Below are 133942 nucleotides of genomic sequence, written 5' to 3'. Positions count from 1 at the left end.
AAAAACACTTTTGTGGCCAGGCACGCTAACTCAGGATTGTAATCCCAGCATTCAAGAAGCGGAAGGATGCGATTTGAAGAAAACTTGGATGGACCTATTTAATGGCAACAGACCAGCTAGACCCAGTCGTAAAAAGTCACTTTCTCGGGGTTGGGGATTTGGCTCAGCGGAAGAGCGCTTGCCTAGCAACCGCAAGGCCCTGGGTTCGGTCCCCAGCTCCGAAAAAGAGGAAAAAAAAAAAAAAAAAAAGGTCACTTTCTCCGTGTTAATTGTAAGGGGGTGGGGGAGGGGGTGGGGGAGGAGCTTCATTGTTGTGTGGAAGAGAATTTAAAAGAAAGAGGAAGTTTTTCACCAGTTAGTGATGGTGCATACATTTAATTCCAATATTCAGGAGGCAGAAACAGGTGGATCTCTGAGTAGAGGACAGCCTGGTTTACGGAATGAGTCCCAGGACAGTCAGGGCTACATGGAGAAACCCTGCCTCAAACCAGAGGAAAGAAGGAAGGAAGGAAGGAAGGAAGGAAGGAAGGAAGGAAGGAAGGAAGGAAGAAAGAAAGAAAGAAAGAAAAGTAAAGAAGTGAATTTGGGGTAACTTAATCCTCCCAGGTGTCTGGCTGTACATTAGCGAGACTTTTATATCAGTAGCTTATCCAAGATAGAATGACTGTTACCAAGAAAACTGACAAATGGGCTGGAGGAAAAAATGCTCAGGGCAGCCAAAGCTGCACAGAGAAACTCTGGGTTTTGATTCTTGGGTTTTTTTTTGGGGGGGGGGTTGTTTGTTTGTTTGTTTTTCTTTGTTTCTTATTAAAAAAAAAAAAAAACCCGAGTGTTGTAGTGAAAAAGAGAATGCTCATAGTGATTAGGTTGGGAGAGAACTTTGCCTTTAAAAAATATCAGTATAGAGGTTTTTTATTTTTTGTTTTGTTTGTTTTAATTTTTTGTTTCTGGTTTTTGAGACAACGAGATTAAGATCCACCTGCTTCAGCCTCCTGAGTTCTGGGATTAAAGGCATGTGCCATGGTGTGTGTGTGTGTGTGTGTGTGTGTGTGTGTTATTATGAGGAACTGAAGAGATATAGCTCAGCAGTTGAGAGCACTTTTTTTTTTTTTAAGATTTTATTTATTTCATGTATGTGCATACACTGTCACTGTCTTCAGACACATCAGAAAGGGACATCGGATCCCATTACAGATGGTTGTGAGTCACCATGTGGTTGCTGGGATTTGAACTCAGGACCTCTAGAGGAGCAGGCAGTGCTCTTAACCGCTGAGCCATCTCTCCAGCCCGAGTGCACTTTTGACACCAATTCCAGAACCCGCATGGATTGGCTCACATCTGCCTTTAACTCCTTTTCAGAGGATCTGGCACACTCTTCTGACCTCTAAGGAACCCTACATATGGGGCTTGGGGATTTAGCTCAGTGGTAGAGCGCTTGCCTAGCAGGCACAAGGCCCTGGGTTCGGTCTCCAGCTCTGAAAAAAAGGGAAAAAAAAAAAAAAAAAAGGAACCCTACATACATATGCATATACAGACATGCACATAAATATTTTAGTTAGATCACTCCTGAGACACCCGTGCATCCATGTTCTTTTGTGGTAGCACTAGTCACAAAACTTAAGTTTGGACTTAACCTAATGTCCATCAACAGATGAGGGGCTAAAGGAAATGGAGTTTTATTCAGTCAAAAAAAATGAAATCCTCTCATTTGCAGGAAGATGAATATTGTGTTTTGTAAAAGACAGATTCAAATATATATTTTTTCCCATGGGATGAGTCTAGATTTAAATATAAATAGAGCATGACTGTAAAACTTTGGTGTAAAAGAAAGGAGAGGAGGAGGAGGAAAAGGGGACTCAGGGGATGTAGAGAAAATGACTGTGAACAAAGTATTCAGTATTCTTGTGTGATAATGTCTTGGTAAAACCCATCTGTTTCTTTTTCTTTTCTTTTTTTTTTTTTTTTTTTTTTTTTTTTCTGGAGCTGGGGACCGAACCTAGGGCCTTGCGCTTGCTAGGCAAGCGCTCTACCACTGAGCTAAATCCCAAACCCCATCTGTTTCTTTTTAAAATTGACTCAGAAACTTACTCTGTAACCTTAGCTGTCCTGTAATTCACTCTGTAGACCAGGCTGGCCTTGAACTAAAGAGACCAGCCTGCCTTTGCCTGTAGAGTGCTGGATTTAAGGGTGTGAGCACGACAACCAGAAGAAACCCATTACTTTATATGATGGATATGTGTGGTGGTTTGCCCTGGAGTTATCTGTATTTTGATGCTAATTCCACTGTCCCAAGGATAGCTGCCTAGTCGCTACTCAGGACTCAGGTGATTTCACCAGAACCTTCTCCCCATTGAATTTGTAAAATACAGGTGAGGGGCAGGTACAGGAAGGAGGCCTGTCATTGGCTGAGAAGGAAGGAAGGAAGAGGAGAAGACTGGAATGGAAAGGAGGAAGAGACAGGAGGGAGAGGAGAGAAGCCGTGGCAGGACAAAATGGCAGGTGACGTTAAGATCCCAAGTTGTTATGAATGTTTAAGGGATGGATGTGTATTGGGCTTTGTATGTTTAGGTGGGCAATTATATCTTATCAATTGGGCCAAAGGTTATTGTGTTGTGTGTTCTTTCATGTGTAGATATAAGTGTAGGAAAGTGTGGCATCTGGTCTGGGCCGCCACAGAGTTGAGATGTGTCTTTCTGGCATGGAAACCTGCCTTGGGAACTAGATAGGTAGAAAGATTGCTGCCGGGCTCAGAGAGAGGCCTTCGGCAGTGTGATATGAGATGAAACAGAGTGAGTGAGACGCTTTGCTGACTGAGGATTAAGATGTCCAGCACTGCATTGCTGGACCCAGCAAGGTAAAAGACAACCATACTTCGGGGCTGGGGATTTAGCTCAGTGGTTAGAGTGCTTAGCTAGGAAGCGCAAGGCCCTGGGTTCGGTCCCCAGCTCCGAAAAAAAGAGCCAAAAAAAAAAAAAAAAAAGACAACCATACTTTTTTTGTTTTTTATATTTTTATAACAGATATGGCTCATACACTCCAGAGCCATAGTCACTCATGTATGGTTCTAGAATTAAGTGTCTCTATCCTTCTCTCCAATGATAGGTTTTACTGGTTTTCTTTTTTTCTTTCTTTTTTTTTTTTTTTAAAGATGTTATTTTATTTATATGAGTACACTGTAGCTGTCTTCAGACACACCAGAAGAGGGCATCAGATCTCATTACAGATGGTTGTGAGCCACCATGTGGTTGCTGGGAATTGAACTCAGGCCCTCTGGAAGAGCACTCAGTGCTCTTAACCGCTGAGCCATCTCTCCAGCCCATTTTACTGGTTTTCAAAAGGGTTTTTCTCATTGACACTTTTCTGTCCCCATGGGGAAGAATCTTCCTATTCTAGTTTTGATTTTTTAAAGTTATTTTTATTTTGTGTATATGGCAAATATAAAATGTTTGCCTGCATTCCTGTATGTGTACCACATGTGTCCCTGGTGCTTGCAGAGACAAGATGTTAGATTCCCTGAAACTGGAGTTGCAGAGAAGGTTATACACTGCTACAATAGTGAGTGAGATGACACACACTTTTTTTTTTTTTTTTTTCTGGAGCTGGGGACCCAACCCAGGGCCTTGTGCTTGCTAGGCAAGCGCTCTACCACTGAGCTAAATCCCCAACCCTGACACACACTTTTAATCCAAGCACTCCAGAAGCAGAGTCGGGCTGGTGCCAGTCAGGGACACACAGTGAGACCTTGTCTCAAGGACGTTGGAGCCATCATTGACAAAGATATAAGGGCTCTAAAGATGACTGTGGGCAAAGGCACTTGCTGCCAAACGTAATGATCTGAGGTTGGTCCCCTGAACCAATGGCTTCTGAAAACTTTTCTCTAATCTCCACATGAACACCATGGTGCATGCACACCCACACATATACATGTACATAGGCATACATCAAAATATAATAAAAAATCAGTAGCATAGTGTTAGTGGCTTTTTAATAAGTGTGTTACAGTTTTCCTCTTACCCAGTTAGCTTCCAAATAATCAAGATGGAACTTTTATATTTATTTATCAAGATTTAATGGCACAACAGCTGAGCAGTAGTACTCTTATTTTAATCCTCTAAGGTAATCTTGCTGCCTCCTAGCCAAAATCTCAGAGACATTTGCATTTTCTGGCTTTCTCTGCTCAAGCTGTTTTCTCTTGCTTTCTTTTGGACTCTTTCCTTGCCCCACCCCCTGCTCTGGCTAGGAGGAAGTTCAGTGTAGAGAGAATCCTTACAAGAATCACATCATCATCATCATCATCATCATCATAATAATAATAATAATAATAATAAAAAGCCATTGGTCAATGAGCTGAGACAGAAAATAAGAGGTGGGACACTGGCAAGAAGAGAGATTCTGGAAAAATAGAGAATAAAAGGCACAGATATTCGAGAAATTTGAGGAAGACACTGAGGAGACTTGAAGAAAAGCAGGCCAGGATGTAAGAGAGAGCTAACTAACCAAGTGGTAGACAGAGTAGTTTAAATGGATTAAATAAGTTACGAGTGAAGGAATGAGCCAAAGCTTTGGTCTAGACAATTATTAATAAAAGTCTCAGAATCATTATTCTGGGAACAGGGGATGAAAGGAAAAACAGATTTTAAAAAAAACAAAAAAAAGTCTAGCCCTATTCTGTCCCCTGATCAATCATTGACTAATCAGCTTTTCCATTGACCAGTGAAGGAATACTTGGGGAGCAATATTTACATTTACAACATTGAGACAAGATATCCTCAGAATAAGGATTGCAACCAGATATGGGGGTACAGAAATCAGCATTTGAATAATGCAGGATTAATCCTTACACAGTTCACAGTAACATTATGCCCACAACATAGGGTATTTAAAGTGTCAGAAGTAAAACAACAGGACAGAGGACATAGCTCAGTTGCTGGAGCATTTCCCTGGTGTTAACAAGACCCTGATTTCAATGCCCACTGTGAGAAAAGAGAGACTGTGAAACAAAGTTTTAATGTTGTTTATTTGTAAGTTTTGAGACATCTTTCTATGTATCCCTAGCTGGCCTGGAACTCAACTATGTGTACCAGGTTGACCCCCAAACTCAAAAAGTTCCTCCTGACTCTGGTTCCCTATTTCTGAGATAAAAGGGTATGTGCTACCTAGATAAACCACAAGAAAACTAGTATTAGAAATAGTTGGCTTGGGGTTGGGGATTTACCTCAGTGGTAGAGCGCAAGGCCCTGGGTTCGGTCCCCAGCTCCAAAAAAAAAAAAAAAGAAAGAAAGAAAGAAAGAAAGAAAGAAAGAAAGAAAGAAAGAAAGAAAGAAATAGTTGGCTTGAATCACAAATAAATGAGAGAAGAAATAAAGAAAGGCACATTAGGAGTGGCCCTTAGGAGGTGTGGGAAAGAGGACAGAAGTTCAAGGTCTTTGGTACATAGTTTGAGACAAGCTAAGGTACAAGACAGGCACATTGTCTCAAAATAACTGACGTACAGGTCCAGATGGAACAAGCCAATAATCCCCCATACTCAAGAAACTGAGATGGGTGAATCTCAAGGTCTCGGCCACTTGGTGAAACCTCAGAAATTAAATAAGCAAGGCCTGCAACTGGAGCACACAGTATTTGAGCAGTGACTATTCTTTATCACGTTCAGTCCCCACACAGCTCAGCGAAAACAAACAATGCTAAGGACCTGATCTAGGTTGCCAAGAAATGGAGGTGGGGGCCATATGGTTTGCTGTGTTTCTCTTTGTACCTTTTAAATTTTAATCTGGCATGTATTACTCAAAAGTACTTTCCCCCCTTGAGACAGGGTCTCAATAGGTAACCCTGGCTCGCCTCAAATTAACTATTTAAACCAGTCTGGCCTTACTGCCTGCCTTCAGCTGAATGCTGGATTAAAGGTCTGTGATAATTATGCCAATCTTGTAGCATGACATTTTATTTGTCTGACACTATGCCCTTAAGAGTTGGTGCATCTTGGAATTCTGGGAACAGGAAGGGGGTGGGGGGCTGGGAGGGGTTGGGGGAGAGGGGAGAAAGCCTGCACAGGCTGGCAGCAAGGGAACAAGATTCAGGAGTGGGACTGAGGAGGTTCCAGGAGACAAAAGAATAGGGTCAGAGAGTATGGTTAGAAAAGATGACAGCTGAGACAGAAGGTGAGCTGAGCCAGAGAAGATATTTAGGAGACAGGAGAAGAACCCACAAATGAAGTAGTAAATAAGAAGTAACAGTAAAAGCTACAGTTGGTGCCCAAAGTGGGGCAATTTGTAGGAAAAAGAAACATTAAAAGACAAATGGCCACCAATGTGGCAGGGCAGCAAGGAAGGCTTGGTTTCAAGTACAGTAGAGCAAAAAGGCTAGAAAGGAGGAATGGGTAGATACTTTGTTTCAAAAGCCATCAGGGTGTTTGCTGAGCCTGGGATATGCTTCCCATGGTTTTGGCAGCAAGTTTGCTGCTGCTGCTGCTTTTCCTCCTTTTGGGGTATTTTGTTTATAAAAGACTAGCTGAGCAACTTGGAGGAGGGGGACAGGTGAAATTAAAATTAAAGAAACTTGCTCTTCTCTTGCTGTCTTCTCTTGCTCCTTGCTCCCTTGCTCTTCCCCTTTGTTCCTTCTCTCCCCATTCCCCTCCCCCTTCCCTCCATGTGCTCATGGGGGGCCTTTACTCCTCCCCTCTTCTACTCTGTTTATCTCATTAAACCTTTCCACGTGGAAAAAATAAAAGAAACTTGGTGGGTCTGGTGAGGTGGCTCAGCGGTTAAGAGCACAGGCTGCTCTTCCAGAAGTCATGAGTTCAATTCCCAGCAACCACTTGGTGGCTCCCAACCATCTACAGAGGGATCTGATACCCTCTTCTAGTGAAAGAATAAAAGAAAAAGTCCCTAAGGTTTTATGAAGCTATGGGAACATAAACCTCTGAAACTTTCCAGGAAGAGGGCTGTTGGCCAAGGACATCTGGTACTTGATAAAGATTCTCAGAAATTTAGAGATAGGGCCTGAAACTGGCAGATGGGCAGTAACTGTTCCTTGAACCCTGGTTGTGGTGAGCTGATATTTGCTTAAGTTTAAACGAGCCAATCAGGTGTATTCCCTCGCTCCCCTTCCCATGTGTGGTTTTTATGCTTAAAAGTGCGAGTGCAATGCAGCTCGGGGCTCCTCTCCTCTGCTCCTGCATGAGTTACAAGTTGAGCCTCAGTGGGCTGATTCCTGAATAAAGCCTCTTGCTGATTGCATCAAGAATCTCCTCTGGCTGGTGATTGGGGGTTGCTGATATCCCAAGTGACTGAGTGAGTGTCTCCCTTCGGGAAGTTCTTTCATTTGGGGGCTTGTCTGGGATTGGGTGACCACCCCTCACCTGTGGGAGTTGACCTTGGAGGTAAGGGGGTACCCCATTCAGTGTTTTGTGTTAATTTGTCTGATTGTGCGCACTTTCGGTTTTACAACCATTCGGCTGCCCGTGAGGCTGGCTGGACAGCTATCGGTAATATACTAGAGTGATCGAAGGTTGTTGCCCTGGGGGACGCCCCAGGAGGTACGGAGGACCAAGGATGCTTGGAGACCTCCACTGAGGAGAGTCTGGATCGAGACGACCAGATAATCCTGATTCAGGATCCTGTGGTCTTTCTTGTCTGTATCATTGCAGCGACCCTCTCGTTCGCTTTCATTTTTGTGGCGAAGTAAAGGCAGGCAATTGTGTTTTTTCTGTCTGTCCATTTGTCTGTCATTTTTGTCTCTTTTACTCTTCAACCAACTATGGGACAGACTGTGACAACCCCCGTTAGTTTGACTTTAGACCACTGGAGAGAAGTACAATTCAGGGCTCACAATCTGTCTGCACCTCCAAGTGGCCGACCTTTGGTGCAGGATGGCCTCCAGAGGGAATCTTTGATCTCTCTGTCATTCTTGATGTCAAAGCAATTGTTTTTCATATGGGGAACAGAAGGACACCTGGACCAGCAGCCCTATATCATGGTCTGGGAAGACTTAGTCCAGAATCCTCCACCCTGGATCTGCCATGGGTTTGCAAATTGCGGCCCCCGCCAGCCTCCGGAGTCCTGGCGGTGGCCACACCAGACGCCTCAAATCGCCCCCCCACCCCCAGAGGCCCCAGAGAGGAAAATCCTCCCTGACCCACATGGAGACCTCCTTCTCCTAGACCCTCCTCCCCAATACCCACCAGTTTTGGCGCCGATCCCAGCACCCACTGACCCCTCCGGAGTGCCCTCGGCTCCCCCCGTAGCAGATGAGGGGCCGGCGCACAGGACTAAGAGCCGCCAAGTGGCTACCCCCGTTTCGGATGTGTCGGTGGTCCTCCTATTACGGGCTTTTGGCCCCCTTACCACCACCAGGGGAAGATGGCCAGGCCTCCCTACAGCCCCCTCAGTATTGGTCTTTTTCATCGACTGATCTATATAACTGGAAGACTAACCATCCTCCTTTTTCAGAGGACCCCCAGAGGCTTTCCAATCTGGTGGAGTCCCTTATGTTCTCCCATCAGCCCACATGGGACAACTGCCAATAGATCCTACAGACTCTCTTCACTACTGAAGAGAGGGAAAGGATCTTGCTAGAGGCAAGAAAAAATGTGCCAGGAGTGGATGGCCGCCCCTCACAACTCCCCAACACAATAGACCTGGGTTTTCCTCTTACTCAACCTGACTGGGACTTCCAACCCGGCAGAAGGTAGGGAGCGACTGGTAGTCTACCATCGGGCTCTTGTGGCTGGCCTCTGTGGGGCAGCAAGATGCCCCACCAATTTGGCTAAGGTAAGAGAGATAACCCAGGGACCCACAGAACCCCCATCATTGTTCCTTGAGCGCCTGATGGAGGCTTACCAGAGGTATTCTCTGTTTGATCCAATGGCACCTGAACAGAGAGCCTCCATGGCTATGGCCTTTATAGGAAAGCAGTGCCAGATATTAAAAGAAAATTACAGAGATTAGACCATCTGCAAGACCTAGACCTCCGAGATTTAGAGAGGCAGAGAAAGTGTTTCATAAGAGAGAAATGGAGGAAGGGAAGGAACAGAGAAAGAGAGGGGGGGGAAGATAGGAGAGAAAAAAGACAAGAGAGAAATCTGACACGGATCTTGGCTGCAGTGGTAGGGGACAGAGAGAGGGAGAAAGAGTCTCTTAGATATAGGGCCAGAAAGTCAGGGAGCCTGGGCAACCACATTCCTCTGGATAAAGACCAATGTGCTTACTGTAAAAAAATTGGGCACTGGGCCAGAGAATGCCCCAAGAAAAAAAGGGCCCCCAAAGAAGATGATGACTAGCAGGGACAGGGCTCAGTGCCCCTCCCCGAGCCTAGGGTAACACTTTTTTTTTTTTTTGGTTCTTTTTTTCGGAGCTGGGGACCGAACCCAGGGTCTTGCGCTTCCTAGGCAAGCGCTCTACCACTGAGCTAAATCCCCAATCCCTCTAGGGTAACACTTGAGGTGGAGGGGAAGCCAGTTGAGTTCCTGATAGACACAGGAGCCCGGCACTCCATATTATTCAATTCCTCTGGACCAATTTCAAAGAAAAAGTCTTGGGTCGTAGGGGCTTCTGGACATCAGCAATATTCATGGACTACCCAAAGAACTGTTGACTTAGGAGTGGGACAGGTAACCCACTCATTCTTAGTCATCCCCAAGTGTTCGCGCCCCCCTTTCTGGGGAGAGATCTATTAACAAAGATGGGGGCTATTATTACCTTCACGCCCCAAGGTCCTAAAGTGACCCAGGACAAGATTATTACGACCCTAACCATATGTCTGGAAGACAAACACAGGTTGTTTGAGCAACCCAAAGAAAATGTCAATCAAATACAGGACTGGGTGCAGCAAATACCAGAGGCGTGGTCGGAGACAGCTGGGATAGGGCTAGCAACCCAGTGCCCTCCCATGGTCATTGAGCTCAAGGCCATGTCTCCCCCAGTGGCAATCCACCAAAACCCCATGAGTAAGGAGGCACGGGAAGGGATCTGATCATATATTCAGCGCCTCCTCAACCAAGGTGTCTTGATAAAATGACAGTCTCCCTGGAATACCCCCTTACTACCAGTCAAGAAGCCTGGCACAAATGATTATAGACCAGTTCAAGACTTAAGGAAGGTAAATAGGAGGGTACAGGACATTCACCCCACAGTGCCAAATCCCTACAACCTCCTGAGCTCTTTGCCTCCAAACGGGTATGGTATACGGTCTTAAATTTGAAAAACGCTTTCTTCTGCCTGAAACTGCACCCCTCTAGCCAGCACTTCTTCGCCTTTGAGTGGCGTGACCCCGATTCTGGGGTTACAGGACAGTTGACTTGGACCAGGCTGCCTCAGAGCTTTAAGAACTCCCCCACCATCTTCGACGAGGCGCTCTACCAGGACTTGGCCCGCTTCCGTGCCAGTTACCCCCAGGTAATGCTCGTCCAGTACGTGGATGACCTATTGCTTGCAGGGACCTCCACTGAGGAGTGCAGAAAAGGCACGGAACTCCTGCTAAAGGAACTGGCGCAGCTGGGATATCGGGTATCAGCCAAGAAGGCCCAGATCTATCAACAGGAGGTGACATACTTGAGGTATCTACTCAAGGGAGGTCAGTGGTGGCTCATAGAAGCTAGAAAGATGCTGTGACTCAGATACCAACCCCCAGGACTCCTCAGCAAGTGAGGGAGTTTCTGGGAATGGCGGGATTCTGCCATATTTGGATCCCTGGATTTGTCTCCCTGGCCACCCCCCTCTACCCTCTGACTAAGGAAGGGTCTCCCTTCTGTTGGGGAGGAGAACAACAACTGGCATTTGATGAAATACAAAAGGCCCTACTGTCTACCCCCGCCCTAGCACTACGAGATGTGGCCAAACCATTCATACTTTATGTAGATGAAAGAAAAAGAGTGGCGGAGGGGTGGGGAGAGGATGATGCAGTCCTAGGTCCCTGGAAGCAACCGGTGGCTTATCTCTCAAAGAAACTGGACCCGGTAGCTAGCGGATGGCTCGCATGCCTCTGGGCTGTGGCTACAGTAGCCCTGCTAGTAAAAGATGATGACAAATTGACTATGGGGCAGAGACTGACCATCATGGCCCCACATGCTCTGGAGAGCATAGTCAGGCAGCCCCTGGATCGATGACTGTCTAATGCCCACATAACACACTATCAGAGTTTGCTACTGAATGGAGACCGAATCCAGTTTGGCCCCTGGTGACCCTGAATCCCACCACCTTGCTGCCCAATACAGCGACTGAGGTGGTCAGGACATCCTGGCAGGAGAGACTGGAATCAGGAAGAACCTGCGAGATCAGCCCCTTCTAGGTGCTCAGGTGACCTGGTTCACAGATGGGAGCAGCTACATTGCAGAAGGTAGAAGGGTGGCAGGGGTGGCAGTGGTAAACGACTACCAAATCATTTGGTCTAGCAGCCTACCAAAAGGGTCTTCAGCCCAGAAAGCTGAATTGATAGCCTTACTACAGGCTTTGAGATTGGCAGAAGGAGAAAGAGTAAACACCTACACTGACAGTAGGTATGCCTTTGCCAGGGCCCATGTTCATGGGGCCATCTACAGACAGCGGGGACTATTGACCTCAGCTGGAAAAGAAATTAAAAACAAAGAAGAGATCCTAAACTTGTTAGAAGCCATACATCTCCCAGAAAAGATAGCTATCATCTGCTGTCCAGGTCACCAGAAGGGGGACTCAAGAGAGACACGGGGAAACCGGAGGGCTGACTTAGAAGTGAAAAGGGCCTCCCAGGGCTTAAAAGTATTGCCCATGACCCTCCCGGACTGTCCAGTTAATCACTGTATCAAAAATTTTATTTTTTTTTCTTTTCTTTTTTTCGGAGCTGGGGACCGAACCCAGGGCCTTGCGCTTGCTAGGCAAGCGCTCTACCACTGAGCTAAATCCCCAACTCCCCAAAATTTTAAATACTCAGAGGAAGATTTACAGAAGATGGACAAGCTAGGGTCCAGTTAGAGTCCCCTTATGGGGTCCGAGAGACTGCCGACAGTAAAAAAATCCTCCCTGAGTGACAGGCTATCTCTTTCCTCAAGCAACTCTATCAGCTGACCCATCTAGGTCCCAAACACCTGAAGACAACTGTTCATTCATCACCTTATTACAGCATAGGACTAGGGGAATTGGCAGAAGCCATAGTAAAAGGATGTGTCCCTTGCTAGGTGGTAAATGCCCGGCCTAATAAGCTCCCAGCAGGCAAATGATTATGAGGAGATCGCCCAGGGAGCTACTGGGAAGTGGACTTTACTGAAATTAAACCTACAAAGTACGGCCACAGGTACCTACTGGATGGGTTGAAGCATTCCCTACCAAGACAGAAATGGCTCACGTATGACCAAGAAGATACTAGAAGACATTTTCCCAAGGTTTGGAGTGCCTAAGGCAATTGGGTCAGATAACAGCCCAGCCTTCGTTGCCCAGATAAGTCAGGGATTGGCCAAGATCCCAGGGTTCGATTGGAAATTACATTGTGCCTATAGACCCCAAAGCTCAGAACAGGTAGAAAGGAGGAATAGAACCTTAAAAGAGGTCATAACTAAATTGTCCTTAGAGACTGGCAGTAATGACTGGACAGCCCTCCTTCCTTATGCTTTGTTTCGGGAATGCAACACCCCGGGGCCCTTTCAAGGTGACACCCTTTGAAATATTGTTTGGAGCCCACCCTCCACTTGTTGCCATGCACCACCTATCCCCTCCCAAGACTCATTTCTCACAATCTCTATATGTTAGATTAAAGGCTCCCAAGATCGTTCAGTGGTAGATGTGGAAACAGCCTATAAGCCTGGTGACCTCCAGGTGCCACACCAGTTCCAGGTCAGAGACGCTGTTTACGTGAGGTGCCACAGAGCTGCAAATCTCAAACCACAGTGGGAAAAACCCTACTTGGTGCTGCTCATGACCCCAACGGCAGTAAAAGTAGATGGCATCCCCACTTGGATCCATGCTTCTCACGTCAAACCAGTGCCTCCTCCTGAACCAGAATGGAGAGTGGAAAAGACAGAAAACCCCCTCAAGCTTCGCATGTATCGCCCTTCTGCTTCTGCTTCTACTAATGGACCTAAGACTGATAAGTAGCTCAAACCCCCATGCCCCTCAAAGGTTGACTTGGCAGGTACTGTCACAGACAGGGGACACAGTTTTGTCCACCTCCACAGATGTTCCTCCTGGTACTGGCCTGATTTGGTGCTAGATCTCTGCTCCCTTATAGCAGGGCTTGATACCTGGGATATCCCTGAACACAGTTCTGAGTCCCTGCCCATTCTGGAGGAATCCACCCATATCCAACGTACAATAGCCCTAGGATGTGCTAGACCGTGGTCTAGGCGTCAGATGAGATTGACCCCCTTTTATGTCTGGCCCCAGGATGGGTGGGCAAGGCCAGAGGCTAGACAATGTGGGGGACTTGAGAGTTTCTATTGCAAAGCTTGGGGATGTGAAACGACCGGAACCACCTATTGCAAGCCTTCTTCCTCCTGGGTTTTAATAACGGTTTCCAAAAATCACTCTGGAACCACCACCTGCCCCCAAAGGGGAAGATATGTCCCCTCATTGCTAGCTACTTGTAGTATGGGGCAGTGCAATCCAGTAGCCTTTCGCTTTATGCCTATGGGAAGACAGTTTAAATCATGGCATAAAGGGCGTACTTGGGGCCTCCAATTTTATCAAACAGGCTATGACCAGGGTTTAACCTTCACCATAAAACTTAAGGTAGAGCCTCTTCCAGGTACCCCTGTGGGCCCAAACATGGTCCTGACAGACTAGCAGCCTGCTTTTCCCTCCCCTCCCCCCAGACCTTCCCCAAGCCTAACCGTCACCCCAACCTCTAATTTTACCCTGACCACTCCCAAGTTCCCAGGGACAGGGCAACGGCTCCTCAAGTTGGTGCAGGGAAACTTTAGTGTCTTAAACACCTCCAACCCCAACCTAACCAAATCCTGTTGGCTATGCCTGACATCAGGACCCCCTTACTATGAAGGAATTGCCTTCTCAGGGGCCTTCAATAACACAACCTCCCTTTCCTCCTGCCAATGGGGACAAAAGGAAAACTAACCTTAATAAAGGTCGCAGGGAAAGGGACCTGTCTTGGCGCTCTCCCTAAGAGTCACCAATATCTGTGTAATCAGACTTTGCCTAGCCCACAAGCTGGTGTCAACTATTATCTGATCCCCTCTACTGATGGGTGGTGGGCATGTAGTACTGGCCTAACCCCTTGTGTTTCCACTTCAATCTTTAAACCTCCAAAGACTACTGCATCTTAGTCCGGTTGCTACCCCATATTATCTTCCATGATGCACCTTCCTTTGAGGATGAGTTTGACCCAGGGGTTAAGAGATATAAGAAGGAGCCTGTCTCAATTACATTGGCCATCCTTCTGGGCGTAGGGGTAGCAGCAGGGGTAGGGACCAGAACAGCTGCCCTAGTTCAAACCCCTCAACTGCAGGCCACTATGGACAAAGATTTCAGAGCAATAGAACAGTCCATCACAAAGTTAGAGGAATTGTTAACCTCCTTGTCAGGAGTTGTGCTGCAGAACCGCAGGGGGTTAGATTTACTGTTCCTCAAGGATGGGGGTACCTGTGCAGCCTTAAAAGAAGAATGTTGCTTCTACATAGACCATTCTGGAGTAGTTAGAATTCGATGGCCAAACTAAGAAGACTAGAAGACAGACAAAGAGACCGAGAGGCCAGACAGGGCTGGTTTGAAAGCTGGTATGGCCGTTTGTTGGTTTACCACTCTAATTAGCTCTCTCATGGGACCCCTTGTTATACTACTGTTAATCCTCACTTCCGGGCCCTGCATACTCAATAGGTTAGTGACTTTTGTCCAAGAACGAGTCAGTGCAGTCCAGCTGTTGATGCTCAGACAACAGTACCCAGCCCTCAAAAATCGTGAAGAGCCTGAGATAAACTTAAAAGCTGGTGCAGAAGTTCTACGATTAGAACTTAACAAAAAGAAAATGGGGGAATGAAAGAATAAAAGCAAAAGCTCCTAAGGTTTTACGAAGCTATGGGAACATAAACCTCTGAAACTTTCCAGGAAGAGGGCTGTTGGCCAAGGACATCTGGTACTTGATAAACGATTCTCAGAAATTTAGAGATAGGGCCCGAAACTGGCAGATGGGCAGTGACTGTTCCTTGAACCCTGGTTGTGGTGAGCTGATATTTGCTTAAGTTTAAACGAGCCAATCAGGTGTATTCCCTCGCTCCCCTTCCCATCTGCAGTTTTGATGCTTAAAAATGCTAGTGCAATGCAGCTTGGGGCACCTGTCCTCTGCTTCTTTGTGAGTTACGAGTTGAGCCTCAGTGGGCTGATTCCTGAATAAAGCCTCTTGCTGATTGCATCAAGAATCTCCTCTGGCTGGTGATTGGGGGTTGCCGATATCCCAAGTGACTGAGTGAGTTTCTCCCTTCGGGGAGGTCTTTCACTAGCAGGCAGATATTTATGCAGCAGAGCACTCATACATTAAATAAATAAAAGAAAGTTTGGGGTTTTTTTTTTTTTTAAGAAACTTGGTATTCAAAAAAAAAAAATGGGAGGAAAACAGAACAAATAGATTCATTCCCAGTGACTGAACCAGAGAGAGAGAGTTTCCCCCAGGTAGAGAGAGGGGAAGGAACTGTTTCAAAGGGCAGTCAAGTCAGAGAGAGGGGGGGGGAGGAGGAAGAGGAGGAGGAAGAGGAGGAGGAGGAGACCACCCATTCATTTCAGGAAGCAGAGTTAAGCACTGCACCTTTTGAGAACTAGCATTCCTTGATCACAAAACCAACAGCATTTCTAGTGGTTGTTGAGATAATCCTTGTCCTTCCTTTCCCGCCTAAAGCACTTTCTCATTGATTGGTTTAATAAAGTTGGGACTTCTGGGCAGAGAAGGGGAAATGGGAACGAATCAGGTGTGGGAGGTTTTGCCAGCCAGACATGGAGGAATAAACAGTTGCCAGACTGAAGTAGAGGCAATGAACCCCATGGCAAAAGTGGGTTAGTATAAATGGGTTAAGTTGTACAAACTAATTGGGAACAAGCCTAAGTTATAAGGCCAACGTTTTCATAAATAAAAATAATTGCTGTGTCATTATTGGAAACTGGTAGTTCAAGACAGTCTGGTACACCAAATGTGGGCCTAGAAAACAAAGCTTAGAGCCTGAGAGAAACTATGGAAGGAAGGTGGAGAACAAGCATTTCCCAGAGCTGGATGCAGTTTCCTAAAGGGTGCGGCTCTAATTCTCTTTAAGATGGAGCTAGTGGAGGCCTGTGAGCAGTAGGTGAGAAGTGGGGAACCAGGCCTCAGTGCATGGCCTCTCAGGCTGCAAGGAACTCCCCAGAGCTGGCCTGTGCCTGCTGGTGAACCGTAGCACAGGAACTGTGACCCAGAGCTGGGGCAGGTGGGACTAGCTCCCAATTTGCCCAGGAAAACTGGCAAGGGTAGCCTGCTAGGCCAAGCCGAGTCAAACAGAGCCAACCGCCGTCTATGTGCATTGGCCTGAGGATCCTACAGATGCACAAAAGGGCAGATGGGACATTTTCACAGAGCCACAGCAGGACTGAAAAGCTCCTAACTTCTAAACTGTTGATGTATAAGTTTGAAAATGATGAAGTCTCTGAAAGAGAGAGTTAAAGAGATTAAAAAGAAAAGATTTTCTGTTTTAAAAAATGGAAACTACCATGATCGAGCACTTCAGTTCAATTCCATTTAATTTTATTTTGATTATCATCATACAAACAATTATCTTTTCAATAATGATTGCAATTTTGTATATTTTAAGAAAGATCGTATTAAAGCAGACTTAGATAAGGAGAGGACTGAAAAATTGACCACTAGGTTATAAGTGATAGAACAAATCAGACACTCCTTTGAATCAGAGTAAAGTGTCAGAGGAATCCAATCTAAAGCCTATGTTGCCACCTTATGATGAGATTGCAGAATGGCAACCCATAGAGATGCAATATTCTAAATTAATACTACAGATTTATATTTAATGCCAATTTAGAGCAATATCATACAATAATTTATGTGTTTCATTTTGTAGAGTTTGAAGTTTTAACATATGTCCTTGTGGTAATAATACATCATACAATTGATTCAGATTCAGGATTTCAAGGGATTCCTTTTTTAAATTGTGAAAAGGATGAGTCCAGAATTGCACATTTACTAGAGGTAATAGCTATCTTGGAGAAGCCTTGGCAGATTGAAGCTGATGACACTCCAGCATGTGTATCAAATAAAATAAAACATTTTTTTAGATATTTTGACATAAAACATGTTACAGATATATCTTACAATCATACAAGTCAAGCAATTGTAAAAAGATCTAACTTCACTTTAAAGGAAATGATCATAGAACAGGAGGGTTAAAATTTTTAAATGTCAATCAAACAGGTAGCACAGGGGTAAAAGAAATCCTGGATTTTCGAAATCTCAGCCTACATATGTGATAATCTCAAAATGGAAGTCAGGAAATGTGTTGCATTGGGGAGAAGTTATGTCTTTGTTTCAACATGAAATGAAATGCTGTAGATTCCTTCAATGTTAATAAAGACTAAATTTGACCAGGGAAGACCTGAAAATCTTGGCTGCAGATATAAAGAACAAAACCAAGAACAACAACAAAACAGCTCTGAGACAGGCTAAGATAGGAATGCCCTTTTGTAGCCAATAATCTGGTTGGGTACTGTTAGAGTGATGTTTTTGTACACTGTGTGAAGATATGTCTCTGTCCTTCCTTGCATGCCTAAAGCACGTTCTGATTGGTTAAAATAAAAAGCCTATGGTTTTAGTGGTTTTTAAAATAAGTTTTGCAGTTTTTCTCTAAACCCAGTTAGCCTCCAAATAATTGAGACTGCACTATTATATTTATTTAACAAGCTTTATGAGCACAACAACTGAGCAGTATTAATCTACTTTAATCTTCTATGGTAGTCTGGTTTACCTCCTAGCCAAAATCCCTGAGATACCTGGATTTTATGGCTTTCTCTGCTCTAGGTGTTTTTCTATGATCTCTCCTGGACTTTCTCCATGGCTATTCCCCACTTCCTTTCTCTTCTTCCCCCTCACCTGGTGGGGAGGAAGTCCAGCCTTATTCACTCTCCTGCTCAGTCATTGGGTAATTAGCTAGCTTTACTGACCAATGAGAAAATAGTTGTGAGTAATGTCTACACAACAATGAGAAAGAAGATTTCTTTAATAAGGATTACAACCAGATATGCAGGCAGAAAAATTAGCATTTGAAAAATACAAGGATGATCTTTAATAATGCGCAATAACATTATGCCTACACTATGGCCTATAGCAAAAGGCAGAATAGTAAGGTCAGACTTCCAACAGAGAAAGCAACTCTGGAAAGGGCGTAGATATGTGAGATTTGCCACCAAGGTGAGGAGGAAGTCGATTGTAATGACACTGAGGAGAGGTAACAGTGTGGAATCTAAGTGGAAGAACTTAGATTAGTATAAATGAGATAATTGATTTATGAGTTAGTTGGGAATAAGCCTAGTTTAAGACCTAGGCATTCATTAATAAATAAAAAAGTCCCTGTGTCATTATTTGGGAGCAAGCATGGACATAAAAAAAAAAAAAAAAAAAAAGTCCACTGTAGGGCTGGAGAGATGGCTCAGCGGTTAAGAGCACTAACTGCCCTTTTGGTGGTCCTGAGTTCAATTCCTAGCAACCACATGGTGACTCACACCCGTCTGTAATGGGATCTGATGCCCTCTTCTGGTGTGTCTGAATACAACTACAGTGTGCTTATAAATACATAAATCCCCTTTTAAAAAATCCCATTGTAAATTAATTATTTCTACCACTGTCTAGCTTCCAAATGAATGAGACTCAGACTATGATTACTTCTTTAGCTTTGCATGATTACTGGAGAATTGACCCTAATCTGCATTTCTAGTCACTAGACTGTCTACGTCCCAGCTTAGTTACCCAAATACTTGCTGTTTGAGCCTGGAACATTTCACCAGGGCACGTGCTCCTTGTCCATCACATCTCATAGGGACATCCTGCTTTCTCCCTCTTCTTCCTCTACCTCCTTCACTCTCCTCCATGTGGTTCCTACCTTCAACTCCCAGCCCAGTAAATGAAACACCACCTATTTCTACTTTCCCCAGTAATTGACTGTAGCCGCTCTATTTTAACCAATAGTTTTAAGTAGCATCACTTGGTGTATATAAGGATCTGCTTGTCAGGGGCAACCAGATCTTGGGGACCAGTATCTAACTTTTGAATACATAGAAGCAAAAAACCAACTCCCAACAGCCCACCATTACATTTACCACCTAACATTTGGCACAGAATCCAAGCTTAAACAAACAATTCGGGTATTAGAAAAAGTCCAGGGTGATAGGCAGGAAAATGTTTCCCTAACAACCGCAATTTGTCACGAAGGCCGGGTACTCACAGCTCCTTTAAGAGACCACCCCATGGTAGGGCATGGCTGGCAGCCTGGCACAGTGAGTGTGGAGCACATGCCTGCCCAAGGAATGCCTTCCGTGGATCCAGAAACTTCTCAGAGCTGCCAGCCAATACCAGCAGGCTAAATGCGGCAAGCGTAGCCCTGGAGCCAGGTGGAGTACGAGGCTGGTGGGGACAGCAGAAGCTATTACCAACTGCCATCCCTGAATCAGAGGATGGGGCTGCCCAGTGCCCACTGCCGCTGAGTGACAGAGTGCAGGAAGCTGAGATCCGGAAGTCGGAAGCACAGAGGAGCCCCTGGTGTGGAACAGTAACTAGCAATCCCAAAATGTAAGCATTTAGGGGTTGGGGATTTAGCTCAGTGGTAGAGCGCTTACCTAGCAAGCACAAGGCCCTGGGTTCAGTCCCCAGCTCCGAAAAAAAGAAAAACAAATGTAAGTGTTTATATAAGCTTGCATACAGAGATAAATATTAAGTTTGGAAGTGGAAGAGAACATAGAATCCCCAAAGGAAGAAGGAAGAAGAAAGAAGAAAGTTAAAATGTTCTATGAAACGTGCATAATAAAGACTCTGTAAAGGAGATAGTTAAAGAGATTTAAAAAAAATATTTTCCGTGTTAAAAAAGAAAAACAGAAAACAGGGCTGGAGAGATGGCTCAGCGGTTAAGAGCACCGACTGCTCTTCCAGAGGTCCTGAGTTCAAATCCCAGCAACCACATGGTGGCTCACAACCATCTGTAATGAGATCCGATTCTGGTGTGTCTGAAGACAGCTACAGTGTACTCATACATTAAATAAATAGATCTTTAAAAAAAGGAAGACAATGTAGAAGAGGGTACTTGGACCCTGTATAATTTTGTTACAATTATCAAAATACAGATCAGGATATAGCAGACTTGGAGGAGGAATAGACTAAAGACCTAATGGCAGTGCGGAGGCGATAGAAAAGTGATTGGAGAATCCTTTGATTCAAAATACAGAGTCCTCAGAAGGATTCAATCTAAAGCCTATGGCACTATCTAGTGACAAGACTGCAGAATGGTGTAGGGAGCCGTATTGGATTTGGGCCTGGCCGCTTTGTGACTGCATAGCTCAAGGTGGCTACGTGACTCTGGGCTGCATGGCCACAGAGGTTCAACCTTGAAATGACTGCCATATAGACATGAGATTGTTGAACTAAAGCCTCTCCCAGGAAGACCCTGGGAGCAATGACAGGATGTTTCAGCCTGAGCAAAACACCGGATGTCCCTGAGCAGATTCCTGAGAAGGGTTCGACCTTTTCAAAGAACATGTCCCCGGAAGACTGTTGCCTCTTTGTTATAGGAGGATATCTTGCAGTGTAGTGATTCACCTTATATCCTTGGGCACTTCCCAAACTCCCCCACCCTAAGCTTCAGTTCCCGCTTCTATTCCTGCCTCAGAGCTTTAAATGCTGTACATTTCTCTCAATAAACGAGACCTTGACAACAGAACTTTGCTTGGTCTCCTCCTTCTCTTGCCCCCAATTTAGGCCCAAGGGTAGCGCCCCTTCAGGACCCTGAATAACTGGGTCCCCGCTGGTGGGGACAGAATGGCAGTCTATTCAAATGCTAGACCAAGGCGTCAGCTATAAACCTACTTATTTGATTAGATATTATATTAAGGTTGTCAAGGTTCAGTTACTGAAGGGAGGCTTATATGCTAAATTAAGAGTTTATATTATAGGGCTGGAGAGATGGCTCAGTGGTTAAGAGCACTGACAGAGGTCATGAGTTCAATTCCCAGCAACCACATGGTGGCTCACAACCATCTGTAATGAGCTCTGGTGCCCTCTTCTGGCCTGCAGTCACATATGCAGGCAGAATGCTGTACATAAAATACATAAGTAAATCTTTAAAAAAAAGAGTTTATATTATATTTGATGGACAATGTCATACAAAAGTTCATGTGTTTAATTTTGTAGTTGAAAATTTAAAACATGTACACATGCTGATGCATCATACTATTGATACATATTCAGAATTCCGATGGGCTTTTGCCTTGAATTCTGAAAAGAATAACTGAGATTATGCATATAAAATTTCAAAGGTAATGTACATTGCTGTATTAGCACATGTATGACATATGCAGTGTCACAGATTAGCTAACGGTGATTCTCTGCCCTTTGAGCAGATAAAGCATCTGTCTCTCTTTTTTTTTTTTAAGATTTATTTATTTTATGTATACATTGTCACTGTCTTCAGACACACCAGGCATCGGATTCCATTACAGATGGTTGTGAGCCACCATGTAGTTGCTGGAAATTGAACTCAGGACCTCTGGAAGAGCAGTCAGTGCTCTTAACCGCTGAACCATCTCTCCAGCCCATCTGTCTCTTTTTATAAGTTAGTTTGGACTGTATAACCAAACTAATATAAATTATTACTCATGGTAAGTCCTGAGAATCTGTAGCCAACAAGATTTATTGGCTATGCTTCGCTGAAGTCCTGGCTAGAGGCATTTTCATGTCTTAGCCATTCTCAGAGCTGTTCCCTAGAGGGATTAGTATAGGCATAAATTTTCTTCAGCCTATTAAATGTTCAACCTCTCTTACCCACCACCCACCAGCTGCAGTGGAAGAGAAAAGTTATTAGGATATGGGGGAAGTGGACCTGTTCAGTTCTTTGGGAGTGAGCTCTATCTTCTTAGGCAGCATTTCAGTCCCATAGCAAACACCAAATACAAATCAGCAGATGCAGTCCAGTCCTCTCAGCAGGCAGAGACTACATACGAACCAGCTTTTTCAGAACTCAGGGCAAAAACTCTTGAATATCAATTGTATAATATAGTAACACAGGTACTTATTTTAAATTTTCAAACTCTACAAAATGAAACATATATGCTATTGTATGACATTGAACTAAGGTGACTTCAATTAAGCAGAACCTGCATTTTTTTTAAACTCAGTATATTGTATCTCTCCGTTAACATTTTAATTCCTCAATCCTTTGAGGATTTTTCTCACCTGGAAATACCTTTTCTTGCTGTCATATAGGTTCCTATTTGGATTCTTTCAAAGATTCTTTATTCTGATTTAAAGAATCCTCTAGGGCTGGAGAGATGGCTCAGCGGTTAAGAGCACCCGACTGCTCTTTCAGAGGTCATGAGTTCAATTCCCAGCAACCACATGGTGGCTCACAACCATCTGTAAAGAGATCTGATGCCCTCTTCTGGTGTATCTGAAGACAGCTACAGTGTACTTATATATAATAAATAAATAAATCTAAAAAAAAAAAAAAAAGAATCCTCTAATTTCTTTTCTTTTTTTAAATTATTTTTTAAAGATTTATTTATTTACTTTATGTGAGTACACTGTAACTGTTTCAGACATACCAGAATAGGGCATCAGATCTTATTACAGATGGTTGTGAGCCACCATGTGGTTGCTGGGAATTGAACTCAGGACCTCTGGAAGAGCACTCAGTGCTCTTAACTGCTAAGCCATCTCTCCAGTTCAGTCTTCTCTTTTTCCAAGTCTGATTTATTTTGATCTATCTTAATGAGGCTTATAAAATTGCAATCATTATTGCACATATAAATTTGTATATGGCAGCTATGTACCCTCTTCTTGTGCTTCATTTTTACCATGGAAAGTTTTTTTTTTTTTTTTTAAATCTCTAACTCTCTCCATTTTTGGAGACTTTGCTTTTATTTCTCTCTTCCCTTTGGACACTTTATTTCTCTCTGTCTCCTTTCTTCCGTCATTTTATGTTTTATATTTAAATTCAGTATTTCTATAACTATGTTCAGGGTTTTTTTTTTTAGCATCTATGAATCTTTTAAAACTTCTATTTATTTTACCTTTTTTTTCTTTAGAGACTTTAATTTTCTTTCCTTCCTTTGGAGACTCTATTTTCTGTGTGCATTTATTTATTTCTCTTACCACTTTCTAAACTTAATACTTTCGTATTTAATTTTCTCTAAATTCTTTCCCCTGGGGAATTCATTTTGATATTATTTAACTCTCTCTGTATACTTTTGTTTTATTAATTTCAAATTATATCAGCCTGTGATGTTTTATATCCAGTCTCTTTCTTTCTTTATCATTTAATCACAAATTCAAACTTTTTTTTTTTAACCTGACCAGAAGTTTGACTCAATTTCTTCTGCGTGTTCTCTCTGTGTGTGCCTAGCTTCCGCTTCCTGTGACCCGCCCTTTCACTCACACGGAAGAGACCAGCCTTGCACCTAACTCTGGCCTTAGACTGGCCTGCGTTCCCCTGATTATCCAAGGCCCCCCAACACCCTAGGCTGGGCTGCTGTTTACCAGCAAAATCTCTCCTACTGCTGCATAGACTTTTACTGTAGCTGTGGCTAGCCCCACACTGGGGGTCTGGGCGTGGGGAGAGTGGGGAAATTTGCCCCATATTGGGTGTCAAATATAAAATTAATTCTGGGGGTTGGGGATTTGGCTCAGTGGTAGAGCGCTTACCTAGGAAGCGCAAGGTCCTGGGTTTGGTCCCCAGCCCCGGAAAAAAAAAGAAAAAAAAATTAATTCTGGATTTTCTACGCCTGCTCTAGCTCCCAGATAAAGACACAGGACCTTGTATTTGTTAAAAAGTCTTCTTGCACTAAAGCTGGGCAATAACAGTCATCATTCTAATCCATCTGTGGCTGTCCACCCAGCCACATGTCCCCACTTGCCAACGTAGTCTTGCTGTGCTGACCCGCTTGTGGTGACTGCTCACCGTGAAGCTCCTTCTCTGGTCTCCCTCAGCGATCCTTTCACTGGGATCAGAAGTCCTGCCTCTTCCTCTCCTGCCCAGCTATTGGCTGATCGGCTGTCTATTATCCAATCAGAGATGACTGAAAACAATTTTTACACAGCATTGAGACAGATGCTTGACAACGCTGATGTCCAGATCTCTGGGCACAGTAATCAGCATCTGAATTCACAGTGCACAAAACCATCCCCCAACAGGTCAAAGGCAAAGCTGCTCTTTTGGGGGTTGGTCTGTTGCTGCTACCTATTTATATGCTAAATTCTGTACTCCAAGATCTGGTTGCCCCTGAGGAGGAGGTCTTCACATACACTAAATGATGCTGTGTAAACGCTGCTCCCCAGTTTAAAGTTAATGGGTTAATAAAAGGTTAGAACCTATAATTGGGCAGTGGGGGAGAAAGACAGGACTTGAGGATTGAATGAGGGGTCTCTGCAGAGATGAGAAGGGGAAAGGAGGCTGTCATGAGAGAGATGGACCATGAGCAGCTGGCCAAGAGAAACTGCAGGTAACAAGGGTCATTTGGCTGGGATGTAAGTTAGAATAGCTCCAAAACCTGCCCAATCTAGGCTTTCAGATTGTAAAGAAAATGCCAGAAAGGAGTGTCTTTTATGTGGGATAGCAAGAACTTATAATTCATTTTATACTGCTTGAGTAAAAAGAACAGAAGGGTTCGAAAGAACTGGAAAACATGTTCTGGCACACAGTTAAGGATGAAAATGAAAGTTGCAAGTGAATGACATGGACTAGGTTTGGTGGACACAGGAGCTGATATACTCACAAAAATCTTGGCATTCAAAATGGCCACTTCAAAGGGTTTATACAAAATGAATGGATAAAATACAGTATGATTTATGTGTCTGGCCCTTTAAAGGACACTATGCCCTTCAATGCCTGTTGCCTCTTAGAATTCTGGGAACAGGAGAGGATATAAAAAGACAGCAGAGGCTGGCAGAGAGGGAGTGAAGAGTGGGAATGAGGAGGTTCCAGGAAACAGAAGAGGATCAGGGAGTAGGGTTAGAAGACAGTTGGTAGGGGTTGGGGATTTAGCTCAGTGGTAGAGCGCTTACCTAGCAAGTGCAAGGCCCTGGGTTCGGTCCCCAGCTCCGGAAAAAAAAAAAAAAAAGAAGACAGTTGGTAACAGTTTAATCTGGAGAAGCTGCCCTAAGCCACAGAAGATATTGTTAGGAGAGGAACCCATGATGAACCCACAAACAAAGTAGTAAAAAGAGAAAAAATAAAACAGAAAATTTGAATGACCAAGTCAATAAATTTTTATTAAGGAATTTCACATGTGATTCCTTTGTGGTTCATAAAGATCACTCACATCGCATATGAGATTTCTGGAAATTAACTGGGGTAATTGGGTAATCTCAGCACTTGGGAGACAGAGGCAGGCAGATCTCTGAGTTGGAGGCCAGCCTGGTCTACAAAGAAAGTTCCTGAACAGTCAGGGCTACACAGAGGAAACCCTGACTCAAAAAAACAAAAAACAAAACAAAACGATTCCTGAAAATAACCCTTTCTCAAAGAAAGATACTTAATTCAGTAGTCTTGTTGACCCTTTATTATTTTATCTCTCTTTGCAGTAAAGACTAAATACTTATGACAACCTCAAGTCTCCCCGCTGAAAAATCTCTGCCTCTTCTTTTTTATTTTTCAATTTACTCTAGGAATCATTTTAAAGTAAATCTTCCTCTTGATTTCTTATACCCCACATCTCTTAAGAGTTCAGTCTGGGCTGGAGAGATGGCTCAGCGGTTAAGAGCACTGACTGCTCTTCCAGAGGTCCTGAGTTCAATTCCCAGCAACCACACGGTGGCTCACAGCCACCTGTAATGCAATCCGACAGTGAGTATACTCATACATAAAATAAACAAATCTTAAAAACAAAACAAAACGAGTTCTGTTCATACTCTTTCCTAATTCACTCGGATTACTAATCTGTAGGTAGGCTATGCTAGTACTGTGCTGAAGCAAACATTCATTCACAGGCATCTTCAGCTCTGACCTCACGTTCAAGACAAGCATCATCCCATTGAGCTGTCTTGTGGGACATAGTTTTTCTTGAATGTATCAGAACTCATACTAAGCAAGGAAAACAGATTGATTTTTGTGCTTGTGTAGTTTGCTTTATTTTTGCTTTTTACCACTTTGTGTGGGTTCTTTGTGGGTTATCCTCCTGTATTTTAAAAAGACCTTCTCTGGCTCAGCTCGGCTTCTCATGGCTTCATGCTCACTAACTGTCTTCCCACTGCTAGCTTAATTCACTTTCAACTGTTTTATTTTCTCAATCTCTCTTCTCTAACCCTATACAATCTTCCTTCTTCCTACATCAACTGTCTTCCTTAACCCTACCCTTATGCCACCTGGTCTCTACCAGATCCTAATATCCTCTCAGCCTCTGCTAGCTTTTAAATATCCTCTCCTGTTCCTACAAGTACAAGAGGGAGCAGGTCATGGGGTCAAGCAGTTCTAAAGGCTAAGCATTCCAAAGAGTCAGTTGCTAGGTACTGAGGGTCCTTTCCAGAGATGGGCACACAAACCACACTACAGACCTGTCTTCTCTTCTTTTGTCCACTGGTTGAACAAAAATGTAAGTGCTATAAAAGTAAATAGTTTTAGCTGAGTAGTGGTGACACATGCCTTTAAACCCAGCACCCGAGAGACAGAGACACATGGATCCTTGTGAGTTTGAGGATAGCCTGGCCTACACGAAGTTCCAGGACAGCCAAGGCTACCCATAGAAACTCTATCTGAAAAACAAACAAACAAACAAACAAACAAACAAAAAACAGTGAATGGACTTTAAAAGAATATATATGTAAAACTTTGTATTCTAACTTTATCCTATTTCTCTTAGAAATTTTTTAAAGTCATATTCCATACACTTTCATCGCAGTACTTGGAGGCAGGGACAAGCCTGGTCTCTACAGTGAGAACCAGGACGGTCAGTGTGGGAGACGGATCTCAGACAGACAACAAAAAGACCTCATTTGGGGCTGGGGATTTAGCTCAGTGGTAGAGCACTTGCCTAGCAAGCGCAAGGCCCTGGGTTCGGTCCCCAGCTCCGAAAAAAAGAAAAAGAAAAACAAAAACAAAAAAAAAAACCTCATTTACTGTTGGGGGTCACAAAATAACAACTCAGAGATGGATAATGCTTTGTTATTCTGAGAGGTTTTCTATTCTTCCAGAGGGCCAAAGTCCCTTTGACCTCTTTCTTCCTGTATTGAGCACAAAGAACTTTGTACAAAATCCCTATTAATCTTACTGGATCCAGGGAGAGAGGAAGACAGATGTAGCTGGACTTTGCTACTTTGTACTGTGACTTATTTATTTATTTATTGTATGCTGCTTTATTGTATGCTACAGCCAGTGTATATAAAACAGTTAAACCTTGTGAAACAGAGATTGATGAAAAGCCAGAGAGGTAGATGTTAAGGACTGACAAGTAGAAGATTGTGTATATGGCACGTGTTAAAGAGAAGCTTTTGTACAGACTTCGAACTTAGTTCTCTTGAATATTCACTGATTCGTGAAAAGTGGTTTGAGAAACCTCAAGATATATGACTACAAAAAGGAGCAGACTTTCTGGGGTCTGAAGGGATTTGTACTTGAAGACACTCCAGTCATGTTGAGCATTCTGCAAACAGAACTGTTTCAAGTCTGCAGCTGCCTGGAAAGCCTTCACGCGGTTGAGCCCTGCCTCCAGCCGGAGTTGCTGAACCACCTTCTTCGTGGCTGCGACGCTAGAAGAACCCGACATGGCGCTGGGGACAGTCCGAGTAGGGGGCCGCAGATCTCGGGAAGGCGGGGGTGGGACTGATTGATTCATTTTATGTCCCTAGCCCTTTAAAGAACCCTATACCCTTGAGTGTCAGTTGCCTCTTGGAATTCTGGGAACAGGAAAGGATTTTTAAAAAGCCAGCAAGAGGCTGAGAGCTGAGGAGTAGAATTGGGGAATAGGCAGGAGTAATCAATTGGAAACTTTAAGGGTTCTTTGGAAAGTCAGTTGGATGGTGTTTTGCTGGGGCAAACACACGAAGGAACGTTTCATTAAAGTGTACACAGGTGTGAAAGGCTAAGGAAGACAAATGAGGGGAGCAGACACAGGAGAGAGTTGTTCTGCTAAAGCAAGCACGTGAAAGGACATGTGATGGAGGATTCTTTGCTAATGACAGGCATGTATTAGCTCGCCTTACATTGCATAGTTGAGTTGCATTTGCTAATGACAGGCATGTATTAGCTCGCCTTACATTGCATAGATGAGTTGCATTTGTTGGGACTTCAAAGAAATGTACCGAAAACTTCTGGTAGTGTGCTGCAGTTTCTTCCTGCTTCCAACGACTCAGGCTGATTAGATGCATGTGCTGAAACAAGGCACGTCAAGGACATGTGACATTTGGGGGGTATAAATAGGACTCACAGACAGTGACAGAGACAGAGCTTGGCCTGCTGGTACAGAGAGCTGTGAAACACTTATGGATCTTTTCATCTTTCCTGATCTTCACTTCCCTGGTGTTCCTGCTGGTTCCTCCTGCTAACTCAAGCCAGGACGAGGCTAAGGCCCGGCTGTCTCTGCTAGGTCATGTTGCTGCTGCTGCTGCTGCTGCTGCTAATCCGACTCTACTGAAATGGACTGCTGGCGTATCTGTGAAGTGTTTGTGAGTGGACTGAACTACCACTACTGCTGACCTGTGAACTGAACTGCCAATTTCCAGACAACACAGACAAGAGTTGTGACAAAGAACCTTTCTAAACAGGTCCCCATCCCCCCAATCCTCCCACCCAGTAGCCTTTCTTTTCCACTACCTCTGTTGGGTGGTAGGCTACAAAGGAGGTTAAAGTTCAAAGTTAAAGAACCATCACTAAAAATAAGGTTTGAAAAAATTAAAATTACAAGTAGGGTCCAGAAGAGAGGGGAGTAGGGCCAGAGTAGAAGGAAAGATACATGATGACAGTTGAGCCAGGAGAAGCAGAGCTGAGCCAGAGAACCTATTGTTAGAAGACAGGAGAGGGGGTTGGGGATTTAGCTCAGTGGTAGAGCGCTTGCCTAGGAAGCGCAAGGCCCTGGGTTCGGTCCCCAGCTCCAAAAAAAAAGAACCAAAAAAAAAAAGAAGAAGAAGAAGAAGACAGGAGAGGACCCTGGAAGAACCCACAAACAAAATAGCAAATTGTCATTATTTGGAGCTGGTGAGTTTAAAAGTAATTTAGGCTGTTTGCTTCGTCCTTTGCTCCCAAATAACTGCAGGGTGTTTTCATTTCTATGCTGTCTCTGGCCCTTTTTCGGTGGCAGCCCTATAATTGGGCAGATAACTCATCTACTCCAACCCTACTCTGCGGACTTGGCTACTTCCCAGTCATGTGGTCCTTTACCTATAATCTGCATCTTGCTCAGGCTCTCTCTGCTCCATGTTTCTCCTCAGCCGCGCCCTTCAAGAACTGCTCATGGTCTCTCCACATCTCCTTTTCTTTCTCCCCCTTATCTCTTTGGAATCCCTGACTGGGATCGGAAGTCCCACCTTCCCTCTCTCTTCTGCCCAGTCATTGGCTGAATCAGCTCTTTATTAGCCAACCAGAGGTGATGGAGAACAGTTTTTACCCAGTATTGAGACAGATGTTTCAACCAGATCTCTGCAGCACAGAAATCAGCATCTGAATACACAATGCACAAACCATCTCCCAACAAGTGGGCTAAGAAAACCACATTACTGGGAATAATTCAAAACTTAGTTTGTGGGAGCTGGAGAAGTGGCTCAGTGGTTAAGAGCACTGACTGTTCTTCCAGAGGTCCTGAGTTCAATTCCCAGCAACCACATGGTGGCTCACAACCATCTGTAATGGGACCTGATGCCCTCATATACATAAAAAAAAAAAAAAACAACAAAAAAAAAAACTTAGCTTGTTTCACATAAGGTGAGTGCATCTTATAAGATAACATTGCCCCTTTAAAACACCTTGATCCATCATGTCTACAGGAAGCAACCCTATTTCATCATAACTTTGTGGCTTATCCCCATATAGGCATATACTGTATCACTACTAGAAAAGCTGTTGGTAATTTCGTGATTAGTACAGGATTGCCTGTACTCAAAAGATCTGTGGGTTTAACCCTATCTCCCCATCCTCTTGTTTTTCCATTTCTCTGACTTGACTGCCATCTGATACAGTTCCTTCCCCTCTTTCTACCTGCAGGAAATTCCCCCTCTCTCTTGTTCCTGGGAATGGACCTATTTGTTTTCCCTTTTCTTGTGTTTGACATTTTTCGAGTTTGTCTACTTCTACTCTGTTTCTCTAGCTGCACAGCCAACTCTTACTTTTTCAGAAAGAGGAGGTCGAGGATCCCTTTTGTTTTCCCATTCCCTCCCCCTCCTTTTTTTTTTTTTTGGATTCCAAGGGCTTTCCCATTTCCATCCATATTTTTTTCCACTTGCTCAGACAATCTTTCAACCTTTTTATAAACAAAATAGCCCAGAATGAAGAAAGGGAGGAGAAAAAAACCTGCTGCTGAAAACCACAGGGCATGTACCAAAAACAGCCTCAGCAAACACCCTGTCAGCTTTTTGAACAAAGTATCCATCTCTCCTTTTCTTGCTTTTTGCTCTACAGTCCTTGAAATCAAACCTCCCATTCTGCCTTGCAATGTGTTTAGCACCACTTGTAAGATGGCGCCTAGCTGTTTTAGAATAGTATCCAGTTCTCTTAACTCCCTGCCAGCCCTCCTCCCAGTTTCTAACCCAGCCCCTTCAAAAGGTTCTCCCAATGTGTAGTGGCCATTCCTGGTTGTCAACCTGACTGTATCTGGAATGAACTACAATCCAGAATTGGAAGGCCCACCTTTGATCCTGGCTGAGACTGGGAGATACAAATTTCTGACCTGGATCTTGGTATGGAGATCTTGAGGCAAAGCGGCTATGAATCCAAGGAGCTTAATGCAAAGAGATCGGAGTTCAAGGTCATCTGGGACAAAGCAAGTCCCAGATCCAGGCATGGTGATAGACACCTTGAATCTGGGACACACCTTCTGCTGGAGACTTACATAAGGACATTGGAAGAAGGAAGACTCTCTCTTTTGTGCCTGCCTGCTTTGTGGGACTGAGCTAGATCCTTGCACTTCCACTCACAGCTACTGCTGATCATTGTTGGGGAGTTGGAATTGGTCATCAACCAATTCTCTTATTATATAGAGACTACCCATAAGTTCTGTGACTCTAGAGAACCCTGACTAAGACAAATGGTTTCTCCCTCAGTTCACCAACAGTCTGCTGAAACAGTCCCTTCTCCCAGTTTCCCAAATACTAAGAGATTTGAACTATAACAACTATTCCAGCTGATCTATCAGCTCAAATTCTCCTGGTTTAAATGTTTCCTAATAATACTTTCACCAACTTTCCACTCGTTTCCTTCTATTAGCTCAGTCCTCTTTCTCAGCCTCAACTGGCCTTTTTATGACTTATCCTATTCCAAAACATCCAAAAGGCAACCAACACTGATGGTCGTTGGGTCAAGCCATTCTAACAGCTAAAAAATTAAAGGGTCAGGGGTTGGGGATTTAGCTCAGTGGTAGAGCGCTTGCTTAGGAAGTGCAAGGCCCTGGGTTCGGTCCCCAGCTCCGAAAAAAGAACCAAAAAAAAAAAAAAAAAATTAAAGGGTCAGTTGACTAGCAACTGGGGATTTTTTAAAGGGCCGGGTGCACAAGATAAATCACACTACAAATCTCCTAGTGTCTAGGGTTTAGATCAATGCCTTAAAGATCAGAGTGAGGGGTTGGGGATTTAGCTCAGTGGTAGAGCACTTGCCTAGCAAGCACAAGGTCCTGGGTTCGGTCCCCAGATCTGAAAAAAAGAAAAAAAAAAGATCAGAGTGATGTGTCTGTTTTTTGTTTTTGTTTTTGTTGTTTTTTTCCTGTTTGTTTGTTTGTTTGTTTTGATTATCCTCTCCATCCCTAATCCAATGTTTCTTTCCCTGATACAACAGTCATTTCTCCTCTGTCCCACAAATTTCCCACTCGTGAGCTGAACTATTCAGGGCTCTATTTCTCTGTGTATCCCTGGATGTCCTGAAACTCCATCTTTAGACCAGGCTGGCCTCAAACTCAGATATCCATCTGTCTCTGCCTCCCAAATTCTAGGATTAAAGGTATGCACAACCATGGCCTCCCTGTCGATTTCTTTCTTTCTTTCTTCCTTCCTTTCTTGTTTTTTTTTTGGGGGGGGGGGCTGAATTTTTTAACTGGATTTGCTCTGCCACTTTGCTGTGTTAGAATAATTTCCATGAGTCCCTTTTGCACCACATTATTTCCAAAACCTAGAATAGAATAGGCATTCTATAAATATTTGCTTATAAATTAATGCTTCCTCTGAAGATAGGTGAACTTGAGGCCTCCCTTTAACCTTTTATAATTTAGCTCTCTTTTTTTTTTTTTTTTCTTTTTTTTCCGGAGCTGGGGACCGAACCCAGGGCCTTGCTCTACCACTGAGCTAAATCCCCAACCCCTATAATTTAGCTCTTAATACCCTTAAAACAAGAATAAACTAAATTTGTATACAATGGACCATCTGAAAGACTAAATTTGTTAGTTCATTTCCTGCTTTACTCTGGTTTTCACTCTAAAGCAATGGAAATCTTTGTCCTGCTACGAGGGATCTTTGTACCTTGTGTACTGATTGATGGTCTTGATTGTTTGTCTGTAGACTGCTGCCCCAGGTCAGAACATCTTTCTCTCTTTTTTTTTTTTTTTTCTTTTTTCTTTTTCTGGAGCTGGGGACCGAACCCAGGGCCTTGCACCTGCTAGGCAAGCGCTCTACCACTGAGCTAAATCCTCAACCCCCAGGTCAGAACATCTTACATGAGCTAGCCACAGCCAGGCAGGATTCTGCTTACAGCACAAGCTTGTCCCTAGAGATAACCTATAAGCTGTAAGCAGAATCCTGCCTGGTTTCTTGGAGTGTGGCTTTAGGAAATACGTTTTAGAATTGAGGCATGCTTTTTGAAAGTTTAATCACATATGGACCAGTGATTTTATTGTCATCATCATTATTTTTGCGTACAAACAATGTGCATGCTACAGTATTGTATGTGAAAGGCAGAACAACTTTGTGGAGTTCTTTGGGTTCTGGAAATCAAACTCAGGCTTGGGTGGCAAGTACGTTTACCCTCTGAGCCATCTCAGCAGTCCTGGACCTGGATTTTTAACTATCAATGGTTATGTCCTAATATGTTCAAAGACAGTTTGCTAATTTTTTAAGTTATTTTTTAATGTGTATGAGTGTTCTGGCTGCATGGTATGTGAAGTGGAAAGTCGGCTGGGGCAAACACGTGAAGGAGAGTTTTCCTGAAGTGGACAGAGGTGAAAGACTAAGGCAGTCTCGTGAAGGAACGTTTTGCTGAAACAGACACAGGAGAAAGGATAATCTGATAAGCAAGCATGTGCAAGGACGTGTGATGAAGGCTTCTTCACTAACAACACCAATGTATTGGTCTGCCTTACATTGCAGAGTTTACTTTCATTTATTGAGACTCTATAGAGAGAAACACACCAAAAAGTTTCTGGTGGTTGCTGCAGTTTCTTGCTGCTTCCTTGTGCTTGCCTGAGAGAGGCACAACTGAGAACTCCTGGTATTCTTGCTGATCCCTCCTACAGACTCAAGCTAAGCCAAGGCTGAGGTCACGTCACCACTGTTGCTAACCTGACTCTACCGAACTGGACTGCCAGTGTATCCCTGAAGTGTTTATGAGTGGATTAAGCTGCTGCTGCTGCTGACCTATGAATTAAACTGCCAATTTCCAGACAACACAGACAAGAGTTGCTCCAAAGAACCTTTCTAAACAGATCTATTCCCCCCTCTTTTTTTCTTTTCCACTAGCTCTGGTGGGTGGAGGGCTACAAGGGAGGTTAAAGCATTTAAGAACCATCATTAAAAATAAGGTTTGAAAAAAATTACAAGTTACAGGTATGTATATGCAACACATTTGTAAAGGCAGTATTTGTGGGTTTTCTATGCCTTCCTTATTCCTGAATAACAACCAGAGACCTTTATGTTTATATATAAGCTTCGCACACTATAGCTGGGCAGATAATTATCTATTCTAACCCAACTATGCTGGCTACTTCCCAGCCATTGCCTGCCCTTAGTCTTGTCCTGGCTGTCTCTGCACTCTCTGTGTCCTCATGGTAACTCTCTCCACCCAGGTCTCCCTCACTTGGAATTGGAAGTTCCACTTAACTCTCCTGCCCAGCTACAGGCTGATCAGCTCTTGATTAACCAAGCAGAGATGATAAAGAACAATTTTCACACAACATGGAGATGGGAGATGCTTCAATAATAATGACAAGGCCGATGTCCAGACTGCAACCAGATCTCTGGGGTACAGAAATCAGCATCTGAGTAAGTAGTGCACAAATCCATCCCCCAACACCACATGTGTGCCTTGTGTCCTGGAAGTCCAAAAGAGGGTATCATATCCTCTGGAATTGAAATTATGGTAGGTGGAAGATGGTAGCTTATACTATAAAGGCTTATACACAGGTGCAGGAAGTGCTGTTGGGTGGTTGGTTCGGGTCCAAGCTTATTTGTGGGTAACTATACAAAACAGTTCTACTGACTTCTGTTTCAAAGGGCACAGAACATAACAGAATATGTAATAAATCTTGCATTAAAAAGTTTCCTAGTCACAGCAGAAATCTATGAGAAAGTTTCCTTATAATGGCAGGCTAGTCAGGTAACAGTTACCTAGGCCTTGGCATTTTACCTAGGTCCTAATACCACCACTGGCTGATAAGAAATAAGTTGGGGTTTTGTTGTTAAGAGTTATTTACCTTATATACATGAATACACTGTCACTTTCTTCAGACACACTTGAAGAGGGCATCGGATCCCATTATAGATGATTGTGAGCCACCTCGTGGTTGCTGGGAATTGAACTCAGGACCTCTGGAAGAACAGTCACTGCTCTTAACAGCTGAACCATCTCTCCAGGCCAAGAAATAATTTTTTTTCATAATAGGTAAAAAATGATAGCAGTATATGTAGGGATCCAGCAAAAATGTAAGAAAAAAGTTATTATTCCTTTACAGAGGCACATAACTAAATTAAAATAGTTATGTCAGGGTAACTGTAAAACCTCCTTTTTTTTTTTTTTTTTTTTGGTTCTTTTTTTCCGGAGCTGGGGACCGAACCCAGGGCCTTGCGCTTCCTAGGCAAGCGCTCTACCACTGAGCTAAATCCCCAACCCCATAAAACCTCCTTTCAACCATTATTCCCTGACCATATCACTATGACCACACACACACACACAAAATAAAATAAACACAAAAGATAAAATAAAGAAACTTTTATTTACCATAGATCTCTAGTGAAGATTATGAAGATGTGTGAGTTACATCTAATATCTTTATAAAGGGATGTGTAGCATGCTAGTAAGACCCAGAACCTTTAGGCCTGTAATACCAGTACTCAGCACATGGAGACTGGGGAATCAGGAATTCAGATACATGAGACCAGTCTCAAAAACCAAAGCAACATTGAGAATGAAGGGAAAGACTAAGAACATACTTTCAAACAACATAGGCGAGAGACGACAAGAACACTCTATTAGCCAAGCATGGAACAGAACATCTTTAACCCCAGCATTCCAATGGCAAGGGGCCTTTGTCTACATAGGGAATTCTAGGACATCCAGGAGCATACAGACCTTGCCTCAGAAGCAAAACAAATGCTCTATCAAACAACACAGGGAAATCATTTGGGAAGGAAAAACCCAACATTGTTTATTTGTAGCTCAGCCTGGGATGACGCTCACCATCAGGTCTGGTTTATGTGATAATGGGGATCCAACCCCAGCCTTGTGCATGCTAGGCAAGCATTCTAACACTGTGTTACATCCTGTATTTGTGTGTTTGTCCCTTCACTGAGAGGACTGGAGAGGTAGCTCAACGGTTACGTACTCGGTGCTCTTTCAGAAGAGCTTCAGTTCTCAGCACCCATATGGAAGTCTGTCAGTCTGGCTCCCGGACATCTGTTGCTCTTTCCTTTCCTCTACTGGCACTGCATGCACACGGTACCTTACAAACATGCTTGCAAAAACACATAAACACAAAAATATAAATTTAAGTTGAAGGGACACACGACACAGCACATGTATGTAGGTCAGAGGACAACCTTGTGGAATCAGTTCTCTCCTTCCATCATTATGTGGTGGTCAGGCTTTTGCTAAAAGTATCTTTACCCACTTGGGCCATTTCACATTTTTCTACTTGTCTTTTCTTTCTTTCTTTGGGTAAGGGGTTGAGGATTTTTTTTGTTGGTGGTGGTGGTGTGGTGTTTGGTTTTTTTTTTTTGTTTTTTGTTTTTTGGTTTTTGTTTTTGTTTGTTTGTTTGAGACAGGGTCTCTCTGTGTTGCTGTGTAGCTCTGGCTATCTTGGAATTCTCTCTGAAGACCAGGTTGGATTTCAAACTTTGAAACTCAGAGATCTGCTGGCCTCTGCCTCCTGAGTGCTGAGATTAAAGATCTGTGACACCACCTGTTGTCATTAAAATCTCGTTGTTGTTAAATAGCAGCCTGTGCCGGTCCGGATAGAGCACACCAAACCAACACAGTTCCCACGTGGAGAGATTTAATGGGAGAACGAGACAAGGCAAAAGTGCGAGGGAAAGGAGAGAGAGAGGAAGAGGGCAGAAGTCTGCCTTTTATTTGGAATGTGACGTAACTATTCCCAGGTGGAGGTGGGAATTAAACCAAAAGTTTACTGGGAATGTATGGCCGTTGCCATGACAACAGTGACAAACGTCGTCACTGTTGGAGGTAAAGGCAATTCCTGATACCAACACCACCGCCTTGGAACTTGTTCACCTTGGAACATGATCTCATCATCAGTGTAGACTCAAACTGACCAAGGTCAACTGTGGAGGCCTCTGACTCCCAAATGCTGGGATTGAAGGCAGCCACAACAGCTGCCACACATGGGGTGGTTTGTTCCTTTTAGACTGAGTTGCAGCAATCTTCTGACCTTGACCCCCATCTGTTCTGGGGTAACAGATGTGGGCCAACATACTTATTGAGGGTTCTTGGTGCCAAACAAATTTCAAAATTACCCGACCATCATTTGGGAGACAGAGGCAGGCAGATCTCTCTGTAAGTCAGAGGCCAGCCTGGTCTAATCAAAAACAAAAAGTTACTAGAAGATCTGTCATAGGCTTAGAATAGGCATTCAGTGACTGTCCTCTAGCCATTTGGGTGAATTCATCTAGGAAGGAATAATGTCTATATACTAAGTGTATGGCACACAAAAGATATTCCAAAAGATATTCATTAACTCTTTGAAAAAAAAAGTTTCATTTTTATGTTGGTTTTAAAACCTAAACACATTAATTTTTAACATAAGCATAGCTCCGGGCCATCCTGTATGTGTTTGAGACAAGTCTGGGGCATATAGGATCCAACGTCCTTTAAAAAACAAACAAGCACATGTACTTTCTAATTCAGTTGTGTTAATTTTTCAGAGCACGGATTGAAACTAAAGAACTCACTCTGAAGCACAAACACGTAAATTGCCCATCTTAAGAGTCAGTACTTTGGGGGTTGGAGATTTAGCTCAGTGGTAGAGCGCTTGCCTAGGAAGCGCAAGGCCCTGGGTTCGGTCCCCAGCTCTGAAAAAAAAGAACAAAAAAAAAAAAAAAAAGAGTCAGTACTTTGAAGAGTGTCTAGAAAACCTTTTTTTTTTTTTTTTCCCGAGATTGCTTCTGTCTTCACACACACCAGAAGAGGGCATCAGATCCCATTACAGATGGTTGTGAGCCACCATGTGGTTGCTGGGATTTGAACTCAGGACCTCTAGGAAGACCAGTCAGTGCTCTTAACCGCTGAGCCATCTCTCCAGCCCCCCCGAGATTGCTTCTGAGCATGAACGGAAGTCACTCTCTGAGCAGTGTCCGGTGATTTAATGATAGGTGCCATATTCTGAACAGAGTAACCCACCTCCATTCTGTTCTTCGGACGCTTGCGCCAGTGGGTCAATTTTATTTTCTTTCAAAAATAAAAGTCGAGTGCATTCAGAGACGGCCTTAAGGCAATACGCCTCATCTTCCCACAGTAAAGATGGCGACGCCGTGAGTAAGTTACAAGTAACTCCACTTCCGCAATTTTCTTGAGCCCTGGTCCAAGATGGCGGACGAGGCCACCCGGCGGGTCGTGTCTGAGATCCCGGTGCTGAAGACTAACGCCGGACCCCGAGATCGGGAATTGTGGGTGCAGCGACTAAAGGAGGAATATCAGTCCCTTATCCGGGTCAGTTTTACTCCTGTGGTTGACGGCGTAGCAGAGGGGTGGCGGGTAATCAGGTGTGCTCGGGAATTGGCTCCGGGTGGAAGCCGCTTCCGGTTTTGAAGTTTTAAAATCTAAATTCATATAAATGCGACTGTTTGGGGGTTTGGGGGCGTTACGGATGGCCGGAGGAAAGATGCAGAAGAGATTCTGGTTAGGAGCACAGTAGGGCTAGACCTTGAAGGAAAAAACAGCAGTATTCCGGGAAGGTGACGTGTCTCTTGCGCCAGGTGTTTGCTCTGCTGGCTGAAGGCGTAAAGAGGGTCAAAAATACTTCTCAGAGCCCAAAGAAGTCTCTGTGCATCACTGCTCTTCTTTCATTCTTAGTGATGAAATGAACGGGATGACTGTGAGGACTGAAAACCTCAAGTGTTTAGAGGTAGAGAGTTAAGAGATAGATATTTTAGTTATAAATTAGCCATCCGTTCAGCTAATTCCTCTGTTATGGGAAGAAAAAAATTCCCCTCCTTTTGGTGCTTTCTATCTGCTTCAAAAAACAGTAAATCGCCCGCGTTATATATTGCCTCACTGATAAATTGGCAGAGTGCTCTCTTAGCCTGCAAGATGTTCTAGGTTCTATCTCTACCATTCATGGATCCATTGACATGGATCATGCATTCTCAGTATCCAGGATGTGAAGGGACGAGGATTGGAAGCTCAGGTCATTTTAGACTACATAATGAATTCAAAGCCAGTCTGCTATATGAGACCCTGCCTCAAGCACAACAACAATAAGACATTGAGTTACTAGTACCTAGGAAGAGTATATAAAACCGAAAAAGTGGCTCTACGGAGACTGACAGAAACAGTATTAAACTGTGTTTAAGTGGAGAAACGGGACCGGACTGATGGCTTAGCAGTTAAGAGCACTGACTGCACTTCCAAAGGTCCTGAGTTCACTTCCCAGCAACCATATGGTGGCTCACAACCATCTGTAATGGGATCTGATGCCCTCTTCTGGTGTGTCTGAAGACAGTTACAATGTACTTATATAGAATAAATAAATCTTTTTTAAAAAGTGGAGACATAGAGACGTAACTAGGGTATTTTGAGAATATGGGGCAGAGAAAACAAGATGAGTAAGGTGTAGTGAGAATTCTGGAATTTTGGTTACAGAAACATAAGAATATGTTTTTGTTTTAATCCCGGGTGCGGGGATATGGGACTGCTTCAAAGCAGCTGACTATGATTTGCCTCTTGCTCTACAGAGGCCTGGGTTTGCTAGCTGCAGATAATTTCCACGATTGTGTGACAATTGTTCTGGGAAATTTTCAGAGGTTATATGAATGCTAGAGCTCTGGTGGCATTTTGGTGGTTGTTGGTCACTCAGGGACATTGGCTGTGGTTTGTTAGCAGTCTTGCACAAAGAAGAAACAAGAACCTAGATTCAGGGATTCCACCACCCCCCCTTTCCTTTCTCCTGTATTTTTCTTTTTCTCCTACCTAGTGATAGGAGATGAAGCTGGGAGATAAAGGGTGAGAAAACAAGAAACCATAAAGTAGCTAAAAGCCAGCTACAGTTAGGCTTCTTAGAAGTGGTAAAACTTGAATTAAAACTTAAGGTGTAAACTTGGGGGCCAGAGAGAGATGGCTCAGTTTGTAAAGCACCTTCCACTAAGCCTGAACAACTTTAGTTTGATCCCTGAAACCCACAGTAGAAGACAATTGGCCTTCAGGTTTTCCTCTGATTACCACAGGCATGGGTTCACACACTCCCCATATTAGCATATAAAACATAAGGGTAGGGGTAGGAAAAGGATACTCAGGATGTAAGGACAGGATGAAGAAATGGCTCCGTAACTGCCCTTGCAGAGGACCTGGTATGGTTTCCAGCACTTACGTGATTGCTCACAACCATCCATAACTCCAGTCTCAGGGGATCCGATCCCCTCTTCTAGTCACCATGAGTAGAGGATGCGAGCTAGGAACAGCATGGTATAAGGAGAAAGCTTATAATTTTAGCACTGGGGATGCTGAGGTAGAAAGAGTGCAGCTAGCTTGGACAGTTTCAAAGCCTTCTTGAGTTATGTCTTAGGGATTTACTGCTGTGAACAGACAACACAGTCAAGGCAAGTCTTATACGGACAACATTTAATTGGGCCTGGCTTACAAGTTCAGAGGTTCAATCCGTTATCATCAAGGTGGGAACAAGGCAGCGGCCAGGCAGGCATGGTGCAGGAGGAGCTGAGAGTTCTACATCTTCATCTGAAGGCTGCTAGCAGAATACTCACTTCCAGGCAGCTAGGATGAGGGTCTTAAAACCCAACCCAGGCTGGTTAGATGGCTCAGTGCTTAAGAGCACTGACTGCTCTTCCAAAGGTCCTGAGTTCATATCCAGAAACCACATGGTGGCTCACAGCCATCTGCAATGAGATCTGATGCCCTCTTCTGGTGTGTCTGAAGACAGCTACAGTGTACTTATATATAATAAATAAATAAATAAACAAATAAATAAATAAATAAATAAATAAAATCTAAGAAAACCACACCCACAATTCTACACCTATTTCAACAGGGCCACCTTCTTTTTTTTTTTTTTTTTAAGATTTATTTAGATGGTTGTGAGCCACCATGTGGTTGCTGGGAATTGAACTCATGACCTCTGGAAGAGCAGTCGGGTGCTCTTAACCGCTGAGCCATCTCTCCAGCCCCACAGGGCCACCTTCTAATAGGGGCACTTACTCCCTGGGCCCAGCATATACAAACCATCACAAGTTGTTACAGAATGACTTTAAGGCCAGCCTGAGCAATTTAGTGAGACTATCAAGGGGGAAAAAGGATAAAATTTGGGCTGGGGCTAAGGCTAGGTGTTACACTATATACCTCTAAACCTAGTACAGGGGAGCCAGAGACAGGAGAATTTCAGTGAGTTTAGTTCCAGCCCTGGCTACAGGAAGACCTGTAACAGATGAACAGCAGAAACTAAAATCATGAAAATGAAGGGAAAAAGCCAGGGATGAAGGCTGGTGATCTGGCTCAGGTGACTGAGACTGCCCTCTGAAATTGAGAATGTCTATGGTGGTTTGTAGTGAGAATTCTAGAATTCAAAACAAAAACAAACAAACAACAAGAACCCAGAAATGTTTTAAGAATGTTTTTTACTTTAGTCCCAGGTATGGGGATGTAGGGCTGCTTTGGATCGACAGCGGCTGACCATGATTTGCCCCAAGCTCTAAAAGAGGCATGGTTTTGCCAGCTGCAGACAATTTCTGCAGTTGTGCAACATTTGAAATTCTGGGAACTTTTCAGAGGGTACATAAATGTGAGGGCCCCTGAGAGGGGGCAGTCAAGGGGCTGTTGTTAATTGTTAAAGGAGGTTGGTTACAGTTTGTTAGTAGCTGTGGTCAAAGAAGAAGCTAAAGGAAAGAAATTAGATTCAGGGACTTTCCTAATTGGCCCCTCCCCTCTATCCTTGTTCTCTCCTATCTAGTGTGGGGGGGTAAAACTGAGGGGGTGGTGGATAAAGGGTAGGAAAAGGAAGTACCCACAAAGTAACAAAGACCAGCAGCTACAGCCGTCCATACCTTTATCCCAGCACTCAGGAGGTGGAGGCAGGAGAGTCATCATTCTTAGTTATATAAGGTAGGTTGAGGGCAGACTAGATGGGAGACCCTGAAGAGGAAGAGAGAGTGGGACAGTAGAAAGTCCAGTTGGAAGTTCTAAGTTTCTAGTTTCTGTTAGATAAAGGTATACATTGAAGTGTACAGTTGGATACTAGAATCTGAAATTCCGACAGAGGCTTGAACTAAAGATAGAGATTTGAGTCACTAGCTTGTGGCTGCTAATGGAAGTTAGCCCAGGGCCCTCCAGGAATAATGTATGTGGTAAACTGTGTTTGGGGCCGAGGAAAAACACTATCAGAAGTGAGAAAATAACCGCACAAGTCTCGAGATATTCTGTGCTTGCGATATTGTGGGGAATCTTCTATTATCTGCTCTGAGAAAGCCCCCAACTTAACTCCTTTAGTCTTTTCTTTCATTTTGCTTATGTCTTTAAAGTTGTTAAAAATCTGGGCTGGACATGTGAGGAGTGTGCTCTCTCACTCGTGCTTGGATCTCTGTAAACAATTTGGTTCTTAGTCCTTCTCTTGTACAAATGATGTACTTTGAAGACCGTTAGTGTATAACAGAGTTGATGTTTGTTTCCTGTTTGATTTTAAACAGAGAAAAAAAAAATCTGGGCTGGAGAGATGGCTCAGTGGTGAAGAGTGGGAAGAGACTGCTCTTCTAGATGGCCCTGAGTTCAAATCTCAGCAACCTCATGGTGTCTCACAATCATCTGTAATGGGATCTGATGCCCTCTTCTGGTGTGTCTGAAGATAGCTACAGTGCTCTTATATATGAAAATAAATAAATCTTTAAAATTGTTAAAAATCACACTAAAGAAAAGTAATCATTTTTTTTTTTTTGACAAGAGGGGCTGCCCTTGGCTCCAACACCCTTACCCTTTTGCATGCGTGCGTGAGTGCATGTGTGCGTGAGAGTGTGTGTGTGTGTGTGTGTGTGTGTGTGTGTGTGTGTGTGTGTTTGCTCTTTGTTTTTCATGTCAGGGTTTCTCTGTGTTGCCCTTGCTGTCCTGGCTTTGTAGACCAGGCTGGCCTCAAACTGAGAGATCTGCTTGCATACTAAGTGCTGGGACTAAAGGTGTTCACTACTACTCCCCTGCTCCAGCTCCCTTTTCTCTAACATCTCATTTTCTGTTTTCAGTATGTCGAAAACAACAAGAATGCGGACAATGATTGGTTCCGACTGGAGTCCAACAAGGAAGGGACCCGGTAAGCTGGCCCTTGGGAGGTACGGGTAGGAACCTCTCTCCTGGCTTAAGCAATCTGGGATCCCATAAGCACCCGCCAAAGCTGCCATACTTATTTAGAGCTCCTAGTTATTCACATGTGAGTCTTCCCTAAGCAGAGATGTCATTTGCGTATGGTGGGGATGGTCTGAGGTTTGATCTCTGTTGCAGGTGGTTTGGAAAATGCTGGTACATCCACGACTTCCTCAAATACGAGTTTGACATCGAGTTTGAAGTGAGTGTGATAGAATGGGAAGTATGAAGGTTAGTAGAAAAGGACTGATCAGCGGATTGTCGACAAGCTGACCTCTCATGAAGGGACCAAATAAAGCTTTTGAAGTGGGAGGGGAAAGCTGAGGTTTGAAGCAGATGTGTAACAATTACTAATCTCTTTGTCTAGAATCCTGGTGTGCACATGCCGCTTGGGGAATCAGCTAAACAAGCAGTTCAACCAAGAGATATATATGTTTGATTAGACTGGTTCATTTTTCTCTCGATTCTCTGTTTTATTATGGCTTTGTAATTTCTCCAGATTCCTATCACATATCCCACTACTGCTCCAGAAATTGCAGTCCCTGAGCTGGATGGGAAAACGGCAAAGATGTACAGGTAGGACTGCCCAGGAGGTGAGAAAGAGCAAAGGAAGCCTTAGGGAGGAGCTGCAGAGACACGTGCTTTCCCCAGGGCCTGCTGCTCCAGAGTCTAGAGGGAGTCCTGGTCTCCTATGTCAAACCTATGCAAAGTACTTAGCTGACCTTGTGCTCCATTCTGAGCACTCATCTTCCTGTGTTCCCAAGAGGCCGCTGTACATTAAGCTGGTTTCATGTGTTAACACCTTCCTCTTGTCCTTCTCGTAGGGGTGGCAAAATATGTCTAACTGATCATTTCAAACCTTTGTGGGCCAGGAATGTGCCCAAGTTTGGACTAGCTCACCTCATGGCCCTGGGGGTAAGTTTGTTGTTCTTGGTGTATGAGAGGAAGAGGGAGGGTTGAGGACCCTAACCCTATCATACACAAAGCTGAGACCGAACATCCCTTGGACTGTCCTCCTAGACTCTAGGACCTGGAGTCTCCGGGAAGGAGGCTCAGGTGGAACGAGAGGCATGGACTGGGACAGTAACCTCACAGGGTTTCCCTTGCATTGCAGCTGGGTCCTTGGCTGGCAGTGGAAGTCCCTGATCTGATTCAGAAGGGTGTGATCCAGCACAAAGAAAAATGCAACCAATGAAGGATGAAGCTTCTGAGGCAGGACAGAGGGACTGTTGCTAGACTCTGATTCTGTTTCCTCCTTTCTCATGATTCCTTCAAGGGTCACCTCTGGCCATTACAAAGTAGCTGGAGGGACAAATAACAAAACCCAACAAAAGGGCAAGGTCACAAAGTTGCTAAATTAAGCTGTACAGAGAGGTGAAAGATTTGGGCCTTGAAAGAGGCGGTTTGTATCCCTTCTCCAAGCAGAGCCCTGGAGGCATTTTGGAGACCTGGGGTGTAACTGACAGCATATAGCTTTTTGATTTCTGGAGACAACCTGTCAATAAAAGCTGCTTCCCATGGTGGCCTGTGGGTCTCATTGATGGCTGTTAACAAGGTGAACAAGCAAAATATGGAGGTACATGAACAACTACGTGAGGTAGGGAGGGGGGTGTGAGTGGAAGAAAATCTGGTTTCTTCCCTTGCTGTTGGGGTTTACTTTTTGCCCTTTAGCAGTGAACCATGCTTTACTTACTGCCTGAGCCTACAAAGAAGCTTGAAGAATGAGTTTTACAGGTCCAGCGCTCTCTGCCCACTAGGGATCTCCCTATCCTTAGGTGGGGTGTTAAATGCTTCTCTATTGGTTTGCTGGCTGGACCTGCATGCTGCTTTCCCACTGCATCCCTCTTGTTTGGGAAGAATCTGTGTTGCAAGCCCTTCCTTTAGTCTTCGACTATTCAGCTCTTCATCCCTATGGACCATATGACTGGGTGAGGAGCCTTGGCCTCAGGGACTTGCAGCAATGGTTTAAAGACCACCATCAGGCAGGGCCTGAAACTAGTGGTTCTAAAGTTGGCTGCGTTTCCATGGTGTCGGTCGGGGAGCCGTGGGGGCGGGTTCACGCAAGCGCCGAGGAGTTGGGTGGGAGGATTTCGAGTGTGGGCGCGCAGGCGCCTAAGAGACTGTGAAGCCGGTGGCCGGTGGCCGGGCGGCACCAACAAAGATGGCGGCGGCCCTTGCGGCGGGAGCAAGCTGGGCAACAGCTGCGGCTAAAGCTGCAGCCTGGCCTGCGGGGAGGCTGTTCGGGGGTAGGAGGGGGTGGCCCTGAGCTGGAGCTGGACCCCGGCTGGCCTCCCCCGCCGCCTCACCGGGGGACAGGTATGGGCCGGGACGTTATGGCGGGTGGGGTGGGAGAGCCGAGGGAGGATGGATCCAGACCCCAAAGGACGTTCACCACAAAGGGAGAGGCTCGCGGTGCCCAGCGGGGCCTGGGAGAACTGGGCTGGAAGAACAGCATTCTCGGACCGCGGGGAATATGCCGCCGGACCCCGTAGCCAATCAGCAGCCTCGGCCTTTCTGCCCTCGAGGGGGGCGGACCCGGGTAAAACCCTGCTGTGGTGGGAGAGGTGCAGAAATTAGGGGTCAAGTAGTTCGTCCTCTATCTCAAACCTTTGCCCCCCCCTGGGCCCAAACACCAAGTAGGAGTTCAGAATTGGAGGAGGGAGTGGATTGCAGATCATCCGTTTGATTGGCTTCATTTGCAACCCAGAGGAGCAGGGGTTGAGGTTAGAATGCTGTCTTTTTGACTGATTCTTGCGTTCACAGTCCCAGGTCTAAGGCACATCCTACTTGACTAGCCACATATGAGGATTAGTTCGTAGATTATAAAAACAGCTGAGATTGAGACTACCATTGGCTTTTTCAATAAATCTGTATTCTATAGAGAGGGGGTGGGGCATGGAAAGGTCAAAATGATGGTCTACTATTCAGTCATTTGTTTATTCAAGGAGTACTAAGTATTTTTCTTGTGCCAAACATTGCCAGGTACTGGAGATGCAAGAACTGGCTTTATAAACGTTATTCATGCCCTCACAAAGAAGCCAGCTTGCTTGGTAACCTATATCTTATCTCCCTTCCTAATTCAAATGCTGACCCTCTGTTCTCCTCAGGTCCAGCCTGCGGTGCCCACAATGCCCCAGGCTTCTGAGCACCGCCTGGGCCGGACTCGAGAGCCACCTGTCAATGTACAGCCCCGAGTGGGAGCCAAGATACCGTTTCCTCCCCGGGCCCGCAGCAAGGAGCGCCGAAACCCAGTTCCTGGGCCAAACTCCATGTTACGACCTTTGCCTCCCAGGCCAGGTCCCCCAGATGAAAGGCTCAAGAAACTGGATTTGGGTCGGGGTCGGACCTCAGGCTCTCGTCCTAGAGGTCCCCTTCGAGCAGATCATGGGGTTCCCTTGCCTGGCTCACCACCCCCAACTGTGGCTCTGCCTCTCCCATCCCGGACCAACCTAACCCGATCCAAGTCTGTGAGCAGTGGGGACTTGCGTCCAATGGGGATTGCCTTGGGAGGGCACCGTGGCACTGGCGAGCTAGGGGCTGCACTGAGCCGCCTGGCACTCCGGCCTGAGCCACCCACTTTGAGACGTAGTACTTCTCTCCGGCGTCTTGGGGGTTTCCCTGGACCCCCTACCCTGCTCAGCATACGGACAGAGCCCCCTCCTTCCCATGGCTCCTTCCACATGATATCTGCCCGGCCTTCTGAGCCTTTCTACTCTGATGACAAGATGGTGAGGACTTGCCAGCACACGTGGTCTTCCATGCACATGCTCCTCTTGCCTTCAACTTTGTCATACTATGACTCTCCTGTGTTCCCTTCTCCAAGTCCCTTTGTCAAACCCTCATTACACCAGTGGATTCTTGTCTTTTCTGAGACCTTCTAGATCTTATTTTGGGTTTTTATGTGATTCTCCAACTTGGTGTGCCATTCTAGTCCCTAGGGAATTAGCCTGACTATTTAGAATTCTTCTTTGGGTCCTTAGGCCCTCTCTTTTAAGGCAACTTCTCTCCTAGGACTAGGCCTCGACCTAATTAATCCCTGGAGCTGAAGAGGGGCGGGGTTAAGAGCACCTTTCCTGGCGTGGTTACCCATTTCCTGAGCTAAATGAGTTAGGCTGCCTGCAGTTGGAGCCAGCAGGAGAGGGTGCAAGAAGGGGCCACGGGGGCAGGAGGCGGATTTGGGGGCAGTAAGGTGGGGGTGGGGAGCAGCTGGGCAACCATGCCAGTGCTTGGGGAGTTGCCTCAGGAGCTGCAACGCCGGCTAGCTTGGCAGCGGAGTAAATGGGGACTAGGCGTGACAGCCATGGCTGAATCTGTGGTACACTCAGCTGTGATGGGTTTACTACTCATGACCAGTGAGGTAGGATGGCCAGTGAGGGAACAGGGTCGAGTTGGGGCACGAATGGGGCTGGGGAGACATTCGACAGCATGCTATTGAAAGCACCAGGTAGAATATGACTGTCCTCTGACTTTACAGGCTCACCACACACTGCTTCTGGGCTCTGGTCATGTTGGCCTCCGAAATCTAGGAAATACAGTAAGAGCCATTTTCCCGTCCTCCGTAAAAGGAATGTGAGATGGTGTTGGGGGGTGGAAACAATGGCAGAGCTAGGGAAGGCATGCAGGCGAGAGCAGTGAAGCTCTTGGTCCTGCTGGGCACCCGTCTGGAAAGGTAATGGCAGGGGCTGGGGATTTAGCTCAGTGGTAGAGCGCTTACCTAGGAAGCACAAGGCCCTGGGTTCGGTCCCCAGCTCCGAAAAAAAGAACCAAAAAAAAAAAAAAAAAAAAAAAGGTAACGGCAGTGTTCCTACTGCTTCTGCAGTGCTTCCTGAACGCCGTGTTACAGTGTTTGAGCAGCACAAGGCCTCTTCGAGACTTTTGTCTGCGAAGGGACTTCCGGCAAGAGGTGCCCGGAGGAGGCCGAGCCCAGGAACTCACAGAAGGTGGGCAACAACTCCTGATGCTTCTGTTCTCCTTCCCCATCCCCTTCGGTTCTCTCCTCCCAATACCCATGGCTCCCAGCCCTTCAAGCTGACAGATTCATCCATTTCCCCCAGTTTCTTTCTTCCTAGAGATTTTCTAGCCACTGAATCTCTTCCTGCCTGCCCTTCCAGACATTAACTTTGAATCCCTTCCCCACTGTCAAACCAACAGCCTTTGCAGATGTGATTGGTGCCCTCTGGCACCCTGACTCCTGTGAAGCTGTGAATCCTACCCGATTCCGGGCTGTCTTCCAGAAATACGTCCCTTCCTTCTCTGGATACAGGTGGGAACTGAGTGAATAGGATTTCTCTCTGGCTGTGTCTGGGGTTGGGCCAAACAGAGGCTCTAGCAGCCATGTTCTGAGCCTTGAGGTTTCCTACAGAGGAAACAGGGACCCAGATTGGGCAGGGGATACTTGTGGACCACAAATAGATCACTTGTCCATATTCTGTCTGGCTATAGCCAGCAGGATGCCCAAGAGTTCCTGAAGCTCCTTATGGAGCGGTTGCACCTCGAAATCAACCGACGAGGCCGCCGGGCACCACCAATTCTGGCCAGTGGTCCAGTTCCCTCCCCACCTCGCCGAGGAGGGGCTCTGCATGAAGAACCTGAACTGAGGTAAGGTTTGTTCCCCTTTGTTCCTCTTTTCAGTAGTTCAGTCAGCATTCAGTCTTCACAGAGCTGAGCCAACCGAAACTGGACATGTAGGGCCCAGGGGAGACCCTTTAGCACAGGAAAAAAAAGGAAGGAAGGGAAAAAGGGGGAAGCTGAGAAGTACAGATATAGGCAAACAGAAAATAGTGTCAGGGATGCCATTAAACTGGGGAAAGAGAGGCTTCTACAATCAAATATATCAAAAGCTTGTAGAGGAAGATGACTCTATCTATCTATCTATCTATCTATCTATCTATCTATCTATCTATCTCCTTTTCCCTTTCATCTTGGATTTCCCTGGAAAGTTCCCAGAAGCATTTCTTACTCCTTTGACTAGAAATTTAGGGAAGGCGCTGGTATGTGAATAGGGAACAGGGTTCTGTGGGTAATTTCAGTGGTTTAGGGGTGCCCAGTATTAACACGGCTGTCTCACAATTTGTCCCCATCCCCTTAATCTGTGGTAGTGATGATGACCGAGCCAACTTAATGTGGAAGCGCTACCTGGAGCGAGAAGACAGCAAGATTGTGGGTATGCAGTGGCACACACTGGGAGTTTAGGCTTGGGAGGAGGAAGCATGGGGCCAGGCCAGATGCTGGGGCTGTGAAACGGTGTACAGCTGAGTGGCATGCTGTAGTTAGAAAGGCAGATCAGAGGCACCGGGAGAGGTGGGGTTCTAGGAAAGCACGTCAGGCCTCCATCCCATAGTGACTTTTTCTCCTGCCTTTGTGCTTCTGCCTAGACCTGTTTGTGGGCCAGCTGAAAAGTTGCCTCAAGTGCCAGGCCTGTGGGTATCGCTCCACGACCTTCGAGGTTTTTTGTGACCTGTCCCTGCCCATCCCCAAGGTGGGATTCCAGTAGATTCCAGGGGTGGATGGAACATGGGTTCTGTGACCCACCCCTCCCCACCCCTAAGTGTGGGTGGGAACTGTGTGGGTCTCTAAAGCAGAATTAAAGCCTGGATTTAAAAAAAGATTAAAAAAAAAAAAAAAAGGAAACTCAGAACATGCTGACCCTCACTTCCCCTTTCCCACTAGAAAGGATTTGCTGGGGGCAAAGTGTCTTTGCGGGATTGCTTCAGCCTTTTCACCAAGGAGGAGGAGCTAGAGTCGGAGAATGCCCCAGTATGTGGGACTTCAGCGGGAGGGTCTGCCTGGGTGAAAGGAGATGCATGCCTCCTTAACTTGGGAAGAACAGCTGTATGTCTGGGTGAATGTTGGGGCTCTCGGGTATGTCCTAGTGTGTGCCTAGGTTAAAGGGGGAGGGGCAAAGCAATGAGACACCTATTAAACTTATGTGTGAGTTGGGGTGTCAGAAAAAACCACCTAGGTGAGAACACTGATCTAACACTATTTGCTGTTTATGTAGGTATGTGACCGATGTCGGCAGAAAACACGAAGTACCAAAAAGTTGACAGTACAAAGATTCCCCCGAATCCTCGTGCTCCATATCCTACTTTTCAAGTTCTTATTTCTCTTAGGGTATCTCCCATACAGTGTTTCCTCACCTTCAGTGAGTTTCCCGTAGGGAAAACCTGCCACCCCAACTTTCTCTGCCACTTTTCAGGACGTGTTGGGGGAATGGAGGGTACCGAATCTATTTCCGCAGTCTCCCTTTTAGAGACCCTTAGCCTCCCCAATGCTCCTTAACCAGGGCTTAGATCTGAACCGATTTTCCACCTCCCGAGGCTCCATCAAGAAAAGTTCAGTAGGTGTAGACTTCCCACTGCAGCGACTAAGCCTAGGGGACTTTGCCAGCGACAAAGTGGGTGAGTCTGGCAGGGAACGTCCTAAGGAGTCTTCAGGAGGGAGACACAACTCCCAGTTGCAGAAACTGATGTTATCTAACCTGCAGGAAGCCCTGTCTACCAGCTGTATGCCCTTTGCAACCACTCGGGTAGTGTCCACTATGGCCACTACACAGCCCTGTGCCGGTGCCAGACTGGTTGGCATGTCTACAATGACTCCCGGTGAGAACAGCCTCTTATTCAACTCCTGCCCCACCCCACTGCAGCCCTGGCACCACCCCCTCCTGTGAGGTCTGAAAAGATAAGTTCCTGACCATGGATAGGTGGGGGGGGGAGGTCTCTCCTGATCGCCACCTGGCTACGCTACACTGCGTCTTTAGGACAGAGGGGGAATCTTCTGGAATGACCACAGCCATTTCCCATCTCTCTTCTCAGTGTCTCCCCTGTCAGTGAAAACCAGGTGGCATCCAGTGAGGGCTACGTGCTGTTCTACCAATTGATGCAGGAACCACCTCGGTGCCTGTGACGCCATCTTGAAGCCCTGGCACCTGTGAAAACCTTCTCAACACCCTTAAGCCCCCAGGCTCCCCACTTACCTCACAGACGTCTATTTTTGTGTCTTTTTAATCGGGGAGGGGAGGAGGGTTGGTTGTAGCTCCCGTTATTTTTTTTATTAAGAAGTACCCTTCCACCTTGTTTTCCTGTCCCATGTACAGAAATTACCAGGCCCTTGACCATGTACAGCCCCCAGAACCTCTGCAATCTCACTTTTTTGTGAATAAATTTATTAAGAAAAAGTAAATGTTCATGTTTGTATTTGTGGGTAGAGGGAATGGATATCTAGAACTTTGGTTCTGTTGGAGCCTTTCTGGGACCCAATTCTGTCTCTGAACAGGTGGGGGCGCTCTCACAACAGAAGGAAAAGAACAGGGATTGAGCTGGCTCCAGACTTGGACCCAAACACTGACAGTTTAGTGGTACTAGGAAGACAAACCTTGAGACCTGTGAAGTTGCGGGAAAGCCTGGAACTAGAGTGCAGGCATTGGCATACCAGGTTTTGCCTGTGAAGGGGACTGCCCCTAGGGGGCAAAGCACCCAAGAACCCCTGTTGACAAACATGATTTCGTTGCTGGGCGGCCCTTGCTCCCGTAGGCCCTGTCTGTTGCTAACATCAAGGAGCTGTTTATGGAGCCTTCTCCCCACGGACTGGCCTCCAAGTGTCTCTCTCTTTCTCCCTAACTAAAGCTCGTGGGGCCCTCCCAACCTCCAGGGTTCTCACCACAGATCTGGGAAGCTTGAGCAGGGGAATGCTAACTCCCGGATTCAGCATTTCGCTGTCCTGTCCCTGGGGAAGGCAGTACTGGTTACTGCAACTAAATCCGACTAGGGAACGAACAGGTTAACCTGCACAGAACTGACTCTGAAAGCCGCTGTAGTTCCGCTGGTAGCGTCACTGCCAACATGGTGTTTTCATTGGTGGATGTATCCAGAGCCCACCAATCCAGAACCCGCTTCCTAGGACCCACCAATCCAGAAGCAGGAAAGTGAAACGGAGCCTTGAGGGCCGCCAGAATGGAGTCGACGGAGAGCCGGAGGGACCGTAAAAGTTAGGGGCGGGGATACCAGAGTTGAACCTAGTCACCAGCTGAGGCTGGAAAAACCGAGTGCTGCAGTTCTGGCCTGTGGAGGGCTTGACCTGGCGAGATAGCGTGGGCGTGGGCCTTATCTGCACACGGACAGGATGGACTGGTCCTAGGGCCTCTATATCACTCACTCGCTTTCTCGGGTTCCCCCTATCTCGTGGGTAGGTCCTGGCCTCTGAACAAAGACTTCACTCTTCCACCAGCACGTACACGCGCGTTTTGCATTAGTTGCTCATTAATCAGTAAGTGCCCAGAGGTGGGGTACGGGACCCGTGGGGTTTCTGCAGTTGTAAAGCAGGGTGCCTCCCGTTCTCCTGGGGTATCTCGACTTTCCCCCAGGCCTTACGATGGCCCGGACTGTGATAGTGCTTGGCGGAGGTATCAGCGGATTGGCCGCAAGTTATCATCTGACCCGAAGCCCCAGTCCTCCTAAGGTGAGTCCCCACTAGTACCAGAGAAAGACTCATTTAATACTCTTAACATTTCCAGCAAACGCTGGATAGATCTTTGTCCCATGAAGTATGCACTTCCCCCGACCCCCAGTCCCTTTGCCCTCCGTCGACGGTGTCTCACTTTTGATGCCAGGTGATCTTAGTGGAGGGCAGCAAACGTTTGGGAGGCTGGATCCGTTCAGTCCGAGGATCAGATGGTGCGATCTTTGAACTTGGACCTCGAGGAATTAGGCCGGCTGGAGCCCTGGGAGCCCGGACCCTGCTCCTGGTGAGCGTCTTGTGGAATGTGTAGGATAGGTAGTGGAGGAGAGTTCTCAAAAGGGACGGAGTTGCACAGAGGAAAAACAAACGTTGGGTCAGTTTTTCCTTAGTTTCTCCTCTTCCTGAGGGCTTGTGGAGAGCAGGTTTCTGAACTTGGCTTGGAATCCGAAGTCTTGCCTGTCCGAGGGGATCATCCAGCTGCCCAGAACCGGTTCCTGTATGTAGGCGGTGCCCTGCACCCCCTACCCTCTGGCCTCAGGTAACACCTCATCTTACTGTTACACACCCCCTTCTTTCGATCCCTGTCAGGCCTCCCAGCCACAGGGGGTCAAATGGATGAAAATAACCCCCAGGAGCTGGGAAGGTGACTCTAGACGTTTTCTTTTCACTATGCCTTCCTCTATGCAGGGGGCTACTTCGTCCTTCACCCCCCTTCTCAAAACCTCTATTTTGGGCTGGACTGAGGGAGTTGACGAAGCCCAGGGGCAAAGAGCCTGATGAGACTGTGCACAGTTTTGCCCAGCGCCGCCTTGGACCTGAGGTGACATTGCTCAGAGGTGGTCTCAAACCTCTTCCCTCCTGCTGCTGAGTCTTTAACTCAGACTTAACCCCCGGGGACTCTTGTATCATTTAGGGATGCCCTCTATCTATTGCTGGGATCTCCAAAACTCAGTGTTGGGAATAAACGGCTTCCTTTCCTTCCCATCCTTCTGTTACAGTGGGAACATCTCCAACCCAAACTCTGTCCTTTCCTTATTCCAAGCAGGGCCAATGGAAATCAGTCAGGGTGGCTTATTCCTCGGCCCCTCAGTCCCAGTCTTGCCCTTAAGGTGGCGTCTCTGGCTATGGACAGCCTTTGCAGAGGAGTGTTTGCTGGCAACAGCCAAGAGCTCAGCATCCGGTCCTGCTTTCCCAGTCTCTTCCAAGCTGAACAAACCCACGGGTCCATGTTACTGGGGCTGCTGCTGGGGGCAGGTGAGGTGGGGCATTGGTTCAGAGGGTGAAAATATAAAGTCTGACAAACTGAGGTACTTTGTACAAGGGGTACTATTTAAATCTTTTTCCCCCTCTCCTTTTAGGGCAGACTCCACAGCCCAATTCCTCATTAATTCGTCAGGCCCGCGCTGAGCGATGGAGTCAGTGGTCACTCCGTGGAGGGCTGGAGATGTTGCCCCAGGCCCTTCATAACTACCTAACAAGTAAAGGGGTCACTATCCTCAGTGGTCAGCCAGCCTGCGGGCTCAGCCTTCAGCCAGAAGGGCACTGGAAGGTAGGAGAACCCTCTGGAGTATAGTGGACCTATATCAGTGTTGTTAGTTTTTTTGATGTTGTTATATTGAGAATTGCAAAACTTCACTTGGCAAAAAGTTTCATATGTAAATTTGCATGACCCAATTTTATACCATAGCAAAATGAGCCCTCCGGGGAGGGAGGTGGACTTCTCTGCTCAACGTCCATTTCTTTAAACTCGGTCCAAACCTTTAAAACATGATGATACGTTTCCTCATATGGCCACCATTCTAATATCCTGTTGCCTGCAAGTTGCCGTTGCTACACACACATTGGTCACAAGAGTCATAAAGGCATCAAAGCCCTGCAGTATTTCTTGGATATGTCTGCCACCTTTTAAAGTCAACGACAGCTTTTTGTCCATAAATTTCTTCATCTAGGGAGAGAAAAGCTGAAGAAAAAACTCGGCAGTTAAGAACACGCTCTACCCTTGCAGAAGGCCTGAACTCCACAGGCGCCCACACTCACATGCACACACAGACTATGTCGCCATGTTTGTCTGGGTGGTTAACCAGGTCAGGTTAAACCACTTAGCACTGGGCTTACAGTTTCCTTAGAGAAGCTATGTAGATACTGGCTAGCTCAGGTTGCTAGGCTGTATTCGTGAACCTTCCTCCAAATGCCCTTAGATAAAAACTTGTGAATGGAAGTAGTGTTTTTGAGTGTCTAGAGACAAGGAAAGAACCTCCCACCTTCAATGAACATTTCAGAGCAGCAACGCTCGCCCACTTTCTGGATTATATAGAGGGTTTCTTGGTTGTTGTGGAGATATTGTCATTCATATTCTTCACCCTGGCTCAGCACCATCTTTCCTGCCTCTTGAGTACCTGGGAAACTGAGGCAGCATATCTCACCTTACCCATAAAGTCCTCACAACGCCATCTTTCAAATGTTCTCTCACTCAGGTGTCTCTAGGGGACAGCAGTCTGGAGGCTGACCACATTATAAGCACCATTCCAGCTTCAGGTAATTGGGACAGCCCTTCCCTTTCCCTAGCCATCGGGGGCAATAGTGTGCCTTCATATGCCAGCAGGGGATTGTGGTAAGACTGGAACTAGTCTATCATGAATGCCTGATCTCCAGTGCTCAGCAAGCTGCTCCCTGCCGAGGCTGCACCTCTGGCTCACATCCTGAGTACCATCCAAGCTGTGTCTGTGGCCGTGGTGAATCTGCAGTACAAAGGAGCTTGTCTGCCTGTGCAGGTATAGGAGGAAGAAGAGTGGAGACGGGGGCTCAGTGAGAGCCGTTCCCTTCTGACCCACAGACATCTTCCTCTCCAGGGATTTGGACATCTGGTGCCATCCTCAGAAGACCCGACCGTCCTGGGAATCGTGTATGACTCGGTTGCTTTTCCTGAGCAGGATGGGAACCCCCCAGGCCTCAGACTGACTGTGAGAGGAGACATGGCTTAGGGTGGGGTTTCCAAAGGGCTTCTCTGTGCTGCAGTGTAGGCAAGAGCAAGCTGGTCAGTGCTGTATTTCCTTGTAGGTGATGTTGGGAGGTTACTGGTTACAGAAGCTGAAAGCCAATGGCCATGAATTGTCTCCAGAGCTATTCCAACGAGCAGCACAGGAAGCGGCTGCCACACAGTTAGGACTGAAAGAGCAACCAAGCCATTGCTTGGTCCATCTACACAAAGTGAGTTGAGATAAATTCTTATTCATTTCCCACCGAAAGCCTTGAAAGTGAAGACGGGCATGTTAACCAAGCCAAGGCCTTGGAAATCATTAATAAACTTTCCCTTGCATCTTATCTCTCCTCAGAACTGTATCCCTCAGTATACACTAGGCCACTGGCAAAAACTAGGTGAGTTGGGAAAGCCGCCGGGCTGAGGAAAAGTCAGACCTCAGCTATAACATTCCTTTCATCCTTCCCTTTCAGACTCAGCTCTGCAATTCCTGACGGCCCAGAGGTTGCCCCTGACTTTGGCTGGGGCCTCCTATGAGGGGGTAGCTGTCAATGACTGTATAGAGAGTGGGCGCCAGGCAGCAATTGCTGTCCTGGGCACAGAATCGAACAGCTGACCCCCACTCTCCTACTCATGAAAGTAAAAGTTGATGGAGCTTGGTTTGGTCTTCCTATTCTGTCACCCTGTAGACTTGTCAGGGTGAGGGTGGTGGGAGAGTTATAGAAATTACAAGCAGGGGCTGGGGATTTAGCTCAGTGGTAGAGTGCTTGCCTAGGAAGCGCAAGGCCCTGGGTTCGGTCCCCAGCTCCGAAAAAAAGAACCAAAAAAAAAAAAAAAAAAAGAAAAGAAAAAAGAAAAAAAAGAAAAAGAAATTACAAGCAAAGGTGAGACAAAGTCCTTTATTAGAAAAGATATCAAAATCCCAGCCCCTGCCCCCTGGGTCAAGACCAGAGGAGTCACTCCAGCACTCGCAGGAAATGCCTAGCTAGGGGTTTCCTCTTCCAGACAGCTTCTCAGGAACCATCATAAATAGAATAAATATTCACAGAGGTCCCAGGAGAAGCCAGATCACTCTTGAAAGAGCAATGTCCACAGACGAGGAAGGGACGTGGGGTCCAGCCCTGCTCCTAACCCCAGGGGCAGAGGACTCCCAGGATTTGTCACATAAAATGACATCAAAGATTCACAGTCATAAGCCCTGACAGGTGGCCCCTAGAAAGAGGAACCTCCAGGTCTAGAGGAGCCCAGCTCCAATCTAGTAGTGAGGAGAGGTCCCTGCCCCCTAGCACAGCAGTAAAGTCCCTCACATCCCTCAAAGCAGTGAGGAGCAGAGGGTATGAGGAACTCGACCCCTCCCATTTAGTTTCATGATTACAGTGGGCAGAGAAGAGTCAGTGTGAACCATGGGGAGCTGTGTGGTTGGCAGTAGGCAGAGGGCCAGGCCTAGCTGGGGGCCGGCGTTGCAGCATCTCCTGACGGAAGGCCTGGGAGGAACCTGGTGGGTATCGGGGACCAGAGGGAGCCCGGGGACCCCGAGGGTCAGTCCCAATGTCTGCAGTGATGTTGGTGTAGAGAGGACCCAGCTCTCTTGCCAGCAGTCGGTATGTTAGTGAGTTCATTCCATCTTGTGTCCAAGAATTCTGGGTACGGACCAGGAGGTCAAATCTGAGGGTTAGAAGTTTTAAGACTAAGGTCTAAAAGGAAGAATCTGGAATTTAGGGACATTTAAGAGTGCCCTAAAGAGATAGGAAACCCAAAATCCACTAACAATCCCCTCCCTACCTGTGGGGGTTTTCCTCATTTCCTTTATCCCCTCTGTGCTTCACCATCTTGTAGTGTCCCACAGAGGTGGGTGGTCGGGAAATCTTCATCCCAGCCAGGCGAACCCTGTGAGAAAAGCGAAGGGATCTTGGAGGAGCTCGAGTGGAAAACTGCTGCTGTCAGTGAATGAGAAAAGTAAACCCACTGAGGGAGGGATGGCCTGGACTGGGGTACACAGGGGGCGATGGCATAGGCCGGGGCACACACACAGCGATTTTACCTGTCTGACAAGGAAGAATAAATAAATAAAAATTGCCAAGCATGGCAAGGCGGGACAAAAGTAAACAGAAAGAAGGTAAGGTTGGCTGTATCTAAGTCTGCAGGGCCTGGTGCCAGGTGCCCTGGGGCCTTACAACAACTGGCAATGGTAGACTTGTAACTTTTGCATCTGCTTTCTAAATGGCTCCTAGACGCTGGCTGTGGAGATGAGAAAGGGACCCTTTTGTCTAAAGTATGGAAATAGCGGACCCAAACTCAGCCACCTCGGTAGAAGTGGGGCTTACAGACGCTAAACACATACAACTGACCACCAGGCTGCCTTCCCTGCCCAGTGAAACATTCCTTACCTCTAGCCTCCACTGAACTGTTTCCATGTGTAGTGCATTTGAGCTTGATAGGCTGAATCCATCCCCTCCCCCACCCCTGTGTTTCAGGAGTGTTAAGAGAGGAGTTGGCATTATGCAAATCAGCCCCCCTCACACCCCCAAAAAAGATGGGCAGACACTGGTGGTGTATGCCTTTAATCCCAGCACTCTGGAGGCAGAGGCAGGTGGATTCTGTGAGTTCAAGGCCAGCCTGGTCTACATAATGAGTTCCAGGATAACCAGGGCTACATTACACAGAAACCCTGTCTCATAAAATCAAACAACCAAAAACAACAAAAACAAAAACAACAAAAACAATTGGGGTTATATGGAGAACCCCTTTTCTGTGGAAGTCTAGCAAAACAAAGAACTAATAGCTCCTTCCTGAGATCTAGAATTCCATATTCCTTATCTCCAATTGATCTTGTCCCCTTTCCCAAGAATATCATCAACCAGATCTACCCAGAAAACTGAAATTTTGACAGAGCAGGCAGCAATGGGCAAAGCCTGTCCCAAGGAGATTAGGCCAAAGGAAAAAGAATGGATTCCATGCAGATCCAAAAGAAGTCTGACCTGGTAGCAATGTCGTCATCCTCGCCACCCCAGCCCCAATATTCATTGGGGAAGCCATTCATCTTCAGGTACTGGTCAGGAGTGAGTGCTGAAACTCCGCCAAAGTACTGGGGGTACGGAAGGCTAAGGACAAAAAGATCCTTTCGGTTCACAAATTTGAATAGACATCCCTACCCACAATCCCCTTTGCTCTCCTCATACCACAAAGTTGGTTCCCCTACTTTCTAAGGACCTTCCATGCCCTCTACCTGTATCCAAACTTGTTCATGGCGACAGCAACATGGCGGGGTCCCCGGGGGTCACACACATACAGGTTATGGTCGTTTTCTGGAAGGAGGTCCACATCGTGTAAAAACAAGCAGTCCCACTCTTCGTCACGAAGGGCTTCCCTGACCCCTACGTTCAGCAGTTTGGCCCTGTTAAACGTTCCATTTCCAGCCTAGAAGATAACGAAGGGGGAGCAGGCTGTACACAGAGAAAGCAGGCTGCGTGTGGACCCAGTGAAAAGAACATCTAAGCGGGTATGGGGACCAGAGAAGGAAGAGCGAGATCAACCACTGAGCATGGTGGTACCTGACTAATTCTAGCCCTCAGGAGACAGAAGATTCTGAGTGGACTAGAAATGGAAGAAGGGCTAAAGATGGGGCTCGTTTGGTAGAGTGCTATCTAACATTCACTAAGCCCGAAGCACAGTGAAACCGAGTGTGGTGGCATGGGCCTGTCATCCCAGCAGTGGGAAGGAAGACACAGGAGGAGCAGAAGTTAAAGGTCATTCAGGTCCTCCTCAGCTACACGGGACCCAGTCTCAGAAAACAAAACCAACCCGAACCACTTTTTCTGATTTAGTTATTCCAATTAATTAAAACTTTTCTTACATATCAGCGTGTGGCCTGACATTTAGTTTCGTTGATTGCTAACAATCACATGCGATAACTGTTAATTGGTTTCTGCTCTTTGCTTCATGTCTTGTCTCATGTCAGAGGGACATCTTCCTCAGGACAATGTATGCCAGCAGTTGTGCAACTAGGAGTCTGGAGACACGGCTCAGCAGTTAAGAGCATTTGTTGTTCTTGTAGAGGACCCAGGTTCAATTCCCAGTACCCATGCAGTTCACATGGTTCACAACCACCAGAAACTCCAGTTCCAGGAAACTGATGCCCTTTTCTGACTCCTCAGGCACCAAACATGCATGTGGTGCACATACACATATGCAAGCAAAACGCACACGCGCAAAATAAACCTAATAAAATGTTTTTGATTAAAGAACAAGTATTTTGAGCTCATCCTTGACCAATTCCAAGTCTGCACAAGCCGCTCAACAAAGGAAAAAAATCATAGAAAAATATAGGAAAGTAGGGATACCCTAACAGAATAAGCATGGGTTTAACAAGGTAAGAAGAGAAAGGCTGGGTGCTTCTCCATTATCTATTGTCCACCATTTTACAATCACCTCACGGACTCATTAGATGAAAGAAGAGGCTCCCTCGGCATTAAGGAAGGAGTAGGCGGAGCACGGGGTACCTGGTGGATGACATAGATGCCATAAGCAAGCTGCTGGCGCTGCAGGAAGGGGTGCAGGTGATAGAGTAGCAGTCGGAGGTGGTGCTCCCGGGCACGGTGGGGCACAATTATGGCTGTTCGGGAGCGAGGCTCACATCCTGCAGGACGGTACCGGCCCCCTGATTCCACCCGGGGATTCCGCTCCACGATCTCTGCTAGTGATGGCACTGGGCTAAAGGATACTGACACAGGACCCACTGTTGGTAGGGAAAGGCAAGTTCAGAGACTGGAGCCACATGGACACAATGGGGATCAGATTCTGAGAACAGCTTCAGAGAAAACAGCCTGGTTCTGAGCTCAGTTTCGCAACGGCTCCCTCAAAAGTTGAACAAGCCTCGGATTTCCCTTCACGAAGACCCTTCCTGGAAGCCCAAGGCTGCAGGCAGGCTCTACCTTAGACTAATAACGTTCTTATTTTAGGGATCGATATAAATTTCTCTTGTCCCACACTGAAGCTTCAGGAGAAGACCACAAAGAACTACCTAATTAAGCCAAGACAAGGGAAATAATCTCCACTCTACGACACGAAAAGCCCATAAAATGGGCGGGCAGTGGAAAGCTTGTGACCCAAGAGCCTACCTCTTATCTTAATTCACAGCCCACTCCATCACAGCATCAGCCCACCTTAGAGTCTGTTAGCCTAAGTCTCACTTCACCCCCGCCCAAGACTCCCTACCCCCAAACCTTGTTCTCTTCTTCCCTTTCCACTCACCTAAGAAAGGCGATCTTTCTGGACAGTCAGGCAGAACTTGAGCTAGAGGAGCCCCTGCAGCTCCAGGGGCTCCAGGCAGGTGACTGAGGTTACTATAGACATCATGGGGATGAGAATAGTCGAATGTTGGGCCTGGATCTCGACCAAACAGGGCACTAAGACTTCGGAAGCCCCCTAGTGACAGATACATCATAACTGCCAGTTGGGAGCCCACAAGCAGGGCCAGTGTGCAGGGCCTCTCCAGCAGCCTCCGCAACATCTCGACCTGAGGGCTAGGTAAGAAGTGAAGGGACTTCTGGAAGCAAACAGGAAGAGAGCAAGCCAGAAGACAGACATCAGCAGGTAGAGATGAAAGTGCGGCCAGGGAAAGGAAGAAAAAACAGGCAGAGAACAAAGTCACAGAAAGGAACGAACACTGGTGTGATCAATCAAAAATAAATAACAATTAAAAAAAAGGTGACCAACCACCAAGCAAGTTTCATCCACTTCCCCCCCAAAACCACTCCCACCAGCTACTCTGTCTCCACCCTCAAGAAAGCTTACACGAGTCCAGTCCCAAGTCCGTTTCAGAAGGCCTTTGAGAAAAGACACACACGCACCTGTGCTCAAGCTGTCTTTTTCCGAATCATGGGGGCTCCAGGAGGTCCCCGGGGAGCAGAAAAATGAGGCATTATCTCAAATTTCAACTGTCACAGAGGACAGAAAACAAGCATCCCAACAGCCAATCTGGGACCAGCGGGAACCAAAAATGATCAAGGATAACCAGTCACCTGTACAACAGAGTTTAGGAAGAAACAACTTTGCCATCATGTCAAGTGAGGGAAAGTGATTGGAAAAAGAAAAGATCCTAGGTTCTCAGATTTATCTTCAGTGTTATAGTGTCAGGTCTGTAACTAACCCTCATTACTCCAGCAAAAAACGAGCTTGTTTGGGAGTGGGGACTGGGGAATGAATGAAGGCACAAAACCAACAACAACAACAAACCAATTAGAGAGGCAAGACATCCATAACGGGACCTTGGAGTGGCAAGAAAACAGCAAAATAGGGAACAGGTTCTTTCTGTTTTATAAGTATCAGGGAGTGCCCCCGCAGGTGCAGGGTGCTCGGTCACCTGGGAGCAGCAGGCAACAGCTCTGGAGCGTGACCGGGACAAGGGTGGGGGTGGCGTCCTCTACCCTTTCCACCTTTCTCCAGCCCTAATGGGGATGGGGAGGAGCGTTCCAGGTGAAGGGACTCGAGAGGAAGGGCTGGGGCAGGATCGGCCCGCGCACCCAGGCCGGCTCACCTGGAAGGGCGTGGTCGGTCAGAGCCTGGCGCGCGGAGGGCAGGGGATTAGAACCCCATTCTCCTCAAACACGCCCATCCCACCCCTGTCTCTTGTGCTTGCCCCTACCATGCAATGTGAAGGCAATCGGCCCGCGTCCACTTTTCCACCCGAGACCCTGTCCGTGCTCAATCTGATTTTTTAGCCTTGACGCAGAACTTCTTCTCCCCCAGACCTCCTAAACCTTTCTCCGAGGACTCTCTCTCCGTGGTCCCCAGCCCACCATACCTGGTCTGCTTCCCGTCGTCACCGCCACCCGGACAACCGGGCAAGCATCGCTGCCGCCATCTTGGAAGCGGGCGCTGGGGGCGGAGTCTGACGTCACGGGGCGTGGCCTCTGGGGAGCCAGGCGCAGGGGCCCTCCCACCTCCAAGCCTGCCAGTCCTTAGTTGGTGACCCGTACCGCGGAGATGCACATGGGTGGTCCGTGGGAGTCTCAGCTCCCGGTGCTTCCTCTCTACTTCGAGGCCTCCTGACGGGTTCACCTCAGTTTTAAAGACACAGCAGCTCAAAGCCCTTATATTTCAGTAAAACTGAGAGACACTTTCTAATATTTCGGACTACCTCAACTAGCCATAGGCTGAACTCTTACCCTAGTGTGTTAATGGCCTCCCCTGTAGTTTAGTGCTACTTAGTATCGAAGTTGTTCCTTCCTAAGGCTACTGTAACACGCATTTTGTATCCCCATGGTATATCTCACAGGCTTGAAATGGAAGTTAGTTAACAGTGAAACATATAGTATGGAGGGAAAGGCTCTGATGTAAGTATATTTTCCTAGATATTAGACTAAAATGGATGCTACAACGATGTATTTAATCCTGTGGCTTCTACCAGCCCTAGCTTACTGTTTCTTAGAAACAAATATTCTTCGCTGAGGAAACAATAAGACCGACTACTTGCAGTGTGTCTGCCTCAAACAGAACACCTTCTGCGGGCAGGGTGGGGGTGGGGCGGTGCAGAGGGGTCACATACAAGCAATACAGCGCATGATCGTGATGACCCAGAAAGAACACCTCACTTATGTATGTTGCGATGCCGGCAGGCTTTTCAAAAATAGTCATGTCTAAAGGGAAACCTGAAAGACTTGTCTGCAGCATTTAAAAATTGCTTTAAAATGTGTTCTCCTACAAGTTATTTTACAACTTTGTATAAGCAGGTGAGTTGCACTCAAATTCTGTCCTGTCTAGTAAACATCACTTGGAGAGAGAAAAAAAGTTTGTCTCGATTTCCTCCTTTAGTTTTATATTTCTCATCTGTAAATATGTATTCTGTAGAGCCAGTTCCTTAAGGAGTTAAACACGAGAAACATATGTTCCTTTTTTATATGGCTAAAAACAATTCTTCTTTATCAAATGTTATACACACTGTGCTGAGCCCTCTTTTTAACTAGATCTTATCTTCCGCCCTATTTTGGGCCTGCCTTAACAGTTTTTGCCAGAAAGAATCCTACCACATAGATAAGCAAGTGTTGTACCAGCATCCCCTTGATATTTGATCACCACCATCTGCCTGCAGTAAGAATTCTGCCAAGTCAGTTTACCAAGCATCCCTCTGTAAAAGTATCTTCTACTTTCTGTTCTGATTGTTGTCTCAGAGGCTTACTGCCTCTGCCTGCTAACCTAGGCCTAGTCCTGGAAGCTTCTAACATCTGTACAATCTAATCTAGGCCTAGAATGTTTTCGGTCTCTGAGACTTACTGCTGAATAAGCTCGCCCCTTCCTAGTTCTTTCTAAACTCTGGTGTAACTCAGCTGTTCTGACTCAAACTCCTCTCAGAGCTGACTGATTTGAATTGGCTTCTCTTCTCGGCCTCTGACTGAATAGCTCTGTTTGGCCTCATACTGACTTTGGCAATATGTTTTAATCTTCTGGCTCCTTCTCATTCTCTGACTCATTCTGTCTTGTGTCTAGCCTGTTCTCTCTCTGCAACCTGTCTGTACAATTATCCCAGCAAAAACCGCCTCCTTCCTCTCTCCTCAAGTAGCTTCCTTTCCTCTCTCTTCTTCTGACAGTTAAGAGGTGTCCTCCTATTCTGTCAGATTGTTCTCTGGTTTGTCACTTTGGATGCTTTCTCCTACAAACTAACTTTACTCTCATGGTTTGGGGCTCAAGGTGTGTACCAAGGGCATGTCTGTATACAGAGGGATTGAAGGTGTGTGCTAAGGGTGAGCTACACCACAAATAGGAACAGATTATTCCAATAAGCAACACAATCTCGGGGTTTACTGTATAATCAAATATCCTGCAACATCTCTTTACTTCTTGACGTCATTTCTAGGCCAAGTACACATTTAATTGACCACTGTCAAATTCCACTGTTAGCCTAAAGGTTATTCTGCTGGCCTGCCTTCAGGGACCTAGCAATTGCTTACGTCATCAGACATCATCTGCCAAAGCTGCCAGGTGTTTCTCTCCCTGGCCCTCCCCCCTCCCCCCTCCTCCTCCTCCTTCTCCACCCTCATGGGTCTGTTCCCAGGTCCCTACTCCTCTCCCCTCCCCCCCCAGTAAACCCCCTTTATACCAGATCTGTTGCATGGCATAATTACTCAGGGCACACCTTGGCATGGGTCTGCCAGGTACCCTCTGGTGTCACTACATTTTGTAATACCCATAACCCTGGCCTTCCTGCTTCCCTCATCTTTTTTCCTCCTATAATCCTGAATGAAGTCTCCCTTACTGTTTTAAGTGTCAGAATATAGCAAGTGTGCATGCTGAGATCTGAGACTGGAGCACTAAGCAGGTTAGTAAAATATCATAATTATGGGAACGGGGATGACACAACAGGTAAAGGCAGTTGCTACCAACCCTGAAGAACTGAAGTTGATCCCTGCAAACTACCTAGTAGGAGAGAACTGACTCCCACAGGATATCCTTGGATGTCCACACATTTGCATCATGATACATTTGCCCACATACATATATACAATAAAAATAAATAAATAAATAAATGTTAAAAAGCAAAAATCAAGTAAAAAAAAAGACTATAAAGCACTTTAAAAAGTTAATGGCACTGAGGGTGTAGATCAGTTGTTGGTCATTGTTTTTGGTTGGTTGGTTTTTTTTTTGTTGTTGTTGTTGTTTTGTTTTTGCTTTTTTGGAGCTGGGGACCGAACCCAGGACCTTGCGCTTGCTAGGCAAGTGCTTTACCACTGAGCTAAATCCCCAACCCCAGTCAGTTGGTTTTTAAGACAGGGTTTCTCTGTATAACCATGGCTGTCCTGGAACTTGCTCAGTAAACCAGACTAGCCTTGAACTTTGAGATCCACCTGCCTCTGCCTCCCTCCAGAGTGCTAGAATTAAAGGCATGTGCCACCATGCCCTTCTTCACCAAAATTCTTAATGCTCTTTGCCTTTGAAATTGCTCTGATTGCGACTTTCCTCTGGTGGAAATGTGGAACATTATCAAAGTGGTTAAGATGGGAGCTGGGGTTGTATGTCAGTGGTTATTGCCTTAGCCTTGGCAAAAAGCCAGAAGACAGGAGGCAAGGGGATTATGTGGGCAGTTATAGAAACCAACAGTGAGATAGAAGTTATGCAAAATAATGTATTATTAGATCTGGAGAGAAGGCTCGGTGATTATGAGCACTGTTGCTCTTGCAGAAGATCCAGACTTGGTTCCTAGCAGCTTCATGCAACAGTTCACAATCATCTGTAATTCTAGTGCCAGAGATCCAAAGCCCCTCTTCTGGCTTCCAAGGACACTAGACGTACACACGGTGCACATATATACACACAAACAAAAAACTCATACAGATAAATAAATATTTTTGTTAAAATAACAGAAGGTGACTGGGTGTTGCGGTGCAGGCCTTTTATCCCAGAGCTCAGGAGGCAGAAGTGGGTAGAACTAGGTAAGACCAGGCTGGTCTCCATAGTGAGCTCCAGACCAGCCAAGGCTATGTACATGGTCTTAGGTATCTAAGTAAGTTCAAACTGAGATAATATTGCATTTGAGTACAATGCTGGCTTTGAAAACCGATGACTTTGCGGCTGACCATTTGGCACTCTGTCTTTCATCTGTAAAACAAATCCTGTCCTAAGATTTGTGGTGATTATTGAGAACTAAGAAAAGTGCTAGTAAGTAGCACATTTTCTATTCTAAACATTAATGATGAACACAAAGTAGGAACTGAGTAGAAGCTCTGATGTTTAGCTCTGGGCTTAGGTTTTTGGGGGTGGAGCAGTCAAAGGACAACTTCGTGGAGTTGATTCTCTTCCACCTTTACCTTGTCTGGTTAATGTCCTTGGTAGCAAGTGCCTTTAACCCACTGACCCATTTCACTGGCCTCACCCCTGATTCTTCTGGCTCAGGGGGTGGGGTGGGGGTTGTCAGTTTGTTTGATTTATTTTGGTTTTTGGTTTTTCGAAAGGACTCACTTTTTCAGCAGAGTCAGTCTTATACAGATTATTGGTATGTGGTTTTTGTTTTGTTTGTTTGTTTTTTTTTTTTTTCAGGGAATCCTCTCCTGAGACTGCTCTACTGGTGCCTCATTCTTTCTGTTGTGGTTGCTTTTGTTTCCTTTGGTTTGTTCTGAGGCGGGGTCTCATATAGTCTAGGCTAGCTTGGAATTCCTGGCCCCCTTACCTCTCACCTTCAGTGTTGATATTACAGACGTGTGTCGGCAGACTCAGCTTGTTTCTCTGTTTCTGTTTCGTCTCTTTGAAGCAGGCAGTGCCATCTGGTCTGGTATTCTGCCTCAGCCTCTCGATTTCTGGGGATTATTGGCGTGAGCCACTACATCTGGCAGAGAAGGTTCTATTCTTGCAAAATTGACTTTCATGATGCTGTTGTTATTGTTGTTGTTATTATTAGCAGCAGCTTGTTTTAGGTGTGTGCATGTTTGTAGATGTTTTGAGATTTTGGTTTTCTTTATTTTTTTAAAGATTTATTTATTATATATACGTACACTGTAGCTGTTTTCAGACACAACAGAAGATCCCATTACAGATGGTTGTGAGCCACCATGTGGTTGCTGGGAATGGAACTCAGGACCTCTGGAAAAGCAGTCAGTGCTCTTAACCTCTGAGCCATCTCTCCAGCCCCCTGGTTTCTCTAACACACACACACACACACACACACACACACACACACACACACACACACACACACAGAGAGAGAGAGAGAGAGAGAGAGAGAGAGAGAGAGAGAGAGAGAGAAACATTATAGGAATATGTTTTCAGTTTTTTTTTTTTCTTTTTTTTCGGAGCTGGGGACGGAACCCAGGGCCTTGCGCTTGCTAGGCAAGCGCTCTACCACTGAGCTAAATCCCCAATCCCATGTTTTCAGTTTTAATCCCAGGTGTGGGGTATGGGGCTGCTTCACAGCAGGTAACAATGCTTTGCCTAGAGCTCTAGCAGGGACATGGTGTTGCCAGCTGCTGCTGGTTTCTGAGAGAGTGTTTACATTTGGAATTCTGGAGACTTTTCAGAGGATATATAAATGCTAGGGCCCTGATGAAGGGGCTGGTTGCTGTTGGTTGCCATTTATTAAGTAGTCATGCACAAAGAAGAAACAGCAACAAGAAATTAGATATCTCGACGGCAAAGATCAAACTTGCCCCAAGGACCCCACACTCCTGATCAGCAGGAAGTAGTGTAACGGTATCATCACCCCTGTCCTACCCTTGACTTTATCTGGGGATTTCTTTCTCTCTGTCTCCCCTCTATCCTTCTTTCTCTTCTATCTAGTGTTAAGGAGTTGAAAGGGGAGAAGAGGGGTAGAAAAGGGTGGAAGAAAAAAAAGAACCCACAAAGTAGTCAAAAAGTCTAGCTACATGTAGAGGCTATTTTAGTAAAAAATTTGGAGTTTTTTTAAACCCAAATATTATAAGAATATGTTTGTGTTTTAATTCCAGGTGTGGGAATACGTGGCTGCTTTGACGCAGCTGACTATGATTTGCTTTGTGCTCTATCAGAGGGTGATTTTGCCAGCTGCTGATAGTTTCTCCAATTGGGTGGCATTTGGAATTATGAAGTCTTTCCAAAGGGTAAATGCTAGGGCCCTGTGAGGTAGGGTGGGTGGGTTTTGGATGTGGTTTGTTAAGTAGTCGTGTACAAAACAGGGAGGAGAAGGAAGTGAGAGAGGGAGGAGGAGGGAGGGAAGGAGGAGGGAGAGGAAGGAGAAGGGAGAGGGAAGAGAAGAGGGGAGAGGAAGAAAGAGGAAGAAAAGGAAAGGGAAGAAGGGAGAGGAGGAGGAAGAGGGAGAGGGGTGGAAGAGGAAAGGGAGGAGGAGGAGGAGGAGGAGGGGGTGGAAGAGGGGGAGGGGTGGAAGAGGAAGGGGAGGAGGAAGTAGAGGAGGAGGAGGGGGAGGAGGAGGAAGAGGAAGAAGAAGAAGAAGAAGAAGAAGAAGAAGAAGAAGAAGAAGAAGAAGAAGAAGAAGAAGAAGAAGAAGAAGAAGAAGAAATAGAAATTATATACTCTGATGGTGAAGATCAAACTTACCCCAATGAACTCAACATCCCCAATCAGCATGAAGTCGTCTGATGATAACATCACCTCCCCTTATGACCCCTGACTTTATTCAGGGAGCTCTTTCCTTCCCCCTATCCGTTTCCCCTCCTATCTAGTGTTAGGAAGTTAAAAGGGAAGAAAAAGAGTGGAAGGGGGTGGAAGAAAGAACTCACAAAGTAGCTACAGGCTGTAAGGCAACTTTGGGCCTTGTTCCTTAGGAGCTGTTTACATTGTTTTTTTCAAGTTTTTAAAAATTAGATTGATTTTTGCATGTGTGAATGTTTTGTCTTCATGTCAACACATGCCACATGCATGCCTGGTACCCACAGCAAACCAAAATAGGTTATTGGAGCCCCTGGAACTGGAGTGACAGGTGGCCATGAGCCACTTGGGAGTGTTGGGAATCAAACCCCAGTCTTCTGCAGAAAACAACTGGGCTATCTCTTCAGCCCTCATCATTATGGTTTTACTTTTATGTGTGTGAGTGTTCACTTGCCTGTATGCCTGCTTGTGTGTATGTGTACTGAGTGCTGCCTGGTGCCTGGAGAAGCCAAAGAGGGCATCAGATCACCTAGAGTCCGTTACAAATGCTGTGAGCTGCAGTGTCGGGGCTGGAACCTAACCTGGTCTTCAGAGCAGCTAGTACTTTTTTCCACATCAGATCTTTCTTTCTTTTTTTTTTTTTTTTTTTTCCGGAGCTGGGGACTGAACCCAGGGCCTTGCGCTTGCTAGGCAAGCGCTCTATCACTGAGCTAAATCCCCAACCCCCACATTAGATCTTTCACTGAAACCTGGGATTTACTGTGTAGGCTAGGCTGGCTGGTTACTCTCAGGTCTACCTTCCCAACTGCTAGGATTCAAGTACATTGTATGGGCTGGAGAGATGGCTCAGTGGTTAAGAGCACTGACTGCTCTTCCAGAGGTCCTGAGTTCAATTACCAGCAACCACCTGGTGGCTCACAACCATCTATACTGGGATCCGATACCCTCCTCTGGCACGCAGGTGTGCATGCAGATGGGTAGAGCACTCAGATACATAAAATAAAACCTTACAAAACCAAGTGCATCGTGGTATGCACCTTACCAACTGACCTGCCACCTGGGATTCTTCTTTGCCACTTTTTAAGGCAGGGTTTTCTTGTTTGCTTTTGTTTGGTTGGTTTTTTTGAGACAGAGTTTCTCTGTGTAGCCTTGGCTTTCCTGGAACTGACTTTGTAACCAGGATGGCCTCCAGCTCAGAGATCCACCTGCCTCTTCCGCCTTTTAGTGCTAGCATAAGAGGTGTGCATCACCACACTGGCTTGAGTCAGAGTCTTCTTCCGTAGACAGGCCTGGCCTTGAATTTCTCAACTTCCTGAGTGCTAGGATTACAGTAATATTCCACCACACCCAGCCGGATTTTCCCTTATTCTTAAGATTCATTTCCCCTGCTCTCTCCTCTCTTTCTCTTCTTCTCATCCACTTCTCCTAGCCCCTCCTTTTTAAATTATTATTATTACTTTAGATTTATTTATATATGAGTACACTGTAGCTCTCTCCAGACACACCAAAGGAGGACATTACAGATGGTTGTGAGCCACCATGTGGTTGCTGGGAATTGAATTCAGGACCTCTGGAAGATCAGTGCTCTTAATCACTGAGCCATCTCTCCAGCCCCCCTTTTTTCTTTTATGAATATTTGTATATGCATTATCAAGAGAATGTGCCTAACATGTCTCTATTAAGGTGTGTGTGTGTGTGTGTGTGTGTGTAAAATTTTACTGTTTGTAAGAGCTTATACAGCCTTTTGTTAAAGACTATAATGCTTGCATAAATATACTTCCACCCTCCTTTCCTTCCCAAGACTAATTAAGAGCTCAGAGCCTGTCCCCATATAAGGTCCTGTCTGGGGATGTTGTTGAACATTGTTGCTTCCCCACCTCCTCTGACTCCCCTTTTTCTGAGCATATTTAGAGCTGATGGTTTCCTCCAGCTGTCAGCTGGTTGCTCTTGCTGTCAAAGATTTTGGCTTCTCCCCCTACTCCCCTCCCCCCGCAGCAACAGTCAATGGGGTAGGTATTCAATTGGCTCAAAAGCATCATTCTCATAGCCAATAAAATGTTAATCCTTTGAATCCATGCCCTCACCCCTCCCTCCCTGACAAGCTCTGACCAATGAGATACTGCTTTATCATTGTCAATCTGGTATGGGTGGGGGGGCACAGAGAGAGAGAGAGAGAGAGAGAGAGAGAGAGAGAGAGAGAGAGAGAGAGAGAGAGAGAGAGGCAGACTGACTGTATGGGAAGAACAGAAGTGGATCTAGAGTTCATGTAGAAAAACAAATGCCCATTCTCCACAGCGGTCTCCAGAAACCCTGGCTATCCCACCACCACCACCACCACCACCAAAATAGTGATTGGACAAAAGCCCAGATTTCCTCTGCTATAACCACAGAAGTGAGAATGTCAGAGGCAGGCAGGAGGGGGGGGGTTGAAGAAATTGATCCAAATCCTGAACAGCTACAGTCTCCTTCCCAGCTCAGGTGAATCCTCATTCATGGCATTTGCCATCTCATGAAACGAGATGGTCTGAACTCTACGTAAACTTCTTTAGGAAACACGCCCCTTGTCAATCACCGCGTCTTCTTTGCCACATCCCTCACTGTCCCTCTTTCCATCTTTCTCCCCCAATGTTGCCTATTTATTTATACATTGCTGCTGTCTTCAGACTCACCAGTAGAGGGCACCACATCCCATTACAGATGGTCGTGAGCCACCATGTGGTTGCTGGAATTTGAACTCAGGATCTCTGGAAGAGCAGTCAGTGCTCTTAACCGCTGAGCCATCTCTTCCTGCTCTTGCTTCTACACCACATCATAGTTCAAAACTACAGAGGCAACACTTAGATGGACTGGAGATTGGGCTCACCCTGGCCCATATACAGAGAGGTACATTCCCTCATCTCCACTTCTAGCAAAAGCCTGTTGGACTCTTGACTTCAGGACAGATATTGTGTGAAGCTTATATTCTGGTTCTGGAGGGCGGAACATGAAAACTCACTCTTGAAAAAGGCCAGGCACTGACTGGCATTGAGAACCAGGTACTCATTCTTTTGAAGAGCTGTCTCTGATCTTCTTTCACTATACAAACCCACCCACTTCATCAATCAACCATCAATCAATCAATCAATCAATCAATCAATCACAGAAATAGCCTTTAAACTCAGTACTTTTTAAATTTTATTCATTTATTTATACTTTACGGATATCAGTGTTTTTGACTGCATGTATGTCTGTACACCACATGCACACCCAGTACCCACAGAGAACAGAAGTGAGTATTGAATTCCCTGGAACTGGAGTTGTAGATGGTTGTGAACTGCTGTGTGGGTGCTGGGACTCAAACGCAGGTTCTCTGGAAGAGCAGCCAGTACTCTTAATGGCTGCGCCATCTCTCTAACCTATCCATCCTTTTTGGATGGATACCATGTCCTCCTCCTCCTCCTCCTCCTCTTCCTCCCCCTCCTCCCCCTCCTCCTCCTCCTTCTCTTTCGAGACCGGGTTCCATGTAGCAGACTGGTTTTATGCTACGACTTCTTTGTGCCAGTAAGACCCCTACCTGGTGAACAAAGTGGTTTTTCTTTAAAATAACATGAGACAGTGACTTACAAAGTAAATTGCCAAGAACCCCAAAGAAATGTGAGAAGGGTTACCGTAATTACCTACTCCACCAAGCCCCCAAACCGCTCCTCCTTCCTGAGCCCTCATGCTCTGGTACCAGGTTCAGGCTCTGCAAAAACCCATTTTGCCTTTTTCTTATAGCTCCTTGTACCGACCCTGTTGATTCTTTGCAGGCATGTGCTGCACAACCTCCTCCCAGGATGCAGCGTGTGCTCTCTAAGGACACCGTCATGTGTCATTTGTGTTTTATTTTACGTCCACTTCAACAAAGCCCTGCTCGTATGAGTTCATAGTATTAAGTCCCATAGACATCCTGTTGGTCCGATCTTACCACCTAGACGAAGCAACTGAAGAGGCCACTGTCCTGTTCCCGCCTGGTTGGGAGAAGCACCACAAGACGGACCAGAGAGCAAGCACAGGAGTGGGAGCTATGCTTGCTAAAGAGAGGAGTGCGGCCAGCCCTTCCCTCGGGGCTGCAGGGAGAGCAGGCATTGTGCTTGGTGGTGTAAAGTACAGAGCTCTCTCTAATGCTCCGCCTCTTATAGATCTTGACCATCAAAGCCTGGCCCCAGTGAATGCGGCACACACCACCTCCACCTCTGTGCCTGCCTCTCACCCTCACGACCCTGCTCTGTCTCTTAGGTCATATCGGGCAGTTCCCACTGAGGTGCTTTGGCTGAGCAAGATGCCTTTAGTTTCTCTGAAGTCCACCTCCACCTCAGGGGCTTCTGTGCCTACAGCTCCTTCCTACCTCAATGGTCAGTCCCTTCTGCAATCCTAGCAGCCCTGCATTTGCCACTCATCATTTGACATTCTCCACTGACACCTTTGCCCACCCCTAATGCACATACGACTGACTAGGTTATTCCTCAAGGGCGGGAGATTCCTTTCAGCCAATGCCAGATTTCTTTTTTTCCTGTTCCTCTCATTGAATTCCATTCTAACCTCACACCTTCCAAGACGTCGGTTGGGCTTACGTTGATTGATTCTGGAGTCCCTGTCCCAGTGAATCGCTACAAAAGTCACCTCTCAGGTTACAACAGCCTTTGCTGTTTGAAAATCCTCGAGTACAGAGCAACGTTGTTAGAGCAATTATTCCTGGCCCCATTCCACATACTTGTAATCCAAGGTTATGTATCAGTGCTTGCCCAGCATGACCCAGGTAGTAAGACGCTGAATCCTAGCTCCAGTTCAGGTCCACCAGCTACTGAAATGCCAGGATGCTACCACGTCATCCCTTCTCTACCCCTTCCACCGTTCCTACACCTAAGCACCTGTTTGCTGTGTTGAGGGAGTTGTTTGGTTCTGTTCCCATACCATCATGTTCTTGTTGGCTATCCTTGCCAAGTGTTTTGTTATGTCTGCAGCAGGTGCTACAGAAGTGGGCAGGGCGGCCATCTGAGAGTCTGAATTCTCTCCAACTCCTACACGGGGTGCTGCCAACCAGAGGATCTGAGCCCGGGACTAAAGATAGGCACAAGTGACATGAATCCTTGTGGACTTCAAGTGCCTTGCAGAGCCTCTGAGGAGGGTGACTGTGAAAGAACAAGGGCGACAGCAACAGCAGCTGCCATTTCTTGAGCACCTACCAAGTGGGAGGCATGATGCTAGTTCTTTATTTACATTATTTAATCCTTACAACAGATTTCTAAGGGAGGTATTATTATTGGCACATGAGAAAAGGAATGTTCAAAGATGCGGGGCCAAAGTATGGCCCACATTTGTCTGACTCCAAAAACAGCAGATAAATAGCAAACTTCAATTTAAAAAAAAAAACGTGATGATCCCTTACTCCCTGAAGGCAATCCTACCTTTGACTCTCCTTTTCCCAGGGGAAAAATCAGGAAAAGAGGAAAGTAGGGCAGGTTGTACCTCATACATAAACACACACACACACACACACACACACACACACACACACACACACACACCACGCGAACGCGCACACACACTTATATTTGTCACCAACACCCTGGATTTCATAGCTAGGATGGGCCTATAATGGGTGAGTTTCCCCATTCCTAGTCCCCTTCCCTGGTGCTAAATAAAAGTGAATAAATACTAAATAAATACAACTGGGGCCCAGGACCCCACCCTGTCTTCCCCGCTCCCTCCTGTGACCTGCAGGGTAGAGGGGGCAGTTAAATAGATGGGGTACTGTCAGGTAGGCTCCTTTCCATTCACCAACACATCACTGCCTCCCAGGGCAGGAAGCCAGGGCAGGGCCAGCCTGCGGTTTGGGGCAGAGAGGCAAGCAGGTCTCACCCTCTACACCTCCCTACTGTGTTTTAGCACGAGGCAGCTGCAGAAGCCCGCTCATTCTCCCAGATGAGTCCGAGGCCCCGGCGCCCCAAAAGGGCAGCCGGGACAGTGAGGTTATTTCCGGCCTGCCCAGGTTCGCTTCCGAAGGATCTCCAGAATCTCTGCCCTGCGTTGCAGCCAGTTTTGGGGAGGAGGGCGTGGCGTTGAAGGGACTGGCCGCGGGACAAAGAAACTGTACCGCAGACGTACATTCTGTGGGTTGCCAGCCACCAGAACTTGCAGCGTCAAGGGCTGGGCCAGCGGCCCATGTCCAGACAGTGTCTCTGAGGCTGCCGTGGCTCCGCTATAGCGCAAGCTGACTGCCCCAGGAAGTACCACATCTGTTGAGGAGGGCATCAGCGTGTATTCACCATTGAGGGCGTAAGAACCATCTGCTAGCTTCAGGGCCAGGTAGATGCTCTTGAGGCCAGATCCTCCCTGCTGCCGTACAAGGATATGGGTGGCTCCCGCAGGGATCGTGACCACATCGCTGTATCCGTACCTGTGAGGAGAAAGTAAATAAAGAACTGAGCATCACCTGAATCCCTTGAGCTTGCCTCACTGTGTGTGTCTGGGTGTGTATGCGTGCGTTAGGAGTTGCTTCTTCAAGCTTCATGCGGTCTGCGTCCACTCTAGAACAGAGCTACCAGCACGTGACCTTCCTTACTCTTATCTCTGGACGCTTATAACTGCTTTTTGAATGTCTTGCCAGTCCTGGCTTCCCTGGGGCCTGCCCAATTCCTACTCTTCGCTCGGAAGTCACCGCCCAAGGAAGCCTTCCCTGATGCCTTCAAGAGTTCTTGCGACCTCTCTGTTCAACATGTGGAGCATCCCACTGTAACCGCCTACTCCTCTGTCTCCCTGAGACTAGACTACAGAAAGTGTTGAGTCGGCCGGAAAGCCCTGGGCCCCAAGACTAGAACAGCAACCAGGAGAACAGAGCGGAGAAGAACTGCTGAAAGGACCTGAATTTTTTGAAGGAGCCTGACTGCTTGCTGCAGCTAGAGCCATTCCCACCGCACACCATGCACTTGTCAAATTTCTTTTTGGAGCCAATGATTCGATCACAGCCAGCGTGGATACAGCGGCCCTGGACACAGACAGAGGAAGAGTCTGGGGAACAGGGAGTTCCATCTGCCACCTGAGGAGTAGAGGAGGGACACCGTTAAGAGTGCTAAGTCAGCAGGGGTTTGTAAGCTAAACATCTGGGAGGTGGCATCAGAAAAGAACGGGTTAGGAAGGGATGTAGGGGAGGCCCATATGGGCTTACGGCCACGACGATAATGATACATCCAATTGTCCATTGCTCCTGCATTGACTACGAATCGAGCGATGCACAAAATGCTTTATGTCTCACAATTGCTGTGTAAGTAAGACTACTAAGGGTGAAATTGTGAGGTTTAGAAATATTACAAATTTGAGACGGCAAGGATTTTTAGTCCTAGCGCCAAACTCTGAACTTAATGGTACAGCCTCCAGATGGCCACTAGAGGGCACCAAACCTGTACGAATTTTCTACAGACTACTGGAGAAGGGAGGGCGTCCAAAGCTAGTAGGACTTTTTTTTTTTTTTCCCCTGCCTGAACCGGCCATTCTGTGATACAAAAGGCGTGTCCAAGCTTTAGTAATCTTCAGGAAGTCTACCCACTAAAGGACTGCCTGTCTGAGAATCAATACTTTGATAGAGGAGTCCATGGAAAAGAGAGTCAAGGATTTCCCTGAAAGGTCTCACCAAATGTGGTGCAAAAGAACAGGGGAAGGGAGAAGCAAACAGAGATACAAGCGGGAGCAGCTTCACTGGCCACTGACCCAAAACCAGACCTCTGTTCTCCTAAAACAGGACAACCATGGACAGACAAGGCTGAGTGGACCTGTATGCCGACTGCAGGACTGTAGGAATGCAGGACTGTAGGAATGCCAGCAATGATCTGGAGGAACCACTGGGAAGTGTATAGACCTCTACTGGGCCTGAAGGTTTCTGGTCCTCACCCGTGGCTCCAGTACATAGTAGTAGCCCAGTGCCCGGGCCTGGCAGGTGAGTTTGCACTGGTCTCGAGGGGCTACACCTGTGTAGCGCGGAACCCAGTCCATGGGCCCCGGAAAACTCTTGAAGAGGTCGGTTCGGTGGTTGTAGGCAGCACACTGCTCTTCACGGAAGGTCAATGCTATAGGCATGAAACAACAGTCTGAGCCTCTCTCCTCACACTGTCCCATACACCCTTCTGCCTAGCCCCTCAGAACTTTAGCCAGCATGGCATCTCTTCCTTACAGATTTCCAGGAATAGTTCTGGAAAGATAAAGACATTTCCCCAGAAGCAGAGACAATCAGCACCTTAGGCCAGCACTCAAGGCACAACCCTTCCTGTCCACCACCCCTTCCCAGGGCTCCCATTCCTCACACCCCTCACACCCCTCACCTGAGCCATGTGGGCAGTTCTTAGTGTTACAGGAGCGGAAGCGGGTACGGCGGCCCTCACAATACTTTCCACCATTCCGGGGGACAGGCTTTGTGCAGTCCCGGGAGGAGAATTGGACACCACCTCCACAAGTCCTGGAGCAGTCACCCCATGGTCCCCAGGGACCCCAGCCTCCAGCCTGAGGAATCTGCAGGGGCACAAAATGGAGGCAGGATGAGCACATTTCTCCTAGGCTTATGGTCAGGTCCTTTCTGCAGGCCTTTTACCCAAGTCCTGCCCTGAGGTCTCACATTGAAGTCCTTGAGCTGGTCCACGTGGAGACAGCGGCCACCCATACAGGCCTGTGCAGGTCCGCAGGGAGTACCATCGGCCCAGGGTGAGTGCTTAGTCTGACACATGGCATGGCCATTGAGGTGGCCAAAGCACCAGAGGGCAGCACAGGGCGGTGGCAGCTGTGGACAATGGCTTGAGTCAGGACCAAAGGTCAGTTGGCACTGGCGGTCAGCATCATAGTCCTTGCCAGGAAAAGTCACTGGCAGATGCAGGGGAGCCTCTGGTTTGTCTAAGAGGCAGTGTCCTGAAAGGGGAGTAAGATACAAAGTTAGCAAGAGCCTGCAATTTAGGATTACCAGTTAAAGCTGGGGCGCCTTCGTACCTAAGGTACCCTCAGCTACACAGTGTTGAATGCTTACTATGTGATCAGGGCTAGGAAAGCCCTGGCCCATAACATCTCATTTACTCATCACAGGACTGGGGGGCACTGACTAATTGCATCTAATTTGCCTGCTGGCCAACTACAAGCACAGAGAAGTGGAGTAACTTACAGACACGTGTCTGCCTGTAAACAAAGAACACAGTCAGCACAGGAACCAAAAGTACTTCTACCACCGCCACCAACACCACCACCATCACCACCATCATCACCACCATCATCACCATCATCATCACATCATTGTCATCATTATCATCATCACTACCACTACCACCACCATCATCACCACCACCATCATCACTACCATCATCACCATCACTGACATCACCATTATCATCATCATCGTCATCATCATGGTCACCACCACTACCACCACCATCATCACTACCATCATCACCATCACTGACATCACCATTATCATCATCATCGTCATCATCATGGTCACCACCACTACCACCATCATCACTACCACCATCATCACTACCATCATCATCACTACCATCATCACCATCACTGACATCACCACCACCACCATCATCATCATCATCATCATCATCATCATCATCATCATCATCATCATCATCATTGCTACTTGTAGAGGGTTGGCCTGATGGTACTTGTATTCTAATGCTAACACTGGTTCCTCAAGACCTGGCTACCCCCATGTTATTTTTGACTGGTGGGTAAAGATGCCTATAGCCAATAGTGTGCAGAAGAGACACAGGGGGTTTAGGGTTCCAGGTTTGGGAGTCAGAGGAGAACCAGAAGTGGGAGAAGGTAAGGAATGGAGGAGAAGCCCCCATGGATTAGTGAGTCATGAAATAATGGCCATGTGGGTTGACTAATTGGAGTTCAGAGCAGCCCAGATAAACATGGCAGATTATCTAATGGGATTATGAGCTGGGAAATAGGCATGGTAACATAGAGGGCAGATATCTGCTCAGCTCTTATCCTAACTATGGCTTATTATAAAGATAAAAATTGTATGTGTCTTTTATCTGGGGACTGAATATTCAAGGTGGAGTAGAATCCCCGGATTGGGATTAAAAATTCCTACAACCACTAGAACTATTTGGGTTTTCTTTTCTTTTTCTTTCTTTTTTTTTATGTACGAGTACACTGTGGCTGTCTTCAGACACACCAGAAGAGGGCATCGGATCCCATTACAGATGGTTGTGAGCCACCATGTGGTGGTTGCTGGAAATTGAACACAGGACCTCTGGAAGAGCAGTCAGTGCTCTTAACCACTGTACCATCTCTCCAGCCCCAGTATTTGTGTTTTCAAAACCATTTAAAAAAAATCACATTCACTTATTTATCGCAGGAGAACGGAGTTTGCACATGCCACAGCACATGTATGGGAGTCAGAGGACAACTTGCAGAGGTCAGCATCAGACTCTCAGCTTTGCCAGCAAATGCCTTAACCTGATGAACCATCTTGTCAGCTCTATGGAGCCTTGTGGGCAGTTTTACTTTATAGCCTCGGCTAGCCTGGAACTTACTATTCCACAGCCCAAGCTTGCCTGGAAATCATGTGACAATTCTTCTGCCTCAGTTTACCAAATGCTAAGATTAAAGGCATACGCTAGCTAGCTACCATGCAGTGTTTCTGTATAATCCTTCCTTTTTCCTCCCTCCCTCCCCCTCCCCTCCCTCTCTCCCCACTCCCCTCTCCCTCTCTCTTCTCTCTCTCCCTCTCTCTCTCTCTTCGAGATGTGATCTCCTTATATAGCCCCGGCTGTCCTGGAACTCACTACATAGACCAGGCTGGCCTCAAACTTACACAGATCCACCTGCCTCTGAGTGCTGGGATTAAAGGCTCATCTATAGGATTTCCTATAGATGCCCATCTATAGGATTTCCGAGAATGCTTCTAATCAGTTGCTTCGGGGAGCTGGAGAGACGGCTCCACAGTTAAGAGCATTTGCAGAAGTCTCAGTTCCCAGCAACTACATCAAGTGACTCGCGAACTGCCTCCAGTTTGTGGGATCCCACACCCCCTTTTTCTGACCTCCATGGGTACCTGCAAGCATGTACAAAATACAGTACAAACTTCTGTCTGGAGATAGTCATTCTGCACTCTTGTACACTTTATTGAATAACAAGGTGATCTACTGATTTATAGCCAGTCCATTTCAATCTTGGACAGCCGGTAAAGGGTCAGTTCTAATGTGTGGAGCCAACATTCGCATCCCTGTCCCCTGACCTGTGCTATTTGCTGTCATAGGAAGTGGGAACCACCAAGCTAAGACAGCAGCATTTCGGGGCTGGGGATTTAGCTCAGTGGTAGAGCGCTTACCTAGGAAGCGCAAGGCCCTGGGTTCGGTCCCCAGCTCCAAAAGACAGCAGCATTTCTCACCCCGTCACAGACAGCAGAGGAAACACAGGTGGGGGACTCAGTGTGGCCCACAGAGAATGTTCCAGAGTTAAGAGTCCAGTGAGAGAGCATAGGAATTGAGTCCCTACTTTGAGAAAGGTGTTACCAGCTTACCATAGCCATTGTCCAGGAAGTCAGTGATGAATCGGGCACTGCAGGGGGACCAGGGCTCTTCAGGGTCCACGTGAGCCATGACAGGAGCCATGACATGGCGAGAGGAACTCCCCTGCCCATTCAAATTAGCACACGGTTTGGAGTTATCATGGAGCATGTTGAAGACATGGCCTATAAGAGAAACGGTGCCGCTAGTGTCCGGTGGTTCCATCCCATGTCGACACTTCCAGGGCTCCATCTACACTTGGTTGCAGTTGTCAATGACCGGATCCACCTTCCCCCACCTCCCCAACCCCCCAGATCCCTCACGGGTCTCTGGATTCAGTGTGTAGCCCCTATTGCTCTGTCTTCTCTTCCCCAAAGGAAAGGTCCCTCTCTGCTTATTTTCCGCTGTAGTTGACATTCCCAACCCTCCACTCCATTCCCTTACTCTCTTCCCTTCCAAACGCATATACTCAGGCACGTACATACAGTTCAAAGTAAGCTTCCACCTGCTATTTTATTTAGTAGAAAAATCTATGCTTGTCCGTACCCAGAACACAGAGGGGATTCTGACCTTGGGCCTAGGGCTGGGGAGGACGATATCTTGGTAGCCCCATTCGTACTCTAGTGAGCCCCTTATATCCTTAGAGCATCCTCAGTCCCCCCTCATATCCACTTCAGGTGCCACACTGCCCCAGAGCTACCTTACCCAGTTCATGAGCGGCGGTGAAGGCCGACTGGAGCCCATCGTCCTCCACAATAGCACAGCTCCTAGCTGGGTCACACACTGTGCCCACATCAGCCATACCCAGAGTGTCACAGGTGGAGACCCCACACAGGTCCTGTGGAGAAGGAGCACAGAAGATGCTTAGGGCTTGATATCCAGATTAGTAAGGAACTAGATGCTGGGTACCCAGTGTGGTCAGGGCCCACATAGGCACCCCATGGCTGGGTGGCTGGCACCAGGCTCATGTGCAAACCCAGGGGCATCTTCTCCATCATGCTCTGTAGTGGTTGTGCCTCTCTCTGTGTTGTGGCCCCTTGCCTGTGGTGCTGAGGCCTTACCTGCCGGGTGAACAGAATGGCCGTGTCAAAGTGGTCAGGATCTGAGTCGTTCGGAGGGTTTAGGCCTTTCTGCCAGGTGCAGAAGCTGCGTAGGGTCTGGGCGGCACTTGGCCCCACTTGGGGCCCTTCCTGGCCCGACCCCAGGATTACTAGACGAGTCACCACCAAGTTGACAGGGTTTCGGATGCTTGGATGCTTAAAGGCTTTGGCAGCGGCGGCCATGACCGTCAGCAGGTAGTGCTTTAACCCTGCCCCGTGGAATGCTGCCATCTTGTCATCTGCCACCACCAGTGTCTCCACGAATCTACTCAGCGAAGCGAAGCGCTTGAGGATAAAAAGATGAGAGGAGGGTCGTGAGATAGCCTCCCAGATCCACGGATCTCACTCCCCTCCCTTCATTCCTGGGTCTAAAACTCAGCAGTTAGCTGGCCCTCAGATACCCCACAGGATTCCTGAAGTGACTGGTTTGGGCCCTCCCCCTAACCCCAAATCCCATTGCTTTTGTGGTAATGTTGAAGAATCAGCTGTTGTTCTGAAAGAAGAGAGGGCTTGCCACGTTTTCATGCCTAAGTGGGCCCCAGAGGTGAAAAGCAGCTGGGACTGCCTCGGGGAGGGGCGCCAGGGTCCCTAAGTGTGGCAGTGGCGGCAGGGGGCGGGGGCGGGGCATGTGTGTGTGTGTGTGTGTGTGTGTGTGTGTGTGTGTGTAGAGCTAGCGGGCTGAGCTGCGACGTGTCTGCCCTGTGTGGTTGGAGGAACAATTCAGTCAGCAGCTAGGGCCACAGCCAGATCTCAGCGTGGCGGGTGTGGAAGGAGTGTCTGGTCTGGATTAAAGCTAGAGAAGGGGTGGGGGAGAAAAGGGGGAGACCCAGGAGTGGGAGGGAGGAAAGGGTAGCGCCTCAGGCAGCCTCGCAGTCAGCCCACAGTGTGGGAAGAGAATTGACCCAGAGGTATGGGTTGCCTCTCTTCGCCTGCCTACTCCTGTCCTAGTTTGCAGTTTGCCAGAACAATTTTAAAGAACATCAGAAGCCAAAAACTCAATCCCTCAGGCCTCAAAGTTTACTCCTGTAGCTGGGGGTGGGGGTAAAAAAATCACTGGGGCAGAGAAAAGAGCCTAGGCCAACAGGCTGTTAGAGCTTTACTGCTGGGAACTGTGTCAGCAGGAGACTTCATGGCCAGGAAGGGGCGGGGTAGGGAGGGGGAGAGGTCATTCCGGCCCAGAGAATCTGACCTACCTCAGGGAATCCTCAGAGTAAAGCAAAGGACTGAAGCAGGGAGAAGCCAGGATTTTCCAAAGAAAGGGTGGCGGAGATAGGGAAAGCAGAGAGAAGGAGAGAAACTGGAAAGGTACAAGTGGAAGTGGGAGGAGAGAGGGTGAATAGGGGTCAGTAGGACAGACATGGCGGGAGGAGGATACGAGAAGGGATCTCCGGGGTTGCCTACCTTGGTTCTGCGGGAAATGGGACTGGGGCTCCCAGAAGGAGCCTTGACGTTGCATATGGGACCTCGGTTGCTGGCAGGACTCTTCCGGCGTAGGATGTGAGCCCCTGGTCCCCCAGCAGAGTTAAGGGCGCCTCCTTCCAGAGGCTGGAGGTGGAGTTCGGCCCCCCGGTACTGCAATACCCCCAATAGGGCTCCCCTGTCCCAGTGCAGAGACGCCACCGACTCCGGATCTCCATTGATGGTGCCAGTCAGGTAGGTACCTGGCTCTGCCCCACCCAGCATCTCAGGTGCCTGGCCCAGGTACTGTACTGTCAGCCCCTCTACCTGCACCCCAGGATCCTGCTCTAGTTCTAGTAACAATATCTCCCCAAAGGCTGGTAATCGGTACAGCAGCCTGGCAGGGACGCCTGAGCCAGGTATGATACTACTGCCGTTGAGCTTCTCTGGAAACACGATCTCCTCCTCTCGGGGGAGGGGGCTGGCTGACCAGGCTAAAGGCAGGAGGGAGGCCAGCAGCAGCAGCTGCTGCCACCGCTCCAAACCAGAGAAAGGCACAGTGCGGGGCGGCAGGCAGGGTTGGAGTCTTCGCAGTCTGTGCCCAGTCAAGCCCCTCCTGGGATGCAAGCCCATCCTGGACATGGTACCAGTGCTGCAGCTGGGATGGATTGAGGCCATCTGAGGCAGCAAAATCCTCCACACCCTAACTGTGGAAGGCTCCTCGTTAAAGCCAGAAGGGCTCGGACTTGTGCCAAAATCCGAGGCAAAGTTTTTAGAGGGGCTATGGACGTTCAGAGAAGATGAAAAATAAAACAGCCCCTGGGCTCAGAAAAAGTGCCTCTCTCCTCCAAAACTTCCTCCTGTGCCCTCTGTCTCAGGTCTTTGTCTCTCTGTGACTCCTTGGCTTCTCCCTCTGCTCAGCTGTCTGTCTTTGCCTCAGTGCCTGCCCTGTCTTTGCCTCCTCCTCCTCCTGTCTCTTTGTCTCTGTCTCTCTCCTCTTCTGTCTCTTTCGTTTCTGTGTATCTGTGGGTCTCCCCCCGGGTTCTCCCCAGCCTCTCTCCCCTCCAGCTCTTTTAAGCATCCAGAGCCTCCCTCTTTGTGTGATTGGCTGATCTGTAAGCTACTCAGCCAGTAGCTTGGTCACTGGGACTCCGAAGGGAAGGATGAATGTATCATTGCTTCCCAAAGACCTTAGTGGGTTTTTTTTTTTTCCTTAAAAAAGAAAGGAAAAAAAAATATAAAGGGACTTGCCCAGGGGAAGGGAATCTCTAGCAACCAGATGCATTTTAGGCAACGAGCCAGTTGATGACACATCCCAAATCCCACCATCAGCCTTCAGCCGTCTTTTTTTTTTTTTTTTTTTTTTTTTTTTTTTTTTGCATGGGATAGAGCCCCAGGGGAGGTAGGGACTGGGGGAAAGGGCCTGGACAGCACTCACAGATGAGAGATTCTGTCCTGGGAGAATTCACATCCCTCCTGTCCAGCCTGGTCTAGCCTACACTTGTATGTCATGTATGTTGCCCTCTAACCCCAGAGGCTAATCTGTTAGAGCCAGGTTGTCTGGGTTTAAAAGGAAGCAGGCAACAGGTAAGTAAGCATTAAGAGAGGAGAAAGGATGGGACCAAGCCTCCGGGAAGTAGAGGTGGTGGAGACAGAAAAACAAGGAGACAGCAGTGAGAACTTTGTTAGAATGAAACAAGAAGGAGATGGACGACAAAGGAGGAGTGACTACTTTTCTTTTTATAGGAGGAAGACCTAGAGAGGATCTGCTCTTATCCCGCCCCCGTCTCTCTCTCTGTCTCTCTCACCCCTACCCTATCCAAAGCATAGAGCCATTCTGCTCTAGGCCCCCTCCTCCCCAACTTCCTGGGTGCCCATTCCCCTGGCTTAGCTCCCAGTAGATTTCCCCAGGCTTTTGGCCCTGTTCCTACCCAACTACCCCAGCACACGCCCACTTCCTCTAGTCAGCCAGCCCCTCACCTAGACAAGACCTGCTCTCTCTCTCTCTCTCTCTCTCTCTCTCAGAAATCCAGAATTAATCTCTGTTACTCCCTTGACCCTCCCTACCTTTCAAACCCAATAGTTCCTGGAATATCATCGAGTAATCTTTGACTCCTCATTCCCCATGGGGGTAGGGGGCAGAGAACCTGGGATGGGGCAAGGACTCACTCCACCCTGTGGCCACCCATTTCCCCAGGAAATCCCCAGGAAGGAGAGTACATTCAGCAGTCCCTTCCCTTTCCCAGAGAAGCACCACCTCCCCTGCCCCTGTCCCCTTATTCATCCTCTGCCTGGTCACCTCCTGTCCCCCACATCATATCCATCAGAATGCTTCCTCTCTCCTCTCTCTCTCTCTCTCTCTCTCTCTCTCTCTCTCTCTCTCTCTCTCTCTCTCCCTTCCTGCTCCAGTCACTAATACCTGTCCTGCTGCTATCACTTCCTGAATTACCCACCCTGTGGTGACTTCCAGTCTCACCTCTTGACCCATCACATGCCCTGACCCTCCCTGGTCCTGAGCAGAGGGGCTGAGGCAGGAGGAGGCAATCACACAAGGGATGGGGGGACCCGAAGGGACAGGGGCAGGAGGAGCTGTCACCAGGATACTCTTATTGCCCCTTTCCATCCCCCCATCTGAGCTGAGAACAAAGAATATGACTAAGCAGTGAAAGACAAAGGGCCACAGAGTGGCAGCTACAGCCCGTGGGGGTGCGGGCAGGAGAAGGCACAAAAGACGCAGTGTCTTAGGTAGCCCCCCCCCCCCCCAGAGCACTCATCCCAGTTTCAGTCCAAACCACCCCCAGGGCTAAGCAAGCTAGAGTCTGTCTTGACTTCGAATAGGATGGATTAATAAAAAAATGAGTAGGGGGTTGGGGATTTAGTTCAGTGGTAGAGAGCTTGCCTAGCAAGCGCAAGGCCCTGGGTTCGGTCCCCAGTTCGGAAAAAAAAAGAAAAGAAAAGAAAAGAAAAGAAAAAATGAGTAATCCACTTTCCCACCATCATCACATTTTGTTTTGTGTTTAAACTATATAGCAGGGGGGAAAGCCCAGACAAGGAGAGGGGCTTGGAGAGGGTAAGGGGACCAAGCCTCTGCCCTGACTTTCTGAGGATCACCTTGTCTACACCAGGTCTTGGTCATTTCCCCCCCCCCCCCCCCCAGGTCTTGGTCATTTCCCACAGCCAACGGATCTCTGGTCCCACCCTTTGGTATGGTTCCCATTAGGTCAATGTTCAGTCTAGAAATCTGGCTCTCTCCTCTTCCTCTGCAGTTCAGAATTCGCAGTGCCACTCCCCTGGTCTGTCTGCTCCACCCAGCTGCACCGCTGGTGGGCTATGGTCCCAGGGATCCTGTCTGGGAGAGATGTGGAGGAGGTCTCTTTCCAGTGAGAAAATTGTAGAATCTCAAAGAGTGGGTGGCCCAGCTGGAGCTGGGCTTAGAGACAAAAATCAGTCTCTAGGGCAGGAAAACTCTTTGTAAATACAAAATTAGGCACAGAGTCCTAGTATTATTACATTTCTATGCTGTCAGTTACTTCTGAGGAAGACTATGACAGGTAAGACTGTCCTGAATGGAGGTGGGATACCAGGTGTTGCTAAGGGTGCTTCCTGAGTCTGTGATTTAGGAATTACAGGGATTTAAGAGTCACTGTCAGTGCATCTCCCCCTCCCATTTGTAAAATGGTGTCCCCACACCCTTGCACCAATTGCACCCTTGCTCTACCAATGTTTGTGGCCTTGGCTGTCTATTCCCTTTTGTTTTGGCGAGCTCTCAGACTCGACTTGCCCAACTGCAATTGAGTCCCTTTCCACAAGCCCGATTCTGGAAATTAACACTTTTGGATTTCGTAGTAAAGAGATAGTCATCAAAACTTGGGGCTTTAGTCGGAAAGCAGGACTACCGAAGGAGAATGACCAAGATGGGAAGGAACGCCCACACAGAGTGTGCTTAGGGGGCCTCGTGGGAGGGTAGTTTCTAAGGTATATTCAGGTCACAGAGAATGGATTTAGCGGGAAGTGCTGGGTTCGGCGTGAAGTTGCCTCAGGAGAGAACAGTTAAGTTATGCCCAGAAAAGCCGTGGGAGTGATGCCCTAACTAAAGATGACAGCAGTCGTTGTTATTTAAGCGTGAGTGAAGCTGAGAAGCAGGATCCGGATGTTGTTCCGTTCGCAATTGACCTTCCTGCCAGCTTCCAAGATGGTGACTCCATTGTGCCAATAGAGGGGAAGTCCATAAGGAGGCGCGCGTGAGTCACTTCCGCCCGGTTCTCCTTCCTAAGGTCTGCAGCCCAGTAAAGATGGCGGCCCTCAGGGCTGTGTGCAGCCTCCGCGGTGTCGGGGCCCAGGTGCTGCGGGCCGGGTCTGGGATTCGTCTGCCGAGTCAGCCCAGCAGGTGAGGAGGAGGCGGCTCCTACATGCGTTCTCTTCAAAACTGGAGTTTCTCGAGTCTGAGGACATTTCAAGGGCTCTGTGACCCCTGAGGAAAGAATGACCCAGGCCTATAACCCTCCTTACGCTGACCAGATTTCTTAGGTTCCTAGATGCAGTCAGCTTCCTGTGGCGGAGGATGGGAAGTAAGGGAGATGATTTTATTTTTATTTTTTGTCAGAAGCGAAATATGTAGCGTGAAAGACCCTACCCTTCAAATGATTAGAGCGTACCTCCCATATCCGAAGGAGACCCCTCTCTTTTCTGAGCCCTCCTTCCCCAGTTCCTCTCTTCCCTCTTTCGCTCGCATATGCGAGGTTGCACTTTCCCTCTTTCCTCCCGCCTTCCCTACTCCCCCCGCCCCCATCTCTTAGTAATCTTAAGTTGACCATGAATAAATGATGTTCTCAACATTTTTATTCAGGAGGGAGCCTCGATCCCGGCTTTGTATGTCCCAAACGTATGTGTCAATGACTTGGTATCGAAAAGTATAGCTCTGCAATTCCGGCCATCCTTCCTTGGGCTCACATAAGAGTGAATAGCATATTTAGGAATATATGTGTCTATACAAATATATGTGCGCCTGCACTAACAAAGAGTGAGAAAAGGCCATGAATTTGAAGAAGGGCAGGGAGGGGCATAGAGGGTTAGAAGGGAAAAGGAAGGGAGAAATGTGATTACATTACAATCTCAAAAACTGTTTTTGAGAAGTGGATAGGAACCGTGGAACCAAGCGTACTGTTCATGCCCCTTGTATAGGATCTATCTTTAATTCCTCAGAGGTGCTCGGCGATGGCAGCCAGATATAGAATGGGCAGAGCAGTTTTCGGGAGCTGTCATGTATCCCTCCAAGGAAACAGCCCACTGGAAACCTCCTCCTTGGAATGGTGAGTGCTGTTTCAAGTTGTCAGAAATCTTTGCTGATTTGTGTGTGTGTGTGTGTGTGTGTGTGTGTGTGTGTGTGTGTGTGTGTTTTAATCCAGCATTTCTCTGTGTAGCCTTCAGTGTCCTGGAATTCACTGTGTAGACCATGCTGGCCTCGAACTCAGAGATCCGCCTGCCTCTACCTCACGAGTTGCTGAGATTAAAGGCATGCTCCTCCACCGCCTGGCTAAATATTGATCTTTAAATGCTATTGAGCGAGCTCCCTGTCGAGGGCAAAATGTGATGATATCAGAGATTTATCAGAGAGAGAAAGGAATGATAGACATCCTCAATACTGAAAGGTCCTTACCGTCCTTTAATTAGTGTCAACTTTTTCCTGATTCTATACACTTCCATCTCTCTGTGGACAACATGATTTTCCTAATAGCATTTGAATGAAACCCACTTATATATAAGCATCTTTCCCTCATTAAAACTAGGCGTTTGGGGGCTGGAGAGATAGGAGTTAAGAGTACTTCCTGCTCTTGCAGAGGATCCAGGCTCAATTCATTTTTTTTTTTTTTTTAAGATTTATTTATTATATATGAGTACACTGTGCTGTCTTCAGATACACCTGAAGAGGGCATCAGATCCCACTATAGATGGTTGTGAGCCACCATGTGGTTGCTGGGATTTGAACTCAGGACCATCTAGAAGAGCAGTCAGTGCTCTTAACCACTGAGCCATCTCTCCAGCCCCCCAGGTTCAATTCTTAGCATCCATATGAGGTAGCTTACAACCACCTATAACTCCAGGTCAGGGAGATCCCCTGCCCTTTTCTGGCCTTTTCAGGCAGCTGCATATAGGTCATAAACATTCATGCATATAGGCAAAGCACTACACATAAAATAAAAAATAAGTCTTTAACATAGAAGATCTAAAGCGGGTGTTGGGGATTTAGCTCAGTGGTAGAGCGCTTGCCTAGCAAGCGCAAGGCCCTGGGTTCGGTCCCCAGCTCCGAAAAAAAGAACCAAAAAAAAAAAAAAAAAGAAGATCTAAAGCGATGCCTTATCCTTAAAACAAAGCAACAGTAATGAAGCAAAACCCAACCTATTAGTGTAGGAGGTCTTTACTATTTTATGGATTCTTTTTCTTACTCTTTACCCCCCCCAGCCCCCGCCCCATTTCACCCCCTATCACTAGAGAGAAGAGAGAGAAAGATAGACGTGGAGAGAGAGAGAGAGAGAGACCCCTGAATATAATTTCCTTCCTTTTGTTTCTTCTTTGAGCACGGCTACTAAAAAACTGCAACCAACCCCATACCACCCCACCCCCAAGTACTCATCAACTATACCCCGCCTCTTGGGGCCCTAGCATTTATATACCCCCTAAAGTTTTCAGAATTCCAAGTGTCCTACAGTCACAGAAACTATTTGCAGCTGGGAAAACCACGCCTTTACTAGAGGCAAATCACAGCCAGCTGCTGCAGACAGTCTGAAGCAGCCCACATTCCCACACCTGGGATTAAAACAAAAGCACATTCTTACAGTAGTTCTGTGTTTAAGAAACCCAAATTGTCTCATGACAGAGATCTGGCTTCATGGTTACGGGAACCTGGTCTTGGAGAGGACCTGAGTTCAGTTTCCAGCACCCACATGGCAGCTCAGAACCATTTTGTCAATATAATTCCAGTTCCAGGAAATCTGATGTTCTCTTCTGCCCTCCAAAGGCACCAGAACCAGATGTGTGTGTGTGTGTGTCTGTCTGTCTGTCTGTCTCTGTCTGTCTATTTGTCTGTCTGTCACACACACACACCACTCATACATAAAATAAACCTTTAAAAGGAAAGAAACAGGGTGTGTGTGTGTGTGTGTGTCTGTCTGTCTGTCTGTCTCTGTCTGTCTATTTGTCTGTCTGTCACACACACACACCACTCATACATAAAATAAATAAACCTTTAAAAGGAAAGAAACAGGGTGTGTGTGTGTGTGTGTATGTGTGTGTGTGTGTGAGAGAGAGAGAGAGAGAGAGAGAGAGAGAGAGAGAGAGAGAGAACGCACGCGAGAGCAGGGTCTTACTGAAGTGTCCAGATTGGCCTCAGTCTGGATCTTCCTGAGCATCCTATATGCTGGGATTACTTTCCCTCTTGGTCTTTGGTTTCTATCAGTGGTACTCAGATTGTCCTTCAATATGGAAACTATTTAGTCATCTAAATAGTTTAGATGACTATTAGAGTTTTTCCTCTCTCTTGTCCTCCATATCTTTGTCCAGTAAGTCACGAAACCATGTAGATTTTCCCATCATTTCTCTTTTTTAATTAAAAACAATTCTCTTTAGATGTAGCTCTCTGTGTCTGAGTGTTTTGCCTGCATGTGTCATTACGTACCACATGTGTGCCTGGTGCCCATGGAGTTCAGAAGAGGGTGTCAGATCCTTTGTCACTAAAGTTCTGAATGGTTATGAGCCCATCACTGGATAGTCTCTGCCCACCAGCCGCCCAGTTATGACACAGAGACAATTATCATTTATTATAGCTCAGGCCCTCGCTATGTTTTCCCAGTTAGCTTGTATAATCTAATTAACCTGTTTGTTCTGATCTAAGTTCCACCACATGGCCTGTTAGTTACCTCTCACTGGGTCCTGGCACCCATACCTTCTTCCACATCTGGCAGGCAAATCTCCTACCTCTGCCTCTTCCCCAGAGTTCGTGTCTGCACGGAACTTCTGCCTGTCCTCTCCTGCTTTGCTATTGGCCATTCAGCTTTTTATTAAACAATCAGAAGGTGATGGAGAAACACTGATAGGTAATCCTTCATAAAAACAACAATACCAAAGTTGGCTCATACTCACATCTCTTCTGGGTGCAGAAATACACGATTACACAGTGCACAAGAAATTGTCCCAACATGAGCCACCATGTAGTTGCTGGGAACCGAACTTGAATCTCTTGCATGAGCAACAAGTGCTCTTACCAACTGAGACATCACCTTTCTGGCCCTCCCTTGTAATTCTTTTTTTTGATTACTTTAATTTTTGTGAATACGTCTGAGACTTTGCTTGTCTGTATGTGTACCAGGCAGCTTTCTAAAAAAGACTTATGTATGCGATGGTCTGTCTTCATGCATGTCTGCACGCCAGGTTGTAAGCCAAAGTTCCTAACCACTGAGCCGTCGTCTCTGCAGCCCAAACCAGGCTGTTTTCTAAGGGCAGTTGTGTGCACAGTTGCCTACAGAGAACAGAAGAGGGCATCACATCCCCTAGAACTGGAGTTACATATAGTGATTGTGAACCACTTCTGTAGGAGGGCTGGGAACTAAACCTGGCTCCTCTCCAAGAACAGCCAGTACTCTCAACTGTCAAGCCATTTCTTCAGCTCTTCCTTTTAAAACCCATCACCCTGGGTTCGTATACCCAGCATGGCATAAACTGGACTTCTCAGCACTCAGAAAGTAGGGGCAAGAGGCTCAGAATTTGAAGGTTACCACTTTCAACTGTGTAGTGGTAGTGAGTTTGTGGTGGCCGGAGCGACTTGGGATCCAGTGTCAAAAACAGCAAACATCCTGTCATTTAGTAGTAATATTTCTCTTTTCCCCTGGAGGAGCATGTAGTCAGTCCTGTCATTTAGTAGTAATGCTTCTCTTTTCCTCCCCACCCCCATGAGGAACATGTAGTCCTGGCTGTCTTGAACTCACAGATGTACCTGCCTCTGCCTTTGCCCACATTAAAGGCATACACTACCATTCTGAGCTTAAGTATGCATTTCTCACCGATTGTCCATTTATCAGATACATTTAGATATATCATGATACTTACAGATAGGATGGCAAGGCCCAGTGGTTAAGAGCTCTTGAATAAGACCTAGGTTCAATTCCCAGCACCCAAACATTGGTTCACAGCCATCTCTAACTCTGGTTCTGGGGGTCTGATGTCTTCTGACCTCTGTGGGCTCCTGCTCACATGTGGCACACATATGTATGTACACACTCAGGCACACCCATATCCATAAAAAGTTAAATCAGTAAATGTTTGTCCGCTGTGGCAGCACATGCCTTTCTCGTTCCAGCGCCTAGGTGGTGAAGGCAGGCAGATGTCTGACTTCATCGTGCTTTAGTTCCAGGCTAGGTGGAGCAGCAGTAGTGAAACCCTACCTCAAAACAAACAAACAAAGAAAAAGAAAAATCGTAGCCAAGCCTGGTAACACAGGCCTGTAAGCCCAGTTCTTCAAGAGGCTGAGGCAGGGGGATCATCAAGGGTTCAGTTGTAACTTGTGCGGCATACAGAATGAGTTCGAGGCCATCCTGCATAATGTAATGAGGTCCTGTCTGAGTGGAAGGAGGTGGGGTGTAGCTCAGTAGTGGAGCCCGTGCCCAGTGTACACAGTGGTCTAGGTTTAATCCTCAGCCAGAAACCAGGTAAAAGATGTTCTGTGGCAGTGGTCCTCAGCCTTCCTGACACTGCAACTCTTTAATACAATTCCTCCTGATGTGGTGATCCCCCGCCATAAAATTATTTTTGTTACTACTTCATAACTGTAATTTTGCTACTTTTATAAATTGTAATGTAAATATCTGTTGTCTGGCGGCCTTAGGTGACAGTGAAAGCATCACTTGACAGGGGTCTTGACCCACAGGTTCAGAACCACTGTCCAAGGGCTTATAGAAGGAACTTCATGATCCCTCTCATTGGGAAACCCAGAGCTTCCTTTCATTTTTCTCATTGTTAGCCGTCTTCCTAGTTATTGGAATGAGGGTGCTAGCAAGGTATGGAATGTGAGCCGAGAGTATGTGGAGAGCTGTCTGTCCCTTGGGGATCCCCAAGGGCATTATCATTTGGCTCTGACCTATTTCCCACTTCTCAGATGTGGATGTTTTGAAGGAGAAAGTGGTGACCAACGTGACCCTGAACTTTGGGCCCCAGCACCCAGCAGCTCATGGAGTCCTGAGACTCGTGCTGGAATTGAGTGGAGAGATGGTGCGGAAATGTGACCCTCACATCGGGCTCCTACACCGAGGCACGGAGAAGCTCATCGAGTACAAGACCTATCTGCAGGTGTGGAGGTGATCAGGGGCCTACTGATGACGTGGGGCTGTAGCTTGAGACTGGAGGGTTTTGCTGTCCCAAAGCTTCAGGGCAGGAGGGTGATGAGGATAGTGCTTTGGGGTTAGTACTGGATGCCAGCATGGAGAAGGTGTTGAAGGATGTGGGTCAGATGGGTTCTTCCAGCATCCTTACCTTACAGCTGGGCCCATTCCCAGCTTCTCTCTGTCTGAGTTTTGGCTGGCTATTTTATCATTATTCTAGTGCCTCAGTTTCCCTCCTCTCCTTTGAGTGCGTCAAAACTAGTGTCCCTGAGGGTAGAGAAGGAGGAATGAGACGTCAGCTCTTTGGGATTCACAGCTGATTCTTATGTCTTCCCACTCTCTTGAATTTGTTTTCAAAACACTCAGTGAGTCAGAGTGACCGGAGGAGGTATGTGACAGAGTTTGCAGTCGTAGAACTGTGTGACCTAAATAGTTGAAGGTCAGGTTTGAAGGAGTTAGATCTGGAATAGATTCCAAAGGTTGGTTTTGTTTGCTTGTTTGGTGTTTGTTAGTTTTTCTTCTTACTGTTATGAAGAGAGGCCCTGGAATAAGGGCTTAGACTCAGCTCTGTGACTTCCTCTAAGAACCCTAAGCAGCAGTGGCTTCAGGTCCCAGCTTTCGTGGGTTAACTCCTGTAGCGTCATCCTGCTAATGACACCAGAACCAGAACAGGCTGTCCCAGTGAGGATTTTAACTCCGCCTTCTTCCTGGAAGCTGGAACTGGCTTAGACAGCTGGGACTTAGCTCTCTTGACATTCTGGGCAAAAGTTACTGTAAAACCGATTCCTTTTCTCCTTCAATATCTCAGTTTTAAGGGACTAGGGGGAAAAAGAAGTATGAGGCACTCTGAGAAAGGTTTCAGTGCCAAAGTCAACTTACATTGGCTTGGAAAAGCCTGAGTTTTCAATTTTTAGGAAATGTTATGACTTCGTGGCTGCAATTATTATTAGAAATTAGGGGGCTGGGGATTTAGCTCAGTGGTAGAGCGCTTACCTAGGAAGCACAAGGCCCTGGGTTCGGTCCCCAGCTCCGAAAAAAAGAACCAAAAAAAAAAAAAAAAAAAAAAAAAAAGAAATTAGATTATACATGGTCCCCTCCACCCCCCCACCCCCCCACCCCCCCACCCCCCCACCCCCCCCACCCCCGTGTATGTTTTGGCATTTTGTTTTGTTTTGAGACAAGGTTTTACTATGAGCTCTGGCTATCCTGGAATTCACTATGTAGACTAGGCTAGCCTCAAACCCACAGAGATAGTTGATCTGTATCTTGAAGATACTGTATAATTTTGTGCCTTGTGTTTCATAACATAATTTGGCCATGGTAAGAGTATTTTTACCATGGGAATTGTCAAACATGATAAATCAAAGTAATGATAAATTTCCAATTATTTTAGATAGCCAGTTTTTAAACACTTTATGCTAGTTTTAAATAAGCATGTTACTAGTTTTGGGGAAATTTCATCCTGCTTTGCTGGGGCACCTGAGACTCTAAAGGTAAGTACTGACTTTCAGTGCCTGTCAAGAGGCAGGTTTCTAGCAGCAGACAGTGGACTCTGAAGTCTGTTAGATGTGACGTTGGTTCCCTATTTTTCCAGGCCCTTCCATATTTTGACCGGTTGGACTATGTGTCCATGATGTGTAATGAACAGGCGTATTCACTAGCTGTGGAGAAGTTGCTAAACATCCAGCCTCCTCCCCGGGCGCAGTGGATCCGAGGTATGTTCTGCTCCTTATGTCTGCTCTCCACTGTTGAACAAGGGCGTCTTAAGTGCATTGAACTCAACTTTGATATGTAGATTCCAGATTCCACCCAGACTGATCTGTAGGATGAGTCCTTGGCTCCCACACACTTCTTTCTTAAAAAAGGAAAGAAAAAGAAAAAAACCATGATGATACACATTTGTTTATTTATTGTGTATGTGCATGAGTATGAATAGTGTATGTCAAGGCATGTGTGGGGAGGTCAGAGGACAACTTCTAGGGAGCCAGCCTCCTCCTACCCCATGGTTCCAGACTGGTTAGCAAGCGCCTTTCTCTGCTGAGCCATCTTTCCAGCCCCTTCCGTCATTTCCTGTCTTTCTATATCACAGTGCTCTTTGGAGAGATCACACGGATTTTAAACCATATCATGGCTGTCACCACACATGCCCTGGACATTGGTGCCATGACGCCTTTCTTCTGGATGTTTGAAGAAAGGGAGAAGATGTTCGAGTTCTATGAGCGGGTGTCTGGAGCCCGTATGCATGCTGCTTATATCCGACCAGGAGGAGTGCACCAGGTGAGTGAGGCTCTCCCGCCTGCACGCTTCCTGCTCAGGCACTTTCCTCTGTGACCACTGGAGGGCAGTGTGGGCTGATGGGACTCTATTCCTATAGAAGGGGTGCTGTAATGGGAATCACCACTTGGCTTCTAGGACCTACCTCTTGGGCTTATGGATGACATTTATGAATTTTCCAAGAACTTCTCTCTTCGGATTGATGAGGTGGAGGAGGTAAGATAGAAATCAACCAGAAGAAAATACCTTTTTTTTTTTTTTTTTTTTGTTCTTTTTTTTCGGAGCTGGGGACCGAACCCAGGGCCTTGCGCTTCCTAAGCAAGCGCTCTACCACTGAGCTAAATCCCCAACCCAAGAAAATACCTTTATCTCCCAAAAGGGCTTGTGGGGTTTTGGTATCCAGTGGTAATTAGCACAGAGGCTTTCGGAGATTGTCATGGAGAGTATTAGCACACTGGATTTCTCTATCCATAGATGCTGACCAACAATAGAATCTGGCGAAATAGGACAGTCGACATTGGGGTTGTATCTGCAGAAGATGCACTGAACTATGGATTCAGGTAGGAGAATATAACGTCTTTCCTCAGGGGTGGGAGAGGCCATAGAGAGTTACAGCCCAGTGTCTTGGTTTCAGGTGTGTTTGGTTCCCTCCCCTCCATGCCTAGGGTTTCTGTCCCATGACCGAATGTGGGGAGGGAGGTGGGAAGCACGTGTGTCCCCTCTTGAGGATGGTCCTCTGCCCATTATACCCCATAGTGGAGTGATGCTCCGAGGCTCAGGCATCCAGTGGGACTTGCGGAAGACCCAGCCATATGATGTTTACGACCAGGTGGAGTTTGATGTTCCTATTGGTTCTCGAGGGGACTGCTACGATAGGTAAGACTCAATCGTTGCTCAGGTCTTTGTTCTTGCCTGACTTCTCTTCGCTGGTTTCTTTGCTGTGTCCCGGTATGTGTAGGAGCCTGTGAAATGAATGTGTTACACTTGGTAGAGTGTGAATTAGCATTCACGAGCCCCAGTGTGCTCCTCACCACCATACATACCAAGTCAAAGCGCTGTAGGCGCCCCTTCCCCCCACCCCCGCACCTCCCATACCACCATCTTGTCTTAGAACTAGTTTGGACTGCATTTGTAGCTGAGAAAGCATAAGTTAGGGATTAGCCTGTCAGTGATTGAGTCCGGAATCCTCCTGACCCAGCGCTCTTCCTGTTTACTGACCCCGAGGAAGATTGCTACTGCTCTTCTCTTTGTTTATCTTTCCATTGACTCCCTTACTCTGCAGTCCAAACTGTGTGTGAGAGGGTAAGGAGGGAAAAGTACAGGCCACCTTCTGAAAAAAAAGATGACTTGGAGAAGGACTTAACAGTAGAGTCAAGCACTGCAGGGTTCATATGGGCAGCCACACCGAGCAGAGAGGCTGTACCAGGAGAAACTGAGGACCATTTACGGAACATTTTTCAGGTCTCCCAAAGGGCTTCCATCCAGACTCGTGCTTACTCCCCTGTGTGCTTCTCCGTGTTCTAAGTCTGCCCATTTCAGGTATCTGTGTCGTGTGGAAGAGATGCGCCAGTCCCTTCGAATCATCGAACAGTGTCTGAACAAGATGCCGCCGGGGGAGATCAAGGTTGATGACGCCAAAGTGTCCCCACCTAAACGAGCAGAGATGAAGGTTGGCCGCAGGGAGAGGGAAGAAAGGTGGGGTCTTTGCAAGGGACCAGAAGGCATGGAGCATGGGCCTGGGATTAAAGCCTTCCTTTCTGTTTAACTTTTTAAGACTCTGAACCTCTCACGGGGCTGATCTGGTATTCTGTCCTCACTCTCCCTGACTTACATGTGTGTTGTTAGTCTCCCTGAAGGTACAGATTGCTCTCTCAGGAACGCCCAAGACTAGAGCTTGGATCTGGTTTCCTTCTGTTTTGTTTTGCTTTCTTTTTCTTTTTCTTTTTTTTTAAGATTTATTTATTTATTTCATGTATGCGAGTACACTGTTGCTGTCTTCAGACACACCAGAAGAGGGCATCAGATCCCATTACAGATGGGTGTGAGCCACCATGTGGTTGCTGGGATTTGAACTCAGGAGCTCTGGAAGAGCAGTCAGTGCTCTTAACTGCTGAGCCATCTCTCCAGCCCCTGTTTTGCTTTCTTTTTTTGAGACAGGGTCTCTGTGTAGCCCTGACTGTCCTGGAACTCTCTTTGTAGACCAGGCTGGCTTCAAACTCAAGAGGTCTGCTTGCCTCTGCCTCTGCCTCCTGAGCACTGGGATTAAAGGTGACCAAGTGCTGGAATTAAAGGTGTGCACCACAGCACCCAGCTGGATCTGGTTTCTTGATGCTCCCTTTCTTTCCCTCAGACGTCCATGGAGTCACTAATTCATCACTTTAAGCTGTATACTGAGGGCTACCAAGTTCCTCCAGGAGCCACATACACCGCCATTGAAGCTCCTAAGGTGAGAGAGAGGAGGGGAAGGAAGCCTCTGGAGTGGGTGGCCGGAGGCAGAGAGTGAACGAAGCACTCCCTCCCTAGTGACAGAGGTGTAAAGGGAAGCCAGACAGGGTTTGGTAGCAGAGAGCTTTTCCTAACTAATGGGGCATCCACCTTCCTTCCCTGGACAGGGCGAGTTTGGGGTGTACTTGGTATCTGATGGCAGCAGCCGACCTTATCGGTGTAAGATCAAGGCTCCCGGTTTTGCCCACCTGGTAAGACGATCCCAGGTTCTAACTGCAGCACATTAATAACTTACTGACTTTGCTGACTATTGTTATTTTTTTTCAGCTGTTACTTAAAATTATTTAATATTTATTTTTGACTTGTGTGTATATATGTATGCCACATGAGTGCAGGTGCCTGCAGAGGCGGAAAGACCCCAGATCCCCTGGAGCTGGAGTTGCAGGTGGTTCCTAACCACCCGTTGTTAGTTTAGGGAGCCAATCTTGGGTCCTCTGCAAGAGCGATACATGATCTTAGCTGTTGAGCCGTTTCTCCAGCACCTTGCTTTTTTGAGATAGGACTTTGCTATCCAGCCCTGTTGTGTCTAGAACTCCCTGGTGGCTAAGGCTGGGCTCACATTTAGTATCTCCTGCCTTAGCCTTCCAGGGATGAGGATTACAGATGTTTATCTCCACACCCAACTCTTGGGTGAGATTTGCTTTGCTTCATTTGTATAATTAAGAGAGAGTTTTGCTACATAACCCGAATCAGCCCAGAACTCACTATGTGTGAGGGCTGTCCTTGGACTTGCTGTCATCTTCCTGCCTTAGACTCTCAAGTGCTACAGTAACAGACATGAGCTCCTGTGCCTGCCTATTTGAGGATTTTGGCTTGAGGCTTTTGTTGTGGTGGTGTTTGTTTTGTTTTGAGACAGGGACAAGGTCTCTGACTGGCCTAGAATTCTCTCTGTAAACTAGGCTGGCTTCACTCTTCCCCCGTGCTGAGGTTAGCAGTGTGTACTACCATGCCGGCCTTTGGGTGGGATTTTTAAGAGCTCTTTTCTGCAAATGTGGGTTAACACTGTTCCTGTCCCCATCTCTGCAGGCAGGTTTGGACAAGATGTCTAAAGGACACATGCTGGCAGATGTCGTAGCCATCATAGGTATGAGAACATTTTTTTTTTTTTAAGATTTATTTATTTATTATATATAAGTACACTGTAGCTGTCTTCAGATACACCAGAAGAGGGCATCGGATCTCTTTACAGATGGTTGTGAGCCACCATGTGGTTGCTGGGAATTGAACTCATGACCTCTGGAAGAGCAGTCGGGTACTCTTAACCGCTGAGCCATCTCTCCAGCCCCGAGAACATTTTATTATATAGGAATAAATATAAGACAAGGGGTTTGGAATTCTGTTTGGGAGCAAAAGCCAAAGGCTTCCTGTTGAGTGTAAACTGTTTGGGCCTGAGTGTCTTGGACATCTGTACTCTGAACCTCTGGTGATGACATTACATTCTCTAACCTTTTAGGCACCCAGGATATTGTATTTGGAGAAATAGACCGATGAGCAAAAGCACAGCCTGTGAGCTCCCTTGCCTGTCAGCTGCTTCATCGAGCGAGGCCTTTGTGTGGTGGGAAACGAGGCTGTGTTTCAGCAAACATACATGTACTCGTTGACTTAGCTGCACAGGCTTTCTGTGCATGTACTAGAAAAGGAGAAATTATATTAAATTAGCCACCTTTGGCCCCTAAACTCAACTTCTACTGTGTCTTCTTGGTGTCTTGCTTGCTGTCTTTCACTTTGCATTTCTCTGACTTAGGTTTTAGTTTTCCCAGCTGATCTCCACCCCCTCTCTGAGTCTTGCTCTTTCCACTTCTCTATTTCCCATTTCCCCTTTTCCCTCAGTTCCTCCTGCTCTGACCCGACCCTCTTGGTATCTATAAAACTGCTAAACTCAAATGAAGACTGTATATAAAATTCCAGGTAGGAAGGTAAGCTATGGTGGGACCTAAGGGAGTCTAGAGGCAGTTTGCTACCTCTGAATGGCAGGTGGGCAGATGGGCCGGAGAAGACAGTTAAACATGGCCGATATAGACAGCCTTTCCCAAGCATGAAAGTCTGCTCATTCTGTGGGTTAGGTTGGTCCCTGAAAGGACTGAGGCTTAGAGGCCAGATCTTCCAGCTCCCCAAATTGGCCCTTCGGGGAGCTGCCTGGTCTGTAGTACAGGAAGGGGAAGGGGCCAAAGAAGGCGTGGCAGGAAGGAGGGAACTGTGGTCAGGGAACTGTTCGTGGGTACAGCTGTGCAGCTCTGTCTTAGCGCGTGATCACCAGCCCCCAGCGCTGCAGCCCCCGCCCAGGATGATCCCAGCGGTGATCTTGTTCTTGCTCCTTTTGGTGGAAGAAGCAGGTAAGCGGAAGGCTTCCGCAAGCGTTAGCTGGGCTTGAGTGTGGGAATCTAGGGCAGGAACTGGGGATAGAAGAAGGCTGGGCGTGTGGGCACAGGGCTGAGGCAGATTCCGAACTTAGCCCTGTTAGGTCCACCACACCCAGACACTACCATTATTTCCTTCTTTATTGTCCCCTTCTTACCTTTCATACTGACTTTCGACCCTATGTAAAGAAGGAGTTTGCCAGGGGTATAGACTGTACAGCAATGGAGAGCAGCTTTAGGAAGGTTCTTTTCTTGATCAGCAATACCATGGGATGCTCTGTTGGGAGCTGTTAACTGGCTCATTAAATACAAAACCCTCTCTATAGCCTAGGGCTTGTCTGTGCTCGGGAGTAAGACAGGGGAGTCAAAATAGAAATGAATACCATTTCTGCGAATAGTGAGGGCCATACCATTCTTTGAACTGATAACGCAGTCTCATCAGCTGAAAAGAAAAAGCAAGAGTAGCAAAATGTAACAGCTCTGAGGTTCTAGTCTGCCAGCGAACTCCCCTCAGTATCACTTACTGTGGGGTCTGTCTACCCTGGGAGAATGTCAGTGTGAGCGGGGACTGGTGTAGCCCCAGCTAGCCTTGAAACTCCCTTTTTAGCTGAGGCTAACCTTGATCCGAATGCTGGGTTTATAGGTATATACCACCATGCCCAAAAAGGAGTTTTGAAGGACACTACTGATTGCTTTTTGCAGAGGTGGGGTTAAAGGTTAGGGAAACAGAATGACTGGAGAGAAGGGGCCCAGAGAAGAGCACAGACTTTGGGAGCAGGAAACCTGGATTTAAGTTCCGATCTGTTGCTTAACTCTGGCCCTGAGTGTTTCTTAGCTTTCCTGAGTGCCTGGGTTCATCATTCTATACAATGGTGAAATCGATGTTTCTTTCCCAGGGTAGTTTTGAGATTTACGCAATATCGAGTGTGCGAGCGTTATAGAACAAAAAGAATTTTACCAATCTTGGTATCTTGACTTCTGTGGAAGTGGGTAGGGCTACACCATTTTGTCAACCGATAAGAGGACAGGCAATGTGGAGTGCCCGGTCTTAGAGACTCATGCATCAGCTGAGGAATGCAAAAAATGGGGAGGTCCCAGCAGCAGGCTGACATCCACCTATTGTACCTGATAAGGCCGGGAGCAGTCTCTGGAGCCCAGATCCCGTCCAAGCATTTGAGGCAGGATCTCTCACAGCCCAGGCTGGCATCATTCACAACCTTCCTGCCTTAGCCTCGGATGGTTGTATGGGGCTACCATGTTCAGTTCCTGTGCCCTTTGTTTTAATGGTTTTCTGGTTTTTGGGAGGAGTGCTATTTGTTTTGTTTTTATCCTATTGGTGGTGTTTTTTACCCCCTGAGACAGGTTTTCTCTCTGGGTAGCCTTGGCTGTCATGGAACTTGCTCTGTTGACCAGGCTGGCCTCCAGCTCAGAGATCCACCTGCCCGCCTTTCGAATGCTGGGATCAAAGTGCCACCACCAGAATTTTTTTTTTTTTTTGGACAGGATTTCACTCTATCCTAGGCTGGCCTGGGCCTCACTATGTAGCTCGGACTGACTTCAAACTCATGGCAATGCCCTTTCCTTAGCCTCCTAAGTGCTGGGATTATACAACCACCACTTCTAGCTGCTGTGTGATTTTTTTTTTTTTTTTAGTTGCACAAAGTTCCTCTCTTGAATGCCTAGCATGATTAACAGGGCAGAATAGGGGGAGGAGGGATGCGTATTTTAGATGTAGTTTGTGGTCCTTCCTTTGAGCTGTGGTCACCATCCAGCTTCACATGCAAAGTCAGTGGCATCTATGGAGCCTGGAAAAGCAGTCACTTTAATTTTGGTTTGCTTTTTTGGTATGGTTAAGTGTCTGGTGAGGTAAAAAGAAGTAAGGCTGAGAAGATGACCAATAATAGAGTAATTCTCTTCCCCCCCTTCCCTGCCTCACATCCTTCCTGTCCAGCCCTCAGCCACAGGTCACAGGACTTAGCAGAGACATACTCTTGTGGTTTCTCTGCTGAAATTTGCCACTATTTCTCTCTCCCCTCCCCTCCCCCTCTGGGCTGAGGTGTTTTTTTTTTTTTTTTTTTGTTTTTTGTTTTTTGTTTTTTGTTTCAGCCCAGTAAACTCCAATGGGTCCTTGAGGTAGGCAAAGTGATGCCAGAGGAACCGCAATACTGAAAAGAGAGCTATGGGGTGGGTAGAAAGGGAAGTCTAATAAACCTAAGTCCTACTACAGCAGAACCTTTCATGCTTCCTGTCCTACTACTGTCGTGGTCTGAGGGGCAAGAGGGGAAACAATAGTCTAGAGAGGGAGTTAGTTTCTTCCCTTAGAAGGGCTCCCACGAGGGGTTGGGGATTTGGCTCAGTGGTAGAGCGCTTACCTAGGAAGCGCAAGGTCCTGGGTTCGGTCCCCAGCCCCGAAGGAAAAAAAAAAAAAAAAAAAAAAAAAAGAGAAGGGCTCCCACGAGGCCCTGTTCTACCTCTTTAACCCCTTTCCCTTCCCTGAGGGACGGCTCTCCCCTTCCTTCTACACTGGGTCCCATGGGTACCCTGTATCCCCTCAGCTGCCCTAGGAGAGCCGCAGCTCTGCTATATCCTGGATGCCATCCTGTTTTTGTATGGTATTGTCCTTACCCTGCTCTACTGTCGACTCAAGGTAAGGCAGGGTGGGGTGGTCTAAGAACCAGACCCAGAAGTGGGAGGGAGGATGTGGGGAGAGGAGGCAAGAAGGGGAACCAGAGGGGTTCCCCATGATTTGCAGGGAAAGGAGATGGGCCTCCAACTTCTCCTTTGCTGATTGCCTTTCCCCCACTCCAGATCCAGGTCCGAAAGGCAGACATAGCCAGCCGTGAGGTATGGAGTCTCCCACATCTGCACACCAATGTTTCTTTTCAAGCTCTCAACCTTCCCAGGGCATTAGCCTGGGGTCTGATGCCTCAGGGAAGTCTCGTGTCTTAGGTGTTAATCTGCACCCTGCCCCTTGCCTCAGGATGGGTAACAACCTGCAGCTGAGCTGCAAATAAAATATCCAGACAGGAAATAATCAAGTACAGGCGTGTGGGTTTCCCGCCTTTGTGGACTGTTAGCTAATTTGGTCCACGAAGGCAAAGGGAGCAGATATGTTGTTGGAAGCCCTGTGAGTATTGAATGACCACACTGGTACCCACTGTCAGTAGGCAGATCAACTTTATTTAGGGTGATTCAAGGCTTATACAGCTTTGGGGGACTGAGAGCAGGGACGTCCAGGATGGACAAAGTCATTGGCTGGGGGCTTAGGCATACGCATGGGGAAGCATTTCAGGAATCTCAGGTTCTGGCTGAACAAGTTTTGTCAGGAGAAAGGAAATTGGTCCTATAGTGTAACTGAGGCTATGTGACATTCCTCAGATAGAGGCGCGTGTGTGTTTGTGTGTGTGTGTATGTGTGTGTGTATGTGTGTGTGTGTGTGTGTGTGTGTGTGTGTTCATGTGCTAACCTTGCCAACAAAGGGAGTCTCCCATATTGCACTGAGCCCAGAGCTTATATCCCATCATGGTGGACTTCTACCTTAATTAGCAGTTTTCCCACAGAGGTGACAATTAGTATCCGAGAGAGTTGCATATGGCACTGAAGTGCATTTATAGTCATATCGTAGGTAAATGAACAATGATGTGAGTGCTCCCAGCTTAAGGAGCTAACGTTGATCTTGACCCAGATACTCCCTGGGTGGGAAGGACAATGGTGAGGGCCTTGAAGAAGGTGGGTCTCTAATACCTTGCTCCCTCCATCTCTGCAGAAATCAGATGCTGTCTACACGGTGAGTGAACCTCATTTTATTCCTACCTTAGGGAAAAAGAGGCTGGGGTTGGGAGTGATTTTGGTAGGAATGGAGTCTGAGGTGGAAGGGGGCCCATGATGAGCTCATCGTCCTGATCATCCTTCAACTCTCCTGCAGGGCCTGAACACCCGGAACCAGGAGACATATGAGACTCTGAAACATGAGAAACCACCCCAATAGCTTTACAACACGTGTTCTCAGCTGCATTCCTTTTCCGCTTTTAATTCTCTCCTCGCCCTCATGATTGACGTGGCTGTGCTACCTCCGTGCTTCTGGAACTAGCTGACCTTATTCCCAGAACCATGCTAGGCTCTAAATCAATGTCCCCATATCCACCAAAGACTTACTCACTGACATTTCTCTTCTCCCATCCTCCTTTGCTTCATTCCTCTTTCCTTCCCTGATCCTCTGTGCTCACTAAACAATGGGAAGGGATTACCCCCCAATAAAGCTGCCAGAGATCACGCTCAATTCATTTTGTCATTTGTCACACACTGGCAGAGCTTGGATGAAGCATTCGGCCGGATAGTAAGGGTAGAGTTTTGAGTGAGGAAAACTCAGCTCCTGAGAACACAGGACCCTAGAGATACTTGGTTCATTTGACCTATGCATGCTGACTGAACCCGGATGAGAGGTGAGACCCTCGGTCCTGCGCTCGGAGATGGAGATGGAGCAGGGTGCATTCTCACACTCTAAACTCTGTGTTGGGAGTAGAGATGTATTTGGAGACATTAGAACCTGAGAAATTCCTTCTGTACCCAGTGTGGCTTGTTGTGTCTGAAAAATGAATCATGATTGGTTTGTGGGGAAGCCTGTAGGTCTAACCCAAAACAGTCATCAATCTAGATAGTGTCAATCCAGCATGTGCATGTTTGAGTTAGCATAGCTGAGAAGCTAGACATTCCGAAGGAATGTGATGACCAGCATCATGACAATATTCTAGTGGAAGATTTGATGAGAACTTTCAGGGGATTTGGGAGCAAGACGGACCTTAGAGAGAACCCAACAGAGAGGTAGGCAAGGCCAAGGGAACAAGTCAGATCTAAATGGGGGGAGTCATTTTCCATAAGGACTCCCCTGACAGTACCTGTCCTTTCCCCAGAGTCTCCAGGAAGCTCTGCTTGGAAATATTTAAACCTCGTTAGGTGCAAGCTGTTTCTGACTCTGCCTGCATTTCTTCCTGAAAGGCCCAGAGTTTCCAAGCTTACCCCTGTCAATCCCCTGTCCCAGACAACACACTACCGTGCATAGTGATTTATATTTTCAACCTGTTTTCCCATTGTGTCATTTTATCTGATTATTGACCTAGATAAGAAGTTCAGGCTCTTTGAAGTGTTAACTTGTCTAAGGTTATCTTGGAAGCAGGGACACTGACTTTCTTGTCTCTATACATAAAAAACAAAAAGTTTTTTATTATTATTTTATTTTATTTTTGTTTCTACATTGGTTAATCAAATGCTAGGAATTGAACCTAGGGCTTCACACATACTAGGTAAGGAGTTTCATTAAACTATTTTTGTTGATTTCCTTCGGGGGGGGTTGTTTGTTCCTTTTTTTATTATTAGATATATTTCTTTACTTACATTTCAAATGTTATCCCCTTTCCTGGTTTCCTGTCCATAAGCCCCCACTCCTCCCCCTCCCCCTATGGGTATTCCCCCCATCCATCCCCCTTACTGCCCCCCCATATTCCCCTGCCCTGGGGGTCCAGCCTTGGCAGGACCAAGGGCTTCTCCTTCCACTGGTGCCTGTGTGTTCTGTTTTGAGACAGGATCTTTCTATTTTGTAACTCTAGCTGGCCTAGGACTTACTATGTAGACCAGGCTGGACCTGAACTCAGAAATCCACCTGCCTCTCTCTCCCAAATGCTGGCATCCTTTTCCTTTTGAAAGTCTCTCTACATTTTCTAGGCTGGCCTTGAACTTGCTTTGTGGCTCAGGCAGGCCTTGAAATTGAGATCCTCTTGCTCCAGCTACAATTACAGATGGATTTGGAAGGGCCCAGTGAGAAGCAGAAATATTGAATGAGAAGAGAAGGGGAGTGGTTATGAATGCTGAAGGTCTTGAAGGAGGCTGATCAATTGGAAGACACTGGAGCCATTCCCAGTCTGTGGGAAGCTGAGTTTGAGATAAGATGTGAGCCAGGGTAGGTATCTAGGGTACTTTAAAATGGAGGACTGGGGGACTGGGGATTTAGCTCAGTGGTAGAGCGCTTGCCTAGCAAACCCAAGGCCCTGGGTTTAGTCCCCAGCTCCGAAAAATAGAAAAAAGAAAAAAAAATGGAGGACTGGGAATATAGCTCTTCTTTTCTCCCCTTCCCTCTTCCCCTTTCTTCCTTGATAGGGTCTTATTATATAGTCTAGGTTGGTTTTAAGCTCCTGAGCTCAAGTAATCCTCCTGCCTCAGTCTGCTGTATGCTGAGACCATACATATACACCACTGTGCGTAGTCATGTGAGAGATTTCAAATTTTATTTATTTATTGCTAAGGGTGGGAAGTGAAGCCACCACAGTATATGCTCAGTAGGCACCACTGAGGGTACCAGAGAGTACATTCAGAGCATTAGTTTGTACTGCAAGCATTTTTACCCAGTTGAGCCACTTTGCCAGCTCCCCTCCCCCATCAGGAGGGTTCCCCCCCCCCTAATTTTTATTACATTTATTTAGTGCAGTGCAGGTATGTCATGTCATGCATGTAAAGGTCAGAGGACAACTTATTGGAATCTGCTGTCTCCCTTCACCATATGGGTCCCCAGGAATTGAATCTAGGTCGCCAGGCAAGCAAGCACTGTTTGTTTGTTTGCTTGTTCTACATAAGGTTTCTCTGTGTAGCCCTGGCTGTCTTGGAACTCATTCTGTAGACCAGGCTGGCCTTGAACTCACAAAGATCCACTACCTCTGCCTCCCAAGTGTTGGGATTACCACACAAGGCTAAATTAGAGGTTTTGAATCAAGAAACCAGAGCACTTTGGAAGAAAGGGATTAGCCTAATCTCTTTATTATGGGATGGAGGAAACACCATGTTCCACAGGCTCAAAAGGAAAGCAGGGTCTTGAGTCACACTGCTGGGCTCTTAAACAACAACAACAATAACAACAACAACAACAGAACTCACCATCTTTTATAGAAAGGTGAAGGTGGAATTCTGAGGGTGACCCTTGTTTCCTATGACCCCGTGAAGGGATCTTGTCTGAGAGGATTTCATTCTTTTTTGGTTCTTTTTTTCCAGCGCTGGGGACCGAACCCAGGGCCTTGCACTTCCTAGGCAAGCGCTCTACCACTGAGCTAAATCCCCAATCCCGAGGATTTCATTCTTTTCTTGGGTCCACGTCCTTCAGTAAGGCTACAGAATCATTCACATGGGACATTTCTCGGGTTTGGAGACAAATTACAGGCACCTACTCTGTCACGTCCATCACTTGTTTCTTCAATCCTTTCTCTACCCACGACACCAAAACTTGTCTCCTTCTCCTTTTTGAAACATATTTCTTATTCCTTCCTCCTTCTCCTCCCCCACGCTGCTGCTTCACCCAATGATCCAAAGACAGAAGAGGCACGAAGTTTAACTCCTTCCGAATTTATTGGAAAAGACAAGCAGAAAGTCGGGAGAGGGACTCCAGCGATGGCCAGTGGGTCAGCTGGGGTAGGAAGACGAGTCCTGACACACCTCACTTAGCGGCAGGAGCTGGTTTCTCCTCGGGGCTCATTAAACGGCTTAAGAAGTCCATCAGATTCGTCCCAGTTCTCTGGACAAAGGGTGTCAGTCTCTCCTGTGCATTCTGAAAGTAAGCCCTGGAGAAGGGAAGGACCAGAGATTAGTGTGGAGGGCCCTGCTCACTGACAGGGTCTTTGTTGGTGATGAAGGTCAGAGCAGACTGACTAGGGTCCCCAAATAATATACCCTGGTGTAACCTGGTATAGCAAAGCCTGTTAGAGGGGAGGGGATAGACCGTCCATGAAGCAGAGGATCAGACTCTACAGATTGGAGTCCAAGGTCCACTTCTTGCTGCCCCCATCCGGGGGAGAAAAGGATTTTTCTCCTTAATTTAAGTCTAATCTCTAACACCAACCCCTAAGTTCAGATTTCTGTGAGAACTGTCTTCCTCCTTGAAAGCAGTCCTGGCCTGGAGAGATGGCTCAGTGGTGAAGAGCACTGACTGCTCTTCCAGAGGTCCTGAGTTCAAATCCCAGCAACCACATGGTGGCTCACAACCATCTGTAATGGGATCTGATGCCCTCTTCTGGTGTGTCTGAAGACAGCGACAGTGTGTAATAAATAAATAAATAAATCTTAAAAAAAAAAAAAAGAAAAGAAAAAGAAAAAAAAAAGAAAGCAGTCCTGTAGCCCTTTGAGCTCTCTCCCAGAGAGACTTACTTGGCTTGGTTCTGAATCTCTGAGGGCTGGGCCTTCTCCATCAAATCCTTGCCATAGTCAGTTAAACTCTGAAGATACTGGCTGAACAGGGTCTGCACATCCGTCTCCGCTGCCTGTCTCCGAACCAAAGCTCCTACACAAACACATATCACAGTCTTTGTATTTGGATTGCCAGCAATGAATCCCCATCTCCCCTCACACTCCACAGGACCCACCCCAGCTTTCAGCCCCTTCCCCAAATTGGTGTGTCCTGCTAGGTATTTTTGTTGTTGGTGGTGGTGGTTTGGTTTGGGTTTTTGGACTTTAGTAATCTTCCTCTTGAGTCCACTGGTTGGCACACTCAGCTAGAGAAGCACAGAGAGTTGGGCAGCTAAGACTCTCTTTTTTTTTTTTTTTTTTAAAGATTTATTTATTTATTACATGTAAGTACACGGTAGCTGTCTTCAGACACACCAGAAGAGGGCACCGGATCTCTTTACAGGTGGTTGTGAGCCACCATATGGTTGCTGGGAATTGAACTCATGACCTCTGGAAGAGCAATCGGGTGCTCTTAACCGCTGAGCCATCTCTCCAGCCCTTTTTTTTTTTTTTTTTGGTTCTTTTTTTTTCGGAGCTGGGGACCGAACCCAGGGCCTTGCACTTCCTAGGTAAGCGCTCTACCACTGAGCTAAATCCCCAGCCCCCCCATGGTTTTCTTATAATGCTTCTATATTCTCAGCTAAGACTCTCTTAAGGCACCTTCTTTCCTTTGGTTTCCCCGTATCAAAACACTCACCTTCCAGGCTACAGATGGTGACCAGCAGTGCAACCATTGCAAGCAGCTTCATGATGGCAGAATGCGGCCTAGGAACAGTGCTGCTGGTGAGAAAGAACACTGCCGTCAAATGGGCTTCGGCCCCTTGTAGGGATCCCCAGACCTGGATGCTCGCTCTAACCTAGCTTCTTCCCTTTCCACAATTAAAGTCCCATCCTCTTAGCACGTGGCCCCCAGCGCTTGCTCCCTCATCATACCGGGTCTGTGTTGCAGTCCTTCCCGTCCGCTACTCCCGGCTTGGCTGGAGGTAGGGGCTATATACACATCTACTCCTTCACTCCCACCCCCATACCCACCCCACCCCCATCAGGTGACAGAGAGAATGGCAAGTCCAGAAGGGCAGAGATCATACTGGAGTAAACAAGCTTTAGAAATGGACAAAAGGACAAGCAAAAGGGACTCTTGCTGTCGCAGTGAACCACAGGGGTGTAAACTCTAGAGAAGGCCAATGTCTGCTTATGACTAATTCGTTTGGGATCAAGAATTGATGGACTTAACATTTTAACATGGCTCAGCGGTTAAGAGCGCTGACTGCTCTTCCAGAAGTCCTGAGTTCAATTCCCCACACCCACATGGTGGCTCACAACCATCTGTAATACGATCTGGTGTGCCTGAATACAGCTACAATGTACTCATATATAATAAATAAACAAAATCTTAAAAAAATTAACATTTAAAATAACATTATATGGGGGCTGGAGAGATGGCTCAGCGGTTAAAAATGGACAGATTTATATTTATCAATCAGGTAATCAGGATTCTAAGTTATTTTTCTGGAAAGCTCCAACATGAAGCCCCTGTCATCCTTACTTCATTATGGACAAAATTCACTTCCCCAACCTTACATCCCTTCATAGTGATTTGGCAGAGAGAGAGAAGTATTTGGGAACAGAAGGAGAACAGAGCTAGGCATAGGGGCACAAGTCTTTAATCCCAGCACTGGGGAGGCAGAGGCAGCTTGATCTTTGTGAATTTGAGGGCAGCCTGATCTATATAGTGAGTTCCAGGGCTGCATAGAGAGACTCCATCTTTTTTTAAAAAGAAAGGAAGGAAGGAAGGAAGAGAGAGAGAGGGGGAGAGAGAGAGAGAGAGAGAGAGAGAGAGAGAGAGAGAGAGAGAGAGAGAGAGAAGGAGAGGAGAAAAAAGAAGGAAAATAAATTGAAATAGGAGGTGGAAGGGAATGGGGGTTGTGGGAATATAGGTCAGAACAGGTACAGCTGACTCTGTCTCTTTTTTGAATTAATGTGAAATGAGACAGGAAGCGAGCGTGAACATCACACACACACACACACACACACACACACACACACACACACACACACCCCTCATAGACATACAAAGACACACAGAGAAAATCCATTGGAATTATTGCATTTGATAGGTTTTGTGAATAAAATTCCTTTAAAATAATCATGAAATACAAGTCTGTTTATGGGTTCCCATCAATGCGGACTCCCTGCCCCCCAAAAAACAAATTCAGAAAAATAGCCTCTGCCCTCCTGCTCCCAACCTCAGTAGTTAAGAGGCTCTGTCTAAATAAAGGTCAAAGGTGCCTGGTCATTTGATCCCCTTATCAGTTAGGTCCTGGCCCCTGACTCAACTCTTGATTATGTGGAAGACAGAGGTACATTCTCTAGGCCCAGAGCTCTCCAGTGGAATGAGCTAAGGAGATACTGAAAACATTCCTATCATTCACCCCTTTGCCCCCAAGCTTAACCTGTGTGCTTTGGAACATTGGTGAGAGATATGGAAGTTGAAGTGTGGAAGCTGGTGAGGGAAGGTGCAACCAAAGACCAAAAAAATCTTATTTTATTTATGTGTCTTGTTTCCACGTGTGTCTGTGTAAGATTGTCAGATTCTCTGGAACTGGAATTACAGTTCTAAGCTGCCATGTGGGTGCTGGGATTCGAACCTGGGTCCTTTGGAAGAGCTGCCAGCACACACACACACACACACACACACACACACACACACACACACACACACACACACAGAGAGAGAGAGAGAGAGAGAGAGAGAGAGAGAGAGAGAGAGAGAGAGAGAGAGAGAGACTCCCTCATTATGCTCTATTTGCATGTATGAATGCAAACAGAAGGGTACATCAGATTTCATTGGAGATGGTTGTGAGCCACTATGTGATTGCTGAATTGAACTCAGAACCTCTGGGGAGGCATCTGAGCCATCTCACCAGCCCAGCCAGTGCTCTTACCCACTTAGCCATCTCTCCAACCCCAAAGACTGAGAAATCTTGCACATTTCCAGTTGTCCTCTTGTGGACTTATCTTTAGTGTCACATTACTGCTTGCCCCTGGCCCTGAGGGACGATCTTAACTAACTTCAGGCTGTCATATTCTTAGATGATTTTTTTTTAATCTTTTCTGCAAGTAAATAATAACTAGAGAGGGCAGCTACTTCAGAAACTAGTTCTTCCCGCAACTCTCTCCTCTCCCCTAAATTCTCACAGCCGTTTCTAGTCTAACAAAAGGCAAGGCCTGTGAATTCCAGAGGGAGGAGGTAGTGAGGGTAGGGTTTCTGTTTTCTAGGGGAGAGCTGTGACTTTGAGTAGCAGTTCTTTGGAACTGTAAAGTGGAGAGTGGGGATTCTCCAACAGTTTTCAGGAAGGTGGGGGGTAAAATGAATTATGTCTTCACAATTCCTGAGTGTTTCTTCACAAAATATGTAGTTACACTTCAAACTGTAGTTTCACTTTTCTCACGTCCGGTTTAAGGAACTACAACGGTCTAATAGGCAAAATGCTCCCTCTAGTGTCTTGAATGCTCACAAGTTTATCTCGACCTTGAGGAGGCTGGGCGATCTTAGAAGGGGGCCTTCTACTCATGTCTAAAGGGCCACCCACAAACTCCCACTCGCCACTGCAGCTCGGACTGAATGAAGTTCTGGAGTGGTCACACTTGCCATTCTTCTGTTTTCTCCTCTCTTATTGGTCACTAGTAAATTGAGGCACCTTTTTCATCATTGAGTGGGTTGGGTCTTTGGGCGCTTCCTTTGCCCATTTCCAAGATGGCGTCCACGGCTGTGCTGGAGATACAGGTTGAAGCTGCAGCTCTGCCATTACTCAAGATGGCTGCCCCCATCAAGATGACCGGGGTGTGCCTAGGGGAAAGAGGCAGCAGGATGGTTTGAGATGGTAAGGGCTAGGTGTTCCATTGCGGGCAGACCCTTGGGACGTGGGGATGAAGAACAGAGAAACTAGGAAGTCAGCCGAAGCCTGTGGCAGTAGTTAAGACTAGATAATGGGAGAGCAGACGGGGGTGACAGGTGTGGGGGTGAGGGATCAACGATGGGCAGGAGTGTACCTAGGATTTAACTTTCGTATCGGTGCTCTCTCCCCCTACTGTTCCTTATTGCAGGTCTTGCATTGAACCGTATGGAAGTTTCTGAAACTGGGGAGCCTGATGATGGGGGGTGGAGCCCGTGGGGGATAGAGGGAGCAATAGATTTTTTCCCCAGCTAACCCCAACCCCTCCCTGTCCTCTGAACTAAAATGGGGAACACCCTGGGCCTGGCACCGATGGGGACTTTACCCCGCTGGAGCCACCGTCGGGAGGAACCGCTGCCCAACCCCGGGAGCTTCGATGAGCTGCACCGGTTGTGCAAAGGTGAGACTGCAGCATTTGGGTGTCTCAGGATGAAGGGTTAGCGAAGGGGAGGGTCTCGAATGCTGATGTTCGGTGATGAGAACAGAATGGGGGAGATCACAGCTGGAGCATCCAGCAGTCAGGAAGGATCAGATGCTCAAAGTAGAGCATTATTTTTGCAGGATTTGAAAGGAGGTCATTTCCTCCCGTGCGTCATAGGCCATTGAAAGGGGAGTCTATCTTCCGTGGTTAGGGGTCCTTATCTGTGCTTGTTCCTTCCCTTCAATCCCTTCAGATGTATTCCCAGCACAGATGGAAGGCGTGAAGCTGGTTGTCAACAAGGTTCTGAGCAGCCATTTCCAGGTGCTCCCACTTGTCTGGCCCCTCCGTACTACTCCTCCCTGCTTGTCCCTGGGTCCTCTTCTTCACACCTATTAGTCCAGTCTTAGCCAGGCTATGTGGGACAAATGAGGGGAGATGTGGAGTTTCTTTTTACCCCCTTTGCCTTTAAGCAACAAGATGTGGGACTTGTTGCTTAAAATCCAGTGACCTTCTGCATAGGTTGGAATAGTTGAGGTTTTAAAAAACCCCCCTCTGGATAAAAAAAGGTCAAGGGTGGGATAAGGGATTGAAGGGAAATAGAACGCTATGCTCTCATTGTCTCCTCTTTCCTCAGGTGGCTCATACTGTGCACATGAGTGCCCTGGGCTTGCCAGGGTACCACCTCCATACCGCCTATGCAGGGGACTGGCAGCTTAGTCCCACAGAGGTGAGGGCTCCCCCACACTCGCGTCAACTGTCTAAAACCCACATGGACATAGGTCTTGAGAATGAGGAAATGTATGGGTTCAGCAACTGTGGTTGGTCTCAGTGCAGCTTCTGAACCGGAGCTCTTCCTGTGCAAAGATGCCAGAGTTTGTCTTTGGCGTCCACCAGGGGGCACTGTGAGACGCTACTGAAATCCCTTCGTGTTCCTGTTCTGATGACTAGCGCTACCTACCCATCTCAGCCTTACTGTCTATGCTCCTTAACAGGTGTTCCCCACTGTGGTGGGGGATATGGACAGCAGTGGCAGTCTCAACGCCCAGGTCTTGCTTCTGTTGGCAGAACGGCTGCGAGCTAAGGCTGTCTTCCAGGTGACCCACAGTTCCTGCCTCCATCCACCGAGGCACCTCTCTTTCTCCTCCATGGGTATCCTCCCTTGGGGGAGCCAGGGGGAGGAGGAGCGGAGGCAATACTGAACATGAAAAGAGAGACGGGTGTTTTATTTCATACTCTCCCTACCCAGACACAGCAAGCCAAGTTCCTGACATGGCAGTTTGATGGTGAATATCGAGGAGATGACTACACAGCCACTCTGACCCTGGGAAATCCGGATCTGATTGGGGAATCAGGTGGGGAAACTGAGGCAGAGTTCTTGCCTGTCCATTTGCAAAATAAATAAATAAATAAAAAAGTCAACATGTGCAGTGCAGTTTGGGGATTAGAAATGGAACTTTCGGGGTTGGGGACTTAGCTCAGTGGTAGAGCACTTGCCTAGCAAGCGCAAGGCCCTGGGTTCGGTCCCCAGCTCCGAAAAAAAGAAAAGGAAAAAAAAAAAAAGAAATAGAACTTTCTGGCTAGGCTAGGGTGGGGATGACCGGATAGTAAAGAAATAAACCTGACTCTTGTGTCCTCTCTCCCTGACAGTGATTATGGTTGCTCACTTCCTGCAAAGCATCACTCATCGGCTTGTACTAGGAGGGGAGCTAGTTTATCACCGGCGGCCAGGAGAAGAGGGAGCCATTTTGACTCTGGCTGGGAAGTACTCAGGTATGGGACCAAGTGAATGGTGGTGAGGAGGAGCGAGCCTGGGCTTTTCTGGGATTCCTTGCTTATGTCTATGATAGTAACTGTCTTTTCCCTCTGTTCTTGCCGCCCCTCACCCCCCCCCCCCCCAGCTCTTCACTGGGTAGCTACATTGAATGTTGGGTCAGGTGGGGCCCATGCAAGTTATTACCACAAGGCAAATGAACAGGTAAGACTACTGAGCTTATCTCCTAGCCTAGTAAATCAGTGAGAATCTTCTGCCCCTCGAGTCTCCCCAGGCTTCTGGCCTATTATTCTAGGAATATCCTCATCTGGTCTACATTTTCACGCATGCGTTCCAGCTTGCTTATACCCTGTGAGAACTCCTGTGGTATCCATAGTGATGGATCCTCCTCTTATTCTTGTCCCTGCTTCTTAGGTTCAGGTTGGAGTAGAGTTTGAAGCAAATACAAGGCTACAAGATACAACCTTCTCCTTTGGTTACCACCTGACTCTGCCCCAGGCCGATATGGTGTTTAGAGGTGAGGGTTTTGAGACACTTAGAATTGGTGAAGGATTTGGGAATATGCAGGAAGGGAGGCTCTACCTTACTTCTGTGGACTCCAAGTCCTGCTAATCAACTGGGTCAACATACTTCTCCCTGGCAGGCTTGGTGGATAGTAACTGGTGTGTAGGTGCTGTGTTGGAGAAGAAGATGCGTCCCCTGCCTGTCACCCTAGCCCTCGGAGCCTTCCTCAATCACTGGCGAAACAGATTCCATTGTGGCTTCAGCATCACTGTGGGCTGAGGTTGTCCCGGAAGCAGCCTCTACAGCAGCTGGAACCTTTGCATCTGATGCCCTAGGGCCTGAGACTAACTAGGTCCCTCTCCAGAGCCTACCTTGCCGGATGACTCCTAGGTCCCATGGGCAGAGTGGGGGACAGGACAATGTCCTCCTCAGAACTGGAACTGCCACAGAATCATTTTTCCAGTCAGGCAGTGAGTTGAGGCTCCCAACACTGCCATCAGCCCCATTATAATTTCCTACAAGCTCTATGGCTCTGGAGTAAAGGAGAAAGACTAAGGGATATGTCTGGCTTCCCTCACCCTACTTTTTTTTTTCGTTATATATATATATATATATATATTTTTTTTTTTGGTTCTTTTTTTCCGGAGCTGGGGACCGAACCCAGGGCCTTGCGCTTCCTAGGTAAGCGCTCTACCACTGAGCTAAATCCCCAGCCTTTTTTCGTTATTTTTGTCCCATTAAGATATTAGTTCCTCCTTCCTCAAAGCAGAGAAATCTGCATGAAAATGGGGAGCAGAAGAAAACCCTTCTATCCCATCTCTCCTGGTTTGTCCATTCCTCGGCCTCCCACGTCTGGGAAGGTGGGATTAAAGAGCTAAATCTTTGGCCACGGAAAGATGAAAGAATGGGCCCACACATCCCAGAGGGAACTTTATTCACCTCCTGGCCCGGAGGCTCCTGTCTTTCCCACCCTCTGTGTTTCCAGAGAACAACTTTGGCCCTATGGCCACCCAACTCCCTTCTCTCTGTCCCCTACCCACTCCCTGCCCCACTGATGACCGCACGAAGAGACAGTTACTGTTCAGTGTTTCTTTGCCATAACGGAGCTCCTTTCTTCTGGTTCCCATTTCGGGTACCAGCACTTTACCCTTTCCAATCCAATGCATCCCAAGAGGTCTGGGGAAGGATCCAAGCCTGGGCCTCAGCTGCAAATCTCCCCAAGCAGCGGCATCATAGCAGACAGTCCCTGGATGCGATGGATTTCATATGAGTATGCGCTGTTTATACTCCGAAGCTCAGCTAGCAGGCCCATCAGCTTTGCATACAGAAACCTTTGGAGGAAGTGGCAGGGTTACCAGGGAACTAGGGCAGCTAGAAGTCCTGTCCTGAGGTTCCCATCCCCTGAACTGTCCCTAAGAGAGGCTAAGTCTGAGCACTAGAAAATCATGCTCTTGGTGGCCCATCTATATTTGGAAAAATCTCAGACATCCCCAAGAAGGGTCTCTATCAACACTCTTTTCCTTCTTTGTGCCTAGTTTTTCTTGAACCTAGGGCTTTGAGGTCAAGGATAAAGCAAGGACTTGCCCAAAACTTCAAGTAGATAGAATCGGAGGCTGGAGCCTTCTGGATCAAGTTCCAGAAGGTGGGTGTGTTATGCTACGGTATAAAGCACCCCCCTCTGAGCAAATGGATCGATTAGGGAATGAGCAGAGCAAAAGTGGCATGGACTTCTGAGCAGGGGCAGGCTTCGTCTGTGAAAGTGTGGAGGATCCTAACTTCAACGGGACCGAAAACTTCAAGGAGTTGAGCCAAAGGAGAGGAGCAGGCCACAAAAGTGAACAAGACTGAAATTTTAGCTTTAGTTTGGAAAAGTCGGGGAGGTGAGGTGAGAGATGTCCCCAATCTCAGGAATGCTGTCACACACAGGCTATGAGCCACTACTTTGCATCTCTACGGAATGAAAACAACAACAAAAGCCAAAAAAGTTGGGAAAGTGAGACCAGCAGTCGGGGCAATCTGGAGACCGGAACTATTGTTATGGGGAGACCCCGAGGGGAAGGTCTAGATTCCTAAGTACTTGGTTTCCCAAAGGAAACAACAGTAAAATGCATTCGTCCAGAGCTCTCTGTTTCTCAGATCCCTTCCTTCCCCCAGGGCAGCCTCCGAACCTGCGGCCTCCTGCCTACCGACTTTGGAGTCTTGACTGTTGCTCCATAATGTGGTTGTTGAGGATCAGCGCGACCTCTTCCTGCAGCTGATCAATCTCTTCTCTTTGGGTAACCCCAGGCCTGTCTGAGATAGGAGAGTGGGAAGGACAAGGTGGCAGGGGCACAGATGGGGAGCCTCACATTGTACGGGGGCTGGGCATGGTGTAGACCCTCTCTTGGGCTTGAAAGCTAGATGGTCAGGGATGGATTAAAGGAGGCAGCTGAGAGTTTGGGTAGAGGTGGTGGGGCCAGAGTTCCTCGGCTCTGGGATGGTTCTCACCAGGAGAGAAGAGAGCCATGGCAGCCATGAGCGCATACTCGGGCTCCTGGAGCTGCAATCTTTTCAGGGTTTTGTGGAAGTGGATGATCAACTCCAAAAACTCGTACTGGAACCCTACTGTGAGAGATGGTGGGCTGAGCAGCCTCCTGGCCATTGCTCCACACCTCATACCACAAGGTACATACCGTGTTCTGTACTACTGTCTCACCATGGACCGCATCTTCCATCTTGTAGCAAAGGGGCCCGCAGAAGAAATTCTGTGTTTGAAGGCAGAACGTAGTGTTGAGTGAGATATGCAAGATTTCCACAGCCGCTCCCTTGAGAAGGGAGATCTGGTCCTCCATGGTTAGGGAACTGTGTGGGGTGGTGAACAAGGGCACTTGAAACTTAAGTCTTTTCATCAGAGAGGTCCAACTAGCACACTTAACACTGAAAATGTAAGACCCTAGCGCTCAGAAAGGCCAAAGGGTATGAGACCTCAATCCGAGACTGCTATGACTTACGAAGCATTTGCTCCCTGAAAGCTCACGTGCCACTCACCGGAAAAGGGGCAGATCCTTGGTGAACTTGATAATCTGCTGCACCATGAAAGTATTGATATCTGCAAAGTGTGTGAGCAGAGGCAACACGGGGGCCAGGGGCTGGAAAGGCCGGTGATGGCTGAACAGGTAGGCCGGAGGCTGCAGAGTTCAGAGCGTTAGTGAGAGGCCCCAGCACTGGCTGTCCTTCAGGCCTCACCGGGCCCTATGAAGGGGTTTTTTGCTGAGGGACCTGCCCACTCCGGGATTCTGGAGACCTGTTCTCCACCAGGGCACGGCACCATAGCCTTCTTCCTTGGGCCACCTCCTCAGGTACCCAGGCCAAAATCTGGTAAGTTCTCACCCTGAACTGCACAAACTGGTCAAACATGGGGCCCACATGACGAGTGTGGGCGCCCAGGAGGGTCTGGATGAGCTCTTTCTGCTGCTGACTCAGTTGCAAAGATGCTTTCTGTGCCCGCCGCCGTGCCTGTCTGGCTCTCCGCAGTGCCAGGGCTTCTGCTGACAGTATCACTGTGTCAGGGGAGAGAGATGACAGAGCTGTAGAGACCAGCAGAGGGCAACTTTCTGCCAATCCTTGAGTGGGGGCTACTCAATCTCCCCGTATAAGGAGGGACTAAGGAAGAAAGTTTCTGAGGCTTCCTTGGACTTCACTGAATTAGGGTCTCCAAGTGGCAGGGGGATCCCTACATACTTCTGCTGGTCTCAGATTCATCTGTGATACACTTGGGCAGAAAACAGTGCACCATGGGAAAGGAGAAGGGGGAAGAATAAGTGGGAGGGGTATAAGACGTTTGGTTCCTTGGAAACATTGAAGAGGAAGGAGGTCTTAATATTGGAAACACCGCTTCGTATCTGCGTAAATTGTAATTTCAAAGGTTCTGAGGCTGGATGTCAGTGGATATAGCAACTCTTAACTCAGACCTCATGTTTTTCAGAAACAGACTCCAGTAACCCTTCCACAGCCGTACACTAAGTGATGTAGGTTGGCCAGGGTCATTTGGCTTCTACAGTGTCCTTTCCGCTGCTCCATGTTGAAAAGCAGCATGATCAGGAAAAGCAAGAGTCTGAGAGGCGGACAGGTTTGATTCTGAAGTGTGATCCTGTTTCCTAGCTGACTAATGCGGACAACTTGGGTTGTGGGAGACCAGCCTCATTATCTGTTGGAAGCATAGCACAGTTAGCTGTCACAGAGAAAGCAGCAGTAAATAACTAAGAAGCACCTATGAGGTGACGGGTAGTATGTACCTAAGAGAGAGAAGAGGAGAAGCCATATGACTGTCTAGGGGAAAGGCATTTCGGGCAAGGGGATGGCAAATGGGAAAGCCTTGGGGAAGAGGATGCTTGCTCTACATGCTCAAGGCTAGCTCAGAGCCAGCGTGGCTGGAATATATTGAAAGGGGTTAAGAGACAACATCGGAAAGCGTGGACCTTAAAAGATTGGGATGGGGAGAGACTGGAGGGATGTTTTTCACTCAGGGTTAACAGCACTTGCTGATCTCGCAGGGAACCTGGGTTCAATTCCCAGCACCCACATGGCAACGCACAGACACCTGCAACTCCAGTTCCCGGCGACCCAACACTCTATTCTAGCTTTTGTGGGCATCAGGCACACACATGGTTCTTAGACATAGATGCAGGCAAACATACACATTAAAAATTAGTATTTTTAAAACAGGAGATCAGAAGTTTTGAAAACAGGCACGATCTGATTAGTTTCAAAAAGCTGACTCTGCCTGCTATGTGGACGTGAGCAGAAGCAGAGACTCGAGGTCAATGGACTGCAGGAACGGTAGGGGCCTACTCACTGTCTTTCCTCATGCCAACATTTAGACACTTCTGCAACCTGCAGGCTGGACAATGGCGTCTCTGGGCCTTGCTGACCTCACACCTCCCAGCAAACGGACAGATGGGACCAATGGTCTTGCTGACTGTTCGTCTGTGAGATAGAGACAGACGCTGCATGGTTTTAGATGTCAGAGAATGTGCAGGTGGGTATAAGGGGACCCTGAAAGGACATGGCCTAAAAGACTGACTGATTTAACAACAGGCTAATCTGAGCTGTGCCCCTTCAGAGGCAGTTGGAGCATTTTCATGAGAACACAAGGTCACTCAGGAACCCTTGCGTACTACTTGGTACTTTGCAGGTAGTGTGTGCTGAACAAAGGTACTTGACTGCTATGCTAGGCTGTGTCTCTAGGACAGATGGTTAGCCTGATTTGGTATCACGTCATCAGGTTCAGCTTGTGTTGTGGTCAGCAAGATCGAGGTGCCAGACACAGGGCAGTTCAGCTTATCTGCAAGAATATTATAGCTTCATAAACGTGGAGATGTGCCAGTGTTTAAAGGTGGTCTGACGGGAATGTGGGGGTCATTTCTGTCAGGAAGAAAGCATTCACCTGAAAAAGCCTTTGCAGCCCTCACAAGTCAGGGCATGGAAATGATAGCCCGTGGCTCGGTCTCCACACACCACACAGTTCCTTGGCCCATACTCTTCTTCACTGGTCATGGTCTCTAGTGTTAGAGTAGCTGTCATGGTCTCCTGAATGTGGGAGGAGTTAAGAGTCAGCTCTGGGCCACAGGGCTCTCTTCTTTTTCTTCCATAGACTGCCCGACACCAGATCCCCAGCACCGTCTCCACTAAAAGCAAAAATGTTGCTTTCAGTCTCTGGCCTCCAACAAATTACCTACCTGTTTCTCTTAGGCAGCGTGCCACATGCAGGTCACAAAATCTTGGGTAGGATGTCTCTCCCCAAGCCTCCTTGATAACCCTGCTTTCCTTGTGAACTCAGGAACAACTGACAGGAATTAGGGATTGTGGTCCTCAGTGCCTGGAAAACAAGGGACGTCTCTTGCATGGAGCCTCCAGGTAGTCTCAGTGCCATATGTAGGTAGGACGTAGACTCTGGACCCAGGGCAAAGACCTGGGTGTGTGTGTTTGGGGGTGGGGGTGGGGGGGTTACCTAGCATGCCCAAGAAGTGTTGGTTGGTAGCAGATGGGGAGGGACTAGGACCTCATGACTCATTAAAAGCTGTCGCTTAGCAGGCTCGTGGGAGCTTTCCCTATGGGTGAGCTGTAGGCTAAATCTATAGTCTCCTTTGTGCATGGATCCTGGATAAACCGAGAGATGACAGGAGAGATGGCAGGCTTTTTCACACGCAGTTTGCAAATGTAAAAGAATGAGAATTATACCAGGCTCCCAAAGGATTTTCTTTCTTTCTTTCTTAAATTTTTTACTGATTTTTTTTTAAAATGTGTACACCTAGTACCCACAGAGATCAGAGGACACTGTCTGATATTCTGGGGCTAGAGTTCTAGGCAGTTGTGAGATGGCATGTTGGGTACTAGGATTTCAAGTAGAATCCTCTGCAAGAGTGCTTTTCCCCTCTTACCCAGAGATCTGTTTAAAAAAGACTTTGGTATTCTAATTAAGAGCTTAGGCGTAGAGCTAGAAGAGATCCCACTTTCTTACAAGGGGCGACTGAGATAGGAGGAAAAGTGAACTCTAGGTGCTGGCGAGATGGCTTCGTCTGTTAAGTGCTCACAAAGTAAGCATGAAGAGCCGAGTTCAATTCCTAGAACCTACATTAAAAAAAAAAAAGGCACAGTGAGACAACTCATAATCCTAATGCCAAGGGGGCAGAGAGAGGTGGGTCCCCAGGGTGTACAAGCCTAGCCTAGCTGGTGAATTCCAGTGCGGGAGAGACTGTCAAAAAAACCAAGGTGGAGTTGGTGTCAAGACAGTGGGTAAAGGCATTTGCTGCCAAGCATGGTGACCTCTTTGACCCCTGGAATCCACATGGCCCCTGCAGGTTGTTCTCTGACCTTTATACACACTCAGTGGCTCATTGGCATCTTTCCTGCCCAAAAAGGGATGTAAAAACAACAAAACCCCTCCAGGCTCCTCCCCTGATACCTGGTGTCAAACCTCAGCTTCTCTCTTTATTCTGGAGCTTCCGTGCTGCTCAGATCAGGGGTAGTGGTTTCTTGTTAATCATAGCTTATTATTCCAACTAACTGGAAACTACAGATTCTTTTTTAAAGATTTATTTATTTCATGTATGAGTACACTGTCACTATCTTCGGATACACCAGAAGAGAGCATCGGATCCCATTATAGATGGTCGTGAGCCACCATGTGGTCGTTGGGAATTGAACTCGGGACCTCTGGAAAAGCAGTCAATGCTCTTAACCGCTGAGCCATCTCTCCAGCCCCAAACTACAGATTCTTATTAAAAATATCACACGAACAGTCCTGGTATATAACTTTAATTTTTTTAAACCTTATTTTAATGATGATTCTTAAATGCTTTAACATCTCTTGTAGCCCACCACCCATCAGAGGTTGTGGAAAAGAAAGGATACTGGAGCAGTGGGCCTGTTTAGAAAGGTTCTTTGGAGCAGCTCCTGTCTGTCTGTGTTGTCTGGAAATCAGCAGTTCAGTTCACAGGTTAAGCCGTGGCGGCTCGATCCACCCGCAAACATTTTACAGATACACCAGCGGATCAGTTAGAGTCAGGTTAGTTACAGCAGTGACACTACCTAGCAGAGACAGCCAGGCCTCAGTCTCAGCTCAAATGAGCAGGAGGGATCAACAGGAACACTAGGAGTTCTCAGCTGTGCCTCTCTTAGGGAAGCGAAGATTAGAGAAGACATGAGACGCCCAAGTGTTGCACAGCTAGCGGTACCAGCAAACCAAGCTCTGTCTTCATCACTCTGTGGAGTCTTATTTATACCCTCCAAACATCGCATGTCTTCTATATGCCTTGCCTCAGCACTGGTCTTGCCTTAGCATGTGCATTAAATCAGCCCCAGTCCACGAAGCTCAACTACTCAATGTAAGGCGGACTAATACATGCGTGTTGTTAGCAAAGAATCCTTCATCACGCGTCCTTTCACGTGTTTGCTTTAGCAGAACATCCTCTCTCCTGTGTCTGCTTCAGTGAGACACTCATGACACGAGTCTGCCTTAGTCTTTCACACCTGTGTCCACCTCAGGAAAACACTCCACATGATTGCTCCAGCAAAACACCATCCAATACAACTGACTCTCCAAAGAACAAGTTTCCACCTCACTGATAGTCCTTGGTCCCCTCTGTAATTTCACAAAGCCTCCATCATTTGTGTTACTCTTACCTTCTTCTTTTTTTTTTTTTCTATTCTTTTTTTCGGAGCTGGGGACCGAACCCAGGGCCTTGCGCTTGCTAGGCAAGCACTCTACCACTGAGCTAAATCCCCAACCCCTACTCTTACCTTCTAACCTCCCACAAGTGTAGATCAATAAGCTCAGAGCGCTCGGTAGCTTTTCTAGCTCAAAGTCCCTACATCTTTCTTAACATTCCTCTCTCTGACATGGCCAAGCCATTCACAGCAACACCCTACTTCCAGTACCAATTCTACTCTAGTTTGCTTGCTACTGCGATAAACACGACAACGAAAAGCAACCTGGGGAGGAAAGGGTTTGTTTGCCTTATATATCCTGATCGCAGTTCATCATTGAGGGAAGTCAGGGAAATACCTCAAATAGAAACCTGGACGCAGGAGTCAAAGTAGAGACCACAGAGGAACTCTGATTACTGCCTTACTCTCTATTGCTTGCTTAGCTTGCCTTAAAGAATTATTGATTTTGGGGTTGGGGATTTAGCTCAGTGGTAGAGCGCTTGCCTAGGAAGCGCAAGGTTCTGGGTTCGGTCCCCAGCTCCGAAAAAAAGAACCAAAAAAAAAAAAAAGAATTATTGATTTTATGCATACGTATACCTGAATGAGCATAGATGTATCACATGTATGCATGGTCTATGAACTTCAGAAGATGATGTTGGATCCTCTGGAACTGGCTTTACATGCAGTTGTGAGCCATCATGTACATACTGGGAATGGTCCTCTTCAAGGACACTAAAGACTCTTACCCATGAGACGTTTTTCCAACCCCTTAGCTTGCTTGCTTATACAACCTATGGTCACTGCCCTGGGGTAGCATCACCCACCGGGGTTGGGAGGGGAACCCATCCACATAATCATGAGTCAAGAAAACGGCCCCACAGACTTGCCTACAAGCCAACCCTTTTTTAAATTTTTTTTAAAAAAGATTTTTTTTTGTTTATTTTATGTATATGAGTCTACCTGTCTTCATGCACACCAGAAGGGGGCATTAGTTCCCATTACAAATGATTGTGGGTCATGATGTGGTTGCTGGGAATTGAACTCAGGATCTCTGGAAGAGCAGCCACTGGTCTTAACTGCTGAGCCATCTCTCCAGTCCTGCTACAAGCCAGTCTTATGGAGATATTTTCTCATTTGAATTTTCTTCTTTCTGGATGAGTCTAGCTTATGTTAAGTTGACATGCACATGTATCAGGTGCCAGGCATGGTGGCACACACTTGTAAACCCAGCAGTAGTGAGGCCCAAGGCAGGGAACTATGAGTCCCAGGACAGCCTGGGCTACACAGCAACATCCCATCTGAAAAAACAAAACAGGAGTAGAACGTGCCTGTAACTGAGAGACAAAGGGCCAGGTCAAAGCAGGGTGATCAGGAGTTCAAATCGACCCTCAGCCACATAGTCAGACTGGGAATGACATCCTGTCTCAAACAAACCGACATACAAAGATATGTACCAAATATATGTGGAGTCAAGATCAAGGATTCCTAGGCTGGTATGATGATGTCTATTTATATTCTCAATATTTGGGAGGACGAAGCAAGAGCTGACGTGAGTTCAAAGCCAGCTTGGGCTACATAGTGAGACACTATTGCAGGCTTAGATTTTTATTTCAAAACCCTCTTTGTTTAGGTTCACTTCAACTTCCCTTCTGGGCCACCTACCAGAGGTAGGGGAGAAAGAAGGTTAATAGGAAAAGAGGGTGGTTAACCTGTTTAGAAGTAGTTCCTTGGAGTGATTCCACTCTTCATTGTCGGGACACTAGCAGCCCAGTTCAATAGCAAACACCAAAGATGAATCATAGTGGGGGTTCAATCCAACAGAAAAAACAAGGCTCTGCCAAAGGGCATGAGTCAGCGCAAGTGGCCAGAATCAACTGGAATACCATGAGAACAACTTTGGCTCCATTTCTCTCTACAAAGTGGAAACCGGTGAGGAAGCAAAGTGTTGCACGGCATTGCAATGCAAAAGCCTTCCCTCACTGCTTGTGGGGTTCCATGTATACTCTTTCTAAACATTGCACACCGTCTCACAAGACAACCTCCAGAAAAACATCACATGAAACAACTGAGTGGCTAAAGAAACCAGAAATTTCCACTCAGTGCTACCTCAAAGCAAAATAAAAGATGAACTTCTAATAAATAATCAGAAGTAGGCATCCTCATAGGTTGCCTCATACCCTATCACCACTGAAGAATATATTTGAATATATGGTTACATTCAAAACAGCTACAATCACAAAAAATAATTTCCAAAGTATTTGGATGTTGGGTGGGTAGGAAATACATTAGATAAATCTCTGTTGGGTGATTTTGATCCCTCACAAACTGGAAGAAGTCAAAGATATGGTCTTCCTAGGTAGAAAGGAAAGAAAGATTCTTTTACTGTAGGTCTTTCTGGGCACTTGGTAATTCTGCATTGTGCAATCTTTTCACCTAGAAACAAACATTTCTTTTGCTTTCTATTTTTTTAAAAAAAAAATTTTTAAGAATATATGGATGTGTATGTGTTTGTGTGAATGTATGCCTTAATTTATGCCTGCTGAGGTCAGAAGAAGGTACCAGGAATTAGACTTGGATCCTCCTGGGAGAACAGGAAGTTCTTTTAGCCAAGAAGCTGTCACTTCCCATCCCCTTTCCTCCTCTTCCTCTTCACCATCCTCTTCTTTAAATTATTTGTATTTTATGTTTATGATAGTGCTTTGTTTGCATATTTTTCTGTGCATTTTATGTATGTGTGGTGGTGTGTGTGTGTGTGTGTGTGTGTGTGTGTGTGTGTGTCCGTCCTATGGAAGCCAGAGAAGTATATTGGGTCCCCTAGAACTGGAGTTACAGATGGTTATGAGTCGCCATGTGGGTGCTAGAAATTGAACTTGGGATCTCTGGAAGGCAGTGTTCTCAACTGCTGAGTTATCACCCCAGCAAATCCCTCCACCCTTCTTCTTCTTCTGTTATTTTTCCTGTGTTGTCATTGTTTTGTTTGTTTCTCTGTGTAGCCCTGGCTACCCTGGAACTCACTCTGTAGACCAGGCTGGCTTCAAACTCAGAGATCCACCTGCCTTTACCTCAGGAGTGCTGGGATTAAAGGTGTGTGCTACCACCAACCAGCCCCTGCTTCTTTTCAAAGTTCTGTGTTTGTGTTTTTCTCCCTTTTCCTATATATCTGTCAAAGGTTTACAAGTCCAATGTCATGTAATTTCTTTAAAGATGAGTTAAGTCCCTCAAGTATAAGCTAGAGCCGCCAATACAAGGTGAGAAGGAGAGAGGAGGAGGAAGATGGAGAGGAGAGACTGACTTTTTAAATGCCTTGTTTAGAATGGAGGTGCAGCTCAGCTGATGCAGAGCTGTCTGGCTTGTGTGGAGCTTAAGGTTCAATCCCCAGTATCACTTAAATTAGGCATGGTGATGCAAGCCGTGCCTAACCCTCAGGAGGCAGAGGCAGGAGGATTGCTTGCTGTAAGTTCAAGGCCAGCCTGGTTTATGTAATGAGTTTCAGGAAAACCATGCTATATAGACAGAGCCTGTCTCAAAAAAGGTGAGAGAGAGAGAGAGAGAGAGAGAGAGAGAGAGAGAGAGAGAGAGAGAGAGAGAGAGGAGAGTGCACCACACAGATACTTACATTATGTATACGATCAAACCCAGGACTTTGTGTATGCTAGGCAAGCACTCTGTCAACTGAACTACATCCCTAACCTTAAACAAGTCTCTTAAAAATCTACTCTCTCTCTCCCCCCCGCCCTCTCTCTCTGTAAATGTCTCTTTAGATGACTCTAAATCTGCACTTGGGGATTTTCTTTTAAGATTTATTTATTTATTCTATATAAGTACACTGTAGCTGTTTTCAGACATACCAGAAGAGGGCATCTGATCTCATTACAGATGGTCGCGAGCCACCATGTGGTTGCTGGGATTTGAACTCAGGACCTCTGGAAGAGCAGTCAGTGCTCTTAACTGCTGAGCCATCTCTCCAGCCTTGGGGATTTTAATTCATCCTTAAAGAAATATTAAACTGAGCTCTTAACTAAAGAAGCAGTTAAGATATCTCTGTAGTTATATTATCTATCTCTATCCACCAATATCTATCTATCTATCTATCTATCTATCTATCTATCTATCTATCTATCTATCATCTCTCTCTCCATCTATTTATCTAATCTGTTATTGACTTTACTCCAGTGGAACTATGAGAAATCGTAGTAATTATTTCTAGTAACAAATACTGACAAGTTTTTACCGCATGATAAAAAGATGAGTAAGACACTCTCTTGTATTTGTGAAGTTTAAACCCTAGTAGGGACAGCCTTTTAATAGATACAAAGAAATATATTCAGGCCCATGATGGTGCTATGTTCAGAGGATTATGTAACCAAAGGGGGGACCCTTAATCCTGATTTGACAAAGTGATGCTGTCTTCCCTCTCCTTGGGTGAGTGGCAACTGATTTTTAAAAGAGAATGAAGAATTAGCCAGGAGAAAATTAAAAAAAAAATCTAAGCAGAAATTGCAACCGAGATGTTCAAGAAGCCAGAAACACGAAGGCAGATATGGTAGAGCCATGGATAGGACTCTCACTGAGACAGAAAACTTTTACTGAGAGTGAAAAGGGCAAGGACTAGAGAGATGAGACATGGGGCTGGACTTGGCAGGGCCAGATGCAGACGCCTCATGTGTCAGACTAAGTAGTTTGAATCCATTGGGGAACTTTATTTGCTCCTTTACAATATAGGTCTCAGATCTTGCTGTGTAGCTGTGGCTGGAATTCTTGCGATTTTGCTCCTTCAGTTTCCCCAGTGCTGGGATCATAGAACTATAGCACTACGCCAGTTTTGTCTGATAAACTGGGAGACCAGAGAGATGGCACTGGATTACAGGTGCGTGCTGCCAATCCCAGGGACACGCATGAGAAGCGACGTCTGCTAGTTGTCTTCTGACCTCTGCACATGTGCTGCAGTGAACATGCCAACACACAGATAAGCACATATAAGGGAAATTAAAGACGGGCTGGGAAACGGCACGGCCAGATCTGCATCCTGAGTAGCTCACTTCGGTAGCTTGTTGGACGGTAAATGGGAAGATGGAGGGCTGGGAGCAAAAGCAGTGAGCGAGCTATTGCTGTGATGCAGGTGACAGATTAAGCCTGCTCTAGAATGGTGGTAGGACATTTAGGAAGAGGGGGTGCTGAGAACCACACAGGAAGTGAAATCACTGGGTGGAAGAGACTGGAGGATGACGGTGCCCAGGGGAAGAGAGGCTACTAAAGAAGGACTTAAATCCTCCACTTGGTTCCCGATCCTCTTCCACAGTGACTGCATTTCAGCAACATACTATCAAGTGCCTGTTCTGTGCTTAGACTCTGAGGAGGAGGAACAAAAGAGAGGTCTTATTACAAAGGAGTTTAATTATGGCGCTTTTCTAGCTTATGCTGCTGTGGTAAAATACCCTGGCAGAAAGCAGCAGAAGGGAGGAATGGATTTATTTAACTCACAATTCCAGGTTCCAATTCGTCATTTCAGGGAAGACAAGGCAAGAACTCAAGCAACCAATGGGTCACAGCACATCCACCCTGGCTTCCCTTAATGTCAGAGTGGAAAGTGTAACCTGAAGTAAATCATTTCTTTCCTCCCCCATGCTGCCTTTTCTTTTTAAACCACAGAAATAGAAACCTTAAGAGCTGGACATTGCTATCACTTGGGAGTCCCAGTACTCAGGAGGCAGAGGCAGGTGGATCTCTGTGAGTTCAGCCTGTTCTACATAGTGAGCTCCAAGACAGCCAGAGCTATGAAGAGAGACTCCTGTCAAAAAAAATTGCTAACCAAGAACTTGAGTTCCAGTTCTGACCCTAACTCTTACTGGGTGAACTATTACTGGCTTTGGCCTTTTCTTGGTTGTTGGACACAGTTGAGACCCAGTTCAATGGACCCTGGGAATTGGATATTGTCATCCTGAACTCTCTACAGAATCGGAAAAGAATACTTATATGTTGGCACACATGGTGGTTTGAACAGGAATGGCCTCCAAAGTCTCACATATTTAAATGTGTGGCCACAAGGAAGTGGCACTACTTGAGAGGGATTAGGAGGAGTGGCCTTGTTGAAGGAAGTATGTCACTGAGGGTGGACTCTGGGGTTTCAACCACTCAAGCCACGCCTAATGGCTCTCTCTTCCTGTTGCCTGTGGATCTAATGTAGAACTCTCAAGGCATTTCTCCAGCACCATGTCTGCCTGTGTGCCATCGCAGTCCCCACCATGCTGATAATGGATTAAACTGTAAGCCAGCCCCAGTTAAATGCTTTTCTTATCAGAATTGCAGTGATCATGGTATAGTGGAACTTTCATAACCCACCAGCTATATAAATGATGACAGATTTTTTAATATTTTACCGCTTAGACCTTTTGGCTAGGACAGTCTCTCAGCCAGCTATCTAAATTTAACATGACTAACTACCCTGCGACCTGCCACATGACTACCTCTGAACCTCTCTGCTCCATGGCAGTCTGTCCTATCCCTCAGAGTCAGATGGTGAATTTCCTTGCTTCTAATTTCTTCTCAGTCCAAAAATTCTGCCCTCCTTTTCCTGCCTAAACTTTGTCCATCCACTCTTTATCAAAGCCAGTCAGCAAGGAGGGAAGGATGAATGTTTACAAAATCGGAGGCTAGCAATGGGCTATAGGAAGAATTATACCACAGCTAGGGCTTAGCTCTCTGGGAGTACAGTAATCAACAATCGAGAGTACAGGGCCACCTTCACACGATGTATCCAAACAGTCATGATATCTCTTCACAGCAATAGAGCACTGACTAAGACAGTGCTGGATGCCTACTGGTAGGTCAGCTGGAGGGAAAACATTTGCGCCTGGAGCTGTTCATTCACTGGGGTCTAGGAATTATACCGAGCCTTATTCTTAGAGAAGCCTACCTTGTACTTCTGCTGTTGCTGCTGTTGCTATTGAGACAGGGTCCCATGTAGCCCCAACTTGTCTGGAATTTGCTATGTGGCCAGGGATGGCATTGAACTCCCAATCCTTCTACCTCTGCCTCCTGTGTGCTGAGATTACAAACATGTAGCACCGCACACCTAGTATATCTGACACTTCTTAGAGACAGTGTTGCCTTGGAAACAGACCTCTCTGAGCTTTCTCTTCTGCAGAGCCTTAGGGTCTCTTTTGTGGAACAGATCAAGAGTGGAATCTTCTGCAACGGGTCACTGGCATCCATAGAAAATAGACTTTAAATGAATTGATATTTCACCCTCTCCCAACACACCTACCTCAGGCCACGATCAGAAAACACCCGTGCCAGCCGAGACCCGACCATTAAGCTTTCTGAATTTTTATTCCTTTTTACTTGGACTCAGGGAACTATCAGACTGCGCCATTGTGAAGAATAGGGTAATAGATGTAAAATTCTTTAGACAGTGCCTAAAACTTGGGAGAGGTCTACATGTGTTCACGCCCTTACTGCCTTCTGTCTCTGCCCGTTCGTTCCCACCCTCTCCCAGATGCTGAGCTGGAAGATGGAGTCACCTGACCTCTTTTCTCTCCCTAAAATTAACTATAAGTCATGATTTGTCATTGCTGTCCCCTGACCTCTAAATGCCCACTGCCCGTGAGCTGAGCTCCGGCTGTCATTTTTCACCCATCCCGGCAGTAGCCTGCTGAATTATTCCCTCATCTCCTAACCCATCCTCCGTGGTTGCTATTTCTAAAATGCTAATTTGATCATGTCTCTCCCCTGCTTAAAATTCTTCATTTGCTTTCCATCACCTTCAGGGAAAAAAAAAATCCCAACTCTTTAGCATGTTATACAGAGTCCTTTGTGATGCGGTCCTTATTTATCACGCTGGCCTCTTCTGTTCTGTCCCCACTTCCCTGCCCTGACCTAGTACATCACACTTGGCTCTAGATGTGTTCAAACACTTAGTGCCCTGAACAGACTGTGCTCACCTACCTCCGACACTCGCCCTTGTTGTTCCATTCAGTTGGCATCACCTCACATATCCTGAGCCCCCGCCTCCACTACGTTCAGTCTTTCCTCCATTGGGCCTCCTGACCCTGCAGCCTTGACTAGCTCAGATTACCTCTAGGGGCCTGTAAGTCATATCTGCACACAGATTTGTCAAAGCCCAAACGAAACAACAACCGTATGCTTCTGCCTATCAAAGAAATGTAAGTTGCTAGCTTAAAGAACTGCTTTTTTAATGGAGTTTAAAAAAAAAAACATTTTCTTTAAAAATTTTTTTAAATTATTGCTCTCCCTTCCTCCCTCTTTTCCTCACTCTCCCTTCCCCCTCCCTCCCTCTGTGTGTGTGTATGTGTGTGTGTGAATGTGTGTGTGTATGTGTGAGTGTGTGTATGTGTGTATGTGTGAATGAGTGTGTGTGTGAGTGTGTGTATGTGGGTGTATGTGTGAATGTGTGTGTGAATAAGTGTGTGTGTGAGTGTGTGTGAGTGTGTGTATGTGTGTGTATGTGTGTGTATGTGTGTGTGAGTGTGTGTGAGTGTGTGTATGTGTGTGTGTGTGTGTGTGTGCGTGCACGCATGTGCCTGTGTGAGAGATCATGTAAGAGGGGATCAGAAAGGTGTCAGATCCCCTGGAGCTGCGGTTGCAGGCAGCTGGGAGCTGCCCCATGTGGCTGCTGAGAATCAAACTCTGGTTCTCTGCCAGGAGACGATGTGCTCTCAACCCCCGAGCTGTCTCTCTGACACAAGGGTTGCTTTTCCTTGTTTCCTTTCTTTTTCACTTTAAAATCCTATTTTATGTGTGTGGATGTTTTCCCTACATGGATGTCTATACACCACTGTCTCAGTTAGGGTTTTCCCTATGAATAGGGAATAGGCTGTGAATAGACGCCATGACCAAGGCAAGTCTTATAAGGACAACATTTATCTGGGGCTGGCTTACAGGTTCAGAGGGTCAGTCCATTATCATCAAGGTGGGAACATGGCAGCATCCAGGCAGGCATGGTGCAGGAGTTGCTGAGAGTTCTACATCTTCATCTGAAGGCTGCTAGGGGAAGACTTTCAGGCAGCTAGGATGAGGGTCTTAAAAGCCCACGCCCACAGTGACGCACCTATTCCAACAGGACCACACCTCCAGATAGCGCTACTCCCTGGGCTGACCATATTCAACCATGACACTACATACACATAAATAAAGAAAAAGCACTGACACACATAAATAATAGAAAATAAGGGCTGGAGAGATGGCTCAGCGGTTAAGAGCTCCGACTGCTCTTCCAGAGGTCCTGAGTTCAATTCCCAGCAACCACATGGTGGCTCACAACCATCTGTAAAGAGATCTGATGCCCTCTTCTGATGTATCTGAAGACAGCTACAGTGTACTTATACATATTAAATGAATAAACCTTAAAAAATAATAGAAAATAAAATATAGTCTCAGTCTAAACAATCTTTCCACATGATATCAAGTTCAATTATTTATGTCATCAGTCCATACATCCATCCATCCACCCATCCATCCACCCATCCATCCATCCACCCATCCATCCATCCACCCATCCATCCATCCATCCATCCAACCATCCATTCAGTAATGGGTGAAGGCACTCATCATTCTTTCAATAAATGTTTAGTGGGTATCTTGTCTGTGTGAAGCGCTTTGCTATATTGGAAGTCCCAAGGTGTCATCTGGAAGCACTCCTATTTTCCTTTTAGCGGCTGTCTTTCAAGTCTGACTATTCTTTGTTGTTCCGACTCTCCGGCCAGACGCCTATTAGTCTCTCGTGCTCATTCCAGCTCCGTTCTGACTTCTGAACTGTTGCTACATGCTGTTCCTACCTTCCCTGTTTGCATTTGATGTTGGCTGACCTCGCCCTGTTATCCAATGACCCAACTTTCCCTTTCCAGTCTGGACCCGCTCTGTTCTGTTTGACCTTCCAGGCACTGGCACAAACACTGAACAGGAAGGGCGGCTTTCATTTGAGTCCTGTAATCTGATTTTAATCTTTTCTTCTTCTTCTTCTTCTTCTTCTTCTCTCTCTCTCTCTCTCTCTCTCTCTCTCTCTCTCTCTCTCTCTCTCTTCACCAATGATCTGTTATAGTCTCTTGAATTCAGTGAGCTTTCTTTTACGTTTTTCTTGTCAGCATCTTTACCACTTTTGAACCTCTGACACTGCAATCCCTCCTGTGACACTTTTCTTCTCTATCTTCTATGCTGTTATTATTCCTTCATGTACCCCAGTGCTGGGGATTAAACTACCAGAGAAGCTGTCACAGAGCCGTTCTTCCAGCCCTGCCTCTCCATGTCCCAACAGCTCTGTTTTCTTCCTCCTTCAGAGGTGTTTCTTTTCCCCAGACTCTGGGAGCAGCTATGTGTATTCCCAACTCGGGTCCAGTCTCAACCTCACTTACCTTCATCTTTGATGTTCTTCCTTAATAATTCATCTATTCATGGGGGCTGGAGAGATGGCTCAGAGATTAGGAGCACTGACTGCTCTTCCAGAGGTCCTAAGTTCAATTCCCAGCAACCACATGGTGGCTCACAACCATCTGTAATGGGATCCAATGTCTTCTTCTGGTGTGTCTGAA

General features: G+C 46.8%; 10 protein-coding genes and 1 pseudogene across 38 annotated transcripts; 6 read left to right on the top strand and 5 right to left on the bottom strand.

The window, feature by feature from the left end:
• Positions 1-27627: 27627 nt before the first annotated feature.
• On the bottom strand, positions 27628-27907 carry LOC148001810 (guanine nucleotide-binding protein G(I)/G(S)/G(O) subunit gamma-5 pseudogene; annotated as a pseudogene).
• Positions 27908-35792: 7885 nt separating this feature from the next.
• On the top strand, positions 35793-44803 carry Ufc1 (ubiquitin-fold modifier conjugating enzyme 1). 4 transcript variants are annotated; one of them, NM_001429936.1, is made up of 7 exons: positions 35793-35941; positions 38226-38419; positions 43162-43229; positions 43418-43481; positions 43779-43855; positions 44104-44194; positions 44394-44802. In NM_001429936.1, exons 2-7 carry the CDS (start codon positions 38297-38299, stop codon positions 44472-44474), a joined length of 504 nt encoding a protein of 167 aa, NP_001416865.1. In that variant the 5' UTR covers positions 35793-35941; positions 38226-38296; the 3' UTR covers positions 44475-44802. The 4 variants fall into 4 exon arrangements, with proteins under 4 accessions (NP_001416865.1, NP_001416864.1, NP_001003709.1 ...); NM_001429935.1 differs by lacking the exon at positions 35793-35941 and adding an exon at positions 37898-38140; NM_001003709.3 differs by lacking the exon at positions 35793-35941 and having other exon boundaries at positions 38092-38419; positions 44394-44803.
• Positions 44804-45401: 598 nt separating this feature from the next.
• Usp21 (ubiquitin specific peptidase 21) lies at positions 45402-51460 on the top strand. Of its 5 annotated transcripts, none has more exons than XR_015635406.1 (13): positions 45402-45595; positions 46387-47007; positions 47754-47813; positions 48099-48219; positions 48431-48542; positions 48722-48877; positions 49378-49442; positions 49654-49698; positions 49949-50035; positions 50280-50351; positions 50572-50679; positions 50766-50880; positions 51094-51460. XR_015635406.1 is itself a non-coding variant. In XM_087581666.1 (13 exons), exons 2-13 carry the CDS (start codon positions 46408-46410, stop codon positions 51182-51184), a joined length of 1698 nt encoding a protein of 565 aa, XP_087437792.1. In that variant the 5' UTR covers positions 45402-45595; positions 46387-46407; the 3' UTR covers positions 51185-51460. The 5 variants fall into 5 exon arrangements, 3 of the variants coding, with proteins under 3 accessions (XP_087437792.1, NP_001121110.1, XP_087437793.1); XR_015635405.1 differs by having other exon boundaries at positions 49654-49757; XM_087581666.1 differs by having other exon boundaries at positions 49654-49757; positions 50565-50679.
• Positions 51461-52204: 744 nt separating this feature from the next.
• On the top strand, positions 52205-56371 carry Ppox (protoporphyrinogen oxidase). Of its 5 annotated transcripts, none has more exons than XM_087580275.1 (13): positions 52205-52543; positions 52641-52735; positions 52887-53021; positions 53158-53273; positions 53423-53555; positions 53781-53989; positions 54094-54284; positions 55210-55270; positions 55388-55506; positions 55585-55695; positions 55793-55942; positions 56068-56110; positions 56186-56371. In XM_087580275.1, exons 5-13 carry the CDS (start codon positions 53512-53514, stop codon positions 56326-56328), a joined length of 1071 nt encoding a protein of 356 aa, XP_087436401.1. In that variant the 5' UTR covers positions 52205-52543; positions 52641-52735; positions 52887-53021; positions 53158-53273; positions 53423-53511; the 3' UTR covers positions 56329-56371. The 5 variants fall into 5 exon arrangements, with proteins under 5 accessions (XP_087436401.1, XP_087436400.1, XP_087436402.1 ...); XM_087580274.1 differs by having other exon boundaries at positions 53142-53273; positions 53845-53989; XM_087580276.1 differs by having other exon boundaries at positions 53142-53273.
• A 225-nt stretch (positions 56372-56596) lies between these two features.
• Positions 56597-62595, bottom strand: B4galt3 (beta-1,4-galactosyltransferase 3). 4 transcript variants are annotated; one of them, NM_001429942.1, is made up of 8 exons: positions 62515-62595; positions 61562-61732; positions 60963-61377; positions 60212-60447; positions 58939-59129; positions 58691-58813; positions 57495-57599; positions 56597-57377 (listed from the first exon to the last, which is right to left on the bottom strand). In NM_001429942.1, the coding sequence occupies exons 3-8, from the start codon at positions 61219-61221 to the stop codon at positions 57104-57106; spliced, it is 1188 nt and encodes a 395-aa protein (NP_001416871.1). In that variant the 5' UTR covers positions 61222-61377; positions 61562-61732; positions 62515-62595; the 3' UTR covers positions 56597-57103. The 4 variants fall into 4 exon arrangements, with proteins under 4 accessions (NP_001416871.1, NP_001416870.1, NP_001009539.1 ...); NM_001429941.1 differs by having other exon boundaries at positions 60963-61257; NM_001009539.2 differs by having other exon boundaries at positions 60963-61254.
• An 11390-nt stretch (positions 62596-73985) lies between these two features.
• Positions 73986-83475, bottom strand: Adamts4 (ADAM metallopeptidase with thrombospondin type 1 motif, 4). Its single transcript, NM_023959.1, is given in 9 exon segments — positions 73986-75195; positions 75659-75834; positions 76683-76858; positions 77111-77297; positions 77401-77687; positions 80314-80484; positions 81005-81137; positions 81361-81684; positions 82801-83475. Coding segments are annotated over 9 exon segments (2556 nt in total). The 3' UTR covers positions 73986-74768.
• Positions 83476-87068: 3593 nt separating this feature from the next.
• Ndufs2 (NADH:ubiquinone oxidoreductase core subunit S2) lies at positions 87069-99620 on the top strand. 2 transcript variants are annotated; one of them, XM_087580272.1, is made up of 13 exons: positions 87069-87184; positions 87979-88106; positions 92942-93132; positions 94759-94879; positions 95254-95441; positions 95577-95654; positions 95913-95998; positions 96195-96314; positions 96978-97107; positions 97789-97884; positions 98051-98134; positions 98970-99027; positions 99397-99620. In XM_087580272.1, exons 2-13 carry the CDS (start codon positions 88058-88060, stop codon positions 99432-99434), a joined length of 1239 nt encoding a protein of 412 aa, XP_087436398.1. In that variant the 5' UTR covers positions 87069-87184; positions 87979-88057; the 3' UTR covers positions 99435-99620. The 2 variants fall into 2 exon arrangements, with proteins under 2 accessions (XP_087436398.1, NP_001011907.1); NM_001011907.1 differs by having other exon boundaries at positions 87084-87184; positions 88000-88106.
• Positions 99621-99771: 151 nt separating this feature from the next.
• On the top strand, positions 99772-104579 carry Fcer1g (Fc epsilon receptor Ig). 4 transcript variants are annotated; one of them, XM_087580073.1, is made up of 6 exons: positions 99772-99851; positions 100187-100276; positions 102856-102947; positions 103109-103144; positions 104067-104087; positions 104226-104579. In XM_087580073.1, the coding sequence occupies exons 1-6, from the start codon at positions 99827-99829 to the stop codon at positions 104286-104288; spliced, it is 327 nt and encodes a 108-aa protein (XP_087436199.1). In that variant the 5' UTR covers positions 99772-99826; the 3' UTR covers positions 104289-104579. The 4 variants fall into 4 exon arrangements, 3 of the variants coding, with proteins under 3 accessions (XP_087436199.1, XP_087436200.1, NP_001124473.1); XM_087580074.1 differs by having other exon boundaries at positions 99772-99859; NR_175264.1 differs by lacking the exon at positions 100187-100276 and having other exon boundaries at positions 99779-99859.
• A 3088-nt stretch (positions 104580-107667) lies between these two features.
• On the bottom strand, positions 107668-109526 carry Apoa2 (apolipoprotein A2). Of its 2 annotated transcripts, none has more exons than NM_001429558.1 (4): positions 109493-109526; positions 109257-109339; positions 108482-108614; positions 107668-107898 (listed from the first exon to the last, which is right to left on the bottom strand). In NM_001429558.1, exons 2-4 carry the CDS (start codon positions 109306-109308, stop codon positions 107775-107777), a joined length of 309 nt encoding a protein of 102 aa, NP_001416487.1. In that variant the 5' UTR covers positions 109309-109339; positions 109493-109526; the 3' UTR covers positions 107668-107774. The 2 variants fall into 2 exon arrangements, with proteins under 2 accessions (NP_001416487.1, NP_037244.1); NM_013112.2 differs by having other exon boundaries at positions 109257-109336.
• Positions 109527-112369: 2843 nt separating this feature from the next.
• Positions 112370-117331, top strand: Tomm40l (translocase of outer mitochondrial membrane 40 like). The gene is made up of 10 exons (NM_001083338.2): positions 112370-112443; positions 112667-112915; positions 113190-113257; positions 113571-113663; positions 113929-114030; positions 114183-114288; positions 114584-114706; positions 114835-114911; positions 115122-115224; positions 115351-117331. Exons 2-10 carry the CDS (start codon positions 112801-112803, stop codon positions 115488-115490), a joined length of 927 nt encoding a protein of 308 aa, NP_001076807.1. The 5' UTR covers positions 112370-112443; positions 112667-112800; the 3' UTR covers positions 115491-117331.
• Nr1i3 (nuclear receptor subfamily 1, group I, member 3) lies at positions 116129-122480 on the bottom strand. Of its 10 annotated transcripts, none has more exons than XR_015635382.1 (9): positions 120929-121150; positions 120637-120779; positions 120046-120176; positions 118581-118750; positions 118239-118378; positions 117907-118052; positions 117699-117815; positions 117380-117499; positions 116129-116542 (listed from the first exon to the last, which is right to left on the bottom strand). XR_015635382.1 is itself a non-coding variant. In NM_001270838.1 (9 exon segments), coding segments are annotated over 7 exon segments (951 nt in total). In that variant the 5' UTR covers positions 120774-120779; positions 120929-121071; the 3' UTR covers positions 116129-116542; positions 117380-117393.
• Positions 122481-133942: the final 11462 nt, after the last annotated feature.

Source organism: Rattus norvegicus, chromosome 13 (genome assembly GCF_021556685.1).
Source record: "Rattus norvegicus strain SHRSP/BbbUtx chromosome 13, alternate assembly SHRSP_T2T, whole genome shotgun sequence".
In the NCBI taxonomy this organism is placed as follows: Eukaryota; Metazoa; Chordata; class Mammalia; order Rodentia; family Muridae; genus Rattus; species Rattus norvegicus.
The sequence above is the reverse complement of the archived record's forward strand: the minus strand, read 5'-3'. Positions and strand labels throughout refer to the sequence as shown.

Coding starts and splice junctions, on each gene's coding strand:
- Ufc1 (NM_001003709.3), top strand. CDS start 38,297: ATGGCGGACGAGGCCACCCGGCGGGTCGTGTCTGAGATCCCGGTGCTG. Junction 38,420..43,161: donor AATATCAGTCCCTTATCCGG/GTCAGTTTTACT, acceptor TTCTGTTTTCAG/TATGTCGAAAACAACAAGAA. Junction 43,482..43,778: donor AGTTTGACATCGAGTTTGAA/GTGAGTGTGATA, acceptor TAATTTCTCCAG/ATTCCTATCACATATCCCAC.
- Usp21 (XM_087581667.1), top strand. CDS start 45,613: ATGGCGGGTGGGGTGGGAGAGCCGAGGGAGGATGGATCCAGACCCCAA. Junction 45,685..46,392: donor CGTTCACCACAAAGGGAGAG/GCTCGCGGTGCC, acceptor CCTCAGGTCCAG/CCTGCGGTGCCCACAATGCC. Junction 50,680..50,765: donor CTTTGCCAGCGACAAAGTGG/GTGAGTCTGGCA, acceptor TCTAACCTGCAG/GAAGCCCTGTCTACCAGCTG.
- Ppox (XM_087580273.1), top strand. CDS start 52,649: ATGGCCCGGACTGTGATAGTGCTTGGCGGAGGTATCAGCGGATTGGCC. Junction 55,271..55,387: donor AAGCACCATTCCAGCTTCAG/GTAATTGGGACA, acceptor CCTGATCTCCAG/TGCTCAGCAAGCTGCTCCCT. Junction 55,696..55,792: donor CCCCAGGCCTCAGACTGACT/GTGAGAGGAGAC, acceptor ATTTCCTTGTAG/GTGATGTTGGGAGGTTACTG.
- B4galt3 (NM_001429942.1), bottom strand. CDS start 61,221: ATGTTGCGGAGGCTGCTGGAGAGGCCCTGCACACTGGCCCTGCTTGTG. Junction 59,130..60,211: donor GCATCTATGTCATCCACCAG/GTACCCCGTGCT, acceptor GTTATCTTCTAG/GCTGGAAATGGAACGTTTAA. Junction 58,814..58,938: donor ATGAACAAGTTTGGATACAG/GTAGAGGGCATG, acceptor TTTTGTCCTTAG/CCTTCCGTACCCCCAGTACT.
- Ndufs2 (NM_001011907.1), top strand. CDS start 87,090: ATGGCGGCCCTCAGGGCTGTGTGCAGCCTCCGCGGTGTCGGGGCCCAG. Junction 94,880..95,253: donor CCGGGCGCAGTGGATCCGAG/GTATGTTCTGCT, acceptor TCTATATCACAG/TGCTCTTTGGAGAGATCACA. Junction 95,999..96,194: donor GCACTGAACTATGGATTCAG/GTAGGAGAATAT, acceptor TATACCCCATAG/TGGAGTGATGCTCCGAGGCT.
- Fcer1g (XM_087580073.1), top strand. CDS start 99,827: ATGAAGACTGTATATAAAATTCCAG. Junction 99,852..100,186: donor GACTGTATATAAAATTCCAG/GTAGGAAGGTAA, acceptor GCTCTGTCTTAG/CGCGTGATCACCAGCCCCCA. Junction 103,145..104,066: donor CAGACATAGCCAGCCGTGAG/GTATGGAGTCTC, acceptor CCATCTCTGCAG/AAATCAGATGCTGTCTACAC.
- Apoa2 (NM_001429558.1), bottom strand. CDS start 109,308: ATGAAGCTGCTTGCAATGGTTGCACTGCTGGTCACCATCTGTAGCCTG. Junction 108,615..109,256: donor CACCATCTGTAGCCTGGAAG/GTGAGTGTTTTG, acceptor GTGTTTGTGTAG/GAGCTTTGGTTCGGAGACAG. Junction 107,899..108,481: donor GAGATTCAGAACCAAGCCAA/GTAAGTCTCTCT, acceptor TCCCTTCTCCAG/GGCTTACTTTCAGAATGCAC.
- Tomm40l (NM_001083338.2), top strand. CDS start 112,801: ATGGGGAACACCCTGGGCCTGGCACCGATGGGGACTTTACCCCGCTGG. Junction 113,258..113,570: donor TTCTGAGCAGCCATTTCCAG/GTGCTCCCACTT, acceptor CTCTTTCCTCAG/GTGGCTCATACTGTGCACAT. Junction 114,912..115,121: donor ACCACAAGGCAAATGAACAG/GTAAGACTACTG, acceptor CCTGCTTCTTAG/GTTCAGGTTGGAGTAGAGTT.
- Nr1i3 (XM_087581584.1), bottom strand. CDS start 120,773: ATGACAGCTACTCTAACACTAGAGACCATGACCAGTGAAGAAGAGTAT. Junction 120,177..120,636: donor GGCTGCAAAGGCTTTTTCAG/GTGAATGCTTTC, acceptor TCTATCTCACAG/ACGAACAGTCAGCAAGACCA. Junction 118,379..118,580: donor ACCAGTTTGTGCAGTTCAGG/GTGAGAACTTAC, acceptor TGAACTCTGCAG/CCTCCGGCCTACCTGTTCAG.